The sequence below is a fragment of the Oncorhynchus gorbuscha genome, linkage group LG07 (genome assembly GCF_021184085.1).
Source record: "Oncorhynchus gorbuscha isolate QuinsamMale2020 ecotype Even-year linkage group LG07, OgorEven_v1.0, whole genome shotgun sequence".
Classification (NCBI taxonomy): Eukaryota; Metazoa; Chordata; class Actinopteri; order Salmoniformes; family Salmonidae; genus Oncorhynchus; species Oncorhynchus gorbuscha.
In genome coordinates, this window is record NC_060179.1 from 75,274,834 (window position 1) to 75,405,093 (window position 130,260).

Genomic DNA, 130,260 nt, shown 5'->3' on the forward strand with positions numbered 1-130,260 from the left:
GGAGACTCGATCTTGAACAGCAGGTGAACAGCAGGTTGCCTCGGGAAGGCACTTGAACCAGACAGACTCAGACACCTGCTCACCACGCAGCATCTGAGGAAAACACGACACGACAGGGCGATACACAAACACAGCACGGTGAATTCTAGACAAGGAACCGACAGGACAGGAACGGAACACAAAGGAAGAAATAGGGACTCTAATCAGGGGAAAGGATCGGGAACAGGTGTGGGAAGACTAAATGATTGATTAGGGGAATAGGAACAGCTGGGAGCAGGAACGGAACGATAGAGAGAAGAGAGAGCGAGAGAGTGAGAGAGGGAGGGGGAGAGAGAGGGATAGAAAGAGGGAAAGAACCTAATAAGACCAGCAGAGGGAAACGAATAGAATGGGAAGCACAGGGACAAGACAAGATAATAAATGACAAAACATGACACACATGGCTGATCTCAATTGCAATCATTAATGGTCACCTCATTACCACACCCTAGAAGATGATGTCAGTGTTACCTTATACCGCATTCATATGCTACTCTGAAATATCCGACTTCCTGTTTCGTTGGGCTGCGGTACATGAATAATATCAGTTCACATGTCGGAAATTTCAGAGTGCAATTGAATGCAGCATTAGTCCGAGATCTGTTGGCTATATAATGACGAGTTGCTCATGTCTCCGCACTACCAATGGAAGTCGCCCCAAAGGCAAGAAGGCAGGTGACAAGCTTAGGTCTGCATACTAAACAACTTTCATGAAATGTCTCAACATGTATAATATCCGCTCTATAGAAGGTAGAAGGTGTTACAAAGAATAATAAGGGGGAAAGAGGATAACAACACCTTGAGTGGTTTATGAAAGTAATTTAGAGGTTTGCTCATGAAACAAATAAAATATCATTAACCCTAAAAGTGGCAACGTTGGCTATTCAGACCCCTAAAAGCGCCAACAGGGGTAATTTATGACCCTAAATGGGGAATTATGGCAAAAATACACATTATTTTATTTATCTTTTCCAACTAAATAAATGTTTTTTAAATTCCACATTGCAGAATAATAGTGAAGACATCAACACTATGAAATAACACATATGGAATCATGTTGTAACCAAAAAAGTGTTAAACAAATCAAAATATATTCCACATTTTAGATTCTTCAAAGTAGCCACCCTTTGCCTCTGACAGCTTTGCACACTCTTGTCATTCTCTCAATCAGCTTCAGCTGGAATGCTTTTCTAACAGTCTTGAAGGAGTTCCCACATATGCTGAGCACTTTGACTGCTTTTCCTTCACTCTGCAGTCCAACTCATCCCAAACCATCTCAATAGGAGTGAGGTCGGGTTCTTGTGGAGGCCAGGTCATCAGATGCAGCACTTCATCACTCTCCTTCTTGGTCAAATAGCCTTTACACAGCCTGGAGGTGTGATGGGTCATTGTCAAAAAAACAAATGATAGTCCCACTAAGTGCAAACCAGATGGGAAGCTGCATCGCTACAGAATGCTGTGGAAGTCATGCTGGTTAAGTGTGCCCTGAATTCTAAGTAAATCACTGACAGTGTCACCAGCATAGCACCCCCACACCATCACACCTCCTCCTCCATGCTTCATGGTGGGAACTAAACATGCAGAGATCACCCGTTCACCTAGTCTCACAAAGACACAGCAGTTGGAAACAAAAATTGTAAATTTGGGCTCATAAGAACAAAGGACATATTTCTACCGTTCTATTGTCCATTGCTCATGTTTCTTGGCCCAAGCAAGTCTCTTCTTATTATTCTTATTATTGGTGTCCTTTAGTAGTGGTTTCTTTACAGCATTTCAACTATGAAGGTCTGATTCATGCAGTCTCCTCTGAACAGTTGATGTTTAGATGTGTCTGTTACTTCAACTCCGTGAAGCATTTATTTGGGTTGCAATTTCTTAGGCAGGTAACTCCAATGAACTTATCCTCTGTATCAGAAGTAACTCTGGGTCTTCCTTTCCTGTGGCGGCCGTCATGAGAGCCAGTTTCATCACAGCGCATGATGGTTTTTGCAACGGCACTTGAAGAAACTTTCAAAGTTCTTGAAATGTTCGCATTGACTGACCTTCGTGTCTTAAAGTAATGATGGACTGTCATTTCTCTTTGCTTATTTCAGCTGTTCTTTCCATAATATGGATTTGGTCTTTCACCAAATAAGGCTATCTTCTGTATGCCACCACTACCTTGTCCCAACACAATGGATTGGCTCAAACGCATTAAGAAGGAAAGAAATTCCACAAATGTATTTTGATTTGTTTTTGCACTTCTTTGGTTATTAGGTGAATCTGTACAGTATGTGTTATTTCATAGCTTTGATGTTTTCACTATTATTCTACAATGTAGAAAATAGTCGAAATAAAGAAAAACCCTGGAGTGAGTAGGTTTGTCCAAACTTTTGACTGGTGCTGAACGTGATATGGTCACTGGTGCCATCAGACTTTTAGCTCTACATTTGGAATGCTATGTGCTATCAATCCAGTTCCATTTGCAGGTTAGCCAGGTTTCCATCCAACCTTTTTATGTGAGTAAAGTACATGTCGGATAAAACATGCCTGATGTAAAATTTTAAGAATGTCGACAAAACAAAATATGGTAGACAAGGTGAGATTTGGTCGGTAAAATGTATTAATGGGAGAAATGGTGGTGGAAACACATTTATGTGCAAATATAGATATACAGTTGAAGTCGGAAGTTTACATACACTTAGGTTGGAGTCATTAAAACTTGTTTCCACAAATGTATTGTTAACAAACTATAGTTTTAGCAAGTCAGTTACTACATCTACTTTGTGCATGACACAAGTAATTTTTCCAACCATTGTTTACAGACAGATTATTTCACTTATAGTTCATTGTATCACAATTGCAGTGGGTCAGAAGTGTACATACACTAAGTTGACTGTGCCTTTAAACAGCTTGGAAAATTCCAGAAGATGATGTCATGGCTTTAGATGCTTCTGATAGCCTAATTTACATAATTTGAGTCAATTGGAGGTGTACCTGTGGATGTACATCAAGGCCTACCTTAAAACTCAGTGCCTCTTTGCTTGACATCATGGGAAAATCAAAAGAAATCAGCCAAGACCTCAGACAAAAAATTGTAAACCTCCACAAGTATTTTTTTCTTCTATTAAGTTATTGACTGTACGCTTGTTTATTCCATGTGTAACTCCATGTTGTTGTTTGTGTCACACAGCTTTGCTTTATCTTGGCCAGGTCGCAGTTGTAAATGACAACTTGTTCTCAACTAGCTTAACTGGTTAAACAAAGGTTAAAAAAATAATTGGGAGCAATTTCCAAACGCCTGAAGGTACCACGTTCATCTGTACAAACAATAGTACGCAAGTATAAACCCCATGGGACCATGCAGCCGTCATACCGTTCAGGAAGGAGACGCGTTCTGTCTCCTAGAGATGAACGTACTTTGGTGCAAAAAGTGCAAATCAATCCCAGAACAACAGCAAAGGACCTTGTGAAGATACTGGAGGAAACAGGTACAAAAGTATCTATATCCACAGTAAAATGAGTCATATATTGACATAACATGAAAGGCCACTCAGTAAGGAAGAAGCCACTACTCCTAAACTGCCATAAAAAAAGCCAGACTAGAGTTTCCAACTGCACATGGGGACAAAGATCGTACTTTTTGGAGAAATCTCCTCTCATCTGATGAAACAAAAATAGAACTGTTTTGCCATAATGACCATCGTTATGTTTGGAGGGGGAAGCTTGCAAGCCAAAGAACACCCTCCCAACCGTGAAGCACGGGAGTGGCAGCATCATGTTGTGGGGGTGCTTTGCTGCAGTACGGACTGGTGCACTTCACAAAATAGATGGCATCATGAGGTAGGGAAATTATGTGGATACATTGAAGCAACATCTGCAGACATCAGTCAGGAAGTTAAAGCTTGGTCGTAAATGGGTCTTCCAAATGGACAATGACCCCAAGCATACTTCCAAAGATGTGGCAAAATGGCTTAAGGCCAACAAAGTCAAGGTATTGGAGTGGCCATCACAAACCTCTGACCTCAATCCCATAGAAAATATGTGGGCAGAAATGAAAAAGTGTGTGCGAGTAAGGAGGCCTACAAACCTGACTCAGTTACACCAGCCCTATCAGGAGTAATGGGCCAAAATTCACCCAACTTATTGTGGGAAGCATGTGGACGGCTACCCAACATGTTTGACCCAAGTTAAACAATTTAAAGGCAATACTAACAAATACTTATTGAGTGTATGTGAACTTCTGACCCAATGGGAATGTGATGAAAGAAATAAAAGCTGAAATAAATAATTCTCTCTATTATTCTGACATTTCACATTCTTAAAATAAAGTGGTGGATCCTAACTGAACTAAAACAGGGTATTTTGCTAAGATTACATGTCAAGAACTGTGAAAAACTGAGTTCAAATGTATTTGCTAAGGTGTATTTAAACTTCCGACTTCATCTGTAGTAACCATCCATTAACGAAGTTAACTTGGAGTCACGTGATGACATGTTGTATTGTCCTCCCCAGGGTTTAGGAGTAATGGATACCGGGAACTGTAACCCGTTACGTTGCAAGCAAAAATATTGTAAACAGATTACAGATACTTTTGAAAATCTAGATTACATTGAGGATTACTTTTAAATTGAGAAGGTGTTTGCGAAAATAAATATTTGACAGTTCTCTGTTTTCTCAATGACACTCAAATCAGCATTGAAAAAAGGTGCAAGTTTAAGTTTGTTCCACTTGAGTGAGTCTGACCACATGTTTGATGGATCACGGAAAAAGGGCAGGAATAGGCTTTTGTAGGCTACAGTCCAAGCTATGTCTTCCAATGGTGCGACTGCTGATGGCATCCAAAGATGATCCAACTTGAATAAAAGGTTGGAGGTCAGGATGACATCAGTGGTGTCGTCTACCGGGATATGGACATCACTTATTATTGATATCTACATAGCGCATTGATGTGAATTACACTGCTGCTCTCTCATTTAGCTATTTGAGCCTTACGGATTGTGGTTATTGTGGATGGCTGTTCACAAATCAAATGTTTATTTGAACCCAATAATGGTTGAATTGAAGAAATTTAAGCTGCCTATCAATCATTGTTTTTGAAACCATTGGACAGCTAGTGAAAATGAGCTCTTAAAACAGATGAATAGTGCGGATCCCAGCCTATGGAATAAAAGTGGGGCTTTTATTGCTCAATGTAATTCATGCTGATAAAAAAAATGCATCCACAGGCCTAATGGACACATGCTCAAACTCACACACTTTTGATAGACTTAAAGGGGCAATCTGTAGTTGTTACATCCATTTTTGGACTTACAAATTATATATATTAATTTAAAGATATAATTTAATCGTATTATTATATGTAGTAGAAAGCGATGGGTTAGAAGAAGCATACACAACCAACCCATAAAGTAAAATGTAACATCCATATATGGCCAGTTATGTAAACTTTAACATTCATTCATCCTGCAATAGATGTCGTTCAATTGGTAACATACATTTTTGTCTTCTTATAATGCCTCTTAAGGGAAAATAATCGAAAAGTAACTGGATGTAATCAGATTACATTACTGAGTTTGGGTAATCCAAAAGTTACGTTACTGATTACAATTTTGGACAGGTAACTAGTAACTGTAATGGATTACATTTAGGAAGTAACCTATCCAACCCTGGTCCCCCTGCTTACAACTCGGGAAAGCATGCCGTTTATTACACCTAGCTGTTTATTATAAGTTCTGAATTTCACAGAGTGGTGAAAGTGCAAGGTGATGAGCTAGATGCTCCTTTCCAATAAATATCTTATTCTGGTGACATGATGATCGATGCTTGTCTGCCATTTGACAATTAAAAATAATATTGCTCTTTCGTTCAAAATGTTCTCATCATGTTGGCTATACCAGAGCACTGTCTCTGCGAGCTGTTGGCTGGAGTACATTTACCCGGACCAGTCTGGGCACATTCGCTATATAAAGCAAAAAAAATTGTTACAAAACCATCAGTAGAGTTGAAAATGCAATGGAACCCCATTTAACTTGTATTTTATATTCAGTACACGGAAATTGAACCGCAAAAGTTTTATATGTGCACTATGTCATCATGCACAGACTTTTATCTGAAACAAGTTAATTTGATGGAAACACATCTCTGGTGGAAAAATTTGCATATTTTATTTATGCATATTTTAGAATATTGAAAACCTATTGCCAGTTGGATGGATACCTAGCTACTGACTAGAATTGTTTAGTAATTTTGTAGTTATAGTGGCTGCCACGCACCCTAAGGGCAGATCTGAAGTGGCCCCAAAACTATGTATTTTTAGAGTTACATCTACCTCTATGCCAAAGTTTACTATTGAGTCTACATTTTCAGTTTAGCCGCACACCACTAGCATACAAAAGAGAGGTTATTCTTTTATTTTATATTAAATCCTGATAAATTGTGTCTTTTTTCTATAACTAGTTGCTTGACAATGTCCTACACATTTCAGATGGATAAAAAAAAGGGTTTAGTCATTTACATTTTTGGCACTTTCAGGGTTAACATTGGTTTCTCAGTGAACTAAATAATACATGTAAATGAATGGCCACACAACAACAGCCATTGTCAATTCTGTTACGTAATTCCCATTTCTGTTTCCCTTGAGTTAACTACAGGATTTTTTACATTTTCTTTGCCTCACAGTTTATTTCAAAGGGTCAGCTTCCACTCTGTCCACAAGGCTGGTGAAATTGTATCTAATAAAAATGTTATTCATTTTACTTTATTCATCGTTCTACATGGTTCTCCCTATAGAGTAATTTATATAGAGAGCTGGGCCAATGCGGTTTCTGCGTATTGATGCATTGACATTACACTTCAACAGTTTATGGCAGCCATGTTAGCTCCCCATTAACATTACATTGGGAATATTTACACAATACTATCTAACTTAATGTCTAGAATTATAACAATATAAAAACATTCTAAAAGTTAACTCTGTAAATATATGGCTCAAGTTCTCCCTATTTGTCTTCTTTGAGTGTGCTGGGACTTCCATTACAGCTCAATCAGTGTCTGTTAAACAGCACGGCCACCTGGGTCAGATTTTTACATGTTGCTTGGTATGACAAGGCTGCAGCAAGACACAAGAAATGTCTCCTTACGCTGATGTATGTGCTTATATGCACATTTGTTTCCTGAACTAGAGAAAGTGGGGCTGCGTGTTGTCTTTCCAGAGTCCCGAAAGACTGCATTTGACCTGATATGTCTTCTCCAATCATTGTAAATTGAAGTACCTGTGTCTTGGCAGGGTTAGCCCTGGGTCTTAGACTTTCATCTTCAGACATCCTTTCATGAGAAGCAAGCATTTTCCCAAGGTTAACTTGTGTCTTGTGTTGTAAATTTAGGACACATTCATGGTTCCCCTCTATTGTTACAAACATAAATTCAGGATTGCATACTGTATATTGGCCCTATGTGAAATGCCTACTGTTTGAAGAACAGTGGATGACATTTTTCTATCAATCTTAAACAACAGTTCGCCAGTCATTTATTCTTAACAATTTCATGCCAAATGATTCCAAATTATGCCATATTTTCCAATTTTATATTTTCACGTCCCATTTTATGTTTTAATTTTTTTTCTATTATCATCGCTAACTCTTAAATTGAATACCTGAAACTGACAAATGTGTCTGTCAGTTTATCGTCTGTATGAAAATGTAAACATGTTCTGTATGGGTTCCTGTTTAGTGTGGTCTCCTTGGCAACTACAGTATTGAAGAGGTAAGGTGCATTCCTGATTCTGCTGCCATGTAATGAGAGGATATTTTGGGGATTTACTTTCAGTTATGGAAAGCGTGTGTTTGTTATGGATTTCTTAAAAAATATATACATTATATCTATTTGGGGGGGGCTAACACAGGAAACATGCCTTGCAAATGTTTATACAGTAAAGGTGTTATCGATTGCTTCGGAATCCCTCTATGATGTTATCAGAGGCAGGGTGGTCAGTGCATGTCTCATATTTATGAAACACAACTGTATTTTTTCAAGGCGTCTAATTCAAACAGGCTAGCCTCTGTATAATCTCACTTGTTAATGTGTTCCAGTAGGAACAAGTCAGAGCTCCTGGCCACATAGTGCAAACTTGGGAAGAGAATGTGTGCTTTCTTCTTACTGTACAGGCTGTAGGCTTGTTACAGTAACTCACAGGCAGCTATGTCATAAGACTACAGTCAAATAGGGACTTTATGCATGTTTTCCAGGGGAAATTATAGCTTCAGATGGACAGAACAACATGACTGTTATGTGTTTTCCAGGGGAAAATACCTCAAAAGAAAATAAATAAGGAAAAAACAGACAATCAGCTGTACAGTATTAACCATCTTCTTCTGAAATGGGTTTAAACGAGGTCAGAGATCTCGTATTAATCATACTGATTTATCATCAAGACTAAAAAGCCGATGGCTGGTCTCCTGCCAGAGTCCATCAGAAGACAAACCCACCTGGTTTATATTTCTGTTTTCAGTTCTGGGCCCAAGTGAAATTAAAAAGCACTAATGCCTGTCAGTGGTTACATCCAGAAGTAACATCCTTGCCAAAAGAAGCCTGATGACAAACAGTATTCCAAAAGGATGTGCATTGAAACAGTATTAGTAGTTATAGTCTTTGGATAAAAGAAGAAACTACTATTTCCTTAGTCAATCTTCATCACTGTCATGGCAGCCAAGACAAATATTGCATCAAAATGTGTCGAGTTGTGTAAGACAGAAAGGTGGAGTAAAATTGACTTGCCAGGCTATGGGATGCTAAAAGGAATTCTACCTTCTCTGTTGTTCTAGGCACAGGGAATAATAATGTTGCATTGGATATGAAATACATTGTGCATTGGGTTCCTCATTAATCAGGTATTTTTGTTTTGTGTGTAGTTATGCATTAAAAGTAACCAGAAAGATTACTTATGCTCTCTCTACTGTTTTTTTCATCATCTCACAACATCTGAGGAAGACACTTTTGTTTTAGAAAAATAGATACAGAGAGGAATACTACAAAGCAGGATCAATGAGCCAGCTAATTTGCCTAAATATTCTAAAGTAACTTTTCATTGTTTAGAAAGTTAATCTTGAAATGGGTATGGTCTAATTGACTCAAACACCAAAAATACATAGTTATGTTAAGCTTTCATACTGAACTAGAATTTTGGGGGGTTGTTTCTCAAAGTAAGCTGTCTAGATCATTAATTATTCTATGTAGTATACTTAGAAAGTGAATAGAGATATCAACAGCTGCCATTTAACAAATATTCTCTCTGGCTCGTGTAAAAAATTCTATTAAATATAACTTTTTCCACAAAAGAGATGGGAACATTTGAGAGATCATCATTTATAACATGAGTAGGCCCTTAGATTGCTCTACTGGGCAATTAACCAATCTGCACAACACATCTGAAGCTGCATTAAAACATCTGCCTAGATACATCAATGTCAAACCTGTAGTTACCTAGTTTTCTATTTAATAGCCCGCCAGCAGTCTTCTCAGGAATCAAATTGACCATGTGGAAATCTTACAGCCAATCCATCATGTTTAAGCAAAAATAAAAACTTAATGTTTAAGCAAAAATAATTCTGATTCCAAGTTTGAATGATTCAACGACGGTAAGCGCCTCTGCGTTCCCACCTGCTGAACAGTACTTTAACAGCCAGCGTGTTGCTGCTGTGGACGTACTGTAGAGCTGTCATAGAAGGCATGCCAAGCAGTCCACGGGTCTCAAAGCCAACTACTGCTCAGTAGCACGAACATCCAAATCTGTTGAGAAATGTCATACATGATGGTCCTTTGGGGACAGTGACCCCAATGCACAGGTCAGGGACTTTTGTAACCAAAAACCAAAGGGTGCAAGGTAATGTGACTACTGCAAAGTAATCTTTAACACACATGCTGTCTCTGAGGGGTGCTATGGAAAGTTGGCCACAGCCAGTCGACCTTCCTGAAAACTATAAGGTAACCCGCTGTTTTTATAAAGGCTTTTACGTTTGTAAAAAAATAAAATAAAAGGTACTATTTTTCTCTGTCGTTTACACAGAGTTGAGTTGTGGGGAAAGTTCACAGATCTGTTTCTTTTTATCATATTGTATCTATTCAGCATATCTGATGCCGCCCACATACACATCTCAATCCATCCATTCTGACCAGATTTTGCTGACAGACCTTTGCAACCAGATAATCACTGGTAAGCTAATTTAGTTCTAACTTTCCATGGTTGAAGAGTACATTTATAAAGCTTTCCTGCTGCCCATAAATAACGGACATTGTTAAAACTTATTCTAGCATTCACAGTTGAAGAATGAACAAGGCTCTTCTGTTGCAACCAGTGCTTTTAAGCAATTCAATCAAATATATGGTTTAGAATTGAAGACGGGTGGAAGGATGAAAATTGATTTAATCTGGATCCTGTTTTCTGTTTTCCATTTTGTTTTCAATATCTGAGAGTTTAAAACCCTTTCATGTCATGCGAAAAACCTGTTCCCTATAAAGTGTATTTTTCACATTTGTTTGTTTCTGAAGATAATAAGATATATTCTCAATTACTCACAAGAAACATTTCCCAGGTTAATGGGTCTTTAAGAGGGAAACTGTTGGCGTTTGCCGTATAATTTTTATTTTTTACATATTTTCATTCAATCGTCTTCTGATTGCTCTCCAAGAGTTTCATGTGAAAAATATATTGTGCCTATGAGGTCCAAAAGTATTTGGACAGTGACACATTTTTTGACGTTTTGGCTCTGTACACCAGCACGTTGGATATAAAATGATACAATGACTATGAGTTTAAAGTGCAGACTGTCAGCTTGAATTCGAGGGAATCCATATCAGGTGAACCGCTTAGAAATTACAACGCTTTTTATACATAGTCTCTGTTACGCCCTGGCCATAGAGAGGCTTTTTATTCTCTATTTTGGTTAGGCCAGGGTGTGACTAGGGTGGGCATTCTATGTCCTTTTTTCTATGTTTTGTATTTCTATGTCTTGGCCTGGTATGGTTCTCATTCAGGGACAGCTGTCTATCGTTGTCTCTGATTGAGAACCATACTTCGGTACCCTTTTCCCCCACCTGTTTTGTGGGAAGTTAAGTTTGTAGTTGTTCAGGGCACATAGCTTCACGGTTGTTTTTTTGTGTTTGTTCTTTGTTTTGTCATTTTTAAATAAATTTCAAATGTACGCAAAGACATTACCCACAAGACATGCTAACCTCTCACAATTCCCAATAACAGGGGAGAACGTTAGCATTTTTTCAGGGGTATGGTATTTATGTCTCTGTAACTTTCTCACTGTGGCTAGGCCAGCTAATGACCACTCTGCAGAGCTGCCTCTAGGACAAGATTCATCCCAACAAATGCCAGCCTGCTCTTAATCATGGCGTGAATCATTAAGCTATTTCAAATGTACAAAAGCCCTCTAATAGCCCTTTTATATGCATTTTCTCTAACATAAACCTTCCTCAATCGCCTGCACTGCTTTGCTTTGAATGAGTAGGGATATTCCCCTAAGGCCCCCTCCCCCTTAAAAGTTACCCTCAGCAGCTGGTATTAGTCAAGATGAGCTTCCATTGTTGTATCTTCCAAGCTGCATAGCTCTCATAAAAGGGAAACATTTTTTTTAAATGTACCTTTATTTTACTAGGCAAGTCAGTTAAGAACAAATTCTTATTTTCAATGACAGCCTAGGAACAGTGGGTTAACTGCCTGTTCAGGGGTAGAACAACAGATGTGTACCTTGTTGGCTCAGGGATTTGAACTTGCAACCTTTCAGTTACTAATCCAAAGCTCTAACCACTAGGCTACCCTGCCGCCCCAGTTAGGGACATGCAACTGCCAGAGATTCAGTACCAATTATTTTTAGTTCTACCCTCTGCAGAGGCCATTTTCATTCGCCAAGGTCCCAGATAGTAACACTGTCCTGTATAGTAGAATTAGAAACTTGCTTTGGCAATGACACATTGTTGTTGGAATACTTTACCTTTAACTCATTCATCTAAAATGGAGTATTAATGTAGGTATACAATATGATGATACTGTATGTGTCTGCAGAAAATCCACAGAATAGTAAACCTACTATTTTTTTTCCGAAATGACTAAAATGTCAACCTTTCAATAGCAACCTCTCAATTTCATCTAAACTCTCCCTTTCTATTAAACTGTGATTTATACACCCATCATGAAAACCATCTTCAAACATGGCAGGGTTGGCATTCCCTAACAAAACCCTTCCATATTTTCAGTGGCCCAGAGAAGGTTGTGAGGGCGGGATTCTAAATGATTCACATTTAGGGAGTTGACAAGTGATGGACATAAACCTGGGAGCCAATGACACAGAGACCTGAAGACCTTTCATGGGACGGTCGTACAAGTTCTGTCTCTCCCCTTGAGTGGGGTTCTCTCATCGCAGGGCAGATTATTATGTTGAAATGGTTCAGTGCTAGGACTTCATTAAGCCCCTCTATTGTTAACATCTGGTGAGAAAGAATGGGTCTTTCTCTGGTAAACTGTGTCCCTGCTTTACAAGAGGATTTTATTACGCTACGACGTTGACATTGGCAGCTCGTGGCACACCTGGCAATGGAAAACCTTCAGCTGTTTCAGTCAAAAGAGATCAATCAAAGCAACCTGTTTCCCTGAAGCCTTAGATTTAATCCGGAAAGGTTGAGGTGGGGGACTTACAATAAGCAGTGTGTGACTGGTCTTATTCTAGAGCCCAGAGACTCGGCAGGCAAGTACTTCCCTTTGAGAGCTTCCTGACCTCTCAGCTCACACAGTCGCTCGTAACACTGTCAGACTAGTCCAGACATAACGTTAGCTCACACTTGAGTCCCCAGTGAGCCAGCTGGTCACTGACACTCTCACCCCTTCCATATGCCTCTCTCTCTCATCGCCTTTATTAATCTCTCTGTGTTGCTTCCTCCCTCTTGCTGACTCTATCCTCTCTCTCATCCATTCCCTGCTAGGGATGCTGTTGCCATGGCAACTGCTGAGTCACTGCCAGCTCTCTGCTTTCAGCTGTCGTCCTCTGATGTGATTCTTTCAGTGAGAGGGGCAACAAGGGCCTCGGTCTCCACCCTGTCTGCTTCATGAGCATATTGATCAGAGAACTCCACCATGTGCATTTGTTGCAGTTGAGTGTAGAGATCCATCACTGCGGGTGTCGGAGCCAGAGGATCCTGGGGGAGCTCTACAGGCCAAAGGGGAGCGTTTCGGATGGGCAACGTCCCCACCTCAGTGAAGCACTGCCTGAGCTATGAACAACTCATCCAGGATTATCCGTGGCTAGGAAGCCGGCTGCAGGAGGAGAAGGTAAGATGGGAGGGTGCAGGTTGGGAACATGTGAAAGGACAGAGAGGGGGCATCACCCTGGGATGCAGAAACAGGCACTACACTAACTGGCGTCACACTGCAAACACTCTATTTCAAAATAAATTCAAATGTCGTGATAAGAGCACAATATATGAAAGAATTGTTATGCCTACTGTTTAACGTTGACTTGCGGTCTAAAAGCAGGATCCTGTTCCTCCCAACGATTTATATTGTAGCGACCCGCACAGACAGCTGTGTGTTATGTGTTAGGCTAGGAGGTGGTTGTGTTGTACTGACCAGTACCCGGTGTTCGCGGGGTCCGACATGTCAATCAACCTGCTATCTGCCAATCACGGGAATGCCTGGAATGTTCTGATGCCGGGCATCCTGGTGGTTGGCGGAGTGGCGGGGAGGAGGGTTGGGCAGGGGGTGGAGCATTGGAAGTTAAGACCAGGTTCAGCCTTTGTTCTCTCTCTCTTACGTCTGGGCTTCACAAGAGAAGGTCACGATTGGCTTGTGGGTTATCTTTCATCTATTTGGCGTGTGCTACGGCCCAAACAGTAGCCTGTGTAAAGTTGGTTTAATAAACCGTCAATTCGAAAACTCCAACCTCTGTCTGGACAATTGTTCATTTATGATCTAGTCAGGTCATTACAATATATACACTAGATGAATTATAGGGGACGCTATGTGTCTCCATCTTGGCACTCCCCCACATTGTAGAAAATATTTTGGAAGCTATAGAAATGCATTTATTAATGTATTTTATTCTATTACAGACACCTTAATACATACTTTAAAATTATATTATGTGAGATAAAAAATTAAAATAAATCCTTGAAGTATAATTTTGAGCGATTACTAATGTTACTGTCCTCACTACAATAACAAAATACTTAAATACATGGAATGTTGTGCTTGAAATATCTCATTTAAATATAGAATTTAATTCATTCGTTCCTCCCCACCATCTATCTTAAGTAAGTCTGCGTATTGGCAGATAGAGAGAGTGCATCAAGTGAACACCCTTCCTATCTTCCTCTCAACTTTTCCCACTACAACTGTTAGATTAGTTAGTCAGGTATAATATAAAAACATCTGTATTTTATGTTATATATAATCAACTGTAAAATCGACAGTAGATATTATTAGAAACTCTGAACTGACACATTTTACACGTGTCATGCATTATTAAAATGCCAGCAGTGATCTGAAGATCAAAGTGTTCTGGGCTTAAAGAGCGATTGCCCCTAAAAAACAACGAATCCCTTTGAAAATGGCCTATGAGGCGTCCTTGTGAGTCATAATAATTTATTATAGTGTCAAAATTGATTACAAAGTGTAATAGCATAATTTTGGTCATAAAGTCAGTCTCGCCTAGAATGGAGTTTGGAACCTCAGTGTGTCACAACAAATAACTGAAGGTTGAGTTTGGATTACAATTATGTCAACAAATCATGCTACCCTTTCCCAAGCTCCACAAGCAAATCGCCCCTCAGCCTCCCTTTATTGAATGGGGCTCCCGTTGTTTCATCGCCCCCAACCAATACGTTCAAAGGATCACGGCCATTCGATTGACCATGCAATCAATGCAATGCTTCCAGAAGGCTGCACAGCCAAAAGACGATGGTTTGCATGCCCTGCTGAAGGACCCTATCATGCGCAATAGGTGGTTGGATTGCATTGCTCTCCAGTGGTGGTGAGTATACTGGTAGCTAGACCATAGGCTGCTGTTTATGTATATTTTGAGCATCATTATCACTATCATCGCTAGCTTGCTACCTACTTCCCTGACTAGATAGCTGGCTAATGTTAGCCTACCTCAATACAACTTGGACTTGGCTTGGAAACACAAACATTTCAAAAGAAGTTAAATATTTAGTAGGAAAACAGGTTGTCATGATTGTGATTTCACCAGATTGACTTTAGATGTAGTAGTATAACATTAGTCCGCTAACTAAGATTAAGGACACAACCATATTTTAGCTAGCTAACGTTAGCATTGCTAGCTATTTTTTGACAAACTTCGCTAGTGACAGTCCTCTAGAGTACATTTGACGACACCATAATATGGCAAAGTTGTTTCCAATGAAATATTTGCCTACTTTAGCGTTGCCATCGTATTTCCATGCCACTCTAATTTAGTTGTAGACTAAATTGTCACAGCCTCCGAGGTGCAACCCATGTCTAGGGCACAAATACAGTACATTTTGGATGAAACGATGATGGTACTAGGTAACCATGTCTGTCTACAACAGGGCACTAACTAGCAGCAGCAAACCAACCCTGGGCCATAGCAAAACATGTCACAGTTGGATGCATATTGTAATGGCGTCACCGGCCTGAATCTAATCTGGAGCCAATCAGTCTACATCTGTCAAGCATAGAATTAGCTACCAAACGACATTGTTATTTCTCTATCTATGTTTTATAATTGAGGGATGATGACAATCGTTGACCCTTTTTTTCTGTTAGACAAAGTGCACAGTTGGTCATGAACGGATGCCAGGACCAACAAGAAAGAGCAAAGGTGGGTACCATAACATGTCCAGCAATGGGAGTGCGATGTTTTAGCGACCTCCAAAAATGATTTAATTCACTGTTCTCTTGCTATTTTCACAGCTTCTCAGGAAAGACCTCAGAATAAAAGTGTCATGCGACACAAGTACTCGTGTGATAAGGAGGACCGAGCACTCCCCCATTCTCATCGACAGGGCTGTAGTGGAGCAGGTTGAGAGCTTCAAGTTCCTTGGTGTCCACATCACCAACAAACTAGAATGGTCCAAACACAACAAGACAGTCGTGAAGAGGGCACAACAAAGCCTATTCCCCCTCAGGAAACTAAAAAGATTTGGCATGGGTCCTGAGATCCTCAAAAGGTTCTACAGCTGGAGCATCCTGACTGGTTGCATCACTGCCTGGTATGGCAATTGCTCAGCCTCCGACCGCAAGGCACTGCAGAGGGTAGTGCATACGGCCCAGCACATCACTGGGGCTAAGTTGCCTGCCATCCAGGACCTCGACACCAGGCGGTGTCAGAGGAAGGCCCTAAAAATTGTCAAAGACCCCAGCCACCCCAGTCATAGACTGTTCTCTCTACTACCGCGTGGCAAGCGGTACCGGAGTGCCATGTCTAGGACAGAAAGGCTTCTCAACAGTTTTTACCCCCAAGCCATAAGACTCCTGAACAGGTAATCAAATGGCTACCTGGACAATTTGCATTGCTCTGATGACACAGATGACTTCATCGAAAAAGACAAGTAATGTGTGTTATGTAAAAAGTTGTATTCAAAAACACTTGATAAAATAGTAAGCTAAATCCCCAGCAAGCAGATACAACTAGTAGAATCATTTTGGTTGTGAAGTGCATTAGCAAATAGCTTTGTCCTTTCTTTAGAACAAAATACAATTGACCACTTGGCTGTCTATTATATCACCTTTCACAGGCCATACCAGTCAACACCACCTCAACACCACCTCATAAGACTGCCTGCTGCACTTGTTCGGGAGATGTCCAGTTTGCAGCCGGACATGGGGGCCCTCATCAGCAGAAGGTAACACACAGAAGGTAACACACTTCATTACTCTGATCCATTTGATAACCCAATTTTGAAACTAAATGTAAACTGACATTATTTGATGCTATTTTCTACTTCTTAGATGCATATAATGTCCAGGGCAAAACCTAGCCTGGTGGAACCTGCCTGATAGCTGTGTTCACCATTCTATTTCACATTTTGTGAGGTTGGTTCCACCAGGCTGATCATAACCCCCATTAATAATGTAATCAGTACTGTGTGTGTGTGTGTGTGTGTGTGTGTGTGTGTGTGTGTGTGTGTGTGTGTGTGTGTGTGTGTGTGTGTGTGTGTGTGTGTGTGTGTGTGACTGACCAGTATCTTTGAAGAGAGGGCAGGAGCTAATCTACGCTGCCATGTCTATCAATGGGGCTCTGGCAATGACCTTACCTCTTGCCTGCCCACCAATGGTCGTCGATGGGGAGAACAGAATTAGGTACGTTTAGTGTGACCACTTCAACATAGTACCTGTTTGTGTGTCAGACATTACCTATCCAAATTGACATTGGTAATAGAACAGTGACTATATGTGTATGTGTTCACAGAAACATGTATGGAGCCAGCACATGGAGACTTGCAAAATGATGTGATGAAGTCCAGACCGACATACGCACTTGATACTGATGTCTCTGATTGTTGAGAGACCTGGAACTCATCATAAAATGTTTACTAGACACAACTTTTACTTGTATTGTCTTTCTTATTATTGAATGGAATGGTATCAGTCAGTATGGGGAGGAAGAAACCCTGTGTATTCTGCACCAGGATCAGGGAAATCCTGTTGTATACGAGACACCACACAGGGAGGTATGACCACTGACATGTTTACCAAGGTGGCCCAATTACCACAAGAGAAAATGCCGATAGGCACAGTGTCTATCGTCTGGGAACGACAATGAAAGGTGCACATTGTTATATTAGCAGAACACTGATTCTATGGTATTGTGTAAAGGGTTGTTTATTCTACATGGACCAGTTAGTACATTTGAAAGACTGGTAACACACTTTGTTTATAACATCTACATAAATTCAAAAATTGCATTCTTCTCATATTATTCTGTAGGCTGACTTATTCAAAGCTTCCTCAAGCATCTCACCATACAGTTGTAGTTGAGCCTGTAGTTGAGTTACAGCCTGTTGTTGAGATCAACCTGCAGGATGTTTGTTAGTGGGGAGAAACAGCTGCTGGCAAGGTTCTGACAGATGGGTGTGTCTTGGTGGTGGCAAGGACACACCCGAGAAACACTCGCATCAAACCACACCCCCAAGCCAACTCTCGTTCGGCTTCTGTCATGGCTGCCAGCATTTCATAAGGAGCAAGCCAAAAAATGAGGCCAAATCAGCAGGTGTAATTCCCTTTTAAGGTTGTAACACATTATTGGACAGGAGAAACAGTTAAATGGGAAAATAGCGCTTTGGAGTTTGTGACAACAGATATAACATTTGTTTATTGTTTTCAATATCTAACATGACTCTTTTCATTTTCAGTGCACTTTAACACGTGAATATCCAGAGTATGTTAAAATGATTGAAGTTGGACCAAGAGACGGACTTCAAAATGAAAAGGTATCTTTTCATCAGTCACACATCTGAATACACAGAACCCCCCCCCACACACACACACACACACACATCCATAATCATGAAATAAGTCATGTACTGTGAGGGAATAAAATATTTGGTCCCCTGCTGATTTTGTACGTTTGCCCACTGACAGAAATGATCTGTCTATAATTTTAATGGTAGGTTTATTTGAACAGTGAGAGACAGAATAACAACAAAACAATCCAGAAAGACTTATGTCAAAAATGTTACACATTTATTTGCATTTTAATGAGGGAAATAAGTATTTGACCCCTCTGCAAAACATGACTTAGTACTTGGTGGCAAAACCCGTGTTGGCAATCACAGAGGTCAGATGTTTCTTGTAGTTGGCCACCAGGTTTGCACACATCTCAGGAGGGATTTTGTCCTACTCTTCTTTGCAGATCTTCTCCAAGTCATTAAAGTTTCGAGGCTGACGTTTGGCAACTCGAACCTTCAGCTCCCTCCACAGATTTTCTATGGGATTAAGGTCTGGAGACTGGCTGGCCACTCCAGGACCTTAATGTGCTTCTTCTTGAGCCACTCCTTTGTTGCCTTGGCTGTGTGTTTTGGGTCATTGTCATGCTGGAATACCCATCCACGACCCATTTTCAATGCCCTGGCTGAGGGAAGGAGGTTCTCACCCAAGATTTGATGGTACATGGCCCTGTCCATTGTCCCTTTGATGCGGTGAAGTTGTCCTGTCCCCTTAGCAGAAAAACACCTCCAAAGCATAATGTTTCCACCTCCTATGTTTGATGGTGGGGATGGTGTTCTTGGGGTCATAGGCAGCATTCCTCCTCCAAACATGGTGAGTTGAGTTGATGCCAAAGAGCTCCATTTTGGTCTCATCTGACCACAACACTTTCACCCAGTTGTCCTCTAAATCATTCAGATGTTCATTGGGCAAACTTCAGACTGGCATGTATATGTGCTTTCTTGAGCAGGGGGACCTTGCGGGCGCTGCAGGATTTCAGCACTTCACAGCGTAGTGTGTTACCAATTGTTTTCTTAGTGACTATGGTCCCAGCTGCCTTGAGATCATTGACAGGCCACCAGCTTTGTGTCTTCCCGTGTAGTTCTGGGCTGATTCCTCACCATTCTCATGATCATTGCAAGTCCACAAGGTGAGATCTTGCATGGAGCCCCAGGCCGAGGGAGATTGACAGTTCTTTTGTGTTTCTTCCATTTGCGAACAATCGCACCAACTGTTGTCACCATCTCACCAAGCTGCTTGGCGATGGTCTTGTAAGCCCATTCCAACCTTGTGTAGGTCTACAATCTTGTCGCTGACATCCTTGGAGAGCTCTTTGGTCTTGGCCACGGTGGAGAGTTTGGAATCTGATTAATTGCTTCTGTGAACAGGTGTCTTTTATACAGGTAACAAACTGAGATTAGGAGCACTCCCTTTAAGAGTGTGCTCCTAATCTCAACTGGTTACCTGTATAATAGACACCTGTGAGCCAGAAACCTTTCTGATTGAGAGTGGGTCAAATACTTATTTCCCTCATTAAAATGCAAATCAATTTATAACATTTTTGACATGCGTTTTTCTGGATTTTGTTGTTATTCTGTCTCTCACTGTTAAAATAAAACTTCCATTAAAATTATAGACTGATCATTTCTTTGTCAGTGGGCAAACATACAAAATCAGCAAGGGATCGAATACTTTTGTCCCTCACTGTACAGAAATAACTCATTTGTGTAAGTATTCAGACTCTTTGCTATGCGACTCGAAATTGAGCTCGGGTGCACCCTGTTTCCATTGATCATCCTTGAGATGGTTCTACAACTTGATTGGAGTCCACCTTTGGTCAATTCAATTGATTGGATATGATTTGAAAATGCCCACACCTGTCTATTTCAGGTTGACAGTGCATGTCAGAGCAAAAACCAAGCCATGGGGTCCAAGGAATTGTCCGTAGTGCTCCAATTGTCAACTCACATTTCTGCAACATTTAAGGTCCCCAAGAACACAGTGCCCTCCATCCTTTTTAAATGGAAGAAGTTTGGAATCTCCAAGACTCATCCTAGAGCTTGCCGCTCGGCCAAACTGAGCAATCGGGGGAGAAGGGCCTTGGTCAGGGAAGTGACCAAGTACCCCATGGTCACTCTGACAGAGCTCCAGAGTTCCTCTGTGGAGATGGGAGAACCTTCCAGAAGGACAACCATATCTGCAGCCAGACAGAAGCCACTCCTCAGTAAATGGCACATGATAGCCCACTTGGAGTTTGCCAAAAGGTACCTGTAGGTCTCATCCTAGAAACAAGATTCTCTAGTCTGATGAAACCAAGATTGAACTCTTTGGCCTGAATGCCAAGTGTCATGCCTGGAGGAAACCTGGCACCGTCCCTACAGGGAAGGATGGTGGTGGCAGCATCATGCTGTGGGGATGTTTTTAAGTGGCAGGGACTGGGAGACTAGTCTGGATCGAGGGAAAGATAAAAGGAGCAAAGTACAGAGAGATCCTTGATGAAAACCTGCTCAGGACCTCAGACTGGGGTTAAGGTTCACCTTCCAACAGGACAATGACCCTAAGCACACAGCCAAGACATCCCGAAGCCACTCCTGCATTAAGTCTCTGAATGTCCTTGATTGGCCCGGACATGAACCCGATCAAACATCTCTGGAAAGACCTGAAAATAGCTGTGCAGCGATGCTCCCCATCCAACCTGACAGAGCTTGAGATGCTCTGCAGAGGAGAATACAGGTGTGCCAAGCTTGTAGCGTCATACCCAAGAAGACTTGAGGCTGTCATCACTGCCGAAGGTGCTTCAAAAACGTACCGACTCGGAACCATTTCCTGGAAAACAACAAAATGGAGACCGTCTGAATACTTATGCAAATGTGATATTTCAGTTTTGTATTCTTTATAAATTAGCAAAAACGTATACAAAAATGTTTTTGCTTTGACCTGGGGTATTGTGTTTAGATCGATGAGAAAACAACAACTATTGAATCCATTTTAGAAAAGGTTGTAATGTAATAAAATGTGGAAAAAGTCATGCGGTCTGAATACTTTCCAAATGCACTGTACATTTTTGCAAATGATTTATGTTCATTACACCTTTACAAACCCAATATGGTATCTAAGACCTGGAAGCTTAGCTTATTTTGTGTTAGCCCACTTTTGTATTATGTAACTATCCTTTTGATTGATTCCTGGTTGATTTGATGGTCCCCTTAAACGTATGGATTATTTTTCTATGATTACCCATGACATGTGTTTCACATTTTCTCAAAAAATGTATTGATCAAATGAACACCAACTGCCCTTAAAATCTATGGGAAACATGACATGACTTTACCAGATGGCTCATATGTTGTATATATATTCAAGTCTGCTGTAGCTGTACAAATTGACATGATGACAAAGTCAAACTCAGGGGGTACTACACGCTGTAATTGTAGGAAGTACTGTATGTTTGGAAGAAGTGGACCCAGCAGGTGAGTGCCGTAAATTACTCTGGTTGCAAAGACATTGCAGCTGAATTGCCCAGATGTCCACTCCGCACATACCTCCAATCTTGACAGGGGATCAGAATCAGATCCAGAAAGAGACGGTCTCCATTTCATTGTTTTCCAGGAAATGGTTCCGACAAGAGTCAAAATCCAGCTGATAAACATGCTCTCGGAAACAGGCCTGCCTGTGATTGAGGCCACCAGCTTTGTGTCTTCAAAGTGGGTACCACAGGTAGTAACTCTTCTCCGTGTTCCCAGAAAGCTTACTGAGTGATTTATTAGGCTCTCATTGTTCTCTTCAGGACTACTGGGGGAAACCTGCTACTCCAGTATCCCAGTTAGACCCTGGACTCGCAGATGTTTTTGGGGAAAACCTTGAGCTATAGGCCTATTCCAGAACCTGTTTTCCAAGCACTTTATTTTGTTTGCCTGTGTAAAATATATGACAGTTCACCTCATGAAAGAAACTACAGATGTCTGTGTCATATTCTTGAGTTGTATTGAGACAAATGATGTGGAACATCTATATCTGCATTTCTATATGAGCTTCTGGAAAATGTGAGTTTTTGTAAAACTAGGCTACATGCTAGTCTCGCTTGCCAGGTGCATGGACCTCCATCAGCAGCTGTGGGAAGAGACTATACTCTGTCGACATATTTTGTAAACATGCTTATGTCTCTTGTCAAGATGGCGGACCACACTGAAGTGCTTCAAGCCATCCACAGATCTTCTCATGCTCGTTATCCTGTACTGACACCCAACATGCACGGCTTTCAGGATGCTGTAAGCATTTCATTATTCATCCGAGAAATCACACTCTTTAAAAAGAACAGATATCTCCCTAGGCTCCCCTGATGTGTAGTGCTATATAAAGGTTGAGGGAACACTATGCCTGAGATGAATAGAAACGTTTTAAAGTAATGTCTGTTCCATAATCTTACATCAAAATAATGTAACTTCCCTCTGTCCTGTTGAAGGTTGCAGCTGGTGCTACTGAAGTGGCCGTGTTTGGGTCTGCCTCTGAGACCTTCAGTCAGAAAAATATCAATTGCTCTATTGATGCCAGCATGCTGAGGTTCGAGGAAGTCATTTGCACTGCTAAACAACAACAGATTCCAGTCCGTGGGTTTGTATCATTCCTCACTTTGCGCTTCTTCACCAGTAAAGCCATTTTACTTGAATATATTGCAATGATTCCATATGCTCTTTAACTGGTGTCAACCATGTACAGTTGTGGACAAATATAGTGGCACCCTTGCACTTTTCTTAAATAATGTCCTATTCTAAAAAAAATTTAAAAAAACTTTTGGTCTCCACACCATGTAATTGGATTTTCAACATTGCAGAACCAATTTTATTTTGCAAACTTAATTTTACAATTTTGATTAAGAATATAAAGACACATTTTATGGACATGGGTACTGGGGGCCCTGAACGTGTACATGTCATAATGTAATCAACAGACTATCAATGTGTTTTCGAGTCCAATGATTAACTTTGTGTCCAAAAACTGGGTCTCCATCGAAGGTGAAGACGACTATCAAGGAACTTCACTGGACTATATGCAAACTGGAACAATATACCCTGAGGCTGTATTTATTGTAGCTGGGGATTTTAACAAACACATTTGAGAACAAGGCTACTTAAATTCTTCCAGCATATTGATTGTGCTACTTGCATAGGCAATATCCTCAACCACTGCTACTCTAACGTCCGCGATGCATACAAAGCCCTCCCTTAGGCAAATCTGACCATGACGCCATCTTGCTCCTACCGTCTTATAAACGGAAACTCAAACAGGATGTAACAGTGACGAGAACCATTCAACACTGGTCCGACCAATCGGAAGCCACGCTTCAAGATTGTTTTGATTAGGTGGACTGGAATATGTTCCGGTCAGCCTCAGAACAACATCGACCAACACGCTGACTCGGTGAGTGTGTTTATAAAGAAGTGCATTGGAGATGTTGTACCCACTGGGACTATTCAAACCTACCCTAACCAGAAACCGTGGATGGATGGCGGCATTCGCGCAAAACTGAAAGTTAGATCCAAATCATTTAACCATGGAAAGAGGTCTGGGATTATGACTGAATATAAACAGTGTAGTTATGCCCTCCACAAGGCAATCAAACAACCGACCTGCCAGTACAGGGACAAGGTGGAGTCGCAATTCAACGGCTCTGACACACAACGTATGTGGCAGGGTCTACAGGAAATCACGGACTACAAAAAGAAAACCAGCCACATCACGGACACAGACGTCATACTTCCAAACAAACTAAACACTTTCTTTGCCCGCTTTGAGGGAAATAAAGTGCCACCGGCGAGGCATGCTAACAAGGACTGTCCCGTCCGCCCCCCCCCCCCCGCTCCCTATCCCAGTCTGTTGTCCCCACACGCACAGCACCCAATGTCAAAGGAAGGCCAAAAAGATCATCAAGGACATCAGCCACCCGAGCCACTGCCTGTTAACACCGTTACCATCCAGAAGATGAGGTCAGTACAGGTGCATCAAAGCAGGGGCCGAGAGACAACAAAAAAAAGCTTCTCTCTCTCAAGGCCATCAGAATGCTAAACAGCAATCACTAACTCAGAGAGGCTGTTGCCTACATTAATATAAACTAGTCACTTTATACGATGTCTCTTTTAAATAATGACACTTTAATAATGTTTACATATCTTACATTACTCATATCAGATGTATATACTGTATTTTATACCGTCTATTGCACCTTTCCTATGGCGCTTGGCCATCGCTCATCCATATACTTATATGTACATATTCTCCTTTACCCCTTTAGATTTGTGTGTATTAGGTAGTTGTTGGGGATTGTTAGATTACTTATTAGATATTACTGCACTGTCGGAACTAGAAGCACAAGCACTTCGCTACACTTGCATTAACATCTGCTAATGTGTATGTGACAAATAAAATTAGATTTGATTTGAGGTTGTTGGTCTTCCAACAGGACAAAGACCCCAAACACACATCAAAAGCACCCAAGAATGGTTCAAGAAGAAACACTGGACTCTTTGAATCACATCCATAGCCCATGGCGAGAACTGAAAACAGCAGTTGGTGGAGGGCAACCCTCAAACATTGAAGAATTAGAGCAGTTTGCTACTGAAGAGTGGGCCAAATTGCCAGTAGAAAGGTGCAACAAGCTCATTGAAGGCTACAAGAAGCAATTGTTGGCAGTTATCTTGGCCAAAGACTGTGGAACCAAGTAATAGCTCTGGGATGCCAATAACTTTGTCCATGCCATTTTTCTTTATTTTCTAAATTAAAATTGAAAGTTTAAGTTTACACAAATAAAATTGGTTCTGTAATGTTGAAACTCCAATAAGGTGTGGAGACTTTATTGTTGTGGTTGCAATTTTAGCTTATTTTTTTATGAAATGGGGAAATATTTAAGAAAAGTGAAAGGGTTCCAATATATTTGACCACAACTGTATGTTTATGTTGACTTTGGAAAAAAAAAAGCACTGTCGTAAAATGTTTCAAAGGCCTAATGTTACTCTCTCTCTGTTAGCAAAGGTACACTCAGACAGTGATAAATGACTCCAGAAATAATAGGTTAACAAGCAAATTTCCAGATGTGCACTGAATCGTTCTATGTGTTGCTTCAACTACAAGTCCAGATGGACAGTATAGAACCGCTGACATGAAGCATGTTTAAATTTTGTGGTACAGTAGCCCCCTTTCATCCAAACAACGCAGCAATGCCATGGCAACGCATCAGTTTGACACAGGCATTCTGGCAGATCTACCGCTGTTGGAGATGGCTTGGGCAGCGCTCCTTTCCCTTGAGTCCTGCTAGAACTTGCTGGATATTCCGGTGACAAACTGAGGTATCGTCTAACGACTGCGAGCCCAAGAGAAACATTTTCTACTTTTCACATGTCCGCTATTTCAAGCAGTGAACGTTTCCTACACATATGGAATAGGCATATTGTTTGATTTCACCCCCCTGCATAATTTCTCATTGCTACTGTCAACAACATAACCACTACATATAACAAAATATTCAACACCAATTGGTTATAAGATTTGAAGTCTATATTGCACTGGCAGTTAGCGGTTACTGAATCCAGAAAACAGTTATGGTCTACCTTAATTCTAATGACAGATAGCATAAATTATGACTTTTTGACCAGAGAGAGTTAACCATTTAGTGCAATTCACTGTGTAACATGTGGCCAAGTTGGCATGTTTATGACCCATGTATTAATATATTCCATGTGTGTTTATGACCCATGTATTAATATATAGTACCAGTCAAAAGTTTGGACACACCTACTCATTCAAGAGATGTTCTTCATTTTCACTATTTTCTACATTGTAGAATATTAGTGAAGACATCAACACTATGAAATAACACACATGGAATCATTTAGTAACCAAAAAGGTGTTAAACAAATCAAAATATATTTTACATTTGAGATTCTTCAAAGTAGCCAACCTTTGCCTTGATGTGAGCTTTGCACACTCTTGGCATTCTCTCAACCAGCTTCACCTGGAATGCTTTCCAACAGTCTTGAAGGAATTCCCACATATGCTGAGCACTTGTTGGCTGCTTTTCCTTAACTCTGCAGTCCAACTCATCCCAAACCATCTCAATAGGGTTGAGGTCAGGTGATTGTGGAGGCCAGGTCATCTGATGCAGCACTTCATCACTCTCCTTCTTGGTCAAATAGCCCTTACACAGCCTGGAGGTGTGTTGGGTCATTGTCATGTTGAAAAACAAATGATTGTTCCACTAAGTAAAAACCAGATTGGATGCCGCATCTCTGCAGAATACTGTGGTAGCCATGCTGGTTAAGTGTGCCTTGAATTCTAAATACATCACAGACAGTGTCACCAGCAAAGCATCCCCACACAATCACAGCTCCTCTTCCATGCTTCACGGTGGGAACCATACATGCGGAGATCATCCCTTCACCTACTCTGCGTCTCACAAAGACACAGCGGTTGGAACCAAATATCTCAAATTTGGACTCATTAGACGAAAGGACAGATTTCCACCGGTCTTATGTCCATTGCTCATGTTGCTTGTCCCAAGCAAGTCTCTTATTATTATTATTGGTGTCCTTTAGTTGTTGTTTCTTTGCAGTAATTCAACCATGAAGTTCTGATACACACAGTCTCAAATCAAATAAAAAATGTTTCACATGCGCCGAATACAACAGGCCTTAGAGTGTGAAATGCTTACTTACAAGCCTTTAATCAACAATTCAGTTTTAAGAAAAAAAGTGTTAAAGTATCTACTAAAATTAACTGAAGTAAAAATTGTAAAAAGTTCTAAAATACAAAACAAAAGAGAAATAGAAAAATATAAATAACAGTAGCGAGGCTATATACAGAGAGTACCGGTACAGAGTCAATGTGCGGGGGCACCGGTTTGTCATACACCTTAGCCAAATACATTTAAACTCGGTTTTTCTCAATTTCTGACATTTAATCCTAGTAAAAATTCTCTGTCTTAGGTCAGTTAGGATCACCACTTTATTTTAAGAATGTGAAATGTCAGAATAATAGCAGAGATAATTATTTATTTCAGCTTTTCTTTCATCACATTCCCAGTGGGTCAGAAGTTTACATACATTCAATTGGTAATAGGTAGCATTGCCTTTAAATTGTTTAACTTGGGTCAAACGTTTCGGGTAGCCTTCCACAAGCTTCCCACAACAAGATAGGTACATTTTGGCCCATTTCTCCTGACAGAGCTGGTGTGACTGAGTCAGGTTTGTAGGTCTCCTTGCTCGCACATGCTTTTTCAGTTCTGCAAACAAATGTTCTATGGGATTGAGGTCAGGGCTTTGTGATGGTCATTACTATAACTTAAGCCATTTTGCCACAACTTTGGAAGTATGCTTTGGGTCATTGTCCATTTGGAAGACCCATTTGTGACCAAGCTTTAACTTCCTGACTGATGTCTTGAGATGTTACTTCAATATATCCACATAATTTTCCTACTTCATGATGCCATCTATTTTGTGAAGTGCACCAGTCCCTCTTGCAGCAAAGAACCCCCAAAACATGATGCAGCCACCCCCGTGTTTCATGGATGGGATGGTGTTCTTCGGCTTGCTTGTCTCCCCCTTTTTCCTCCAAACATAACGGTGGTCATTAAACAGTTCTATTTTTGTTTCATCAGACCAGAGGACATTTCTCCACAAAGTATGATCTTTGTCCCCATGTGCAGTTGCAAACCGTAGTCTGGCTTTTTTATTGCGGTTTGGGAGCAGTGGCTTCTTCCTTGCTGAGCGTCCTTTCAGGTTATGTCGACATAGGACTCGTTTTAATGTGGATATAGGCAGGGTAGCCTAGTGGTTAGAGAGTTGGACTAGTAACCAGAAGGTTGCAAGTTCAAACCCCCGAGCTGACAAGGTACAAATCTGTCGTTCTGCCCCTGAACAGGAAGTTAACCCACTGTTCCTAGGCCGTCATTGAAAATAAGAATTTGTTCTTAACTGACTTGCCTAGTTAAATAAAAATAAATCTTCACAAGGTCCTTTGCTGTTGTTCTGGGATTGATCTGCACTTTTCGCACCAAAGTACGTTCATCTCTAGGAGACAGAACGTGTCTCCTTCCTGAGCGGTATGATGGCTGCGTGGTCCCATGGTGTTTATACTTGCATACTATTGTTTGTACAGATTAATGTGGTAAATTCAGGTGTTTGGAAATTGCTCCCAAGGATGAACCAGACTTGTGGAGGTCTACAATTGTTTTCTGAGGTCTCGGCTGATTTATTTTGATTTTCCCATGATGTCAACCAAGGAGGCACTGAGTTTGAAGGTAGGCCTTGAAATACATCCACAGGTACACCTCCAATTGATTCAAATTATGTCAATTAGCCTATCAGAAGCTTCTAAAGCCATGACATAATTTTCTGGAATTTCCCAAGCTGTTGAAAGGCACAGTCAACTTAGTGTATGTAAACTTCTGTCCCACTGGAATTGTGATACAGTGAATTATAAGTGAAATAATCTGTCTGCTAACAATTGTTGGAAAAATGACTTGTGTCATGCACAAAGTAGATGTCCTAACCGACTTGCCAAAACTGTAGTTTATTAACAATACATTTGTGGAGAGGTTGAAAAATGAGTTTTAATGACTCCAACCGAAGTGTATGTAAACTTCTGACTTCAACTGTACATGTAGATAGAGGTAAAGTGCTTTGCATGGATGATAAACAGACTAGCAGCAGCATAAAAATGGGGGCGGTGGGGACAATGGAATTAGTCCGGGTAGCCATTTGATTAGCTGTTCAGGAGTCTTATGGCTTGGGGGTAGAAGCTGTCTAGAAGCCTTTTGGACCAGGACTGCTTGCCGTGCGGTAGCAGCGATAACAGTTTATGACTAGAGTAGCTGGAGTCTTTGGCAATTTTTTGGGCCTTCCTCTGACATTGCATGGTATAGAGGTCCTGGGTGGCAGGAGGCTTGGCCCCAGTGATGTACTGGGCCGTACGTACTGCCCTCTGTGATGTTCAGATGTGTCCGTTATTTGAACTCTGTAAAGTATTTATTTTGGCTGCCATTTCTGAGGCTGGTAACTCTAATGGACTTGTCTTCTGGTAACTCTGGGTCTTCCTTTCCTGTGGCGGTCCTCATGAGATTCAGTTTCATCATAACCCTTGATGGTTTTTGTGACTGCACTTAAAGCAACTTTCAAAGTTCTTGAAATTTTCCAGATTGACTGAACTTCATGTCTTAAAGTAATGATGGACTTGCCATAATATGGACTTGGTATATTACCAAATAGAACTATCTTCTGTAAACCTCCCTTACATTGTCACAACACAACTGATTGGCTCAAACGCATTAAGAGGGAAAGAAATTCCACAAATTAACTTTTAACTTTTTGTTATTTGAAATGTATTCCAGGTGACTACCTCATGAAGTTGGTTGAGAGAATGCCAAGAGTGTGCAAAGCTATCATCAAGGCAGATGGTGGTAACTTTGAAGAATCTCAAATGTAAAATATATTTTGATTTGTTGAACACTTTTTGGTTACTACATGATTCCCTATATGTTCGTTCATAGTTTTTATATCTTCAATATTATTCTACAATGAGGAAAATAGTCAAAATAAGGAAAAACCCTTGAATGAGTGCGTGTCCAAACTTTTGACTGGTACTATATGTGTGTTTATGACCCGTGTATTAATATATGCCAAGTGTGTTTATTTGACCATGTATGTTTGTTTTCTTTTAGATATGTTTCTTGTGCACTAGGATGTCCATATGAGGGACCCATTGAACCCACTAAAGTTGCAGAGGTAAGGCAACACTTCTGCGTTGCCGCCATGTGTCAATAATGGACATACTCTATACCTTATACGTGGGTCGCTCCACGATATTAGTACCTTTTGGCTCGTGTAACTTGTTGAAAGAAATCTTGTTTTATTTCACCTAATATTAACATTCTGTCACAAAGAGTACATGTTCAACCTCATTTTTTAAAATCCTATCTCAAAAATAACTGTAGTAAGTGCCTATTAAGTGCCAAATCAAGTAACAGTTTTGACCATAACAGGGTTGACCGTAACAGGGTTGATGATTTAATCTTACATCAGCCATAAATCCCTTGTGACAGGGGAAATGGAGGCTTGTTGTGTGCAACAGGGAGAGGCAATTTAATGCAAGCTTCACAAAGAAAATGCAATTTTTCAAAGATTTCTATTCAAATCAACACTGGAGTTGCTTACCAAGAAGACATTGAATGTTCCTCAGTGGCCTATTTACAGTTTGTTTTTACGGTTTGAAAATCTATGAATCTAAGACTTGAAAATTGCTGTCTAGCAATGATCAACCATCAACTTGACAGAGCTGGTAGAATTTTTAAAAGAATAATGGGAAAATATTGTGCAATCCAGGTGTGCAAAGCTCTTCTAGACTCATAACTGTAATTATCGCCTGTTGGGGTATTTTGTGTAGATGGGTGAGAGAAAAAAATATATTAAATAAATGTTGAATTCAGGCTGTAAGACAACAAAATGTGAAATAAGTCAAGTGGTATGAATACTTTCTGGAGGCACTGTCTAGTAAAGAGCACTTCATTTCATATACAGTGTCAGGCTTTTGAAAATCCAACATTGGTGGATAATTTCCATTTAAAACATCAAAGGGAAAATTGAAGGGAGGGAATCATTTTCTGTAAATGTATAATCTAAACAATGTCAAACACCCGAAGGTTTTATAGATTTAAAACAGCTTTCATATATGTGTGATGCTGTAACTACAGTATACACCGTTCTTCTTTTTTATGTTCAAATGTAACCTTAATGTAACTAGGCAAGTCAGTTAATAAAGAACAAATTCTTATTTGCAATGACGGCCTACATCGGCCAAAAGCGGACCACGCTGGGCTAATTGTGCGCCGCCCTATGGGACTCCCAATCACGGCCGGTTGTGGTACAGCCTGGATCATATCAAGCAAGAGAGCTCTGAGCTCCAGCATGTTTATGTTTCCAATGGACTTGTTATGATAAGTTGCTCTATTCTTGGCTATAGGTGGTAAAGCGGTTGTATGAACTGGGCTGCTACGAGGTGTCTCTGGGGGATACTATCGGCGTGGGCACCCCAGGCTCCATGGCCAAGATGCTGCACTACGTCATGAAAGAGGTACCCAGCAGCGCTCTGGCCGTTCACTGCCACAACACCTACGGCCAGGCTCTGGCCAACATCCTAACTGCACTGCAGGTAATGAGCTAACTGCTCACATTTAAGCACAATATGGGCACTACGGTTGTTTCAAACACATATTTTTTAGATCCCCTGACAATCTAGGGTATGAGTAATGTGGAGTAAAACGTTACTGAAAGGATGCATGGTAAACGTTCATGACAAAATACATAACAATGTGGTAGAGGGCCATTATGAAGTGGTCCAAGATGGTACATATGTTGGATATTCATTTGAGACAGTTTGCTACAGCAGGAAAATAATCCTGCAGCAATAGGAAATGTGTATTATAATTCATGGACATTTTTGTAGGGGCTTATACACTTTTTGTTTTGGAAAATCAAGTCTGAAATTTCAAAGTGGATATTTCACTCAACTACACTACAAGTTTTACATTTCCTACATTGCAGGAAAGTTGTCACCAAATAAAGGTCCTACATCTGTATTATGAAGACTTTTGTGTACCGAACGTCTTGTGTGCTCCGATTGTTTTGTGAGAATTGAGGAGACATTGTTTGCTTGACTGAAAATATATTCATCAACAACAAAAACAAAGGTATATGTCACAATAGGACATACTGTACAGAAATAGGAGAACACACATCTCAATTTGGAATTGGGAACATGATCTGGAAGTCCCCCACAAAGTAAAATAATACAAAAACTGCACACCAATAAAATCCCAGAATCATAATGAACACAAGATATGCTCTCCTATTACCAGCACCTACATTAAAGATAATAAAATAGTATTTCACAGATCATCATTAAAGCTTTATCCTCTCTTTAAACCACAATATCGATTTAAGTTGTACAAAGCTTCCTGGAACACCACTCTTCTATTGTGTTTTTCACCACCCCTCCGGAGTGAACCTGTAACCCGGGAGTCAGTCAGGTCATAAACCAGAAGTAAGGTAGACATGGCTGTATCAGTTCTCTGGGGAACCTCATTGTGCTCTGTCTCCCAGTTTGTCATCCTTGGCAGCGGAGGGATGATATTTTGGTGCTGGGCGGGGGGGGGGGGGTCAGAAGATGTGAAGGGGGTTCACACAAAGGCTCACCTATTCAGTGTCTGTTTCACATGACAGTGCCCTGGCCTTGACAATGGTACTGAGTGTGAGCGGAGGAAACAGCCAGCCCTGAGGGGTTCCCAACTCATGTGCTGCTTGGCTGTTGAACTATTTGACAATGCTGCACTTAAAGGGCATGGGGAAAATGATCCTATCATTGGCCCGCATGAAACACATGGAAAATGGAGAAGGCGAAAGAAACCAGTCCAGACCAGTAACTATGTAACTGAGACAGCGAGAATGCAGTGACTATCGCTGGATTCATTGAGAAATCGAGAGCTTGGGACTATAAGGTTCTATCTGCAAAAATATGATTCTGAGATAATTAGCTTTAAAGTTTCGCAACCCTCATTGTGTCAGCAATTTTAATCTTGTTTTCTTTTGAACCTAACAACATGGATTTGGGTATTTAAAGTACTATATAGGTAGAGAACATTGAACAGAACAAGGCTATGTCAATAACTACATTTAGACAAAAATGCAGATAGAAAGTTATATTCCCAGTCTCCCAAAAAGTGACATGGTAAGACACTTAGAAAAACAGAACAATTCAGAATGAAAAAGGCATCAGTCACTTAAGACAAGCATTTGTTGTTCTGCAATCCCACTTACCCTAAATAACCCAGTCTGCATAACTTTTAGCACTGATTCATGGCTTTACTTATGAATTTATCTACTCAGAAAATACACCAGTGTTAAATCAACACTGACAGTGTTACATTTAACACTGATCCAGTGTCTCTGCAGTTCCACACTTTTCAGTCTTAAATTAACATAGTGCTTAGTCTATAATACCTTATTTGCATAAAAACATTCATATTGAAACAAACAATTCTAAAAATCGACCTGCAATAGAGCATGCTGGAAATATGATAATGATGGCTCTGGTTTAACACTGGTTATTAACACCAACACTGGGGTTCTTTTACACCCATTAGTGTTAATGTATCACTTACAGAGTTAATTTAACTCCTGAATTAACACTATAAAAGTTACACTGAAAGATCAACACTTGGTAACACTGGCCGATTTGCTGTGTATTTCCATGCTCAGGGAATTGTACATGTTCATAGAACAGCTTTCTGTTTTGTATTTTTTTTTTAAACAACCTTTCAACACATCCTGATGTTGGGCACTTTTGACAAGGGGTGAGAAGACCCAGAGGGTGGGTAAAATTCCTTTCTGTGAATCACATAGAAATTGATTTATCACAGCTGCCCCGTGACCATTGAAAATAATAACAGGCGTGGATATTTAGTCAACCATTTGTTCTCCTCCCATCTCAACAACCTCAGTGGAAATGAAAGATTTTATCATAGACTTTTCATTACTGAGTGCCAGTAGTCCATGCCACCAACTGGGATAGAAATGAATTCCACTAACCCCTGTCAACCCCGTGTCAACTCTGCTTTTGTTCATGATAATGACATTCCATGCTCTTTGTACCTTTATTTTGGGGAGTTCTGGGGTCCTTTGTTACAAACCCACCTTGGCGGGTCACACAATGACAAAGTATGTACTTTGTTTTTCAGGCTTGGCTGGGAAATAGATTTGATCTGACCCAACGTTTCCATGTAAACTGCAGCTGACTTGCTGAGCTATTGATAGAACTCAGTGTAGCCAGACGCTCTTGACTGAGAATTCAGACCTGTTCTTAATCATGCTTATCTCCTCTACATTAAGCAAAGCAAGACCGAGCCAAAGCTCATCGACAGTGCTTTAAACTTGTGAATCTCGCTAAATACACCACATACAAAAGTATGTGAACATCCCTTCAAATTAGTGGATTCGGCCGTTTCAGCCAAACCCATTGCTGACAGGTTTATAAAATATAAACCGCCTCTGGAAGCAACGTCAGCTCACAGAACTGTTCATCGTGAGCTTCATGAAATGAGTTTCCATGGCCGAGCAGCCGCAGCATGCTCTATTACTAGCCGAAGATCACTATGCGCAATGCCAAGCGTCGGCTGGAGTGGTGTAAATCTCGCTGCCATTGGACACTGGAGCAGTGGAAATACGTTCTCTAGAATGATGAATCACTCTTCACCATCTGGCAGTCCTTTGGACAAATCTGGGATTGGCGGTTGCCTGGAGAACACTACCTGCCCAAATACATAGCGCCAAATGTAAAGTTTGGTGGGAGAATAATGGTCTGGGGCTGTTTTTCGTGGTTCGGGCTAGGCCCCTTAGTTTCAGTGAAGGGAAATCTTAACGCTACAGCATACAATGACATTCTACATGGTTCTGTGATTCCGACTTTGTGGCAACAGTTTGGGGAAGTACCTTTCCAGTTTTCAGCATGACAATGCCCTCGTGCACAAAGTGAGGTCCATACAGAAATGGGTTGTTGAGATCGGTGTGGAGGAACACAGATCCCTGAACTCAACCACATCGAACACCTTTGGGATGAATTGGAACGCTGACTGCGAGCCAGGCCTGATCGTCCAACATCAGTACTCCACCTCACTACTGCTCTTGTGGCTGAATGGAAGCAAATCCCTGCAGCAATGTTCCAACATCTAGTAGAAAGCCTTCCCAGAAGAGTGGAGACTGTTACAGCAGCAATGTTCAAACATCTAGTGGAAAGCCTTCCCAGAAGAGTGGAGACTGTTACAGCAGCAATGTTCAAACATCTAGTAGAAAGCCTTCCCAGAAGAGTGGAGACTGTTACAGCAGCAATGTTCAAACATCTAGTAGAAAGCCTTCCCAGAAGAGTGGAGACTGTTACAGCAGCAATGTTCAAACATCTAGTGGAAAGCCTTCCCAGAAGAGTGGAGACTGTTATAGTAGCAATGTTCAAACATCTAGTGGAAAGCCTTCCCAGAAGAGTGGAGACTGTTATAGTAGCAATGTTCAAACATCTAGTGGAAAGCCTTCCCAGAAGAGTGGAGACTGTTATAGTAGCAATGTTCAAACATCTAGTGGAAAGCCTTCCCCCAGAAGAGTCCCAGAAGAGTGGAGACTGTTAGTGTTCAAACATCTAGTGGAAAGCCTTCCCAGAAGAGTGGAGACTGTTACAGCAGCAATGTTCAAACATCTAGTAGAAAGCCTTCCCAGAAGAGTGGAGACTGTTATAGTAGCAAAGGGAGGCCAACTCCAAATTAATGTCCATGATCCTGGAGAGAGATGTCCGAAGAGCAGTTGTCCACATACTTTTGGTCATGTAGTGTATTTACAGAGTGGAAAGTATGAATGTTATTCTGATAATGGGTGGAAGTGTGTCAGTAAGGGTCACTATTCCATTTTGTCCAATATATCTAAATACTACGATGAGTGTTTTCCCAGTGGTGGCTTGAGAGACCCACGAATGGGTTGTACTGTAGCTAATATCTGCTGGGTAGTGGATCTCTATCCTGGATAGAGATGTTTATGTTTACTTGTGGTGTACAAGAAACCTCCCAAAGCTTTAGATGGTCCTAGAACCAAAACGTTTGGGAAGCACTGGTGACAGAGACAAAGTTGTAAATAGGATGAGGATGTTTCATAACCACAGTGATGACAAATCAAACAGGCATGTTGTCCAATAAACCTATGGTTATGAGTTAACCCATGCAATCCAGAGGACATTACATTTGAGCTGTGTAGGTGTATTGTTGAGTGTCATTAAAGTGAAGTGAGATGGGTGTAAAGCCCTGTCAGTGGTAAACAACTCTGCCTATTTTCAACAAAGTGACTAAACATTTAGACAGCTTCATCCATGTGGTTTGATGGTTGATTACTAAACCCTCACTCCAAGGTCAAGGAGCAAAGTCTCTAGAATAATGAGTGTTAACATTAGTTTAATGTTAATGACTCTTCAAACGCAAGGTTGTTGACATATCAACAAAGGGAGTCATGCCCAAAGGGAGTCATGCCCAAAGGGAGTCATGCCCAAAGGGAGTCATGCCCAAAGGGAGTCATGCCCAAAGGGAGTCATGCCCAAAGGGAGTCTCTTTTCTAAAGAATTTGGAATGTTCACGTTGTGCAGTCTTAGCAAGTTTATCTTCAGTAAGCATGTTTAGTGCTCTAGCTAGCTTGACTACAGCACCACCTATGACAATATTTAAACTTTTCCCTAAAAATGACTTCTGGGAATTTGGCAACATTGCCAACATGACAGGCTACAAGGAACTCCCATTTAATTGCCTGCTGAGGATATTAGCTTATTAGAAAAGGCCTGTGCCCCAGAGCGTGGTGCAGGAGTCAGTGTATGTGCCAGGTAACCATAGTGATGAAAGCCAGTAACTTGGTGGAAATATACCTCTCCGTGTGCGCATAAGATCAAGACAATGCTGCCCTGGGCATGGTCCCGTTAGTACACGAACACACAAAGATATGGTGCCTTATTAGAGAGTAAAACACTATCAATTAATTAACCTCAGGTCGACATGAGGTGTCTGCTGTAACTCAAGATGGAAAATATAGTTTAATATACGAAAAACCATGCATCTCAAAGTTAACTATACAAACAACAAAGGTTAGATTGGCGCAAGAATTGGTGCAACCAATGAGGCAGGTGAAATTAGTATTTCTTCAATTTAGTATGACTTACTTCTTCAGCTTACTGTACAAAACATGGTAGTCAAATGCTTTGAGTGGTTTTACACTGTAACTGAGGGGTACTTTCTTTAAGAGTGAGGACTCTACTTGGCCAATGAGCGCCATGGTCCGACTAGACAATAGCAGGTTTTCATGCTTTAAGTTAGAAATTTCCCTCTTTTAATTTCTGATTAATCCATATATGTTTTTGTGTCTACCTCCCTATTACCTACACATATCAAGGAAGATGGTGTGGCTTTACAATGACAGGACATTTTATTTATTGCTGGAAAGGGCTGTCCCAGGTTAGACATTTGTCAGCCTTGTGAGTTACCATTGAATACAATCTCCTTCAGTTCCACATTCTATGTAGAGAAATGCCAAGGCTGCGTTGGTGAAACATTGCTGCCTCAAACACTTCAATGAACATACCCTTTCTGCCCCAACTGACACACTGCCGCACTTCAAACAAACAATACTGGGCAAGAGTGTGGCAATCTCTCAAATTGTTCACTTACAGTATATTAGCCGCCTTCCGTAATCCCATATCATGTGAACAGCCCGAGTAAACTAAAGTGTATTTTGCCAGGAATGTATTGTTTTTTTTTACCTCCACTGCTCACTGAATGTAGCTCTTTAACAGCCAGGCCACATCTGGTTTCTGGGCTATGAGAGGCTAATTGAACACTGGCAATTTGGACTTTCTGACCACCAGTCCCTGTGCATATTACGTCCCATAGAGCAACAGGAGTCAGACGTGTTGTTGAAAAGGATCGCTGTGCTCTTGCATTTTGTTCCACTCGGAAATGGTCCTCCGGAGACCCTTTGACCCTCTCGCAGTTAGCGGCAGAATGCGAGAGGTTTGGCACTGTAAATTACAACTCTGTGTTTACACAACAAAAAAGTCTGCCCAGTACAATATCCTGCCCTGGAGTTAACTAAGGTCTGGGAATCTTGTGTGCAGTACACATCGGAGTAGATCACTAGGCCTTTGCCAACACAAACAGCAATTACAGGCTGCTCAGACAGCCCCTGGATAAAATAGACCCTTGTCTCGGAGAAAAGGCACCAATTAGGACCATTGTTTAAAGAGCAAACCGTACTTCCATTATTATTGTTTGCTTGGGTCTGTCCCCCAGGGAGAGACGTCCTTCATGATTTAATTCTGATGTGTCCCCGTGCCACACCGGGGTCATAAGTGAGTTCATTTTATATCACCGTGGGATCCTCTGACATCTGGTTCTGCCACGGGAAGCCGGAAAACGTTAATATTCTCCTGACGGTCGCTGAGATACATGGAAAACATTGTGAATATCTTAATCTGCGATGCCTCTGAGAGAAGGAAATAACTTTTTTAATATATTTCCTGCAATGCATATTTTTCCATGGGGTGTATAGAAAATATTGCAGTTTTAAAGCAAGTTTTCTGCCATTTTACACATTTTGCCATGGGGCGGAAAGACATTTTTAAAAATGTAGAATAAATGTAATGCAATTCTACAAACTTTGTCATGACTTACAGTTTCTTCAGAAAGTACATAAAGCTTTGTATTCAGGACCTTCCATTTATATATTAGCCATATTTTGCAGTTTTACTTCATTGCCTTATTGCAAAAGGGATGCATGTTTTGGAATATTTTTTATTTTGTACAGGTTTCCTTCTTTTCACTCTAATTAGGTTATAATTGTGGAGTAACTACAATGTTGTTGATCCATCCTTATCCAATCCCAGCCATTGAACTCTGTAACTGTTTTAAAGTCACCAATCCCTGAGCGGTTTCCTTCCTCTCCGGCGACTGAGTTAGGAAGGACGTCTGTATCTTTGTAGTGACTGGGTGTACTGATACACCATCCAAAGTGTAATTAATTACTTCAGCATGCTCAAAGGGATATTCAATGTCTGCTCTTTCAAAAATGTATGCCCATCTACCAATAGGTGCCCTTCTTGGCGTGAGGCGTTGGAAAACCTCCCTAATCTTTATGGTTGAATCTGTGTTTGAAATGCACTGCTCAAATGAGAGACCTTACAGATAATTGTGTGTGTGGGGTACAGAGATGAGAGAGTCATTCACAAATCATTTTAAACACTATTATTGTACGCAGGGAGTTCATGCAACTTATTATGTGACTCTCTTTCCTTTACTGACATTTCAGCTTTTCATTTTGTATACATTTCTTATACAAAAAAAGGAAAACATAATTCCATTTTGACATTATGGAGCATTGTGTTTAGGCCAGAGACACAAAATCTGTATTTAAACCATTTTAAATGCAGTTTATAACACAACAAAAAAAGTTGTGGGGTGTGAATACTTTCTAAAGGCACTGTATTCCAATGATCTGAGTGAAAGTGACTGACAAATTCTTTGTGGGCCACTTTGAGTTTAGGGCCCCTGGGCACGTGCTCTGCATGCCTGGTCGGTATTCGGACATGATTACTACAAGTTTAGATAGCTGGCTAGACTAACTTACCAATCAAAAAATTGTTAGCTGACATGGCTAATTTAATGACTCCAGTGACTGACATAACAAGATAAAAAACTGCTGATATATAACCAGATTTTGAACTTGCACCTTGTGTATTCTACTATTCTACCTCTCAAGTTGAGATGATTGATGATTGATTTCCTAGAAAGTAATGTTTTTTGGGGTCATGGGCCACCTAGTGGCTGGGGGCCCTAAACTACCGCTTATGTCTCTTATGCATGGAACCGGCCCTGCTTGATTTCATAATTTGTCCCAATGAAGACAAAACGTTCCAAGGCTATTGTAAATAACCTGATGGCTTTGAGGCCTGAGGTCCTCAGAGGCATATTATATAGTAATTTCCCCCCATCCTGAAAATAAGTGAAGCTGTGTACAAGGTTTTAATACGTGGCAGTTGATAAACTGTATAAAACTCAGGTTCTCTGTTGGAGCATATAAATCATGTTTAAAACCCAACATAACAACAACAGCATATCCCATGATTTGAGAGTTAACATCTGGGAAAACTTCTCTATGCTTCATATTGTCTTTAATGAAACGTAAATGTATTCGACAAGAATAATTAAACTTGTCTGGCGGACTGAAGATGTTTTTATGACATCAACATTTTGGACGAAACAAGCTCATGATTTTTTTCTGAAAGGTTCAAGTTTAATGGAAGACAAATGAGCAAGGTGGGTTTAAGGCAAAAAGGTTGTGCGTTCATGTGTTTTTGAGGTCTTCATAACTTGGAATTGAACTGTCACTTTCAGCTGTACATCCTGTCTCCTTTGCTTAAAGTCTGAAGGGACAACAACAAATCTGTATGCTTTTCTGCATTCTTTATACAGTGATGTTGCGTTCCATATGAAAGATAAAAACATTCTTATCATGATAAAGTGGATTATTCTCCCCAAGATCACATGAGGTGGATGTTTTTTGGAATGTTTAACTACGATAAGGCATTTCTTTCCTGCAACACTAGTTCAATCAAAAATCAGTGAGCCTATCCCTTGCTAAGCAACATGTTCTGGCTGTTTGGTACCGTGGTCCAACAATAAGCTCAACAATGCATCATTAATTCTCATGTGGAGGCCAGACAGTTGGTGTCGTAGGCAGTAAAAAGCATTTTCCCACAGAAAGTAGAACTCTCTCTGACAATTACTTTTATTGTGGACATTGCATGAACCAATTTGAACTCATAGACATTAAACAAAACAAGACATACATTTTATATGTAATTATTTCTACATATGGATACATCCTATTTTTTCAGGACAGAAAATACTGAGACATTATACTCAAAGACAGCAGAGGGTGTCTTGATGTCATTGAAATTGAGTTATTGCCCTGAATTTAAACAACCCCAGCGCTTAGTAACACACACCTTGGAATTAACCATTTACAAATGGACTGTAGGTAGAATATTAATGATTCAATAAATGTATAAAGTTATTTGAATGAATGTATACGTATTTGAGTTAAAAAGACCCAAGAAAATATATGTGGAGAACAGTCTTGTTAAAAGTGAGTAACAATTGAGTAAAAAGTCAACAGAAATGTGTATTTTGAGACTTAAGAGGTCACAAGAGGTGGTGCAGTTTAACACACGTTACCATGAGGATCAGAAAACATGGTAAAACAATATGGAACTTTCTGTATTTACAGAGTCTGATATTACCAAAAACAAATGATGTGCCACTGGTTTAGTATGACAAAGAGGATGAGCAAGCTGAACTGTGTGGGACACCAGGCTGTTGCGCCCACTCATCTCCGAGAAATGAAGACCACAGTTATCCTAACTGTCTGTAAAACATCACCACAGCCCTGGCAGGGCATGCTGTACCAACACATACAATACAGGAGAACAGGGGACATTGTTCTACATGGGATTTTGCCATCTGCTTGCTCTGTGCGTGTGGTTGCTGAATGTCTCTCCTGTGTGTATGTGTGTGTGTGTATACCTCAGATGGGGATTTGTGCGGTGGACTCATCTGTAGCAGGTCTGGGCGGGTGCCCATATTCCCAGGGAGCCTCTGGTAACGTGTCAACAGAAGATGTTCTCTATATGCTCCATGTCATGGGCATTAAAACTGTGAGTGTTGCCTCACACATAACCTGAAAACAGCACTTTAAAACAGCTTTATAATCGCTAGGGAAAATACAGCTCACTCTCATTCATTTGAGAAAGCTTCAGATAGAGGATCAGTCTTGTTTACATTAGTCAAGTTTTTTGTTGTTGCATAACTGTCATGTGTATTGGTAGGCCTGTTGTTTCTATTTTCACAATGGTTTATTCTGCAATGGCTCCCCCTTCTGGCAGGGTACCATTCCTGCTTCTTTGATCCCTTGTTTCTTTCATTCCAGGGAGTCGATCTCTCCAAGGTAATAGAGGCAGGTGATTTCATCTGCAAAGCCTTAAATCGCAAGACCAACTCCAAGGTAGCCCAAGCAAGAAGCAAGTCCTCATGATTAATCTGTGCATTGATACAAGAAGAAGATAAACACCTTTCCCTTTAGCACTGTGTTTTGTCGTGTTGATGCTGCATATAGATAGCCCATGATTCTGTATAAAGTGCAATATACATACTTTTTTAAACCACAATTGATGGCCATTTAGCAGAGGCACTTTATTAAAATGTTGTTGGACAAGGCCTACTTAAATTCAAGAAATAACAGAACTTTTTTAACCAAAGCACCTCTTCCAGTTATCACGTATAGTCTGTCTGGTAGGAGGTGAAAGATAGAGATGACTCCTCACTAAGTTGTGAAAGTTATTCATGGTGTTTCTGTGGGGGTCTCTTCCTATTCATTTCCAGCTCAGCAGGAGAGTCCTGCTGGGTTTTAAACCAGTCGATCATTGTCTCCCTCAAAATGTATTTTTCTCCCTCAAAATGTATTTTCAAGTCCTTTGCTCTATTAACATGGAAGTCTGTCTGTCTCCACATGTAAAATATTGATTTGTTTTTTCTCTCTTCAAAGCAAATGTTATTTGTCAGGTGCCAAATACAACCGATATAGACTTTACAGTGAAATGCTTGCTTACGAGCCCTTCACAACGATGCAGAGTAAAACAAATAATAGTAACACAATTCATCCTCACCAGTGCATGACCCCATTCGAAACCATATAGATGGTTGCGACTATTCATTTTATTCTGTAGAGTTAAAAGCACAGTAGGCGGCAGCTTTATGTTGACCTATTGTATGTGCAATAGTCAGAGGGGCCAAATGTATTTTACCTGGAGAAGCCTCTTAACCGTTTATTTTAGTTGAAGTAGGTGTTCTGAACATACATCTCTAACACCGAACAATATCATGAACTTTGTTGTATAATAAAGTATCTAATCTCCCTTCCACTAGACTGTAATCCTTTTTAAACAATATACACAAGTAAATTATTTTATTAATTTGCATTTCAATAGTAATGAATGCAGTTCAATGTGAAGTATTATGTGACAAAGTTCCATAATAATAAGAAATACATTCAATGTATGTAGTGACGTTATTCTATGGGTTCATCTTGCAATAGGAAGCGACATTTATATTATGCATTAAATAAATAGTTATTTAAAGAAGGGTGGTTGAGTAAGTCTGATTTGTTAGAAAGCCAAGATAACATAAATAATAGTATCCCCTTTTATATTGTAGTTGGATTGGAGGAAATATAAACAGAAAAAAACTGAAGTGTTCTGGTAAACCACTGTGAATCCAACATGTTTACTACATAAAGATAATAAAGGTTGATTAAACAAAATTGTTTACAGTTAAAGAGCTAGATTACTGTAGGTTTCAGATTACACATGACATTCTAAGCTTTCAATGTTTGCCTACAGTGCTGCCTGCATATCTAATATTTATCTAATCATCTACTGGCCCCTTCAGCCCAACCTTTCCCAAACATCAAGGCCTAGCTTTGTTATTATCTTGTGACAATATTGTATTACTTAAATTATTATTTTACTTGAGATAAATCCAAACAGTTGTTAACCTTTAAATATCTTACTGGGAGAGTAATCACAGGATTAAACGCACAATAATCTTTTTGACACACATTACCTATATATTTTATGAATGTTAAAAAATACAAAATTCCCATTGCCATAAACACATCATCAATTTTATAGACGTCTGGATTAAGGTGTTGAGGTTCCAAGAAAAGGGGGACAAAGCAATGCATCTTATCAGACTTGAGACAGGTCATAGATGTGACCTTAAACATGAACATCTGCTACATAGCAACGTTAGCCATCATATATCAACCTAATTATGCAATTCTCTAACACGTTCTGTATAGCCAGCTAGCATATTGCTAATATAATTAACTCATGTTGGTTACTGGTAATACATTGCACATGTTAACATACAACAAAGATCTTGTCTTTGCTCCCTTGGAAAAACAGGATGGTTACAAGGCTGTAGAAATATATATAGATATGTTTTTCTTATAAGAAGGCTGAATCAGCTCTACAGCATTGGAGTGACAATAGAGACAAGAAAAGAAATCACTTAAAAGGGATGAGTCAATATTTGACCATAATTGCCTTGTTGACATAACCAGTTGTATAATGTCCCTTACTGACTGTGTTGTGTACCAGTTACTAGAGCGCTATCAGCTTTTTCCAGGAGTTATCACATAAACCACAACACTGTGTTCTGACACTCAAGCTAACAAGGATAGCAGAAATTGCTTATGGCCGTACATTTGTTTAATTTCACAAAATGATCTTAAAACAGAGTCATGTTTTGACATATTAGTATAAGTAGCTAAGGAAATGTTGATCAAAGAGTATTTTCAAAAAGCTGTTAGATACCAATAAATCTAAATGAGATCAGAAAATGCAGGTTCTGCATTATCAGACATATACCTTTGCTTACTGTGCCATAATCATATGGATAATATATACACAGATACACGCGTTTGAGTGTCAAGGTCAGAAAATTACAACACCATTTTTATCAGGAGGGTGAAATTGAGGCTTTTTGTTCCCTTTGTGCTTCCTATGAGAAAAAAAAGCAATATATCAAACAATTGTATTGTTTACACATTCTACCCTGCATCTATTATTAATGTACACTTACTTACCGTATGTGAAAAACAATCATGACTCCCAACAGTACTACTGCAACAAGCAGTATGTATGCAAAAACATTCAACAGCTGATCTGAAAAAGCAAAACACACTTTGATTTGAAGCTCTCATGGTGGATGTCAATTGATTTGACTGTCTCAATACCATTTTGAATAGACACAACAACCATTACAGTGGTGACATTTAGCATTACAGTTGAAGGATAACTTAAAACATTACCACTCAACCATTCGTATCCTGATTCTGATTCAGTCATTGGAGGTGGCACATAAGGAGTACTTTCTTTCTTCACTGGTGACACTGAAATACATTTTTAAAACAGTTAGGTTTTCAGCCACTTTAAAAAAAAATCAGAAACACAAACTATTTGCCCCACTCACCCCACTGACTTTGCTGATAACTAAGTACATTTTCTCTCAACAATGAAGTTATGTAAGTGGCTCTGCATAAGAGTGTCTGCTAAATGACTAAAATGTCAAATGTAAATGTAATAAACACATCCATTGGGGAAAAAACTTCACCGTATAAATGATCCAATAAGTAGTGTTGTAGTTAATGACTGTGGACGTCACTCACTAAAATGTGTTCGGTTGTGAAGTACTTCACGCATCATGTTGCACTTGTATTGGTCTTTGCTGTGAAGTCCACCACATGTACAGGGATGCTGAAGTGTTGTTCCCATGGTAGCAATCAAAGCCATTCTGCACTTTGCATCTCCTCCAAGAATAAGAGCAGGATCCAGAAGACTAGTGCATTCATCCATAGCAAAATCACTGCATGGTGTGTCTTCAGTGTCCCAGCAGTTTGCTAGGAGAGCTTCTAAACGGTTCCTGTTCATTTATATTTATATAATAAATCATACAGCAAAAAGACCCAGGCAGGCACTACAATGTCTACATGAAAACATCAGCAAAATCCCCTGTAGACTTATAAAAATGTTGTATCACGATTGTCCAATACAAACCTGCAGAGCGCCTCCCCCAGGCAGTTGTCAAAGATTTCGAGACAGATTTGGGTCCTGGCCTCCTCCAAATGTTCTCCACATGTGCCACTGTGCAGACCCTCCTTCATATGCAGACAGTCCGGATCGCCTGGGTCACATTCACAGAGGACGAACATCTCTGCGATGTTGTATGGCAGACCAGCGTAGAGCTGTTGAGTGACCTGTCGACAGTGAGTGCTGTTGCATTGCTTTGCCAAACACGTCTGCACAAGAGGAACCATCTGCCTGTTGCAGACATCATCATGGAGGCAGATTGTCATCTGTTGCAAACAGGACCCATCAATGTCATGAACTGAAAAATAAGGTTCCGGAGTCAATTATACTGTTTATAGCCCAAACTACAATATTTCCAGTAACATAAATAGTTATAATCGTCTAACTGTGTTCTAAATGTATGAACACGAGGACAACAAATTCATTACCGTATTCTTTCAGACTGCTACTTTTCCAATCCACAGTTGAACTCTTCTTCTGTTGTGCTATATGGACTTAGATCATCAAAGAGAATAATGCATTACACACAGACTTATACACAACGCCCACAGACCACAATACCTTGCTATGTGCGGATAGTATGCATCCTCTTCCCATAAAGAATGTTCTACCATATAGCCAGTTTTGCAGGGTTAAATTAATCTGTGGCAATCAGACAGATTTGACAGCAATGCTAAAAAAAGAGACAGAAATTCTAAATGAGAGGCTACAAGGACAAAACTCTTGATGCTGCAATGATGAAAATATCTCAAAAACCAAGAGAGGAATTACTAAAAACTCAGCCAAAGAAGAAAAACAACGTAACAGTCTTTTGCACCAAGTCCACCAAGAGTTCAGAGAAAATGAAAGCAATCCTGAAAAAGCACAGGCATATTCTGCAATTAGACAACAAAAATATTGCACACCTCTTCAAGGAACCCCCAATGGTGGTCTATAAGTGTGGTCGCAATATTGGAGATAGTTTGGTGAGATCTGACATGCCCCTCAAATACACAGGCATTGAGCATGTTGCTCTACCAAGGAGAGGTAGTAACATTGAGATTCTACTACTACAAAGGGAGGCTTACGGGATATCCTTTCTAAAATATTGACCCCTAGTGGTCTGAATATTGACTTTGATCTCAGGCCATTCTTATGAACAAGTCTTATAAATGTATATATTCTTTCTATGGCTTATTAGCGTAACCTAATATGTTCCAAGGAACATCAAAAGTCGTGCTATAAATTCACAGACAACACAAAGATTCCTTGATGCCCTTCCAGACTCCCTCTGCCTACCCAAGGACGCCAGAGGACAAAAATCCGTTAACCACCTAACTGAGGATCTCAATTTAACCTTGCGCAATACCCTAGATGCAGTTGCACCCCTAAAAACTAAAAAAATGTCTCATAAGAAACTAGCTCCCTGGTACACAGAAATTACCCGAGCTCTGAAGCAAGCTTCCAGAAAATTGGAACGGAAATGGCGCCACACCAAACTGGAAGTCTTCCGACTAGCTTGGAAGGACGGTACCGTGCAGTACCGAAGAGCCCTTACTGCTGCTCGATCGTCCTATTTTTCTAACTTAATTGAGGAAAATAAGAACAATCCGAAATTCCTTTTTGATACTGTGGCAAAGCTAACTAAAAAGCAGCATTCCCCAAGAGAGGACGACTTGCACTTTAGCAGTGATAAATTCATGAACTTCTTTGAGGAAAAGATTATGATTATTAGAAAGCAAATTACGGACTCCTCTTTAAACCTGCGTATTCCTCCAAACCTCAGTTGTCCTGAGTCTGCACAACTCTGCCAGGACCTAGGATCAAGAGAGACGCTCACGTGTTTTAGTACTATATCTCTTGACACAATGATGAAAATAATCATGGCCTCTAAACCTTCAAGCTGTATACTGGACCCTATTCCAACTAAACTACTGAAAGAGCTGCTTCCTGTGCTTGGCCCTCCTATGTTGAACATAATAAACGGCTCTCTATCCACTGGATGTGTACCAAACTCACTAAAAGTGGCAGTAATAAAGCCTCTCTTGAAAAAGCCAAACCTTGACCCAGAAAATATAAAAAACTATCGGCCTATATCGAATCTTCCATTCCTCTCAAAGATTTTAGAGAAGGCTGTTGCGCAGGAACTCACTGCCTTCCTGAAGACAAACAATGTATACGAAATGCTTCAGTCTGGTTTTAGACCCCATCATAGCACTGAGACGGCACTTGTGAAGGTGGTAAATGACATTTTGATGGCATCGGACCGAGGCTCTGCATCTGTCCTCGTGCTCCTAGACCTTAGTGCTGCTTTTGATACCATCGATCACCACATTCTTTTGGAGAGATTGGAAACCCAAATTGGTCTACACGGACATGTTCTGGCCTGGTTTAGGTCTTATCTATCGGAAAGATATCAGTTTGTCTCTGTGAATGGTTTGTCCTCTGACAAATCAACTGTACATTTCGGTGTTCCTCAAGGTTCTGTTTTAGGACCACTATTGTTTTCACTATATATTTTACCTCTTGGGGATGTTATTCGAAAACATAATGTAAACTTTCACTGCTATGCGGATGACACACAGCTGTACATTTCAATGAAACATGGTGAAGCCCCAAAATTGCCCTCGCTAGAAGCATGTGTTTCAGACATAAGGAAGTGGATGGCTGCAAACTTTCTACTATTAAACTCGGACAAAACAGAGATGCTTGTTCTAGGTCCCAAGAAACAAAGAGATCTTCTGTTGAATCTGACAATTAATCTTAATGGTTGTACAGTCGTCTCAAATAAAACTGTGAAGGACCTCGGCGTTACTCTGGACCCTGATCTCTCTTTTGAAGAACATATCAAGACCATTTCGAGGACAGCTTTTTTCCATCTACGTAACATTGCAAAAATCAGAAACTTTCTGTCCAAAAATGATGCAGAAAAATTAATCCATGCTTTTGTCACTTCTAGGTTAGACTACTGCAATGCTCTATTTTCCGGCTATTCGGATAAAGCACTAAATAAACTTCAGTTAGTGCTAAATACGGCTGCTAGAATCCTGACTAGAACCAAAAAATTTGATCATATTACTCCAGTGCTAGCCTCTCTACACTGGCTTCCTGTCAAAGCAAGGGCTGATTTCAAGGTTTTACTGCTAACCTACAAAGCATTACATGGGCTTGCTCCTACCTACCTCTCTGATTTGGTCCTGCCGTACATACCTACACGTACGCTACGGTCACAAGACGCAGGCCTCCTAATTGTCCCTAGAATTTCTAAGCAAACAGCTGGAGGCAGGGCTTTCTCCTATAGAGCTCCATTTTTATGGAACGGTCTGCCTACCCATGTCAGAGACGCAAACTCGGTCTCAACCTTTAAGTCTTTACTGAAGACTCATCTCTTCAGTGGGTCATATGATTGAGTGTAGTCTGGCCCAGGAGTGGGAAGGTGAACGGAAAGGCTCTGGAGCAACGAACCGCCCTTGCTGTCTCTGCCTGGCCGGTTCCCCTCTTTTCACTGGGATTCTTTGCCTCTAACCCTGTTACGGGGGCTGAGTCACTGGCTTGCTGGGGCTCTCTCGTGCCGTCCCTGGGGGGGGGGTGCGTCACCTGGGTGGGTTGATTCACTGTTGTGGTCGGCCTGTCTGGGTTCCCCCCCCCTTGGGTTGTACCGTGTCGGAGATCTTTGTGGGCTATACTCGGCCTTGTCTCAGGATGGTAAGTTGGTGGTTGAAGATTTCCCTCTAGTGGTGTGGGGGCTGTGCTTTGGCAAAGTGGGTGGGGTTATATCCTTCCTGTTTGGCCCTGTCCGGGGTGTCCTCGGATGGGGCCACAGTGTCTCCTGACCCCTCCTGTCTCAGCCTCCAGTATTTATGGTGCAGTAGTTTATGTGTCGGGGGCTAGGGTCAGTTTGTTTATCTGGAGTACTTCTCCTGTCCTATTCAGGTGTCCTGTGTGAATCTAAGTGTGCGTTCTCTAATTCTCTCCTTCTCTCTTTCTTTCTCTCTCTCGGAGGACCTGAGCCCTAGGACCATGCCCCAGGACTACCTGACATGATGACTCCTTGCTGTCCCCAGTCCACCTGGCCATGCTGCTGCTCCAGTTTCAACTGGCCTGGGCCCTAGGACCATGTCCCAGGACTACCTGACATGAGGACTCCTTGCTGTCCCCAGTCCACCTGGCCATGCTCCTGCTCCAGTTTCAACTGTTCTGCCTTACTATTATTCAACCATGCTGGTCATTTATGAACATTTGAACATCTTGGCCACGTTCTGTTATAATCTCCACCCGGCACAGCCAGAAGAGGACTGGCCACCCCACATATGCTCTCTCTAATTCTCTCTTTCTTTCTCTCTCTCGGAGGACCTGAGCCCTAGGACCGTGCCCCAGGACTACCTGACATGATGGCTCCTTGCTGTCCCCAGTCCACCTGACTGTGTTGCTGCTCCAGTTTCAACTGTTCTGCCTTATTATTATTTGACCATGCTGGTCATTTATGAACATTTGAACATCTTGGTCATGTTCTGTTATAATCTCTACCCGGCACAGCCAGAAGAGGACTGGCCACCCCACATAGCCCGGTTCCTCTCTAGGTTTCTTCCTAGGTTTTGGCCTTTCTAGGGAGTTTTTCCTAGCCACCGTGCTTTTACACCTGCATTGTTTGCTGTTTGGGGTTTTAGGCTGGGTTTCTGTACAGCACTTTGAGATATCAGCTGATGTACGAAGGGCTATATAAATAAATGTGATTTGATTTGATTTGATTTGATTCCCCCTGTTGATGATGCTTATTATTCATTATGGTTGAACCAAAAGATTACATGTAACAAATATGAAATGAAATATGAAACAATTAAATATGTGAAATTGAATTAAACATCATTTATGTTGATGCTAACATTATGTAAAATATTTAATGATGTTTCTATATGAGAACAATAGCCTAATATATTTAATATGCCATAATCTATTGTTTTTTAACAGTTTCAGTAGTTCATCCTAATTAACTTAATCACTATGACACACCCCTCACTATTGTTATTGGTTGCACTAATTGCACTGTTTGTCTACATAACCTGGTTGAAGTATTCATGCCATTACTCTGAAGAAGGCACAGTGAAGCTGAAACATTGGTAAATACCCAGTACATTACTGCTAGTTTATATATGAAGTGTGCAACTTTATTTTGAGAGTTTATAGTTTATTCGCCGTTAGTCAGGACCTCCATACAAACACATTTTCCTGGGTGTGCGCCAGCTCATGTTTTTAATTGTGCTATGTGGGTGGGACAAAGATTCCAAAACAATATAAATCCAGACACTTATACAGTACCAGTCAAAAGTTTGGACTCACATTCCAGGGTTTTTCTTTCTTTTTACTTTTTTCTACATAGTAGAATAATAGTGAAAACATCAGTTAATAGTGAAAACATCAGTTGTGTTGTGACATGGTAGGGTTGGTATACAGACGACAACTCTATTTGATAAAATACCAAGTCCATATTTTGGCAAGAACAGCTCAAATAAGCAAAGCGAAACGACAGTCCATCATTACTTTAAGACATGAAGGTCAGTCAACTTTCAAGAACTTTGAAAGTTTCTTCAAGTGCAGTCGCAAAAACGTTCAAGCGCTATGATGAAAATGGTTCCCGTGAAGCCCGCCACAGGAAAGGAAGACCCAGAGTTACCTCTGCTGCAGAAGATAAGTTCATTAGAGGTAACTGCACCTCAGATTGAAGCCCAAATAAATGCTTTACAGACACATGTCAACATCGACTGTTCAGAGGAGACTGTGTGAATCAAGCCTTCATGGTCAAATTGCTGCAAAGAAACCACTACTAAAGGACACCAATAAGAATAAGAGACTTGCTTGGGCCAAGAAAAAGATGAGCAATGGATAATTTGAGATTTTTGGTTCCAACCCCAGTGTGCAGAGTAAGTGAACGGATGATCTCTGCATGTGTAGTTTCCACCATGAAGCATGGAGGAGGAGATGTGATAGTGTGGGAGTGCTTTGCTGGTGACACTGTCAGTGATTTATTTAGAATTCAAGGCACACTTAATCAGCATGGCAATCACTTTTTCTCCAGCGATACGCCATCCCATCTTGTTTGCGCTTATTGGGACAATCATTTGTTTTCAACAGGACAATGACCAAACACACCTCCCGGCTGTGTAAGGGCTATTTGACCAAGAAGGAGAGTGATGGAGTGCTGCATAAGATGGCTTCCACAATTGCCTGATCTCAACCCAATTGAGATGGTTTGGGATGAGTTGGATTGCAGAGTGAAGGAAAAGCAGCCAACAAGTGCTCAGCATATGTGGGAACTCCTTCAAGACAGTTGGAAAAGCATTAAACATGAAACTGGTTGAGAGAATGCCTAGAGTGTGCAAAGCGGTAATCAATGCAAAGGGTGGCTACTTTGAAGAATCTCAAATATATTTTGATTTGTTTAGCACTTTTTTGGTTACTACATGATTCCATATGTGTTATGTCATTTTTTTTTTGATGTCTTCACTATTATTCTACAATGTAGAAAATACTCAAGAAAAACCCTTGAATGAGTAGATATGTCAAACTTTTGACTGGTACTGTACCTATGTCCATTTTAAAAGTTAATAAAAGTTCATAAATACCCTGTAAATTACAGGAGATAAAATGAGTCTTACCAGTTAACTTCTTTCTTGTATTTGACCTGTCCTTTAAATCATGTAGACCCGTTGAAGCCAATGCCTCCAGTGCATTCTGAATGCAGGAGTTGTTGTTCACGACACTCCATATCCCTTGGCACTTTCTTCTGCTCAGGGCGCATGTACAATTAGACAGAGAGGTGCTCTGGAGTTCCATCCACAATGACAGACAGTGGCGCTGAGAGCTTGGAGAGTTGCACTGTTTTTTTCCTTTCTGGCATGAGTCCTTCAACTTCTTATACACTAATGCACAGTGGTGGGACTTCTGGCAACTATGAAGAGCAGAGAGACAGCTATCTCTGGTGGTTATTGGTTGTTCCTTCATAGGATTCCAGCGGGGGCTAACAGAGCTGCTCAGGGCTTGACCATCTACAAATACAGATGCATTACAATGTAAAAAGGACATGTAATGTACAGTTGAAGTCAGAAGTTTACATACACTTAGGTTGAAGTCATTAAAACTCGTTTTTCAACCACAAGTCAGTTAGAACATCTACTTTGTGCATGACACAAGTAATTTTTCCAACAATTGCTTACAGGCAGATTATTTAACTTATAATACTCTGAATCACAATTCAAGTGGGTCAGAAGTTTATATACACTAAGTTGACTGTGCCTTTAAACAGCTTGGAAAATTCCAGAAAATTATGTCAGCAAGGAAGTAACCAGTGCTCCAAAACCGTCAAAAAAATCCAGACGACTGTTTGCAATTGCACATGGGGACAAAGATCGTACTTTTTGAAGAAATGTCCTCTGGTCTGATGAAACAAAAATAAAACTGTTTGGCCATAACGACCATCATTCTGTTCGGGGTAAAAAGGGGGAGGCTTGCAAGCCGAAGGACACCATCCCAACCATGAAGAACGGGGGTGGCAGCATCCTTCTGTAGCTCAGTTGGTAGAGCATGGCGCTTGTAACGCCAGGGTAGTGGGTTCGATCCCCGGGACCTCCCATACGTAGAATGTATGCACACATGACTGTAAGTCGCTTTGGATAAAAGCGTCTGCTAAATGGCATATATTATTATTATTATATTATTATCATGTTGTGGGGGTGCTTTGCTGCAGGTGGGACTGGTGCACTTCACAAAATAGATGGCATCATTTGGTAGGAAAATTATGTGGATATATTGAAGTAACATCTCAAGACATCAGTCAGGAAGTTAAAGCTTATGTCGCAAATGGGTCTTCCAAATGGACAATGACCCAAAGCATAATTCCAATGTCGTGGCAAAATGGCTTAAGGACAACAAAGTCAAGTTATAGTAATGGCCATCACAAAGCCCTGACCTCAATCCTATAGAACATTTGTGGGCAGAATTGAAAAAGTGTGTGTGAGCAAGGAGACCTTTACAAACCTGACTCAGTTACACCAGCTCTGTCAGGAGGAATGGGACAAAATTCACCCAATTTATTGTGGGAAGCTTGTGGAAGGCTACCCGAAACGTTTGACCCAAGTTAAACAATTTAAAGGCAATGCTACCAAATACTAATTGAGTGTATGTAAACTTCTGACCCACTGAGAAATTGATGAAAGTAATAAAAGCTGAAATGAATCATTGTCTCTATTATTCTGACATTTCACATTCTTAAAATAAAGCGGTGATCCTAACTGACCTAAGGCAGTGAATTTTTACTAGGATTAAATGTCAGAAATGATGAAAAACTGAGTTTAAATGTATTTGGATAAGGTGTATGTAAACTTCCGACTTAAAGTGTTTGTGTGTGCAGTACCAGTCAAAAGTTTGGAGTACCAGTCAACTGTATGTATCACCAAAGGAGAGTTACATTTACCGTACTAGGTTTGCTTCATTTAGTTCTTCATTGATTCCTTACTAAGAATACTAGTGTTGATAGGACAACTAAAAACTACATGTACAGATAGATGGAGGATGTTCATTTTAGCCAGTTTGTTAAAACAGGAAAATAATCCAGCAGCAACAGGAAATGTGAATCTATTATGTGGATTATAATTAAGGGAGTTTTTTGTTGGGGTTGATAAATGTATTTTATGGGAAATTAAGTCTGAAATTTTAAAGTTCAAATAATCAACTTAAGTTTTTAATTTCCTGCAATTGCACGAAAGTTCTGCAACAGGGTGAACAAATGAAGATCCTACATCTGTACTATGTATGAGAGAATGGGTGCACCTGTCTCAGGGAGGCATTGTGAAGTGAGTAGTTCCAGCGAGGTACAGGGCTCCTCCCATGCACACAGACACCCTCTCACTGTAGGATATTGGTCAAGGATGGAGTGGATGGTCATGTTACAGACCTTTGAGACTTTTATTTGGCAACTTCCATCTGGATTCGAACACAAAGGAGAAGAGGTAGAAAAACAGGATTTTCAAAGGCTGTTAAATAGATGCACATTGGCACTGATATGTATTCTGTTCAACAGGTGGTTATTTTCCAGGCTGGGCTACCCCCTACCATGTAATTGGCCAAATAAATTGTTTGATTATCTCAGAATAAACACAAAGCATTTCTGGGCAGGTTTGTTGTAGCTTTGTGGGACTCCAAAGACGGACATGTACATATCCAATCCCTTTCCCACAATAATGTAGCCTACAGCTCCCAGAATTACAGTCAGAGGTTCTATTTGTCCTCTCGTTGAGACAACAACATCATCTGCTCTAGGCAATAGCAGGTGTGAAATCCATTTTCCACACAAGACTATAGGCTTGAGGCTATTGCTTTAGTAGTATTAGGTTTCCTCAATATCACACAGGGGTGGAATCGAACATTATCTCTACTGTAATTGAATTTATGTTCCATGGCTCTTGATAATATTTTATTCACTCAAAGAATGGTAATATGGTTAAGTCCCAGTAATTAAATAAAATAGATTACATCACTTGCAGCAAAAAAATGTTTACCTTTAGGATGACATATGTTTCTGAGAGAGGATTTCTCACAGAAAGCCGACTCTGATATGCATGCCTCCATAAAGGCAAAACAGCCTGTGGATCTGGATGAAATCTTGATGCTGGTCATCTGGTAAACAAGAACGACTGGAAGATATTTACAAAACAAAAGTTTGAATACAACAACTTTAAAATAATTGAACTCTTCTCCAAATTTGTAAGTCGCTCTGGATAAGAGCGTCTGCTAAATGACTTAAATGTAAATGTAAATGTAATGTTTTGGTAGATAGAACACCTTCCCCATCCTTCTCTTATGAGTGGATTTCACACTGAGTAAACCGCAAAGTAGGCTACTGCTTGAAATTGAATACAAAACTTTAGTCCTTATGTTCCCCTTTAAACTACCAACTGGGCACAGACCTCAGTTCAAGGCCCAGTTACATTTTGTTGAGTTGTTAATTCATTGCAAAATCAACAAACAAACAAAATCACAAGTTCGTTGGATTTAGGTTAAAAGTTGGGTAAAAACATTTTTTAAAGGACTGCAAATTCAATCAGTTTTCCACGATCATTCAGCATCGTCACATAGATGTTTTTGGTTGAAGTGACGTGGAAACAGCGTTGATTAAACCAGTAGATTGTGTAGTATTATTTCAACCAAGTTCATTTAGGCTGCCAATTCACTCATTTATTTGGCAAATGAAAATACTAAACATATGGATATTATCATAACTCTATTTAACTTGACCACTTTTTCTACCCACTCTACATTGGGGAGCTACGGTCTATCTTTATAGGTCAGGTATCACAGCAGTGGTAGTAAAGGAAAGCTTTCCTTTAATCACATGCTTGAGGCTCGATAAAAAGAAGCTAAACATACACCAAATTACCGGTAGACTTTATATACTCACCAATTACCGTCGCGGTTTTCAGACCTGTCGTTTGCTGCATGGTAACACCTTCCCTTTCGTTTGGTACCTCTTCAAGTGGACAGTTCCGATCTTTGCAGCTGCGATTGCCCCGGTGCGTATCAATCGCTATGACGTCAGTTGAAAGGTAACCAGATTTGCAGGTGGGATCTAGGCTAAATACTTACACCTCTGAGACTACGATTAGCTAAACAGATAAGTGAATGCAAGTTTGAGGTGCGGCTGATTGCATGCTCATAAAGTAAACATTTCATGCCCTTGTTATTCATGCAGCACTGGGTTATCAAATAAAATAACTTGGTAACTTTTATCTTGAATCTTCAGGTAGTAATGCAAATTCAATCTAATGAAATATGTTAAAAGTTGTCAAACTCATGGCGATTGACAGTCAATGAAAGATGTTAAGGACAGGGTGGAATAAATACACCACTAATAAATTAGTTGTATAACTAAACACATAGCAATGTCTCCAGGTTGCTTTTATCAATGTTATGATTAGTGGATAAGGACAGTGATGGTCAGTAAGAGGTGGGTGTATTCAGCCATTTAAATAATAGCCTATTCAACCTTGTTAGTCAATCATGGTAAAGCTCATACTTAACCACAGGAGGTTGGTGGCACCTTAATTGTGGTAAACGGGCTCGTGTTAATGACTGGTTAATTCACTGGCGTTAATGAAGTAATTGAAATACCCTAAATAGTATTTGAACCCAGGTCTGATGAATACAAGGTCAAAGTTGATACATAATATGTTGTTTTACAAGAAGCACAGCAAACAAACAATGATAAATGTTTAAAATGTTTACCTTCAAACAGATCAAAAACAACAATCACTTACATGAACAGATACATTTTTAGGGGAAACTGCTTAACATACTTTTTAAAAAGTACATGAAATAATAAGAAATCATCACAACAAACACCCGAGAACAAATCAAAACAAACAAAAGCGATTGTACAAACTGCTTTTCAAGGGTTCACATCAAATAAGACGTTGTTCATTTAAAAAAAAATCAGAATTCAATGTCTTGTAGGGTTATTTCATTCTCATTGCTTGTTGGTTGATCCAGCAATGAATTAGAAACAAAGCCGTCTTTATGATGTAAGGTTGTGAGAATTTAACCTTCCACCTTGTCATGAAAACCTCTGTAGATGTATTCATCCGTGGAGATTTTCGAACTTTGGCTGGATTGTTAATGTACAATACCATATCTGTAAACATATAACCTGATATTACACATAGAATAGGAAGGTAATAACAATAACAATAAAAAAGAATAAACAACAGCGTCAACAACAACAATAATACAAATATTAATAATAGCAATAATTATTATTATTATGATGAAGTATGAAGTAGTCATCATAAGACATAAGTAAACATCACCACAAATACACACGTAGTACACTATTGTGGCTAATTAACAAACAAATAGTTACTTTGTAATCCATCTTCAGATTTAAGAAGCTTTGATAATAAACGTTGATAGGGTTTCATCTTTGCATTGTGATTCATCCTTCAGTCTGTCCTTTCTGGTGAGGTGTACAACACCATGGGGTGCTAAATCCTGCCTCTGGTGGGATGAGAACCAAAGACTGGAGCCAATACAACGGTTATCCATCTGTAACAGACACGACTCATTCAAATCACTTCTCTTCCCCTGGGTAGAAGTTCCAGCAGGGGAGGGATTTGCTGTCACACATGTTGGTGGATATTGAGTGCTTTCAGTCCATTCAGAGTATGTGGTCTATTCAAGATGTCTGTTATTAAAAGCTTGACGTTTACAATGTGTTCTATTCGTGACCTTTGTATCATGGAGACAGTGAATGCCAGTGTGTCCTGGGTGGCATGGTGCAATTATAAGATCTCCCAGCATGCCCCAGTATAGGATTAAACCACATGGTCAGATATCCGTGAGACATTGTCCATGTTGTTGACTTGAGTGGACAAGGATTTACGGCTGTCGGTGTTTATTCTTCTCCTTATGCCCTCAGTTTGGTTCTGACATCGGCCAAAAGAGCGACAGGAAAATGCTGCTTTGAATTCCGCTCGAAACTTCCCTGTGGAAATAAGCTCAACTTTGTTAAACACATAACATTTTAATAATTTAGCAGAATCTGTTATCCAGAGTGACTTACAGGAGCAATTAGGGTTAAGGGCCTTGCTCTAGGGCACATAGACAGATTTCGTTTTTTTAACCACCAACCTTTCAGTTAGTGGCCCAACACTCTTAACCGCTAATCAAACCTCATGGCCCAACACTCTTAACCGCTAATCAAACCTCATGGCCCAACACTCTTAACCGCTAATCAAACCTCATGGCCCAACACTCTTAACCGCTAATCAAACCTCATGGCCCAACACTCTTAACCGCTAATCAAACCTAATGGCCCAACACTCTTAACCGCTAATCAAACCTAATGGCCCAACACTCTTAACCGCTAATCAAACCTCATGGCCCAACACTCTTAACCGCTAATCAAACCTCATGGCCCAACACTCTTAACCGCTAATCAAACCTCATGGCCCAACACTCTTAACCGCTAATCAAACCTCATGGCCCAACACTCTTAACCGCTAATCAAACCTCATGGCCCAACACTCTTAACCGCTAATCAAACCTCATGGCCCAACACTCTTAACCGCTAATCAAACCTCATGGCCCAACACTCTTAACCGCTAATCAAACCTCATGGCCCAACACTCTTAACCACTAATCAAACCTCATGGCCCAACACTCTTAACCGCTAATCAAACCTCATGGCCCAACACTCTTAACCACTAATCAAACCTCATGGCCCAACACTCTTAACCGCTAATCAAACCTCATGGCCCAACACTCTTAACCACTAATCAAACCTCATATGAAAGGGGTATTCTGTTGAAATTCTACCACTTAAGTATTACGTTTCTTTACCATTAAAATTGATTGAACAAGTTTCCCCGGCACATCAAATCCCTCTTCCAAAGCTCCACTCTAGGTGTGTTGTGATATACTATACTGTCCAGCAGATGGGGCAATAAAATCATGAACAAAGCATTTTGAGACAAACTCACCACTTAAAAAGTTATAGATGATTGGATTTGCAGCACTGTTGGCATATATCAGCCAATGTGAGAACGTGAACCAGGCGTATACAGTCTCTCTGCTGTTCGTGTACTTAAACGTCCCAAACACTCTGCAATGACAAAGTAACATCAGTGAGACCTCATCTGTAATGACACCCAGTGTGTTGAAACTGTAAATGGAGCTATAGCTTATTGACAGGTGTTTGCAGGGGGTGGGGGAGTATTAAAGAGATTGTTTAGCCTAATTTCTATTTTACCTCATTCTATGAAGAAATGGCAAGTGATATATCGTCGCTGTCTGATGAAAACCTCGTAACTAAATGTTTTGCCAATTTTCATAATTATTTTACATTTATTGAAAGCAATGTACTCTGAACATTTCATGACTCTAGGACCAAGAAAATATATTCAAAATAGCTTTTGAAGTTTCATAATTGTATATTAATGGGAAATTACGGTCATTCTTTCAAATTCCAGAAAAGCTTCTGTTTTGGGGAAAATAGGTTTTCATCAGACAACAACGATATGCACCCTGAGAGACAGACATCACAAATATGTTTGCTTACCGCATTGATATAGATCAGAACATATGTGATCTAGGTATGCTAAATTAATGCTAACAGATTACTACATTTTCAGAATGTGATCACCTTTTTCTGTAAACACAATGTTTACCAGGGACTACTGTGAATGCCAACCGTTATTTGAGTCAGATGACTCATTTCCAAATCGAAACTTCTGACTCATTGAAACATCTCTATGTTGAATCCTAGAGTGTAATGGCTATTGATCCTGAAGATGGAGAGACAGAGCAGCAAAGAGGCTGCTACCTTTTCATGATGTTGAGTACGCTGATGGGCAGGTAGCAGAGGGCAAAGACAAAGAGGACCACCATCAGCATGCGGGCTGTCTTCCTGCGGGCCCGGACCTGTTTGATCTCAGCGGACACTGTGCTGGTCCGGACTCTGGCTGACTCCCCAGGACCTGGAGAATAAGTGGAACCCTGGAGGGGCGTCCGCTTCCTCTGTAGCACAGATGACGTTCCGGGAATCTGTTTACAGAACCCACAACCCACAGCCGATCACACTGTGGTCTTTGAACAGCTTTTGCTTGACAAGCTCATTAAAACTCAAAACATTCAAAAAGCTCAATGGAATGGATCTGAATAGTGGAGTACATAATCTGAGAGTGCATTGCCAAATAATTGCAAGCATAATGGACACTGATAAATTGGTGACTGCATGATCTAGAAATAAATGTGGAGAATCAACAAACAGCCAGATTGCTAAGAAACAGTGCAAATGTTGTCTGTTATTGTTCACAAACATGAATTTACATAGATACCTGTTGACACCACAGTTTATGACATATCTGGATGTATGCCAGAACCATCAGACAGAGGGGAGCGAAGTATGTGACGATGAAGAAACAGGTGTGATACACCTTGGGGTAGACATCAGCTGTTGAGAGAATGAAATGTGACTTAGCTAAATTATTGTGACATAGATGTAAATTAGAGGCGCTACCAGAAAAACCACATGATTTCACATGTGGAAAATCACATGATTTCACGTGAAATGTTACATGTTACATCACGTGAAAAAAAATGTTTTTGTAAAACCCTTCACATTGTTTCACACGTGTAGTTTCATGTTATCACGTGTTGCTTTACATGTTGTCACATTATCTTCACGTAAGATCACAGATCACATGAAAACATGTGTTTTTGGAATATTTCACTTGATCACATGTGAGATGATGTACTTTTTTCATAAGGGTACTATAGGAATTGTGGAGGTAATTGGTCAAATCCAAAGGGGAAACAAACATGTCTACATTTATATACATATTTATCAGTAACATGCATGAGCTTGTAGTTACTGTGCAGGAATTTAAATGGAGTGGCAAGACAGAACTCTCCATCAAAAAGAGACCATTTTTTAAATGGAATCATCAGATTGTGCTGAATTATGGTTCCTATCACAGAAAGGTTCAGCAGAACAAATAAAACATTCTACACTTTAAGAAATAGCAATTGAATAAGTAGGCAAGTTTCCATTGACCCGGGTTTATTCAACAAACTCTGTCACAAAATAAAACATTGCGACATGTGTAATGTAAAAGGCAGTTAAAGGAGAAATGTTCTAAACATTTACTATGTTTATATGTATTCAACAGGGGCGGATTTTTCTTTTGTCAAACTTTCTTTATTGTGACAAACGATTATGGAAACGGTATTTTTCAAATAAATAATGATTGCCAATTATTTTTGAAGGTACGTTGGGCATGTGATGTCATTACATTACTATAAAGCTCCACTCCACTCCACATTGAGCCACATTGAGCCTAACTCTAAATGCCTAGTGCTTGCTCCATTTTTTCAACTATGAGAATTAATAAATTGCTTAACTTTGCTTTTCTGGTTGGCTGGATGCAAGTTCCAAGATCCAATTATTTCAGGTCTACAGGACTACAAGTTTCACCATGGCACGGTTGGGCGATACACTGACACATGAGAATTATTAGAATATTGCAAATATTACTCAATTCTTGCATTCTATCCATGTTAACTTTTGCGGATAACCTAAGACATGAAACAGATAGGTGGGAACGGGGATACCAATCTACTAATGCACTCTGCCCTACATGGAAAGAGTTAGACATCCCTGATTTAGACAAACTGCTGAGCAAAAATTGCATCCTGGCAATGTAACTGTCCCCATACAACTTAAATTATAACTTTTGCATTTTAGAGATGTGAGTCTTGAGTAATACTGCGTTCACATGCTAGTGAGAACTAAAAAAACATAGAAATGTCTGACTTGCTAACGGGTAGTAGTTATATACGTGATGCGTTCAACAAGTTAGAAAGTCTAACATTTCCAAGTTCTGAATAGCATGCGAACGTGGCATAAGTCTGAGATGCAGGTACTGTACATATACTACATGTGGACACAATCTCATTTCAATATCATGGACGGTAATATGGAGTTGGTCCCCCCTTTCAGATATAGCCTCCACTCTTCTGGGAAGACTTTCCACTGGATGTTGGATCATTGCTACGGGGACTTCCCATTCAGCCCTTGCTTTGTGCATGGGGGTATTATCATGCTGAAAAAAGAAAGTGCCTTCCCCAAACTGTTGCCTTAAAGTTCGAAGCACAGAATTATCTAGAATGTCATTGTATGCTGTAGCGTTAAAATTCCCCTTAACTGGAACTACGGGGCCTAGCCTGAACCATGAAAAACTGCCTCAAACCATTATTCCTCCTCCACCAAACATTACAGTTGGCACTATGCATTCGGGCAGGTAGTGTTCTCCTGGCATCCGCCAAACTCAGATTCATCCATCAGACTACCAGATGGTGAAACATGATTAATCACTTCAGAGAACGCATTTCCACTGCTCCAGAGTCCAATGGCGGTGAGCTTTACACCACTCCAGCCGAGGCTTGGCATTGCGCATGGTGATCTTAGGCTTGTGTGTGGCTGCTCAGCCATTGAAACCCATTTCATGAAGCTCCTGACGAACAGTTACTGTGCTGACGTTGCTTCCAGAAGCAGTTTGGAACTCGGTAGTGAGTGTTGCACAGACTATTTTTACACACTACGCGCTTCAGCATTCGACGGTCCCATTCTGTGAGCTTGTGTGGCCTACCACTTCGCGGATTTGCCATTGTTGCTCCTAGATGTTTTCACTTCACAATAACAACCTTTCAGTTGACCAGGGCAGCTCTAGCAGGGGAGAAATTTGACAAACTGACTCGTTGGAAAGGTGGCATCCTATGACTGTGCCACGTTGAAAGTCACTGAGCTCTTCAGTAAGGCCATTCTACTGCCAATGTGTGTCTATGGAGATTGTATGGCTGCGTGCTCGATTCTATACACCTTTCATCAATGGATGTGGTTGAAATAGCAGACTCCACTAATACTTTTGCCATGTAGGATCTTAATTTGAGCCAGTTTTCTACAGCACGGAAATATTCCTGCAGCCACAGGAAATGTAAACTATTATATGGATTTTATACAATGGCATTGTTGAATACTCGTTTTTGTTTGGCTTTAAGAGCATTCAGAGCATACATTATTTCCCTGTAAAGCATGGAATATCCGCATGGTAGAATTTAATGGCAATAGTTCATTCTTACATGTTTTATGTTTGACCTGCTTTTGAAAGCAAAAGTTGGGTTGAAAACATTATTGACATCGGTGAATTTCATTTTCATAACAGCAAGCTAAGACTGATGGTTTGGTCAGCTAAATTAGCAAATCTATTTGTTTGGTTAGCACGGCAACTTGCTATCTAGTAAACTTCAGTGGATGTTGAGCACATTTCTTATGGCAAATGAAAACATTTCTAGTGGCAAATGTGTTAAATTATAGCCATGGTATACTGTAAAAGGGACAATCAACCGGGGCTCTATGCGTTCTCTGGTAAAGAATGCCTTCCACGTCGTCCATTATTTTCCATAGAACGAATATGCCACTCCCTGATTATCCCTTACATAATGCATGGATATTTTAAAACTTCAATTAACACTACAAGTTTTAAATGTCCTGCATCAAATTAAGATCCTACAGCAAATTAAGATCCTACATCTGTAGATATCAACCTTAAATGTTGAGAGTTTGCATGAGGACACCCCAGTCATAGACTGTTCTCTCTACTACCGCATGGCAAGCGGTACCGGAGTGCCAAGTTTAGGACAAAAAGGCTTCTCAACAGTTTTTATCCCCAAGCCATAAGACTCCCCTTTTTACGCTTCTGCTACTCTGTGTTCATTAAATATGCACAGTCACTTTAATTATACCTACATGTACATACTACCTCAATAAGCCTGACTAACAGGTGTCTGTATATAGCCTTGCTACTCTTTTTTCAAATGTCTTTCTACTGTTGTTTTATTTCTTTATTTGCCCACACACACACACACACACACACACACACACACACACACACACACACACACACACACACACACACACACACACACACACACACACACACACACACACACACACACACACACACACACACACACACACACACACACACACACACACACACACACACACACACACACCTTTTTTTGGCACCATTGGTTAGAGCCTGTAAGTAACCATTTCACTGTAAGGTTTACACCTGTTGTATTCGGCGCACGTGACAAATAAACTTGGATTTGATTTGACATTCCTGCAAAGGTTTTCCACCCAAAAACGAATTTGAGAGATGGTAACTTTGATTTCGCTCATTTAATCGATAGCTTTGACACATTCATTTATTTTCTATCCAAACAATTGTGCTGCCAATAGTTGTATGGTTTTCTGTGAGAGACTATTTGTCTGTAGCAATCAAGAGGCATCCAAGCCTATTTTATCGGAGAACCTGCAAAGTCATCCCTCAATGCATTCCAAGTATTTTTCAACAGTCTGACTCTGAAGCATTCAGTAGGACAGATAAATGGGAGGCTGTTGATGGGAGGACAGCTCATAATAATGAATGGAATGGAAAACCAGATCTTTGATGTGTTCGATATTTTGACATTTATTCCATTCCAGCCATTACTATGAGCCTGTCCTCCCCATTTAAAGTGTTACCATCCACCACAGCCTTAAACATACAGTCTGGTTAGATAGTCGTTTTTCCTATCAAAGGAAGAAGGTGACTTGTTTTCAATATTGTGTCAACATGGATGTTACATTTGTATAACTCATTGAGTATAATTCAAAAGGTACCCGCCCATGTAGAAAACATGTAGGAGGCTGGGATAGAACACTCAACCATGTAGAAAGAACTTGCAAGAGGCCCAAATAGAAAACATGCTATGTAATTACATGCTTGACAGTAGATGACGGTACAGCATGAAGCTGAAACCTATGCTTTCTGCTTGCACCTTAGATTTGCACCTTTTTGTGTTCACTGTCAATTATGTAATTAAACACCAATAGTATTTTATCTCTGCCTCCTGTATGTTTTTGTCTGCATGGTTTGAGTGTGAGTACCTTCTGAATTCTACTTAGTTATTCCCTAGTTATCCCCACACTTAGTATATGATTAGAATACTATACAACTGTCATGTTTGTCATTTATTGTCATGTCTTGTCCCTGTGCTCCCCATGCTATTCGTTTCCCTCTGCTGGTCTTGTTTGGTTCTTTCCCTCCTTCTATCCCTCTCTCTCCCCCCTCCCTCTCTCACTCTCTCGCTCTCTCTTCTCTCTGTCGTCCGTTTGCTCCCAGCTGTTCCTATTCCCTAATCATCATTTAGTCTTCCCACACCTGTTCCCGATCCTTTCCCCTGATTAGAGTCCCTATTTATTCCTTTGTGATCCGTTCCTGTCCCGTCGGTTCCTTGTATTGTATTCACCATGCTGTGATTGCGTTTCGCCCTGTCCTGTCGTGTTTTGCCGTGATTGTGTATCACCCTGTCCTGTCGTGTTTTGTGCCTTCATCAGACGCTGCGTGTGAGCAGGTGTCTCAGTCCCCACGGCCTGCGCCTACCCGGCGACCTGCAGTCTGTGGCCGCTTCTCCAGTTGTTTTCCCTCTACAAATCTAGAGGATTTCTGTTATTCCGTTTTGAACATTAATAAACTCTGTTTCTGTTAAGTCGCGTTTGGGTCCTCTTTCACCTGCATGACAACAGCAGCGGATTAATGACATTTGGATACTGGTCTCACACAGCTTCAGAATCCCTTCAAGGAAAACCCCACCACCTTTTGGTATTTGTTTCATTAGTCCATCATTGATTTAGTCCCAAAATATTTTTCATGTCAGCAATCAAGTTTTCAAGATACAGTATATAACTTTCAAAGAAATAAAGCTGGTATGATGCATTTTTCATCGTATGATGCTGCGCTCTTCTGTATTTTGAAAGTTATATATCTTGAAAACTTGATTGCTGACATGAAAAACATTTTGGGACGATATGAACATTGGATAAATTAAACAAATAACAATAGATATTATTTCAGTGGAATTGTCCTTTAAAAGTGATGTCAACACAGCAGACACTACAGTATATAACATTACAGATGGTTTTTTCTAATGCTCCTATGAAATATTGATTCCATCAGAAAAGAACGAGCACATTTGTGTAGCTGTTGTAGTGTAACACAATTTATAAACCGGGTGGTTCGAATGCTGATTGGCTGAAAGCCGTGGTATATTAGACCGTATACCATGGGTACGACAACAAAAATTATTATCATTGTTCTAATTACGTTGGTAACCAGTTTATAATAGCAATAAGGCAACTTGGGGGTTTGTGGTATATGGCCAATATACCACGACTAAGGGCTGTATCATACGAAAGAACAGCCCTTAGCCGTAGTATATTGTCCATATACCACACCCCCTCCAAACGTATTGCTTAATTATTGCCCATCTGACAACATCTCCGGGGGGTTTAGTCACAAGAACTGAAATATGCCTGTCGCCTTTGGTCCAGACCTTGGTTCAAACAGTGACTGTTTACTAGAGGCTGTCTGGAATGCTAAATGGCTTAATACTTAATACTTTTGGGACTACTCCAGTGGAGTACTCAATTGTTTCAGGCATTCTCAATCCAGCTCAATCCAGCAGAGTTAGAGTATTAGAAATTGGTCTGGTCTGGGGTAACAGTGCCTTGGTGAGTCCCTGTGGCATTGAGAGGAGGGATTTTGTGGATGCCCGCCTACCTCCCCAGCGCTCTTCACACACAGTGAAAAGGCTGGTTTTGTTGGTGAGCTCAGGGAGCAGGCTGCTGCACTCCATCACGATGGCCTGGGGGATCATGATGATACAGGAAACCCCCCAGATGAGGAGGATACTCTTGCGGGCACGCTTAGCCGTGCTTTTGAACATCAGCGGGTGGCAGATTGCGTACCAGCGGTCGAGAGCAATGCAGCTCAGAGTCAAGACTGACACAGATACGGAGATTGTCTGGGAGATTGAAAAAGAGGATGTGCAGTTAATTAAAGCACAAAGTGAAACAGTACAAAAAGTACTACACTTAATATATACCCGCTGAGAGAAAATCTGTGATTTCCCTTGGGCAAACAAAATAATACTTTCTCTTCATTATTGTGAAGAAGAGAAGAAGAAAATGACTGTTCTGTTTCTCTATTTTCGAATTTAAAAGACTTCTCAATATGAATATGAAAAAGGATAGCACTTCTTCCCCGTGTCACTGCCAGCAGAAAAACATTGATGGACAGGGAAAATTGGCTGATCTAGACGTTGACAGGGGCAACCGTTTTCTCCCAGGACGATTACACCTAACCTCCCCCAAGGCATCAACTATTTCTATGGACTAATTAGAATTGGTATGATGTGAAGCAGAATGGTAAGACAACCCTTAGAGACCACAATGTTGATCTGCCATTCGTTCGGCGCAGTGTTTTTTTAGGGGCCACCCACTGGGTGATGTCTGACTGCTGACATTTTCACACGATTCTGTAGAATGTAGAATCGACTTGCACTTGGTTTGAAAATGACGGCCGGCACTCTGTTCAGAGGTGCTAAGTACTCTCGGCATTTGTTAGAAGCGCAGAGATAATTGACTGTCGGGTATTATAATTATATATTATATATATATGTATAGTACATATGATGAAGTCTGACTAACTACCATAGCCAAAGGATGATTACAATATAAACATTTATATTATGAATCTGAGTTTACACAATACAGACAACAACAACAAAAAAATCGGCATTACTGTTGATATGGCGAAATACTGTCAAATTATGGGGGCCCTAGTCTATATTCAACAGGTCTATACTCCCTTAACAGTCAACATTCTCATCATTTTTATTTTATTTTACTAGGTAAGTCATTCAAATAAAATAACCGTCACAACCATTTTTGTTTTTGTGGAGCGAACAGCTAACTAGACGTGACGACCGGGCATTCGTGCGGTTGAGTTTGTTTCTACGGTATTGATGCAATACTTTCCATGGTAATTTAGAATGTTCATTCAAATGATGTTAACTGATGTGGCACATGCAATCAAATTAAATTATTTGTAATGTCAGTTGAGTTGAATCAACAAATCACAGCGTTCATCACTAGTTATCACAGCCACAAAGTCAAAGTCTGCCTATTTCTTCAATTTATCTTCTTAAAATGTATGCTGCATTTTAGCAGATGCACTTATCCAGAACAACCTACAGTAGTGAGTGCATACATTTTTTTACTGCTCCCCCATGGGAATTAAACCTACAACCCTGAGTATGGAAGCGCAATGCTCTCCCAACTGAGCCAGCCACACAAAACCTAACCGTCTCATTAACCTCACTGTTAACCTTATGCCTATCCCTAACCTTAAATTAAGACCAACCCAACGGCCAACAGTCCACCCATTATGCCATCATTGACTTGAATGGGGACGCCCGTTATATTCAGTCTATTTCTATGGCAGCACAGGCAGACAGGAGCGGAGGAGAGGAGAAAATGTGCATTTAAAAAAATTAAATGTGTTTTGGTTGTTATGTTTTTAGCTATTCAAACGGTTATGAAGTGACTCCGGTCATTCGGCTGACGAACAACCGTCATCCCAAATTCCATGACCTTCACAGCCCCAAATGTTGCTATTTACTCATCACAGTGATATGAATCTACCAGCCATTTTCTGTTATCCTTGTTTCCTCTGTCGGTTTAGAGTGGCGGGATTCATGATTATATTAACCATAATTTGGCAACTTCATATTAATAAAAAGAAAGAATATGGGGCTTGTGTATTCTTTAAAGTCGTTTTAGATTGTGTCATATAGCTGGATCTGCAAAACCAACAGCCGGGGCCTTTTACATTTCAGACTAGCTTATCCAGAGCGACAGAAATAGTAAGTGCATACAGCTTAATGGTTCTTTCATACTGGTCCCCTGCGGGAATCAAACCCAAAACCCTGGCACTGCAAGCACTATGCTCTACCAAATGAGCTACACAGGACTGTTCTTGACATTAGACTACATTTGATGGTTTAAAACAGCTGACACACTTTGATCTTAGAGTGTTATGTTATTTTCATATCTGCAGCCATCACTCAAATATCAATTAGAGCCTGTAGACAGTAGAGGAGCTGTGAGAATTACAATTGAGGCCATCTGATTGACGATGGGGGACATTTTCAGCTCTCTCATTAACATCCTATAGCCAATGGACACATCAAATTGGCCCTACAGCTGCTACAGCTATTCCAATTTACCTCAGACATGCTTCACACAGCCATTAGGAGAAGCAGGATGTCCACACAGTGTTGTAGGAAATATTGGAGTAACTAATGAAATGTCAACGAAGTTTGTGCAGTAGTTACAGATTACCTTCCTTTTGACACACTGCAAGTAGGCCAGGGGAGAAAACCAGTTTAAAATTCTGCTTATTCAACTCATCAGGTAAAGGTTTTATAAATGTTTTTAATGGATCTCTTGATGGGGTGAGGTAGACCACCAGCTGCCTCTCCTCTTTTGGTAATTGTAGTCCTCTCAGCACTGTCTTTCAGGCAGACATGAATGATAACACAGTAATTCAGTCCAGGACCTTACTGATAGGGCTCCAGGCGTTTGTCTGTGGGTTTTGGATACAGTCCAGTGTTAAGGAAATCCAAAGATCAGCTAACCTGATAAACCCTTTCTCAATCTCCTGACTACCTATTATATTTGTCAACAGGCAGCATTGCAAAAAATGTAAGGGCACTATCCACTGTATTTGTCCCCAGCATGAATGCAACATAATATGAGTCAGAAATGTATTGAGAGGCTGTCTTTAGATTATTCCAATGTTATTTTCTCAACTGTTAGGCAATCAGATGTTTTTTCAAAAGGCAAATTGATAAAGTATGCCCCCATTTAACATGAAAATAAACTGAGACTGAAGAAAGGTCATTTTGTTTAGACTTTAGAGCTTTTCATAAAGCTGTAAAAACAAAACTAACATTTTAGACAATATTCTCATATCCTTGGACTATCCAGAATCTAACATTCATTAATTTCTACTCTGTATTCGGAATGGTGCAGTGCCAGAATGTCAGAGCCCAGTGCAGTGTATGGCTGGGAACATACCTCAGTCCAGGGATGGAATATGTCAATGTACTCATAATTCTCCTGAAATGATGAATGGTGAATTGAGAAGATTGGAAAACTGCTAGTTTTTTTATGTATTAAACTGCATGCCAGGCTAGCTAATGCTATAGCAGCCAATTGGATTACTTGAAAATGCATTGGGGTGAGTAGTTAACAGAAGTGTTGTGGAATCCAATGGGTTGCTTTCATAGCCATGGAAAGTAGGGGTGCTGAGGGTGCTGCAGTACCCCTGAAAAATCTATGCAAAACAAAATAATAATATTTGTTTTTTTTAATTACAAACATTTATTCACAAAAGTAGTGCACTGGGCCTTAACTAGTCCTGTATTAACAGAATGATATAAATGATTAAATCATATAATAATCTGACATACCCAAATCTAACTGCCTGAAGCTCAAATCTAACTGCCTGTAGCTAATGACATACCCAAATCTAACTGCCTATAGCTCAGGACCTGATGCAAGGATATGCATATTCTTGATACCATTTGAAAGGAAACACTTTCAGGTTTTTGTAAATGTGAAATGAATGTAGGACAATATAAACCATTATATCTGGTAACAGATAACACAAACAAAAAAACATGTTTTCAATTTCTTTTTCTTTTTTTTGATCCATCATCTTTGAAATGCAAGAGAAAGGCCATAACACAATATTGCAGTTAGGCGCAATTTAGATTTTGGCCACTAGATGGCAGCAGTGTGTGTGCAACGTTTCAGATTGATCCAGTAAAACTGGCCAATATTTTGAATCAAGTCTGCCCAAATGTGCCGTATTGGTCAATTGATACAACTAATTGGTCAAAGTGCATAACTATAGAGAAAATACAAAAATGATATGGTAATACAACATTTAAGTTTACACACTCCCAGGAATGTCATACTTGATGGATCATTAGCTTATAACTTTCACATATCTAGATGGCCGGGCGGGGTGGGTGTGGAGCCAGAGACAGCAGGGGTTCAAAACTGTAGAACACAGTACCTACATTTTAATATAAAAATGGATTTTATCAAACAAAACTATGCTACATTTTTATCTCTGAGACCCTCAGGATGACAAATCAGAGCAAGTCTACTGAACGTTAGCTCAACTGTCCCGGTGTAGGGACACCTATCCCGTAGAGGTTTTAATAAAATAATAGCAGTATTTCAATCTTAATGTATCATTTTGGGTAATGGGATAATTAGGTGTACAGCACCTTATCTCGCGTCGGCTCCGCGGTGTCCTTATCATGGCAGCCTGCCATTCAGACCATACAGGGAAGATGTAATTACAGTGGCCGTAAGGTCTGAATCTTTAGGCTAATCCTCTGACACACAGATTGGCTTGGGATTCTGCCCCATATGACTGAGTGGAGTTTCCATCACACTGGATCAAAAGAGAATTATGATGTTGATCCATTGAAGGCTAAGCCCATGGCAGTTGAGCTGGGAAAGCAAAATACTTTCCCGTGGCACAAGCATCACCATGGGGTCCCTTCAAAGGTGTTTCAAAGAATACTGTTAAGTACCCTGGAGTTCCGTACCAACTATCAAGCTTGAAGTTGCAAGCGGTATGAGTACCGGACCAGAAGTCTGGGACCAGAAGGCTCCTTGACAGCTTCTACCCAAAGCCATAAGACTGCTGAGCAGTTCATCAGATGGCTACCCTGACTATTTGCATTGACCCCCTTTTGCATTGACATTCTTGCACTGGCTCTATGCACACTCACTTGACTTTACCCACACACTCACACATACTACACTGGCACTCCAACACACACACACACAACTTCAACATTTCAACATCATCAAATCACCTATGCTTAGTCTAATACAGTGACAACTAAAAGATACAAAAAAAACAATTTAATCCAATCAACTTAAGCTAAATATGATGTCGCTGTCCATGGTCTGATTTGTGTGAATGTGTGCATTCCTGCAAGTAGAAAAAAACATGTTGACTCACCCTACTTGCAGAGAAACGCCAATGCAATCCTTTTCTCTTTCATGTTGATGAAATGGTCTATGACTCTCTCATACAGTACACACTTTTATTTTGTGTTGTCCTACAGTACATACGCTCACACACACAAAACACACACACACACATGCATATTGATGCCACACACTCACACATTGGCACACATTCACAGTCTTCACATACGCTGCTGCTACTCTGTTTATTGATGTATCCTGATTGCCTAGTCACTTTTGCCCGTACCTACCTACATATTACCTCAATTACCTCAACTACCTCGTACCCCTGCACATTGACTCAGTAACAGAACTCCTTCTATATAGTCTCTTTATTGTTCTTTTATTGTGTTTCTATTTCCTCTTTTTTTTGCTAATCTTTTCTTACTTTTTACCTCTGTGTTGTTGGTAAAGGGCTCGTAACTAAGCTTTTCACAGTAAAGTCTACACATTTTGCAGTTCTGTGGAACTCAATTAGTAGAGCATTGTGCTTACAACGCCAGGGTTGTGAGTTTGATTCCTGCAGTGGACCAGTACAAAAATGTATGCAGTCATCTGGATAAGAGCATCTTTTAAAATGTAAATGTATTTAGCATATGTGACAAATGAAATATTATTTGATTTGAATATAAAGTGGAAGTTGGGAAATGTGAAAATAAAAACGTTGGGACATCGTCTTACCTGTAAGTAAGGCAGTATTTTACAAAGAGTGTTTCCAAAGAACCATGTTTCTGTAATGTCTACCACAAGACTTGCCGGGAGACAGGTGATGGTGACCAGGACATCAGCAAAGGAGAGATTCACAATGAAACAGTTGGTCACTGTGCGCATGTGATGGTTTTTCCACACTGCAAAACAAACTGACAACAAGACACAACCAAGGACTGCAGCTGTTAGGAATACAGGGAGACATCGATGACTTTAATTGGTTTAAATCAAATGCAATACAACACACAGCACACACCTGAATAACAGAACCTGAATAACACCTGAATAGCAGCACCTGAATAACAACTATCAATTGCATAATCAATATGAAGGTATTACAAATTAACCAGTTGTCCTGTTATGTCACTTAAATGTCAGTTGGTGATTATGAAAAGGGCAGTCAAACAAAAACGTATAATCGTGACTATTTTAATTTACAGTAAGCCTACATCTGTAACAAGACTGTCATAAACAAATGTCTTATTTACTGCAAAATAATGTGGAAGGTAAAAATAAGGGATATGAATACAGTAAACATAGCCTACTCTCAGTATACACAGGGTATGACATCAAGACAGGTTTAAAAAACTCAGGAGAGTTAAACATATTGAACAGGTTTCTCGTTTTCAAAGGTTCCCCAGCCTGCAGTGAACCATTCCATTCTCCAACGCTGCTCTTCAAAAAGCACATAACGCTCCGCCTGCCTTAAATACACAATGTACCCTCACTACAGACACATGTATTATAATTGGAAAATAAACCAGTCTCATTCACAAACAGCTCATGAAGAATGAGTAAAATCGTGCCCTAAACTTTGGGTAAGGGCTGTTGAACACTGCCTTTCAGTCCAATGTGCATGATTTTACTCATTCTTCATGAGCTGTTTGTGAATGAGACTGGTTTATTTTCCAATTATAATACATGTGTTTCAGTCCAAAACAAAATGTCTTGCCCTATTTTGTATTTAACTAGGCAAGTTAGATAAGAACAAATTCTTAACGACAATGACAGCCTACACCGGCCAATTGGGCCAATTGTGCACCACCCTATGGAATCCCAATCACATGTGATAGTCTGGATTCGAACCAGCATTGAGACGCAGTGCCTTAGACCGCTGCGCCAATCGGGAGCCCGATCAACACAAGCGAACAGCACTGGCATAGTAACAAGAGAAACTGCACACAGAGAAAATGAGACGGATTGTAAGCTACTTGAAAACATTGTCAAATTATGCCAGTATTGTCAGCACCGAAAACATAATTTAGAATCAATTAAGACATTTAATTAAGACCATTAACAATACTTTAATTAGCAAATAGTTGCACAATAGCAGTTATTAAGGACTAGATTCAATTGTATTCAAATATGCCATGTTTAAGCAGTATCTTAAGTGTCTTTATAAGATACTGCCGAGAATCGTATTCTGAAAATTGGAAGCATCTACTTGTAAAGGGACTATGTTAATGCAGTAGACTTGATTTATTCCACAGGCATCTTATTCTGAACTAGAAGCATGGGCCTAATAAGGATGCTCCAAAAATATTTTATTAACAATTTCTATTACGCACTCAACTATATTTGTCAAGTGTTATTAACAGCTCAAACAGAAAACGAGCGTTTAAAGAGAATGCCTGGTACAGCACTTTGATTCCGGTCTATCACTTTACAGGTCGCATGGCTCATCATTTTCTCTGTCGAGTGTCACATGCACATCCAAACAAGACAGATGCCCATCCAAACAAGACAGATGCCCATCCAAACAAGACAGATGCCCATCCAAACAAGACAGATGCCCATGCATGTCCGCGCTCGGGATAACGTCTTTATTTTGCGCTTCCCAAATACATTCGATTGTCAGTAACCTCTTGTTTAGAAGGTAGTCTACTGATACTGAATTAGTGAACACCAAATTAATATAATAATAATATATGTAATACATAGCCTACATTCGACTCACCAGTAGCCTAACTTCTATAAAACTACCATCATGTTCAATGAAGCCCAGATAACTTTGAGGACTTGATCTAATGCCATGCACTTTAAAATGAGGATGACATTTTAGAATGATACTGGCTCAATTAATCCAACCTACGCAAAAACCTTTACCAAAACTTACCTAGTGTGTTTCCAATGAGAGAAACAAAAAAAACAATTATGTATCCTACAATAAGAACCCATTCATATTGCTTAGGATGCAAATATTCCCTCCAAATATACTTCAGAAGTTCATCATCGTCATCGATGCTAGAGTATGGGTGTAATTCCGTGGTGCAAGGCTCATGCGAAGGGGGTGAACATTCTCCACAATCCGAATTCACTGTGATCCCCGACATCCTTCAGTAGTTGGAAGTGTTTACGGTCTTTTTAGTGTCCATTCAGCGCGCCTGGAACGAGCAACAGACAACCAGATTCAACGTCTGCTAATAGAATGGCTATGCACCAGATCTGAATCGCTTTGGCATCGTCAACGTGACCATCTCTCCAAAGCAGGGATCATGCGAGGCAAGGAGCACGCAGGGCAAGAAACCAATCAGAAAAATCCTTGTTGACAAAAACAGAGGGGGAGGGTTAATTCCACAAATATCAGAAGCCCTGTCATAAAACACAAATATCAGAAGCCCTGTCATAAAACACAAATATCAGAAGCCCTGTCATAAAACACAAATATCAGAAGCCCTGTCATAAAACACAAATATCAGAAGCCCTGTCATAAAACACAAATATCAGAAGCCCTGTCATAAAACACAAATATCAGAAGCCCTGTCATAAAACACAAATATCAGAAGCCCTGTCATAAAACACAAACATCAGAAGCCCTGTCATAAAACACAAATATCAGAAGCCCTGTCATAAAACACAAACATCAGAAGCCCTGTCATAAAACACAAACATCAGAAGCCCTGTCATAAAACACAAATATCAGAAGCCCTGTCATAAAACACAAATATCAGAAGCCCTGTCATAAAACACAAATATCAGAAGCCCTGTCATAAAACACAAATATCAGAAGCCCTGTCATAAAACACAAATATCAGAAGCCCTGTCATAAAACACAAATATCAGAAGCCCTGTCATAAAACACAAATATCAGAAGCCCTGTCATAAAACACAAATATCAGAAGCCCTGTCATAAAACACAAACATCAGAAGCCCTGTCATAAAACACAAATATCAGAAGCCCTGTCATAAAACACAAACATCAGAAGCCCTGTCATAAAACACAAACATCAGAAGCCCTGTCATAAAACACAAATATCAGAAGCCCTGTCATAAAACACAAATATCAGAAGCCCTGTCATAAAACACAAATATCAGAAGCCCTGTCATAAAACACAAATATCAGAAGCCCTGTCATAAAACACAAATATCAGAAGCCCTGTCATAAAACACAAATATCAGAAGCCCTGTCATAAAACACAAATATCAGAAGCCCTGTCATAAAACACAAACATCAGAAGCCCTGTCATAAAACACAAACATCAGAAGCCCTGTCATAAAACACAAACATCAGAAGCCCTGTCATAAAACACAAATATCAGAAGCCCTGTCATAAAACACAAATATCAGAAGCCCTGTCATAAAACACAAACATCAGAAGCCCTGTCATAAAACACAAATATCAGAAGCCCTGTCATAAAACACAAATATCAGAAGCCCTGTCATAAAACACAAACATCAGAAGCCCTGTCATAAAACACAAATATCAGAAGCCCTGTCATAAAACACAAATATCAGAAGCCCTGTCATAAAACACAAATATCAGAAGCCCTGTCATAAAACACAAACATCAGAAGCCCTGTCCTAAAACACAAATATCAGATGCCCTGTCATAAAACACAAACATCAGAAGCCCTGTCATAAAACACAAACATCAGAAGCCCTGTCATAAAACACAAACATCAGAAGCCCTGTCATAAAACACAAATTTCAGAAGCCCTGTCATAAAACACAAACATCAGAAGCCCTGTCATGAAACACAAATGATTGCATGAGGAAACGAGGAGACCAGATTCGATAACTTCATCAAATAACATTATTTTTAATAGAAAGATGTGATGTACAAATGTGTAACAATCAACTGAAAAAAGTCTTAGCGGAAGGTCCTGATCGTTACCTTATTGAAGCAAAGTAAGACCAGAGTTGAAGTCAGATCTTTGTCTTGGGAAAAAGTTTGGAAAACTCACCAGGAAGCAGAAGTGGACAATTAACCACTCTGACAGGGATGTCTATCACATTTGTTTATAAACCAATATAAATATAGTGCAGGGGTAGATCACCCTGTTCCCAAAGTGCCACAGATAATGGAGGATTTTGTCCCAACTCGGCACCACACCAGACCAACTGAGCTAATTGATCAGTCACACCTGGTCTTCCATGTTGATTAAAACAAAAACATGAATTCAGGAGTAGGGTTGCCTGGCCTTGGACAAGTGGTTCCCTACACATTTAATTCACTGGTACGCAACAGCATATTGATGGCATTGTCTGACAGCATGTTGTTTCCAAGTTGGAGATTTTCCATTATATTGAAAGATAATGGGCCAGGACCGAGTTTGGGAAACCCTGAGCTAGCTGTTCATTAATCACAAAAATTGTCTACAGCGGTTAATTGGGGTCACATACCCTAGCGGTTTGACATTGGTTTGGCACCTATCATTACACTTGGCCATAGCCTCATGCAGTCCTCCATGTTTACTGGCGGTGAGGGACTGGCACTCCCTCTTAAAAGCCTCTGAGCACTTCAATTCGATGTTGAGGTGCTCTAAAGGAAGAGCATCCTGAGCTTAAAAGCGTATCTTCCTGTTTTCATACAGACAAGTATAGTTTGTGTGTGAGTTCAACCCAGTATCACAGATTATTGTGAAATAGACACGACTGCATTATGATGAAAGAAAGAAAAATCATTCACAAGGAAAGTGTACTTTATCTTGTGGCTGTCACGAATTTCGAATAAGTAATGAATGTTTATTTCACAATAAGCTGTGATAGTTTTGGTGAGTTCTGGTGGGCCTTAGTGCTTCAGTAAACAAAATAAAAGGAGGGGTGCTTGACAACAATGATAACTAGAAAAGGAAGTTTCAGTAGAAACTTTGTGTGCTTGCTTAGCTGCCTGAAAGTAATATTGTTAATGGTAGTGGAAGAAGTTTACACAGTGAAATAGTTAGGCCTATATCTTTCAGTAAAACCAATACCTTTAAATGCTTACAGTTTAAAATGTATAGCCTTTGCCTCCTTTGATTTGCCGAGGGAAACCTATAATCTTCCCAGAAATAACTTTTGCAGATACAGATCAACTCAAATGTTCTTGGTCACATACACATGGTTAGCAGATGTCATTGCGAGAGTAGCGAAATGCTTGTGCTTCTAGTTCTGACAGTGCAGTAATATCTAACAAGTAATCTAACAATTCCACAACAACTACCTAATACACACAAATCTAAGTAAAGGGATGGAATAAGAATATATACATATAAAATATATGGATGAGCGATGACCGAGCGGCAGAGGCAAGATGCAATAGATGGCATAAAAATACAGTATATACATATAGGATGAGTAATACAAAATATGTAAAGATTATTCATTAAAGTGGCATTATTAAAGTGGCTAGTGATCTAGGCCCACCTGGAAGCGAGACAGAGTGACGCAGTAGAGAATCAGGGGAGATGCCGCCGACAGAGATGGTCGCCTCGCTACGAGTTCTGAGGAAACTATGCAGTATTTTGTTTTTTTCTGTATTATTTCTTACATTGTTACCCCATTAAAGTTGTAAACAAAAAATTATTAAGTTTTATTACATACAGCCGGGAAGAACGATTGGCTGTAAGAGCAATGTCAACTTACCAACATTACGACTAGGAATACGACTTTCCCGAAACAGATCCTCTGTTCGGGCCACCACCCAGGACAATGGATCTAATTCCAGTAGTCGACCCAAAACAATGGGGGCCACAGAAAGGGCAGACGAAGTGGCCTCCTGGTCAGGCTCCGTAGACGTGCACATCGCCCACCGCTCCCGAGTATACTACCAGCCAATGTCCAGTCTCTTGACAACAAGATAGACATCGCATCTCACCAACAGAGATAAACACCTCTCTGGGAAGAGGAAGGGCGGAGGTGTTTGCTTCATGATTAATGACTCATGGTGTAATCATAACAACATGTAATCATAACAACATACAGCTACTCAAGTCCTTCTGCTCAACTGACCTAGAATTCATTTGAATCAAATGACAGCAATTTTACCTACCAAGAGAATTCTCAGCAGTTATAGTCACAGCTGCGTACATTCCCCCTCAAGCAGACATCAAGATGGCCATCAAGAAACTTGGCCATCGAGGACTATATGCAAACTGGAAACCGTATATCATGAGGCTGCATTTATTGTAGCTGGGGATTTTAACAAAGCAAATTTGAGAACAAGGCTACCTAGATTCTACCAGCATATTGATTGTGCTACGTGCATGGGCAATATCCTCGACCAACGCTACTCTAACTTACGCAATGCATACGAAGTCCTACCCCGCCCTCCATTCGGCAAATCCGTCCACAATGCCATCTTGCTAACTACCGTCTTATAGGCAGAAACTCAAACAGGATGTACTAGTGACGAGAACCATACAACGTTGGTCCGACCAATCGGAAGCCACGCTTCAAGATTGTCTTGATGATGCGGACTGGAATATGTTCCGATTGTACCCAATGTGACTATTAATACCTACCCTAATCAGAAACTGTGGATGGGATGACGGCATTCGCATAAAACTGAAAGTGCGATCCACAGCATTTAACCATGGGAAAGAGGTCTGGGAATATGACTGAATATAAACAGTGTAGTTATGCCCTCCACAAGACAATCAAACAAGCGACCTGCCAGTACAGGGACAAGGTGGAGTCGCAATTCAACGTCTTTGACACACAACGTATGTGGCAGGGTCTACAGGAAATCACGGACTACAAAAAGAAAACCAGCCACATCACGGACACCGACGTCATGCTTCCAAACAAACTAAACACCTTCTTTACCAAATTTTGAGGAAAATACAGTGCCATCGTCGCGACCCGCTAACAAGGACTGCATACCCCCCTCTCCTTCTCCGTGGCTGGCGTGAGTAAAACATTAGAAGGCCAGCATTCCGGAGTCGCCTCTACACTGTTGACGTTGAGACTGGTGTTTTGCAGGTACAATTTAATGTAGCTGCTAGTTGAGGACTTGTGAGGCGTCTCTTTCTCAAACTAGACACTCTAATGTACTTGTCCTCTTGCTCAGTTGTGCAATGCGGGGCTCCCAGTCCTCTTTCTGTTCTCAGTTTGCGCTGTTCGTGAAAGGAGTAGTACAAAGCGTTGTACAAGATCTTTCTTGCATGGAATAGCCTTCCGTTCTCAGAACAAGAATAGACTGATGAGTTTAAGAAGAAAGTTCTTTGTTTCTGGCCATTTTGAGCCTGTAATCAAACCCACAATTGCTGATGCTTCAGATACTCAACTTGTCTAAAGAAAGCCAGTTGTATTGCTTCTTTAATCGGAACAACAGTTTTCAGCTGTGCTAATGTAGCAGTGTGATGTTGTTCCCCTAGATTATGCAAATTGAATATATAAGGACCAGTTCAAATAGACCAGGTCAAAAGGGGATGTTAATAATTTGATGATAATAATAATAATAATTCAGTGTGTTTTTAATTTAATTACAGCTGCATAGCTAATGTTATTTTTTTGTGTGAAAACACTTTTTTATATCTATATTGTAAATACACTTGATTGTTAAAGTTTTGTATATTTTGGTTTGGTCCAACGTATCTGTGTTACTGTACCCTCCTATTGTTCTCTCTTGCATGACCTTCAGCTAGCGAGGTATGTTGTCCTTGACTCCGCTATTTCTCAATATAAAACCATGGTAATGTTACACTATGTGCTGTTATGCAACCATACGTTTTGTTACAATATGTAGAAATATGAATATTTATGTTAACAAGTTTTACCGAGCTCGAAAGCTAGAATACCTAGGGTACCTGTAATTTCTGGGTACTTGGGACAATGTTTAAGTGAGTTTCCTTGTGCTCGTGCAGGTGCCTGAGAGCTGTGACTGCTCCAAGGGCTAACATATTGTGCGTTGTCTCTTCGTGCACAGGGCAAATAAAAATCCAACAAGCAGACCTCCAGTTGTGGCAGTGTCCTCATTAAATTACACAATGCAGAACGATCCACGCTACAAACTGGTGCCGTGACCTGCCGACTATCAGAGCTGTGCATGTGGATGAGGTGCGCGATCTGCGCATGCGCACTTGTTGATGGTTTGCTATAAGTGAATATATACTGTAAATAGTGAAGGTGAATGTAGCGTATTCACAAGATAAGGGTATTTGTGTTTATTTGTATGTTTTGGAGGAATTTGTTTATTGCATTTTTTTTGTATTTAAATGCAGTAAATTACATTATATTTTAGTGCTCTGTTGAGCCATGGAAGACCCTCAAGTCCATAAAATGAGTTATGCTGAGGATTTTAGTGTGGTTAGAGGGAGGGGTGCCCTTGCATTTACACCATTTGTACAGTCAGCTCCTGGGATTAGAGTGTTTCCTAGTCCTGAGTTTACAAGCACTGGGAGGGGGGTAGGCTGTTTACACTTGACCAGGGTATCCCACCTCTATCTTTTGATGTACCATCATCCCTAGTCCTCAGTAATAATGGGACACCTCCGAGTCAGCTTAGTGACCTTATTAAGGATATAGATTCTCCTATCTCTTAACCAATCAGCGCAAGTTTACTGCAGCCTAGGGCTTCAAGTCTTTCTCCTGCCCATCCCCCTCACCAACCCCAGAAGTTTCCCCTGTCTGATCAATGTGGGTCTACTTTTATTGATGCGTCCAAGCTGAATCTGGTTGTGAAGTCAGATGTTAGTGCTCCACCTTTCTTTAGGGACGATGGCTCAGATAAGTACTCTGTCCTGGACAGGTGTAAATATTAGACCTTTGCTAAATAATCTAGCCTTTGACATGATAGTTATTTATTTTAATATACACATGAGGTGACTCAGGCTTTGACTTGTTGTTGTCAAAGTGTTAGTGTGATCATATGGCTTGGAGAAGGATGGCTGGTGCTCCAGGACAGAGCTGCTGCTTAACATTCACCAAACAAGCTGTTCTCAAATCTGACAACATTCTGTCCTACACTAACATAATTGCAAAAGGGTTTTCTAATGACCAATTACCCTTTTAAAATGATTAACTTGGATTAGCTAACACAACGTGCCATTGGAACACAGGAGTGATGGTTGCTGATAATGGGCCTCTGTACGCCAATGTAGATATTCCATTTAAAAAAAAATCAGTTTCCAGCTACAATAGTAATTTACAACATTAACAATGTCTACACTGTATTTTTGATCAATTTGATGTTATTTTAATTGAAAAAAAATAAGCTTTTCTTTCAAAAACAAGGACACTTCTAAATTACCCCAAACTTTTGAACAGTAGTGTACATTATTGCAAAAATACAATAATTCAAACAACATATGGCCACTGTTGGTGAAGCCACTGTTAAGAATGGTGTCCAATTGAAAAGTGTTTCAATTTTGTTTTTTCAACTGGGTCTTTAAGAATAGTCATGTCTGTTTTTCATATTATTGGGCACTATGTTGCTTTATCCCACTACAGGTTTGGGGTCAATTCCATTTAAATTCCAGTCAATTCAGAAAGTAAAAAAAAATCCAATTACACGTTTTCCTCATTGAAAAGCATTGAAGAGAATTGGAATTTCAGTGTACTTCCTGAATTGTCCCCAACCCTGTCCCACTGTCCTGCAGCAACTAGTTTGACATTAAGTAGAAAAGAAAAATGTTCTTCCCTCATCATTCGCTATGCGAGCTCCAAGGCTAATGAAATATTTACAATAAATAGATCAGCAAACACAGGTCTCATGGGGTGTGGTGGCATAGCTGTCCTTGCATGCTTGACTGTAAGTTGCTTTCAGGGCTGGCTCCAGGCTTAAGCACCATGAGCTGTCGCTTAGGGCCCCCAGCCGCTAGAGAGTTAGAATAGTAGAATAAAAAAGGTGCACGTTTGAAATTTGGTTGTGCATCAGCAGTTTTGATCTTTTGTTCTCTACTCACCATGGCAAAATGTATAGACAAGCAGAAAACTTGCTTTAAAACTTTAACATTTTCTCTGCACCCTATGGCAAAATGTTTAGAATTGCAGGAATTTAACTTTAAAACAAGAAAATGCTTTCTCCGCTGTCAAGGGGGTTCACACATTTTTTTTTGGTCCGTTCGGTGGGGCCCCCCCAACCAATTCTCGCTTAGGGCCCCCTAAAGATCAGAGCCGGCCCTGGTCGCTTTGGATAAAAGTGGCTGCTAAATGGCATATATTATTATTACATATAAAATATAGCTAAGAGACTCTATACTTTTGTAATTCTCATAAACACTCTAATCTGCTGATTTATAAATCATTATTTTGATCAGACTGGTGACCACATGTATTTGTACAGTAACTCCTATTTGTTCTGGTCTTAATGGCACGTAATGGCGCATAATGGTCTTAGTGGAACATAACAATATAAATGTATTACTTATGAGAGGCTTTTGGAAGCAGTTTATTCCATTGCATATTTATTACATATTGCACAAATTAGAAACCCAGTGGGGAAAACTGATTGCAATGACACATCTTCCTAGCGACATTACAAAATTATGCTTCTGACTTGATGGTCATAATGCTGACCTCCATACAACCTCTTGTAAGCTACAATCTCATAATTCAGACCTCATAGCTCTAAATTATAACAGATCTATTGGACAATATCTATTCTCATCATTACTAAAGATGGAAAACACAACGCAACAACAGGTAATTCAATTCAAATTATATAAGGGCCAAGTGTTCACTTATGCTTATCGAGAGCAAATACCAACATCCTATTATCAAACACAGATTTTAAAAAGGTTTCTATAGAACAATTCCCAACCTTCCATACTTCATATGTCCCCCCCCCCCCACCATTTTATTATGAATGTGATTTCTTGTATACCTGATGCATTGACAATTCTTCCCATATCAATTACAAATCAAATCAAATCAAATTTTATTTATTTGTCACATACACATGGTTAGCAGATGTTAATGCGAGTGTAGCGAAATGCTTGTGCTTCTAGTTCCGACAATGCAGTGATAACCAACAAGTAATCTAACTAACAATTCCAAAACTACTGTCTTATACACAGTGTAAGGGGATAAGGAACATGTACATAAGGATACAAGCAGCTGAATGCCTGCATGCATACACTCTGTGAACTTCACATTGAATGATACACTTTCTATGTGATGTGAAAGATTGAGGTGTTGAAGTACTTAGTGACAGTAGGAACCCTGTCTAATGAAAAGGCATGGTTCAAAAAGGCGTGGTTCAAATAGTCCAGAATCAGTGGAATGCAAAACACAAAAAAAATGCTGTGCTCTATTCAAGTCATGCTTATATATCATGTTGACTGTGAAATTGTCTTTAGCTTGTCAGAGGAATGGGTTGAATAATAACACATACAACCTGGCCAAAAAAACGATTTCGTAGCTTAAACAGACTGAAATAAATACTTCACCTCATGGTGGTACTGTAGGATGCACTTCCCTGTAGCTCATACAACAAAGGATCAAAGGTAACAAAAACACAATGTCACATTTGTTTGGAAAAAGCAACTATATTTTTCAACCAACTTTGTCAGTGTTTGTACAGGTCAAATATTTGACACACAATGTACATTTCCCTAAATTAGTCCCTCATGATACCACTGCATTTCCCACAACACGTGTAAAATCCAAGCATATTTTGCCAAGACATTGTTCCAAGAAAAATACTCATCAAAACACTCCAGACACGGCAATGATGACAAAAGTGGCATTAGGTTTTGACAAACAAACTCATTCACCCAATCATGCAATTTCCGCACTGTTATTCCAGTACTCTGGATATGTTTTTCTGATATTGTGGCTAACAAATAGATTGTTTTCACTCTTTTCATCAGAGTTGTTGTTGTGAAGACATCTTTAAAATGAAATTATTTAATGTGTTTTATATGGAAATGAAGCTACTACATTATGAATTCCTCCTATTTTAGTCTCTCGTCACAGCCATCGAGCAGCTGATTGGTTCTGGGTTTTAAAAAAATGCTAATGGCTTTGATATATTATGAAGAATATAGATCTTTGATGTATTAAAGACCAAAAAGCATAACATATTGAAGCACTTTTAGACTTAAAGAGCAAATAAGATGTAACAAATTTGTGAAGTGTACAAACACACTCACACACAAACTTTTATCTTACATCTTTTAGTCTTGGACAGACTTATCAACGTCAAGGTACTGGAGTGACGAGCCACCCTTTCGGTCTCTGCTTGGCCCGGCTCCCCACTCGGATTCCCTGCCACTGACCACTAATTCCCTTCTAGTTCTGTCTCCCCTACCACAAGGACCTTGGACTGTGCCTCAGGACAACCTGGCCTGCCAATTCCTGGCTGTCCCTGTCATTGGAGGCTGCTGAAGGGAGGACGGCTCATAATAATGGCTGGAACGGAGCAAATGGAATGGCATCAAACATGTGTTTGATGTATTTTATACCATTCCACTAAATCTGCTCCAGCCATCACCATGAGCCCTGCCTCCCCAATTAAGCTGCCACCAACCTCCTGCGGTCCCTGTTCACTTGGCCGTGCTGCTGATCCAGTTCTGCTGTTCCGAATGACACTGTGGGCCCCTGACTTGATTTCACAGTTTGTGATACCTTGTCCTGGACCGTGCTGATCCCCCCCCTTTAATTCAAGTAAAAATTGGTTTGCCATTGCCTTAAAGAGTCCTAAAAGGATGTAATATCTTCATGTAACCAGTTTTCAAGTTAAATAGTGCAGTACACTGTTTCCACTCTGCCACCATTTAATTGGGCCCTTGAACGCTTTTGTAAATTTGACCAGTAATCCATGTTGTATTATGCTAACTTTATTTTCGACTACTTATTTTTGTGAATGAAATGCCCCACTCTTTGTATGAATTTGCCCAGTTTGTTTTCATGGTGGCTATGTGTCTGCTGGCCAGTGTGGTTGTGTTGTTCATTAGTGGGGCTACTTTTAGCAGAGTACATGTTCTTGGTCCTCTCTGGGGAGTGTATGGGGGCAGGGCCTGTTGCAGATTGTGAGGAATGGGGTCGCTCCTTCTCCAATGAACAGAAAGGCTCAAATCTGCTATACAAACGACTATCGCCACCCCGATCGCTACGCCAATTTCCTGACGCAAGCCTTGCCCTTTCATGCGTTTTATCAATGGACGTATGCTGCCCCTGTGTCCCCATGGATGTAGTTCTGTCAGGAAGATTTTGGTGAAGCTCTTCAGTGCTAAAACGAGGGGTTGAGGATAACTCTATATCATCTGCACAGTGGTTCTTGTCCATCTGAAGCATGCTATTCTGTGATGCAACCTTCCTCTCTCTCTCTGGTATTTGTCCCTCTTCATCTGTGACTATGGTGTCAGAACTACCACCCCTTTTAGGGGAACCCCCTTTAGGGGAACCCTCTTTTTTCTCTGGTATTTTGAGCAATGATCTGATTTGCTTGGTGCTCTTCTTAAGGAAATGTGGTGAACCCAATGCTGTGCTGGTGGACTTGTAAGTGGGCTCTTTGCTGTTCATATCAAGGGCTGCCGCAGACACAGTTCTGGAGGGAGGCTCTTTGCTGTTCATATCCAGGGCTGCCGCAGACACAGTTCTGGAGGGAGGCTCTTTGCTGTTCATATCAAGGGCTGCTGCAGACACAGTTCTGTAGGGAGGCTCTTGCCAATTAGAAACAGGGGGGCTCTTTGTGTCCACAACGTTTTTGACGTCATAATGAGAGACAGATCTCTGATCCTTGTTCAAATTTGAAGAATATCCTCCATTCTGTGCACCCAATGTTATTCCACCACCATCTGGCTGACTCCTCCCAAAGGCCCTACCATACATGTGGCTGGAGGACTCTTTATTGACTCTGTAGTCACTGTTGGTCTTTGAGTCTGCCACACTGTGTCTTTTGTGCCAGTTGTCTTGAAGGAGCTCAGGGGCTTTCATTACCAGTCCCTCTTTGGCTCTTCCCAGGCAGGCATAGACCGACTGATATGGGTCTCTTCCTGGGCCATAGCCAATGTTATTCCGAGGATCATCCAAAATCTGCAGACTCCGCCTTTTCATAATGTATTCATCTTGTCTCATTCTGTTTTCCTTCGATGTCGCTGGATTCCATTGCAATTGCATTGAAGAGTAATACGGTGCATTGTTTGGCTTTGCAGAGGGGTCGACCTGACGCATGGAAGAGGAAGAGTTGTTTGAGTGACTGTTTGTCTCCGGTTTCTCTGGAATAGTGGACTTGAAAACAAGGGATGACCTAAGTCTGGAAGGAATCAATGAGCTAGTTTTGTTTTCCTGTGCTTCATACTGGTCCAGATAGTCACAGGATTCCCCAATAGTATCATCAGTGTTATTGAGGTAAGACTCTATCCTATATGTGCGCAAGAAGGACTTAGCCGTGTTCTTCAAAGTTGGCATGTTCCGCTGCATAGAGCGGACTTGTTTGTCATTCCCGTGGTAGGACTGGCGAAAATTGCGACCTCTGATTATCTGTGCCCCCTGAGAATGGTCTTGCAAAGCATTGGTAAAGTGGCTTCTTCCAGGAGCGCAGTGATTACCTCCATCTCTAGCCACGTTCCAGTTGCTTGCCCCATACCTTGTGTTGTGTGGAACATATGGGACTTCTTGTCTCTCCCCAGCATAACTGTGCCTTTTCAGGAAGTTCACAGTCTCTGCAGACTGGAACTGATGGATGCGGTTTTGAACACTCTCGCCGTGGTTGATCATGGGTCTGTGTTCAAATGGCTCCTTGTCATAAAGTCTCTCCTCCATCTCTCCCATATGGCTCGTCATGCCCGTCTGTCTCTCACAGGCTTTCCTGTACACTGTGTCCAGGGTATGTCTCAACTGGTCCTTCCTCTCAAAGGCTTGTCTGGATTCAGAAGCATACTTTGCCCAAGCATGTCTTCCATTCTGTTCTAGTAGCACAGTCTCGGGAGGGGTGAGAACTGCTGGCACGAAAGAACGGGCGAAGAGCGTTCTAAACTCCTCGTCATAGGACTCCACCAGCTGGCCTGTTATGACCTGCACCATACTCAGGTTGATTTTCTCATAGGACCACATGAAGCTAGGCAGAGAAGAATAAACAGAGAGCAGCAATTACTTCAGTGAAAATGAAATAACAGCCATTTTTATCTCAGTCAACTGCACACGGTCAACTAAGGTAGACAGTTTCACAATATCAGTAAATTGTTGAAGATGTATCGAAGATAAGCCTTCAGGCTGTCTAAAGTTTTAAAAATGAATAAAAAACGAATATTGCCTTATCTGTTACCCATAGGTATTCTAGGAATTTATCAGCCCCTACCTCGTAAAAATGCCATTTTTGAAAAGTTAACCCTTTTCGATTTTTTTAGCCCAATCTTAAATGTTTTCTTATTTCAAAAGAAGTTCTGTGTTCCATATAAAGTTGAAATACAGGATCTGCAGACAGCCCTGTCATGTAACATTTTGGAAAATAACTTTTTCCTAAAAAACTTTGTCCAAGTTTTCATTCTCATTTTCCATTCATTGTGTTTACTTCACAGATGTAAGAAAATAATTATGATTGGGGTAAATATTCAGAAAACCATCCCTTTAAGCCTTACCCTTATCGTGTTCAAATAGTCACTGTTAAAATGCAAAGAAAGAACATGATAATGACTCAATAAAGTGCCTTTCATTTATATCTAAAGAACATTTGAATCAATATTGGAAAAGCCTTTTTCTGAGCTGCTAGATTATCATACAGTAACGATAGTGTACTTGCTATCTGGATTCCTTGGGACGTCCCAGCTCTGACGTCACCCCCATTGAAGTTGATATGGTTAAGGTTAGGGTAAGAATAATAATAATAATAATAATATATGCCATTTAGCAGACGCTTTTATCCAAAGCGACTTACAGTCATGTGTGCATACATTCTACGTATGGGTAGTCCCGGGGATCGAACCCACTACCCTGGCGTTACAAGCGCCATGCTCTACCAACTGAGCTACACAGCCCAGAGTAGGGGATAAGGTTGGGCTTTAGGGTAGGGACGTCCCAAGGAACCTGGATTGCATTAACAGTAACAATAGGATCTGGTTATTGGACATTTCTTCTCCCTGAGCTCCATTTACCTGTATGATCCGTACACCACTGTTTGGCAGTCCACCAACAGAAACCTCTGCTCCATTGCTCCATGAAATGTAGATCCTGAACGACAGAGGTAATCCTGACCCTTCACTATGCGTACTCTCATGTTCTGTAGACCAAGAGAGTCAGAGGAATGTTACCAAGACCATTCTATGGTAACATATCGCTTTATGCAAAGCCTGGATATATATATATATATATACAGTGCCTTGCGAAAGTATTCGGCCCCCTTGAACTTTGCGACCTTTTGCCACATTTCAGGCTTCAAACATAAAGATATAAAACTGTATTTTTTGTGAAGAATCAACAACAAGTGGGACACAATCATGAAGTGGAACAACATTTATTGGATATTTCAAACTTTTTTAACAAATCAAAAACGGAAAAATTGGGCATGCAAAATGATTCAGCCCCTTTACTTTCAGTGCAGCAAACTCTCTCCAGAAGTTCAGTGAGGATCTCTGAATGATCCAATGTTGACCTAAATGACTAATGATGATAAATACAATCCACCTGTGTGTAATCAAGTCTCTGTATAAATGCACCTGCACTGTGATAGTCTCAGAGGTCTGTTAAAAGTGCAGAGAGCATCATGAAGAACAAGGAACACACCAGGCAGGTCCGAGATACTGTTGTGAAGCCGTTTAAAGCCGGATTTGGATACAAAAAGATTTCCCAAGCTTTAAACATCCCAAGGAGCGCTGTGAAAGCGATAATATTGAAATGGAAGGAGTATCAGTCTACTGCAAATCTACCAAGACCTGGCCATCCCTCTAAACTTTCAGCTCATACAAGGAGAAGACTGATCAGAGATGCAGCCAAGAGGCCCATGATCACTCTGGATGAACTGCAGAGATCTACAGTTGAGGTGGGAGACTCTGTCCATAGGACAACAATCAGTCGTATATTGCACAAATCTGGCCTTTATGGAAGAGTGGCAAGAAGAAAGCCATTTCTTAAAGATATCCATAAAAAGTGTAGTTTAAAGTTTGCCACAAGCCACCTGGGAGACACACCAAACATGTGGAAGAAGGTGCTCTGGTCAGATGAAACCAAAATTGAACTTTTTGGCAACAATGCAAAACGTTATGTTTGGCGTAAAAGCAACACAGCTCATCACCCTGAACACCCATCCCCACTGTCAAACATGGTGGTGGCAGCATCATGGTTTGGGCCTGCTTTTCTTCAGCATGGACAGGGAAGATGGTTAAAATTGATGGGAAGATGGATGGAGCCAAATACAGGACCATTCTGGAAGAAAACCTGATGGAGTCTGCAAAAGACCTGAGACTGGGACAGAGATTTGTCTTCCAACAAGACAATGATCCAAAACATAAAGCAAAATCTACAATGGAATGGTTCAAAAATAAACATATCCAGGTGTTAGAATGGCCAAGTCAAAGTCCAGACCTGAATCCAATCGAGAATCTGTGGAAAGAACTGAAAACTGCTGTTCACAAATGCTCTCCATCCAACCTCACTGAGCTCGAGCTGTTTTGCAAGGAGGTATGAGAAAAAATGTTAGTCTCTCGATGTGCAAAACTGATAGAGACATACCCCAAGCGACTTACAGCTGTAATTGCAGCAAAAGGTGGCGCTACAAAGTATTAACTTAAGGGGGCTGAATAATTTTGCACGCCCAATTTTTCCATTTTTGATTTGTTAAAAAAGTTTGAAATTTCCAATAAATCTCGTTCCACTTCATGATTGTGTCCCACTTGTTGTTGATTCTTCACAAAAAAATACAGTTTTATATCTTTATGTTTGAAGCCTGAAATGTGGCAAAAGGTCGCAAAGTTCAAGGGGGCCGAATACTTTCGCAAGGCACTGTATATAAAGAAAAGGTTTATTGTCACATACACCAGATAGGGGCAGTGTAATGTGTTGTTTTATAGTAGTACGGCACCCCTGGAGAAAATTAGGATTAAGTGCCTCGCTCAAGGGCACATCGACAGATTTTTCACTTTGTCTGCTCGGGTATTCAAACCAGCAACATTTCGGTTACTGGCCCAACACTCTAAATGCTAGACTAACTGTCGCCCTTTTGTGAATATACTTAAAGGGTGTGGTTGCTGCGTGCTAAATACCTCATCCCTCAGGTAATAAATACAGTTAACTGCCAAAATAAAGGAAACACCAACATAAAGTGTCTTAATAGTGCGTTGGGCCCCTGCGAGCCAGAACAGCTTCAATGCACCTTTGCATAGATTCATACCTGTGGTAATAACTACCTCGCCCTTTAAACTGCCTCACCCTGCAAAAACAGGAGGAGTGAGACTTTGACTTCTTCGGTCTGTCATTTTGAGGACCTACTGTCAGTGGTTGAATCAATACTGTTTAGACGATGAGAGGATGATCAGTCGATGCATGTAGATCTCTACCTGCATATGTTACCATTGTAGCAGAGGATCTGAACTTACCCTAAGTTTTGGGATTTGGATGTCTTGATTCTCAACCATTAAGAGAAAGCTTTGCAGATGAAATTCATCCAGAAGCACATAAACTGGAATTCCTCTGGTGGAGGCATCAACCACCTCTTTGAATATATCCACATCTGTAAAAATGTCCATTACAATTGCAATAACCTGTAGGGAATGAAGGGACATTAACACAAATTAGAACCAGAAGTACAGGAAAACATGATGATTTGTGAAAATAATTTGTATACCATTACATACTATACTGAACTCAGCAACAACAAAAAACTGTCCTCTCACTGTCAACTGCGTTTATTTTCAGTTTATTGGCCCTGAACAAAGGGGGGTGTCACGTCTGCTCCCGCTCTTCTCCCCTGGCGCTGGATGGCGCCAGGCTGACCTGCATTACACACTCCTGCCACCATCATTTACGCACACCTGCCTTCCCTCGTCATGCGCATCAGCGATATTGGACTCACCTGGACTCACTCAATCACCTGTTTATTACCTCCCCTAAATATGTCAGTTCCCCAGCTCTGTCCCCTGCTGCTGCATTGTTTGTCATATGTCCATGTTACCTGTGTGCTGGCACTGTTCCTGTATGGTTCTATGTCTGTTCCCGAATACATGTCTAACTGCCCATACCTGTTCCTCCTGTCCAGCGTCGGTCCTTACAGGGGGGTCAAAATCAAAATTAACAGTCAGTGTCTGGTGTGGCCACCAGCTCCTACTCTCCTACTCATGGACTGCACCAGATTTGCCAGTTCTTGGTGTGAGATGTTACCCCACTCTTCCACCAAGGCACCTGCAAGTTCTTGGACATTGCTGGGGGGAATGACCCTAGCCCTCACCCTCCGATCCAACAGGTCCCAGACGTGCTCAATGGGATTGAGATCCGGGCTCTTCACTGGCCATGGCAGAACACTGACATTCCTGTCCTGCAGGAAATCACGTACAGAACGAGCACTATGGCTGGTGGCATTGTTATTTTGGAACAGTACCACATGAGGGAGGAGGATGTCTTCCCTGTAACGCACAGCATTGAGATTGCCTGCAAGGACAACAAGCTCTGCCCGATGATGCTGTGACACATCGCCCAGACCATGACGGACCCTCCACCTACAAATCGATCCCGCTTCAGAGTACAGGGCTTGGTGTAAAGCTCATTCATTCGACGATAAACGCAAATCCGACCATCAACCCTGGTGAGACAAAACCGTGACTCGTCAGTGAAGAGCACTTTTTGCCAGTCCTGTCTGGTCCAGCGACGGTGGGTTTGTGCCCATAGGTGACGTTGTTGCCGGTGAGGTCTGGTGAGGACCTGCCTTACAGCAGGCCTACAAGCCCTCATTCCACCCTCTCTCAGCCTATTGCGGACAGTCTGAGCACTGATGGAGGGATTGTGCATTCCTGGTGTAACTCGGCCAGTAGTTGTTGCCATCCTGTCTCTGTCCCGCAGGTGTAATGTTTGGATGTACCGATCCTGTGCAGGTGTTGTTACACATGGTCTGCCACTGCGAGGATGATCAGCTGTCCGTCCTGTCTCCCTGTAGTGCTGTCTTAGGAAACTCACAGTACGGGCATTGCAATTTATTGCCCTGGCCACATCTGCAGTCCTCATGCCTCCTTGCAGCATGCCTAAGGCATGTTCACGCAGATGAGCAGGGACCCAGGGCACCTTTCTTTTGGGTGTTATTCAGACTCAGTAGAAAGGCCTCTTTAGTGTCCTAAGTTTTCATAACTGTGACCTTATTTGCCTACCGTCTGTAAGCTGTTAGTGTTTTAACAACCGTTCCACGGGTGCATGTTCATTAATTGTTTATGGTTCATTGAAGAAGCATGGGAAACAATGTTTCAACCCTTTACAATGAAGATCTGTGAAGTTATTTGGATTTTTACTCATTATCTTTGAAAGACAGGGTCCTGAAAAAGGAAAGTTTATTTTTTTGCTGAGTTTATTATATATTATCAACTGGGTGGTCAAGCCTTGTGTTATGTTCTGTTAATTACTGATGTCCCCTTTAAGGATGAAGCGCCCTTGGTCAGGCGCAGTATTGTTCTATGTTATTCTGGTACTAACCTGTTTGAGTAAATGTGAAGCTCCAGTTCAATTGCTTGTATTCAGAGTCTTTCTTATTACATAAATAAGTACTAAGTGTTAAGACACTACAATGGCGACGAGGATGATTACCTGCAGTGTGCATCACGAATACAGATGGAGTTCGTAGGAAGAGAGGAAGATTTTGACTCTTTAGCACAACAGCTAGCAAGCAGTGAGAACGAGGCGGCAGATCAAAGACCCGTGGAGCCGGAGGTAAAGAGAATGGCTAGCATCGGGAAAATAGATGTGTTTGATGACACGCAAGAAAACTGGGCAACTTACATTGAACGACTGGAACAGTACTTCATTGCAAACGACATTGCTGATAACAAGAGAGTGCCAGCGTTGTTGAGTTTAATTGGCCCAAAAACATACAGTTTGCTAAGAGATCTGACTGCCCCTCTGAAGCCCTCAAATAAAACATTCACAGAGATTGTGGAGATATTGCAAAATCACCTATCACCTAAACCACTCCTCATCGCGGAACGTTTTCGTTTCCACAAGAGAGATCAGAATGAGGGGGAGGGTGTTAATACATATGTAGCAGTGTTGAAGAAACTGTCTGAACATTGCCAGTTGAGAGAGAACCTAAATGACACATTAAGGGATAGATTTGTTTGTGGACTGAAACATGAACACATTCAAAAACGTTTGTTCACAGAATCAGAGCTCACATTTGCAAAGGCTGTTGAAATTGCTGTGGCTATGGAAATCGCGAATAAAGATACTTTTGAGTTGCAAAGTAAAAGAAGTACCGACCTGTCACAAATTTCCCTGCACAAGTTTTCACGCAGTCGACAACGCCCCCGTGTGGCCGAAAAATGCAACAGGTGTGACAGAGATGGTCACAGAGCAGAGGACTGCCGTTTCAAAGACGAAATTTGTCACAAATGCAGTAGAAGGGGGCACATTCAAAGAGCATGCAAAGCCAAATTCAGTCACAACAGGAAAACTGAGAAAATTAAAGGGTCTGTGAATGCACTAGCAGGGAACAGTGGCAGTGATTCAGATGAACGATTAATTGGTACAATGGAGTTAAACACAGTGACTTCTCCCAGCAGTAGCATAATATGGGTGACACCAGATATCGAAGGCAAACCCCTCAAAATGGAGCTGGACACAGGATCTGCAGTGTCTATTATTTCCACTACTGTCTACAATGAGCACTTTAAGGCTATCAAGCTGAAGAACACAAATGTGTTGCTGAAGACATACTCAGGAGAGAGATTGAGCCCAATGGGGGCGTTGCAGGTCAGAGTGCATTATGGGGGCAAACACAGCAGTTACAGCTGTATGTGGTGCCTGGAACTGGCCCCCATTATTTGGCAGGGAATGGCTTTCAAAAATAAAGCTGAATTGGTGTGACTTGAAAATGCTCCACACGTTCCAGTCCAAAGAGAAAGGCACAGACCAAACACTGGAACACTTGCGGAATAAATACAATACAGTTGTCAGTGATCAGATGGGAACAGTAAAAGGCTTCACAGCAAAACTTGTACTAAGAGATGATGCAACCCCAAAATTCTGCAAAGCCAGATCTGTTCCATACTCCCTGAGACCAAAGGTGGAAGCGGAAATCGATCGCTTGCAGGATACAGGGATCCTGACGAAAGTGGACAGAAGCGAATGGGCCACACCCATAGTTCCTATTGTGAAGAAAGACGGGTCTGTTAGAATGTGTGGGGACTTCAAGGTAACTGTGAATCCAATGTTGCATGTGGACCAATACCCCCTACCACGCCTAGATGACATCTTTGCTGCACTAGCTGGTGGGAAACACTTCAGTAAAATCGATCTGAAACAGGCTTACCTGCAGCTACCGGTTGAAGAGAGTTCCAAACAGTACCTGACAATAAACACACACAAAGGGCTATACAGGTATAACCGCCTGGTGTTTGGCATTGCATCAGCCCCAGCCATTTGGCAACGAACTATTGACCAGATTTTGCAAGGAATCCCAGGAACCCAGTGTATCCTGGATGACATGATCATAACAGGACGCACCGACAAAGAGCACCTGGCTAACCTGGAAGAGGTCCTGAAAAGACTGAAAGAGTATGGTCTACAGGCAAACTTAAAGAAGTGTGAGTTCTTCAAAGACAAGATTGTCTTCTGTGGACATGAGATTGACTGTAATGGATTGCACAAAACACAGGACAAAATCGAGGCAGTGGTACAGGCACCACGACCACAAAATATCACAGAAGTGAGATCTTTCACGGGACTGATCAATTACTACAGAAGATTCCTCCCAAACCTTTCAGCAGTACTCCAGCCTCTAAATCAGCTCCTGGAAAAGAATAGGACATGGCGGTGGACAGAGCAATGTGAAAATGCATTTCTGGAGGCAAAACGGCTCATAACATCTGAACAGGTCCTGATGCATTACGACCCTGAAATGCCAGAAGTTGGCTTGTGATGCGTCCCCTTATGGATTAGGGGCAGTCCTTTCACACACACTGAAAGATGGGTCAGAGAGGCCAGTTGCATTTGCGTCACGAACATTGAATGATGCAGAGAAAAACTACTCACAAATTGACAAAGAAGCACTGGCACTAGTGTGGGGCGTCAAGAAATTCCACGCATACCTATTTGGCAAGCGTTTCACACTGGTTACAGATCACCAGCCGTTGCTTTCCATTTTCAGTCCAAAGAAAGGCATTCCGGCAATGACAGCAGCCAGGTTACAGCGATATGCCCTGTTCCTTGCCAGTCATATGTATGACATTGAGTTTAAGCCGTCATCCCTCCACACAAATGCAGATGGATTATCCAGACTGCCATGTACAAGAGAAAGGCAAAGGAGGGTGGATGCAGTGGACATGTTCCATACCGCTCAGCTCGAGGCACTACCGGTCACAAGCACAGTTATCAAACATGAGACAAGGAAAGATGTGACCTTGTAAAAAGTGTACACCTACACCATGTCAGGATGGCCAGCTACTGGCAGAAAGGAGCTGACTCCGTATTTCCAGCGGAGAAACGAAATTACAACGTACCAGGGATGTTTGATGTGGGGAATGAGAGTCATGATACCCCAGAAATGCCAACATCGAGTCTTGCAGCAACTACATGAAGGTCATGTTGGAATTGTCAAAATGAAGCTGCTCGCAAGGAGCCACTTCTGGTGGCCAGGTCTGGACCAACAGATAGAAAATATGGCAAAGAACTGTAGTGGATGTTTGGAAACCCTTCACATGCCTGCTCCTGTCCCAGTCCACCCATGGGAATGGCCCGCAGAGCCATGGCAGAGAATTCATGTGGACTACGCTGGTCCTTTTGAAAAGCACATGTTTCTGGTTATAGTGGATGCCCATTCCAAATGGCCAGAGGTGTTTTGCACTGACTCCTCCACCTCAGCTCAGACGATAGAGTGTCTCAGAACAACGTTTGCACACTTCGGTTTGCCACTGCAGCTGGTAAGTGACAATGCGCAAGCTTTTGTAAGTGACGAGTTTACAAGATTCATGTCAGTAAATGGAATCAAACACTCAACTTCAGCTCCGTACCACCCTGCCACCAATGGGCTGGCAGAACGCTTTGTGCAAACTCTAAAGCAAGGACTCCGTGCAGCAAAACGAGATGAAGGGACTCTGCAAACAAAACTGGCCAAGTTCCTGGCCTCCTACCGAAACACCCCACATGCCACAACAAATGAAAGCCCAGCCGCACTGATGTTCGGGAGGCCTCTCCGCACACAGCTGGACATCATGAAGCCAAATAGGCGTAATGAAGTGCTGAACAAACAAGCCAAGATGCTCTCCGGTGGCCGGGAGCGCCATCTCCAAACAGGACAGGAAGTGATGGTGCGAGACTACAGAAGAGGAGGGAAATGGACAAGAGGGACCGTACACACACAAACGGGACCCAGAACTTACCAGGTTCAAGTGAGCCCAGACATAATGTGGCGGCGTCACATTAACCAAATGCATTCCACGGAAAACAGCACAACAATCGAGAGAGAACAGGCACAGAGAGTTCCCGAGAGTGACACACAAGGAACTGTAGAGGACGGTGGGGCAGTAGAGAGACCCCAGGCTGAAAGAAGGGAACGTGTTGATGAAGGTGCTGCTATAGCAGACGCTATAATGGAACAAGCACACACTGAGGATGTTCAGGAGCCTCCAGACAATCTGAGGCGCTACCCAGAACGAAGGCACCGTCCACCAGACAGACTAGACTTATAAACAAACAAACAAAAACTAACTGTTCAAGTTCAAATTAAAAGATGCAAAATAACTACAACAAGTTCTGGGAAATGTTTCAGTTGTGGTTTGGTAAAAGTAACTCTGATTGTATAAGAGAAGGAATGTTATGTTCTGTTAATTACTGATGTCCCCTTTAAGGATGAAGCGCCCTTGGTCAGGCGCAGTATTGTTCTATGTTATTCTGGTACTAACCTGTTTGAGTAAATGTGAAGCTCCAGTTCAATTGCTTGTATTCAGAGTCTTTCTTATTACATAAATAAGTACTAAGTGTTAAGACACTACACCTTGAATGCTGATTGGCTGACAGCCGTGGTATATCAGACCGTATACTACAGGTTTGACAAAACATTAATATTTACTGCTCTAATTACATTGGTAACATTGCGCCTAAGAACAGCCCTTAGCCATGGTATATTGGCATTATTGCTTAAGAACAAAACCGTGGTGCTGATAGAGTGCTATTTAGAGTATGAGGCATTACTGTAAGCTCAGGAAATCTGTCTGATTTGGAGACTGTGATGCCAAGAAAAGTACAGGTGACAAAAATGGTACTTCAGGAGCTCATAAAATGGTGGTTAAGGCTGTGTGATATAGTCATCCTTCCATATGTGTTATACTAGGATCTGTCTGACAGGTCGCAGCTTTCCATTCATCCATTTGTGGGTAATCGGAACTGCACTATGTGGTGACATAATGGATACTACCTGATGACCAAGACCTATTACAGTTAGGTAAAAACATGTAGTTTCATGTCACTAAAAGTACCTTTAAAATGCACCCTTTTACAGTCGGGATGCAACCTGACCATCACAACAACAACAGAAACACACTCAGCACATTGCAATATATATGCCATATATCTAGTTAAAATATGTTCACTAATTAGACCACTGCGCCACCAGGGCCCCCAAATATGTTAACTTTTAAGCAAATGTCATACTGTGTTGACTCTTCCTTTTTTGCTAGTGTTATCTATACAGTATAGTATCTCAAGAGGTAACTGGTCACTTAGTAAGTGTGTGGTTACAAGGACACTGACACTGTGTTTACCATATTTACTGTGACAAGTAGGACTTGGTTTGACACAGATGGAAGATTTACCTAAATACACACCAGACTCTTCTGGCTAATACACTATACATGTATATACAAAAGTATGCGGACACCCATTCAAATGAGTGGATATGGCTATTTCAGCCCCATTGTTGCTGACAGGTGTATAAAATCGAGCACCAGTCATGGAATCGCCATAAACAAACATTCGCAGTAGAATGGTCTTACTGAAGATCTCAGTGACTTTCAATGTGACACAGCCATAGGATGCCACCTTTCCAACAAGTCAGTTCATCAAATGAATGCCCTACTAAAGCTGCCCCGGTCAACTGTAAGTGCTGTTATGTTGAAGTGGAAACATCTAGGAGTAACAACGGCTCAGCCACGAAGTGGTAGGCCACACAAGCTCACAGGATGGGACCGCCGAGTGCTGAAGCCCGCAGAGCATAAAAATTGTCTGTCCTCAGTTGCAACACTCACTACCGAGTTCTAAACTGCCTCTGGAAGCAACGTCAGCACAATAACTGTTCATCGGGAGCTTCATGAAATGGGTTTCCTTGGCAGAGCAGTCACACACAAGCCTAAGATCACAATGCACAATGCCAAGCGTTGGCTGGAGTGGTGTAAAGCTCGCAGCAATTGGACTGAAGCAGTGGAAACGCTTTCTCCAGAATGATCAATCACGTTTCACCATCTGGCAGTCCGACAGAGGAATCTGGGGTTGGCAGATGCCAGGAGAATGCTACCTGGCCTAATGCATAGTACCAACTGTAAATTTAGTTGAAGGAAGAATAATGGTTTGTAGAGATCGTTGTGGAAGAATTTGACTGGCCTGCACAGAGCCCTGACCTCAACCCCATCTACCACTTTGGGGACGAATTGGAACGCCGACTGCGAGCCCAGCCTAATCACCCAACATCAGTGCCCGACCTCACTAATGCATGTGGCTGAATGGAAGCAAGTCCCTGCAGCAATGTTCCAACATCTAGAGGAAAGCCTTCCCAGAAGAGTGGAGGCTGTTATAGCAGCAAAGGGGGAGCCAACTCCATATTAATGCCCATGATTTTGGAATGAGATGTTCATGTACTTGGAATACTTGTAGACTAAATCACATGAGAAACTACAGTAAAACTATAGCCTGAGTGTTCTAACCCATCCTTGACCGAAGCGGATGAAGCAGCAAATATAATAATCAGGGGTTTGGCATTGCATAGCCAACAGATTATATGACTGCATGATAGGATTCAAAGTACACTCTCAGAATAAAGGGTACAATTAGGCCAAAGTACAGTAGATCAAAATCCTCTGAATTTGCTACACTGGTGTCAGAAGGTGTATGGCGGAGAGGCGTGTACATGTGAGGGACTTGGCATAGAGAAGAGGTACATTTTTGCCACTTAAAATTATCAAATGGCTTTGTCACTGTGGTGGTACCCTAAAAATGGACATTTGTACCTTTTGGCTCTTTTGAGGTATGTACTGCAAGGGTACAATTATGTACTTGTAACTAATGGTACAATGGATGTACGTTACAGGGTTGCTGTCATGTTTTGTCTTAGATTGTCTTGTCATTTTGCTTTTCCTTCTGTTCGTTTTCCCCCTGCTGGTCTTTTTAGGTTCGTTCCCCTTTTTCTCTCTCCCTTCCTCTCTCTCTTCTCTCTATCGTTCCGTTCCTGCTCCCAGCTGTTCCTATTCCCCTAATCAATCATTTAGTCTTCCCACACCTGTTCCCTATCTTTTCCCCTGATTAGAGTCCCTATTTCTCCCCTTGTTTTCCGTTTCTGCCCTGTCGGATCCTTGTCTATTGTTCACCGTGCTGTGTCTGTGTATCGCCCTGTCGTGTCGTGTTTCCCTCAGATGCTGCGTGGTGAGCAGGTGTCTGAGTCTGCTACGTTCAAGTGCCTTCCCGAGGCAACCTGCAGTTCAAGATCGAGTCTCCAGTCTGTTCTCGTCATTACGAGTGGAATTGTGCTTTATGATTGTATTTTTACTTTACTGGATTAAAGACTCTGTTTTCGCCAAGTCGCTTTTGGGTCCTCATTCACCTGCATAACAGTTGCACTACATTGACAATCATTTGTACTCCTTTAAGTACAATGCAGTACCTTTTTTTCTGAGAGTGTAGTTGTGACTGCTACGATGATAAGGTTTTCAGGAACATCTTTTGATGATTCCAGTTCCTGTACAACCGGTTCTTTCTTTGAAAACAGCATTGACAGATCTCTTGCATGACAGCTGCAGGCAATCCATGATCTGTGTACTGTCCTGCTGTCCTGCTGTGCAACATAAGGTAAAAGTCTATTGATCTTTACATTTCTATTTCTGGTAATGGTAGTCTGAAAATGTCTTGTGAATCACTCAGAGAACAAGGTTAGAAGCAGGATAATCTGTACTTGGCTTCATCTCAGGATTTGATCCACAACTGCGAGAGTTACCTCACATTCAAGGATACTGGGTGAGTTTTCGTTGCAGCGGCACCTATACTTTTACTCATGAAGGTACATCGTAAAAAATATATATATTTTATAGACCCATCATGACACCACCTCAGACACACCTGTCTCATGAAAAGGAACTATGTGGGTGTAATTCTGCCCTGGGAGAAAAGGGAGTTGTGCTGTAAATCATTTTATCCTGGACTAGTTTCAATTTGTGATTCAGGAGCTATCACGTTCACACAAAGAGACAGTCACAGTTGAAGAACAGACATTATTGTATAAACTATATAGTATATGCTATACTATTTTACTATAATAACAATAATAATAATAATACTTTTTTTAAAGAAGCAGCAGCTTTTAAAAAAGACAACTATTGTAATTTGCATTCCATAAACTCCATTAGCTCCATAAGCATTGCCATTGTTGTTGACACAATGCATTGCAAGATTACCTGTCTGGCATCCTGAATGTGTTTCCGGATCAACTCTTTGATGGTGGGTCTGTTTAGTCTGGGTGGATGGAAGAACAGATTTATATTGGTTTGCAGTCTATCAGGCATGACCTCCGGCCACCCTAACTCCAAGTCAGGTGTTGCTATGTCGGAGTCCACAGGCCAGTACGTTCCAGTTGAAGACTTGCTGGCCGCAGCGTCCGGACCTGGGCTATCAATTTCTTCTGTGTGGTTGCTAGGCAATGGCTGTGAGGCGTTTGTAGTGATGAAGTGGATTTCATCTTCTGAGAGGAAGCTCCCTATCCGCTCGGACTTGAGGAACTCCTGGTAGCTCTCTCTGCCATCATTCACCAGGGAATCAATGGCAAGGCGATAGGCCTCCTTATAGTGGGGCTGAATGTAATCTTCAGGCTTCAACTCTTCCTTCAAGGAGGACAGCAGGGAGAGTTGTTGGGAATCCATCATAAGGGTGGCTTAGTGCGTTCTGTTACAGATGGTGGATGCTTGAAGTCAAAGAGACAAGAAGCAAGGGATTAGAAAAACAATCTGATAGAGAGTGTCTTCCTTTAAATAAATTATGCGTTTTCACTGAAAATACATTTTGGCATTTCCCAGGTCATGTTTGTCCAAATTCTAGGAAGATTTTAATCCACTTAACCCCAAGATTTCCCCAAGTTTTCACAATCATTGTAAAGCTTTGGGGCATCAACCCTGTAACACTCATCTTTTCCCATTGAATGCAATGTATTGACATAAACTCAATAGGTTGACACTCATCGTTTCCCATTGAATGCAATGTATTGACAGAAGCATCAATTGGTTGATCCTTATCTTTTCCCATTGGCACCGCAAATCCTGGTGGGAGCATGGCCAGTATACATAAGCATCAATTTGTTGATGCCTAACTTTTTGCAAAAACGTGACAGGATGACATTTTAATAATGGACTAATATATTATATTATGCAATCTGCATTTTGCAGGATGAAAAGCAACAACGTGTGTTTTCTACTATTGTTCAAAGTGAAATAAATCCACCAGCCAATTGGGGTGTAAATCAGGGCAGACCCCATCTAATAGAAGTATCTTAAATGTAATTTGATAGCTCGAGGTAAGGTGAAAATCAGATGTTGTCAAATAAACACCTTTAATAATTTAATTACCCCACCCTTTGATGTCTATATACAGGCTGGAGCCGAGTTGGAATGTTTGTATGTCTCAGTTCTCAATTAGGGAGCCCTGCCATGCTCTACATCAATGCTTAACAACAGCTGGGGTTAAAGGTATAGTTAGCAATTTTGACAATGAATACCATTTTTATGTCTCTGTGCTCAGTATGCAGGAAGTTCGAGGGAATTTTGAGAGCTAGTGCTAACTAGCTTAGCGCAAAGACTGGAAGTCTTCAGGTACAGAGAGTATTTGTACTAACTAGTTATCATGAAATTACATCCCTTGAATGGTATTCACGAGTTCATCTCTCTGGAGAAGGTAATAAAGGGCTTCATTGCCAAAATCCAGAACTATTCCTTTAAGATATCATTTAAACCCAGATGTCATGAAGCATTATACAACAGGTGGGTCTAATCCTGAATGCTGATTGGTTAAAAGCTCATTCCAGTCGGTGTCTATTAACAGCGGCTAAATCTATGCCGTTAAAATGCCTATTTACTCTGTTCCGTCTGACCCCACAATCCACTGTCTCATCAGCCCAGGCAAGGAAGTTATAAACGTCAACTCCTATATAAAAAGCATCTAGACATTTCTTTTAAACATTTCGTTTTCAACAGCGGAGATTTGTATTAACCTTACTGTCTGTCTCGCCGACATTGTTTCAATATTCAAATTCGATCTCCAACTGTCCCATAATAATTAATGTGTTGGGGTCAGGAGTCTGGATGAGAGAGAGAGGCAGGCAGCGTTTTTCAGCCAGTCAAAATCATGAATCAGCTGACATCATTGTTATAGATACAGTGGGGCAAAAAAGTATTTAGTCAGCCACCAATTGTGCATGTTCTCCCACTTAAAAAGATGAGAGAGGCCTGTAATTTTCATCATAGGTACACCAACTATGACAGACAAAATGAGAAAAAAAATCCAGAAAATCACATTGTAGGATTTTTAATGAATTTATTTGCAAATTATGGTGGAAAATAAGTATTTGGTCACCTACAAACAAGCAAGATTTCTGGCTCTCACAGACCTGTAACTTCTTTAAGAGGCTCCTCTGTCCTCCATTTGCCATCTGTATTAATGGCACCTGTTTGAACTTGTTATCAGTATAAAAGACACCTGTCCACAACCTCAAACAGTCACACTCCAAACTCCACTTTGACCAAGACCAAAGAGCTGTCAAAGGACATCAGAAACCAAATTTCAGACCTGCACCAGGCTGGGAAGACTGAATCTGCAATAGGTAAGCAGCTTGGTTTGAAGAAATCAACTGTGGGAGCAATTATTAGGAAATGGAAGACATACAATACCACTGATAATCTCCCTTGATCTGGGGCTCCACGCAAGATCTCACCCCGTGGGGTCAAAATGATCACAAGAACGGTGAGAAAAAATCCCAGAACCACACGGGGGGACCTAGTGAATGACCTGCAGAGAGCTGGGACCAAAGCAACAAAGCCTACCATCAGTAACACTACCCCGCCAGGGACTCAAATCCTGCAGTGCCAGACGTGTCCCCCTGCTTAAGCCAGTACATGTCCAGGCCCGTCTGAAGTTTGCTAGAGAGCATTTGGATGATCCAGAAGAAGATTGGGAGAATGTCATATGTTCAGATGAAACCAAAATATCACTTTTTGGTAAAAACTCAACTAGTCGTGTTTGGAGGACAAAGAATGCTGAGTTGCATCCAAAGAACACCATACCTACTGTGAAGCATGGGGGTGGAAACATCATGCTTTGGGGCTGTTTTTCTGCAAAGGGACCAGGACGACTGATCCGTGTAAAGGAAAGAATGAATGGGCAACGAAGGAGTGGCTTCGTAAGAAGAATTTCAAGGTCCTGGAGTGGCCTAGCCAGTCTCCAGATCTCAAAACCATAGAAAATCTTTGGAGGGAGTTGAAAGTCCGTGTTGCCCAGCAACAGCCCCAAAACAACACTGCTCTAGAGGAGATCTGCATGGAGAAATGGGCCAAAATACCAGCCGTGTGTGACCTCTGTCATTGCCAACAAAGGGTATAGAACAAAGTATTGAGATAAACTTTTGTTAATGACCAAATACTTATTTTCCACCATCATTTGCAAATAAATTCATTAAAAATCCTACAATGTGATTTTCAGGATTTTTTTTCTCTTATTTTGTCTGTCATAGTTGAAGTATACCTATGATGAAAATTACAGGCCTCTCTCATCTTTTTAAGTGGGAGAACTTGCACAATTGGCTGACTAAATACTTTTTTGCCCCACTGTATATACACAGAAATGTAAATTGAAAAAAGGTCAAACGAAACGAAGTGCAGCTAGTTTGCAGTCTTTCCAGCTTCAGTTTGAAGTTATTGTGTTAGCTGTGTTGTTGGCTAGCTCCTCTGAACAACAGTCTCTTGACGAGAGAGCACATATTCTATGCCAGATGAAATCGAGCCTCATTAGCTCATTGTTATGGATGTATCCAATTAAATGTCACTACAAACAGCTTAAACAAATGCAGCTACTGTTGTTATTCTGTCTGCACTGTTTGATGTGACTGTAAGTTAGCCATAGTTGGCTAGCTAGCAATGGATAAGAACGTTGCCAGCCAGTATGGCAATGGAACATTTAGAACGAACATCCATAGATACAGAACAAAAAGGCTGAATGGCTGGGTTGAGTCTCTGGCAACCAAACAAATAGAACGAACAACCAGCCGGCTTGGGTAGCAACCCTAGATTTGTTTCGGGGCTACATCTTGTAGAAGGATGAAATAGTATGAATAAATCATCAATATGTTTTTCATGAAAATATGTCAATCATTATTTGAATATGTTGGTAAGCTGTTGTATAAAAGTGATAATGCTCTCAAAGGCGGTGTTTCGAGGATATATTGGCACAACACCTGTGCCAACATATCCTCCAAACAAGGGTTCTCGGGCATCATCCCTTAATTGATGTAGAGCATGGCAGGGTTCCCTAATTCAGAGCTGAGAAATACAAACATTCCAACTCGGCTCCAGCCTGTATATAGACATCAAAGGGTGGGGGTAAGGAAATTATTAAAGGTGTTTATTTGACAACATCTGATTTTCACCTTACCTCGAGCTATTAAATTACATTTAAGTTACTTTGGTTACTTGGGTGGTGCACTGTTTACACCAAAATTGTCTGGTGGATTCAATTAACCTTGAACGAGCGTTGAAAACAAAATGCAGGGAGCATAATATGACATGTCATTTAAGGCTTATCAAGTAGTTAAACAAAATAAACACTAAACCTGACACCTATAACCTAAATGAAACAGCTGTACCAAATCAGCATACTAATGAGCCACTAAACCTAACCCTAACCTTAACCACACTGCTAACCCTAATGCCTAACCCTAAATTAAGACCAAAAAGCACATTTTTGTTTTCAGGAATTTTTACAATATAGCCAGTTTTGACTTTGCAGCTGGCCTATCTAGTGTAAATCGTTCAGTTCTAACTCCAGAACAAGACTCACCATGACAATAAACATCAACCTGCCTAATGGGGACTTTAATGTTAATACATAGGCGACAGACAGTTAGTGCATTCGTCGTAAGGTAGCTAGGTGGCACAACCATATATCACAGTCATTTTAAGGGTGGTAGGTAGTCTAGCAGTTAAGAGCTTTGGGCCAGTAACCAAAAGGGTGCTGGTTTGAATCCCAGAACCGACTAGGTTGAAAAGAGCAAGGTACTTAACCCTAAGATAAGAGCGTCTGCTAAATGACATACAAGTACAATTTCTCCTCAAAGTAGCCATCAGCAAAGACAGTGCTAGTAACAAAAGACAAGTGTTTCCTTGATTTTTGAAAGAATCTCTTAATTGTTATGAGAAAATATTTAGATAAATAGGGATGATGCGTATTGTTATGCATAGTGGTATGCATATTGGTATGCATATTGGTATGTATATTGTTATGCTTATTGCTATGCGTAATGTTACGCTTATTAGTCCATATGTCTATTGTTATTCATTAGTCTATTTAATTATTTTAAAGCATACTGTACATTCCAGTCTAATGTTAAACTCTATAGTAGTTACTTACATTAAAAGTATGAGTTATAGAAAGATCCGGTTGTAGTTTCCCAATACATTCCAGTACTGTATTTTTCAATCTATTCTTCTGACTGTTCAGACGTATTGGAGCAAAAGCTGATATCTGCCAACTGAAGTAACAAAGACAAGGAGGTGTCTCAACATGAGAAGCACTCTGTGGATGGAGGGTGTGGATTCCAGTTCTCTCATGCAAATAGCACCGGCTTCAAACTTGCTCACAGGCCAAGAGCTGCCATAAACCTGTTTCGGATAGGAACCACACCCCTTTCTTCTTCAAGCGTTCAAAGTTCATTTATGGTGTGTAGACAATGGAGGTTTTGATAGTCAGTTATCTTTTCAAGCAAATGTAAAGAAAGGCTTTGCACTTTTTACATATAATATGGTAATATGTAATTATCTTTAACACTACTTGTTAACTTATTTGATGACACTTACCTATCATAAGTATTCACCCCCCCCCTTGGATTTCATCACATTCCATTGTGACAAAGTGGGATTCAAATGTATATAATTGTCATTTTTTTGAAAATGATCTACACAAAATATTCTGTAATGTCTAAATGGAAGATTGTTGTAATAAAAAAAAGATGAATGGCAAATAAAATCCCAATTTACCTTGATTTAACCCCTGCTCCCTCCCCGAGTCAATGTTGTGTTAGAAACAACTGGCAGCGATTACAGCTGTGAGTCATCTTGGGTAAGACTCTAAGAGCTCTGCACACCTGGATTGTGCAATATTTGCCCATTATTCTTTTCAAAATTCTTCAAGCTCTGTCAAGGTTTTGGTGACAATGGCTAGACAGCTATTTTAAAGTCTTGCCATAGATTTTCAAGTAGATTTAAGTCAAAACTGTAACTTGGCCACTAAGGAACACTCACTGTCTTCTTGGTAAACAACTCCAGTGTACATTTGGCCTTGTGTTGTCCTGTTGAATAGTGTATTCTAACTCCGAGTGTCTTGTGTAAAGCAGACTAAAGCAGGTTTTCCTCTAGGATTTTGTCTGCTTAGCTCCATCCTGTTTCTTTTTATCCTGGAAAACTCCTCAGTCTTTGCTGATGTCAAAAATACCCATACCATGGTGAAGCCACCACCATGCTTGAAAATAAGGAGGCAGTTACTCAGTGATGTGTCCCAAACATAAGGCTTTGCATTTAGGTCAATGTGCCATGTGTTGTTGTTTGTTGCCTTGTTGCATGCAGGATGCATGTTTTTGTATTCTTATTTTCAATCTGTCATTAAGTTCATTATTGTGGAGTCACTGCAGTGTTGTTGATAAAAACCATGCTCTCATTAAGAGTCTGTTTGATTGAGTGTGTGGACAGATGTCTTTTATACAGGTTACGAGTACAAACAGGTGCAGTTAATACAGTTAATGAGTGGAGAACAGGAGGGATTCTTAAAGAAAAACTAACAGGTTTGTGAGAGCCGGAATTCTTACTGGTTGGTAGGTGATCAAATACTTATGTCATGCAATAAAATGCAAATTAATTACTTAAAAATCATACAATGTGATTTTCTGGATTTCTGTCTCTCACAGTTGAAGTGTACCTATGATAAAAATTACAGACCTCTACATGCGTTGTAAGTAGGAAAACCTGCAAAATCGGCAGTGTATCAAATACTTGTTCTCCCCACTGTATGTGCAAGTAGAGATACTGGGGTGCAAAAGAGCAAGAGTAAATATAACAAGAGTAATAATATGGGGATGAGGTTGTCGGGTGTGCTATTTACAGATTGTCTGTGTACAGGTATAGTGATCTGTAAACTGCTCTCACAGTTGATGCTTAAAGTTAGAGAGGGAGATGTAAGGCTCCAGCTTCAGAGATTTTTGCAATTTTGCAATATTAATCAATTGGGGATACATTTCCATATATCTCTGAGGCTATTTATAATTCTCTGTGCATCAGGGATTATTCTAGTTGACTAATGATCACTGCAATTATCCACTGAACAGCTCTTACTTGGCAACCATGTCAGACACTTACTTTGTTCCTTACCATATTAACTATTATTACCCTCAGAAAGCGCACGGCTCAGGTTTTTCACCTGTTGTTTATTTGACAAGTGTATGCCATGACCTCATGAAAACACAATATTATTGTTATCTATGTATTGTGATTGTTATCTATTTATTGATTATTGTTATCTATTTGTTATCTATGCTATTTGTAAGAGTGAATTATTTTGTACTATGAAGCTCCACATGCAGTCTACCTGCAGTGTATTTCATTGTTTTAAGGGATTGGGTTTCTCTTGACCCAAACCTACCACAATCCATCCCAAACAGACTACATCCAGTCAACATGACAGTCATTCTTGTGTTGCCAGAAACACTTTGATCAGGCAATGTATTGAAATGATCTCATCGTAGTGAGAAGCTGCCTCTTCAGATTCAGCAAGGGAAGTGTGGAATACTAAATTAGGTTTAAACGTTGCACTCCAAATCAGTGAGCCAATCAGAGTCACAGAGAATCCCTGAGTGAGGACATCTCTTATACCATGTACATAAGTGTAGCTGGAGCTAACTGAAAAGATTTGGAATACAGCAATCAGCCACAGTCTTTAGGGCGGAAGGCAGCCTAGCGGTTAGAGTGTTGGACCAGTAACCAAAAGCTTTCTGGTTTGAATACCCGAGCCGACAAGATGAAAAATCTGTTGATGTCCCCTTGAGCAAAGCCACTTAACCCTTATTTGCTCCAAGGGTTCTGTATTACTATGGCTGACCCTGTAAAACAACACATTTCATTGTACCTAACTGGTGTGTGCCAATATAGCATATAATATACTGTATGTTTAAAATCTCCCCTGGTGCCTTTGAAGAAGACAAGAAGACACAGTCTTTCATCACCCATGCCTGGAGAGAAATAATCTGAGCGGGGCCTTTATTTAATTCATTATATTAACCTAGCTAATAGAGTCATTTAGTCATTTAAAAATAACCGAAAGAATCTGAGTGGGACCTTTATTTCATTAATTCTATTAACTTAGCTAATAGAGTCATTTCGAAATAACTGAAAGAATCTGAGCAGGGCCTTTATTTAATTCATTCTATTAACCTAGCTAACAGAATAATTTAGAAATAACTGGGGCAAAATGGTTTGAAGTATTAATGCTGCATTGAATTTATACTAATATTTGAGAAATATGAAAACTATTTATTTGAAATCGTGCCTTAAACTAAAAACATTTCCTGGGGTCATTTCAAACATAAATAATACTTACACTTATCTGACATGGATGTCAAATAATTAAATGATCAGATATCTCAGAGCACTTAGTTTCTTTACCAGTCTAGACTCAGTCAGACAGTGTGAGCCCCAGGGCTAAATGCCTACGTGGGGTATGTAATTGCAGTAGTAGGTCAATTGGCAATAGACCACTATTCCCTTATTTAAAGTTTTGCAGAGATGGTTCCTTGGAGTCATACGGCGTTGACTAAATTAACTCTCATCTGGGGAGGCCAAATGTTTTTTATCAGCCTGGGGAGGACAAATGTTTTTTATCAGCCTGGGGAGGCCAAATGTTTTTTATCAGCCTGGGGAGGCCAAATGTTTTTTATCAGCCTGGGGAGGACAAATGTATTTTATGTGTGTTTTTTGTTATTTTTTATATTCGTTTTAGTGCAACACATCGACTGACAAGGACACTCGGACTGCTATTTCAGTTAAATCACCCTCATCTGCAAATCAGTGGCTCGCCTTATTTCCATGTTACTAAGCTAACATGTTTATTTCCTGAAGAGCAGCTTGCTTTGTGTTTGGACTGTCTGCCTATCAACAATGATGCTGCTTGTTTGTACTTTCAAACATCTATTTCTAATGAATCATCACGCTACCAGGCAAACACACATCTATTCTATTTTATCTCATCTATTATGAGATAAAGACAGGAAATGAGGTTTGTGTTTGTGCCTGTGCCATTGGTTGTAGTGAATCTTCTGAAGTATTTGCTTTCTGCCGCGGTTGGATATATTGTTTGGACTAAAACAATAGTATGCTTATCATTTACAAAAAAAATCTAAATGGTTAAACAGAAACGTGAATGTTGACTGAAAAATCTATGATACTAATAAACTGACTGAGATAAAGACAGAAATGGTTTTCTTTTAAAATAAAAAGATAGCAGTGTACATGACAAAGACATAATTATTACCATCATCGTGTGTCTTGTCAATCCAACCGTTCCTATGAATACAAAGATTATCTTTGAATACATGTGTCAAATTCAAAGCATGTTATCTTGACTTCTTCAGAATTTAATGTTCAAACCTAGGCCAGTGAATCAGACAAGATTTACATTTTCGTCCACAAAGCCACTGTGTCTTTGTGTCCTGAGATATTGTAGGGGAGACCGGGGATGGTTGTAACACTCACCTTTTCGTCAGCATCTCAGAGATCGTTTATGGTAGTGTATTCAAAACATGATACATTTACATTTACATTACATTTAAGTCATTTAGCAGACGCTATTATCCAGAGCGACTTACAAATTGGTGCATTCACCTTATGACAGGCCTGCCAGCATAGTGGAGTCTGCCACTAGCATAGTTAGTGTAGTCAGCTCAGCTATCACCATTGAGACCGTGTCTGTGCCTCGACCTGGGTTGGGCAAAACTAAACATGGCGGTGTTCGCCTTAGCAATCTCACTAGGATAAAGACCACCTCCATTCCTGTCATTACTGAAAGAGATCATGATACCTCACATCTCAAAATAGGGCTACTTAATGTTAGATCCCTTACTTCAAAGGCAATTATAGTCAATGAACTAATCACTGATCATAATCTTGATGTGATTGGCCTGACTGAAACATGGCTTAAGCCTGATGAATTTACTGTGTTAAATGAGGCCTCACCTCCTGGCTACACTAGTGACCATATCCCCCGTGCATCCCGCAAAGGCGGAGGTGTTGCTAACATTTACGATAGCAAATTTCAATTTACAAAAAAAAAAAACGTTTTCGTCTTTTGAGCTTCTAGTCATGAAATCTATGCAGCCTACTCAATCACTTTTTATAGCTACTGTTTACAGGCCTCCTGGGCCATATACAGCGTTTCTCACTGAGTTCCCTGAATTCCTATCAGACCTTGTAGTCATTGCAGATAATATTCTAATCTTTGGTGACTTTAATATTCACATGGAAAAGTCCACAGACCCACTCCAAAAGGCTTTTGGAGCCATCATCGACTCAGTGGGTTTTGTCCAACATGTCTCTGGACCCACTCACTCTCACAGTCATACGCTGGACCTAGTTTTGTCCCATGGAATAAATGTTGTGGATCTTAATGTTTTTCCTCATAATCCTGGACTATCAGACCACCATTTTATTACGTTTGCAATTGCAACAAATAATCTGCTCAGACCCCAACCAAGGAACATCAAAAGTCGTGCTATAAATTCACAGACAACACAAAGATTCCTTGATGCCCTTCCAGACTCCCTCTGCCTACCCAAGGACGCCAGAGGACAAAAATCCGTTAACCACCTAACTGAGGATCTCAATTTAACCTTGCGCAATACCCTAGATGCAGTTGCACCCCTAAAAACTACAAAAATGTCTCATAAGAAACTAGCTCCATGGTACACAGAAAATACCCGAGCTCTGAAGCAAGCTTCCAGAAAATTGGAACGGAAATGGCGCCACACCAAACTGGAAGTCTTCCGACTAGCTTGGAAGGATGGTACCGTGCAGTACCGAAGAGCCCTTACTGCTGCTCGATCGTCCTATTTTTCTAACTTAATTGAGGAAAATAAGAACAATCCGAAATTCCTTTTTGATACTGTGGCAAAGCTAACTAAAAAGCAGCATTCCCCAAGAGAGGATGACTTGCACTTTAGCAGTGATAAATTCATGAACTTCTTTGAGGAAAAGATTATGATTATTAGAAAGCAAATTACGGACTCCTCTTTAAACCTGCGTATTCCTCCAAACCTCAGTTGTCCTGAGTCTGCACAACTCTGCCAGGACCTAGGATCAAGAGAGACGCTCAAGTGTTTTAGTACTATATCTCTTGACACAATGATGAAAATAATCATGGCCTCTAAACCTTCAAGCTGTATACTGGACCCTATTCCAACTAAACTACTGAAAGAGCTGCTTCCTGTGCTTGGCCCTCCTATGTTGAACATAATAAACGGCTCTCTATCCACTGGATGTGTACCAAACTCACTAAAAGTGGCAGTAATAAAGCCTCTCTCGAAAAAGCCAAACCTTGACCCAGAAAATATAAAAAACTATCGGCCTATATCGAATCTTCCATTCCTCTCAAAGATTTTAGAGAAGGCTGTTGCGCAGCAACTCACTGCCTTCCTGAAGACAAACAATGTATACGAAATGCTTCAGTCTGGTTTTAGACCCCATCATAGCACTGAGACGGCACTTGTGAAGGTGGTAAATGACATTTTGATGGCATCGGACCGAGGCTCTGCATCTGTCCTCGTGCTCCTAGACCTTAGTGCTGCTTTTGATACCATCGATCACCACATTCTTTTGGAGAGATTGGAAACCCAAATTGGTCTACACGGACATGTTCTGGCCTGGTTTAGGTCTTATCTGTCGGAAAGATATCAGTTTGTCTCTGTGAATGGTTTGTCCTCTGACAAATCAACTGTACATTTCGGTGTTCCTCAAGGTTCTGTTTTAGGACCACTATTGTTTTCACTATATATTTTACCTCTTGGGGATGTTATTCGAAAACATAATGTAAACTTTCACTGCTATGCGGATGACACACAGCTGTACATTTCAATGAAACATGGTGAAGCACCAAAATTGCCCTCGCTAGAAGCATGTGTTTCAGACATAAGGAAGTGGATGGCTGCAAACTTTCTACTATTAAACTCGGACAAAACAGAGATGCTTGTTCTAGGTCCCAAGAAACAAAGAGATCTTCTGTTGAATCTGACAATTAATCTTAATGGTTGTACAGTCGTCTCAAATAAAACTGTGAAGGACCTCGGCGTTACTCTGGACCCTGATCTCTCTTTTGAAGAACATATCAAGACCATTTCGAGGACAGCTTTTTTCCATCTACGTAACATTGCAAAAATCAGAAACTTTCTGTCCAAAAATGATGCAGAAAAATTAATCCATGCTTTTGTCACTTCTAGGTTAGACTACTGCAATGCTCTATTTTCCGGCTACCCGGATAAAGCACTAAATAAACTTCAGTTAGTGCTAAATACGGCTGCTAGAATCCTGACTAGAACCAAAAAATTTGATCATATTACTCCAGTGCTAGCCTCTCTACACTGGCTTCCTGTCAAAGCAAGGGCTGATTTCAAGGTTTTACTGCTAACCTACAAAGCATTACATGGGCTTGCTCCTACCTACCTCTCTGATTTGGTCCTGCCGTACATACCTATACGTACGCTACGGTCACAAGACGCAGGCCTCCTAATTGTCCCTAGAATTTCTAAGCAAACAGCTGGAGGCAGGGCTTTCTCCTATAGAGCTCCATTTTTATGGAACGGTCTGCCTACCCATGTCAGAGACGCAAACTCGGTCTCAACCTTTAAGTCTTTACTGAAGACTCATCTCTTCAGTGGGTCATATGATTGAGTGTAGTCTGGCCCAGGAGTGGGAAGGTGAACGGAAAGGCTCTGGAGCAACGAACCGCCCTTGCTGTCTCTGCCTGGCCGGTTCCCCTTTTTCCACTGGGATTCTCTGCCTCTAACCCTGTTACGGGGGCTGAGTCACTGGCTTGCTGGGGCTCTCTCGTGCCGTCCCTGGGGGGGTGCGTCACCTGGGTGGGTTGATTCACTGTTGTGGTCGGCCTGTCTGGGTTTCCCCCCCCTTGGGTTGTACCGTGTCGGAGATCTTTGTGGGCTATACTCGGCCTTGTCTCAGGATGGTAAGTTGGTGGTTGAAGATTTCCCTCTAGTGGTGTGGGGGCTGTGCTTTGGCAAAGTGGGTGGGGTTATATCCTTCCTGTTTGGCCCTGTCCGGGGTGTCCTCGGATGGGGCCACAGTGTCTCCTGACCCCTCCTGTCTCAGCCTCCAGTATTTATGCTGCAGTAGTTTATGTGTCGGGGGGCTAGGGTCAGTTTGTTTATCTGGAGTACTTCTCCTGTCCTATTCGGTGTCCTGTGTAAATCTAAGTGTGCGTTCTCTAATTCTCTCCTTCTCTCTTTCTTTCTCTCTCTCGGAGGACCTGAGCCCTAGAACCATGCCCCAGGACTACCTGACATGATGACTCCTTGCTGTCCCCAGTCCACCTGGCCATGCTGCTGCTCCAGTTTCAACTGGCCTGGGCCCTAGGACCATGTCCCAGGACTACCTGACATGAGGACTCCTTGCTGTCCCCAGTCCACCTGGCCATGCTCCTGCTCCAGTTTCAACTGTTCTGCCTTACTATTATTCAACCATGCTGGTCATTTATGAACATTTGAACATCTTGGCCACGTTCTGTTATAATCTCCACCCGGCACAGCCAGAAGAGGACTGGCCACCCCACATATGCTCTCTCTAATTCTCTCTTTCTTTCTCTCTCTCGGAGGACCTGAGCCCTAGGACCGTGCCCCAGGACTACCTGACATGATGGCTCCTTGCTGTCCCCAGTCCACCTGACTGTGCTGCTGCTCCAGTTTCAACTGTTCTGCCTTATTATTATTTGACCATGCTGGTCATTTATGAACATTTGAACATCTTGGTCATGTTCTGTTATAATCTCTACCCGGCACAGCCAGAAGAGGACTGGCCACCCCACATAGCCCGGTGCCTCTCTAGGTTTCTTCCTAGGTTTTGGCCTTTCTAGGGAGTTTTTCCTAGCCACCGTGCTTTTACACCTGCATTGTTTGCTGTTTGGGGTTTTAGGCTGGGTTTCTGTACAGCACTTTGAGATATCAGCTGATGTACGAAGGGCTATATAAATAAATTTGATTTGATTTGATGACATCCAGTGGAACAGTCACTTTACAATAGTGCATCTAAATCTTAAAGGAGGGGGGGGTGAGAGGGATTACTTATCCTATCCTAGGTATTCCTTAAAGAGGTGGGGTTTCAGGTGTCTCCGGAAGGTGGTGATTGACTCCGCTGTCCTGGCGTACATCTATCCTGTCACAGACGTCGTAAGAAGGGGACCAAGATGTCATTAGGTGAATGCACCAATTTGTAAGTCGCTCTGGATTAGAGCGTCTGCTAAATTACTTAAATGTAATGTAAATGTAATGACCAAGGTGCAGTGTGTTGAGCGTATATTTTCCTTTTTATTAAAAATGGTGCCAACAAAACAACAAACGAAATAAACAACCGTGAAGATTGCAGGGCATTAGTGCCACAAACAACGTCCTTCTGTAGCTCAGTTGGTAGAGCATGGCGCTTGTAACGCCAGGGTAGTGGGTTCGATCCCCGGGACCACCAATACGTAGAATGTATGCACACATGACTGTAAGTCGCTTTGGATAAAAGCGTCTGCTAAATGGCATATATTATTATTATATTATTATTAACAAAGTTAACTACCCACACTGAAGGAGGGAAAAAGGATTACCTAAGTATGATTCACAATCAGAGACAGCGATAGACAGCTGTCCCTGATTGAGAACCATACCGGGCCAAAACATAGAAATAAAGAAACACAGAAAACAAAATATAGAATGCCCATCACACCCTGACCTAACCAAATAGAAAAATAAAATGTCTCTCTAAGGTCAGGGCGTGTCAGTACCCCCCCCCCTCCCCCCACCTATAGGGGAGGGTCTGGGTGGGCAACTATCCACAGTGGCGGCTCAGGTGCAGGACGTAGACCCCGCTCCACCTCTGACTCACCCCACTTTGGTAGCACCTCTGGTGTGGGGACCCTCACCGCCGACCCCGGACTGGGGACCCTCTCTGCAGGCCCTGGACTGGACGCCGTCGTTGGAGGCTTCGTGCCATGGATCATCACTGGAGGCTTCGTGCCATGGATCATCACTGGAGGCTTCGTGCCATGGATCATCACTGGAGGCTTCGTGCCATGGATCATCAGTGGAGGCTTCGTGCCATGGATCATCACTGGAGGTTTCGTGTCATGGATCATCAGTGGCCTGGAAAGCAACTGGAGAGGTGGGCTGGATAGCAGTGGGCACAGTGTGCATAAATCAGATGCCCTCAAGAGATACTCTGACATCTTCTGCTCCTGCTTTCCAATGAATACCCTGTTTCCACTACTGTAGCCTACATGAGGAAGCTCTCTCAACCCCTTCTCCAGTAGCTTCTTTCTCGCTTTGCAGAATCTGTATAGCATTACATGACATATGCCATACAACTTTGCAACCGACCTGATTAATTTCCCCTGCTCTGCTACATCATTTGATGCTCTTTTCAAAGTGTGAAGAGGTACTCCCTGTCTGTCTTTCTTTTCAAACTGTTCAAATGTTCAAACTTTAGCATTGCTAACTTGAATCAAATATCCCTACACAGACTGGTTAGAAACCTGATATAAGTTTGGTGAATGGAACTACAAAGCAGTTGATGCCATCACAAAAACATATTTGGTCAAAATAATTACTTTCTTACTTCAAAAAAAAGTTTACCATAGGGACTTGCTTTTAAACATGAGGGTTCAGGACTAAACTGAGCATGTACACAGTGAATCCGGTAATTCTACCTCTCTCCTGATTAGAGGAATTGCAAGTGTTACAACTATCCCACGTTACAACCATCCCCAGTCTCCCTTATGCACAATATATCATAATGGGAACGAAATTGTCATGCAGGTGAAAGAGGACCCAAAAGCGACTTAACAGAAACAGAGTTTATTTAAGTCCAAAACGGAATAACTGAAATCCTCTAGACTTGTAGAGGGGAAACAACTGGAGAAGCGGCCACAGACTGCAGGTCGCTTCGGGTAGGCGCAGGCCGTAGTCGACAGAGACACCTGCTCACACGCAGCATCTGATGAAGGCAAAAAACACGACAGGACAGGGCGATACACAATCATAGCAAAAACACGACAGGACAGGGCGAAACGCAATCACAGCATGGTGAATACAATACAAGGAACCGACGGGACAGGAACGGATCACAAAGGAATAAATAGGGACTCTAATCAGGGGAAAGGATCGGGAACAGGTGTGGGAAGACTAAATGATGATTAGGGGAATAGGAACAGCTGGGAGCAGGAACGGAACGATAGAGAGAAGAGAGAGCGAGAGAGTGAGAGAGGGAGGGGGAGAGAGAGGGATAGAAGGAGGGAAAGAACCAAATAAGACCAGCAGAGGGAAACGAATAGCATGGGGAGCACAGGGACAAGACATGATAATAAATGACAAACATGACAGTACCCCCCCCCCCACTCACCGAGCGCCTCCTGGCGCTCTCGAGGAGGAACACTGGCGGCAACGGAGGAAATCATAGATCAAACGGTCCAGCACGTCCCGAGAAAGAACCCAACTCCTCTCCTCAGGACCGTAACGAAAAACGATAAAAAGGGAAACTAGGGTACTACTCTAAAAAAAAATTGAGAACTAGGGACAGACTGAGACACAGCAAGGGCAGGGACAAGAACAGGAGAGATGCGATGGCAGGGAACAGACTGAGACCCAGCAAGACCAGGAGCAGAAGCAGAAAAAAAAATTACCAGACTTCTTCTGCGCGCAGTCTGAACACGCAGCCACGAAACGGCGCGTGTCACGCTCCTGAGTCGGCCACCAAAAGCGCTGGCGAATAGACGCAAGAGTGCCTCGAACACCGGGATGACCAGCTAACTTGGCAGAGTGAGCCCACTGAAGAACAGCCAGACGAGTGGAAACAGGAACGAAAAGGAGGTTACTAGGACAAGCGCGCGGCGACGCAGTGTGCGTGAGTGCTTGCTTAACCTGTCTTTCAATTCCCCAGACTGTCAACCCGACAACACGCCCATAAGGAAGAATCCCCTCGAGATCAGTAGAAGCCACAGAAGAACTAAACAGACGGGATAAGGCATCAGGCTTGGTGTTCTTGCTACCCGGACGGTAAGAAATCACAAACTCGAAACGAGCGAAAAACAACGCCCAACGAGCTTGACGGGCATTAAGTCGTTTGGCAGAACGGATGTACTCAAGGTTCTTATGGTCTGTCCAAACGACAAAAGGAACGGTCGCCCCCTCCAACCACTGTCGCCATTCGCCTAGGGCTAAGCGGATGGCGAGCAGTTCACGGTTACCCACATCATAGTTGCGCTCAGATGGCGACAGGCGATGAGAAAAATAAGCGCAAGGATGAACCTTATCGTCAGACTGGAAGCGCTGGGATAGAATGGCTCCCACGCCTACCTCTGAAGCGTCAACCTCGACAATAAATTGTCTAGTGACGTCAGGAGTAACGAGGATAGGAGCGGACGTAAAACGTTCTTTTAGAAGATCAAAAGCTCCCTGGGCGGAACCGGACCACTTAAAACACGTCTTGACAGAAGTAAGAGCTGTGAGAGGGGCAGCAACTTGACCGAAATTACGAATGAAACGCCGATAGAAATTAGCGAAACCTAAAAAGCGCTGCAACTCGACACGTGACCTTGGAACGGGCCAATCACTGACAGCTTGGACCTTAGCGGAATCCATCTGAATGCCTTCAGCGGAAATAACGGAACCGAGAAAAGTAACGGAGGAGACATGAAAAGAGCACTTCTCAGCCTTTACGTAGAGACAATTCTCTAAAAGGCGCTGTAGAACACGTCGAACGTGCTGAACATGAATCTCGAGTGACGGAGAAAAAATCAGGATATCGTCAAGATAGACAAAAACAAAAATGTTCAGCATGTCTCTCAGAACATCATTAACTAATGCCTGAAAAACAGCTGGCGCATTGGCGAGACCGAACGGCAGAACCCGGTACTCAAAATGCCCTAACGGAGTGTTAAACGCCGTTTTCCACTCGTCCCCCTCTCTGATGCGCACGAGATGGTAAGCGTTACGAAGGTCCAACTTAGTAAAGCACCTGGCTCCCTGCAGAATCTCGAAGGCTGATGACATAAGGGGAAGCGGATAACGATTCTTAACCGTTATGTCATTCAGCCCTCGATAATCCACGCAGGGGCGCAGAGTACCGTCCTTCTTCTTAACAAAAAGAACCCCGCCCCGGCCGGAGAAGAAGAAGGCACTATGGTACCGGCGTCAAGAGACACAGACAAATAATCCTCGAGAGCCTTACGTTCGGGAGCCGACAGAGAGTATAGTCTACCTCGAGGAGGCGTGGTCCCTGGAAGGAGATCAATACTACAATCATACGACCGGTGAGGAGGAAGGGAGTTGGCTCGGGACCGACTGAAGACCGTGCGCAGATCATGATATTCCTCCGGCACTCCTGTCAAATCGCCAGGTTCCTCCTGAGAAGTAGGGAGAGAAGAAACGGGAGGGATGGCAGACATTAAACACTTCACATGACAAGAAACGTTCCAGGATAGGATAGAATTACTAGACCAATTAATAGAAGGATTATGACATACTAGCCAGGGATGACCCAAAACAACAGGTGTAAACGGTGAACGGAAAATCAAAAAAGAAATAGTCTCACTGTGGTTACCAGATACTGTGAGAGTTAAAGGTAGTGTCTCAAATTTGATACTGGGAAGATGACTACCATCTAAGGCAAACATGGGCGTAGGCTTGTCTAACGGTCTGAAAGGAATGTTATGTTTCCGAACCCATGCTTCGTCCATGAAACAACCCTCAGCCCCAGAGTCAATCAAGGCACTGCATGTAGCACCCGAACCGGTCCAGCGTAGATGGACCGACATAGTAGTACAAGATCTAGATGAAGAGGACTGAGTAGTAGCGCTCACCAGTAGCCCTCCGCTTACTGATGGGCTCTGGCCTCTTACTGGACATGAATTAACAAAATGTCCAGCAACTCCGCAATAGAGGCACAGGCGGTTGGTGATCCTCCGTTCCCTCTCCTTATTCGAGATGCGAATCCCTCCCAGCTGCATGGGCTCAGTCTCAAAGCCAGAGGAGGGAGATGGTTGCGATGCGGAGCAGGGAAACACCGTTGATGCGAGCTCTCTTCCACGAGCCCGGTGACGAAGATCTACCCGTCGTTCTATGCGGATGGCGAGAGCAATCAAAGAGTCCACATCTGAAGGAACCTCCCGGGAGAGAATCTCATCCTTAACCACTGCGTGGAGTCCCTCCAGAAAACGAGCGAGCAGCGCCGGCTCGTTCCACTCACTAGAGGCAGCAAGGTGCGAAACTCAATGGAATAATCCGTTATGGACCGTTCACCTTGGCATAAGGAAGCCAGGGCCCTAGAAGCCTCCCCACCAAAAACTGAACGGTCAAAAACCCGAATCATCTCCTCTTTAAAGTTCTGGAATTTGTTAGAGCAATCAGCCCTTGCCTCCCAGATAGCTGTGCCCCATTCTCGAGCCCGGCCAGTAAGGAGTGAAATGACGTAAGCAACCCGAGCTCTCTCTCTAGAGTATGTGTTGGGTTGGAGAGAGAACACAATCTCACACTGCGTGAGAAAGGAGCGGCACTCAGTGGGCTGCCCGGAGTAGCAAGGTGGGTTATTAACCCTAGGTTCTGGAGGCTCGGCAGGCCAGGAAGTAACAGGTGGCACGAGACGTAGACTCTGGAACTGTCCAGAGAGGTCGGAAACCTGAGCGGCCAGGTTCTCCACGGCATGGCGAGCAGCGGACAATTCCTGCTCGTGTCTGCCGAGCATGGCTCCTTGGATCCTGACGGCAGTGTAACGAGCGTCTGAAGTCGCTGGGTCCATTCCTTGGTCGGTTCCTTCTGTCATGCAGGTGAAAGAGGACCCAAAAGCGACTTAACAGAAACAGAGTTTATTTAAGTCCAAAACGGAATAACTGAAATCCTCTAGACTTGTAGAGGGGGAAACAACTGGAGAAGCGGCCACAGACTGCAGGTCGCTTCGGGTAGGCGCAGGCCGTAGTCGACAGAGACACCTGCTCACACGCAGCATCTGATGAAGGCAAAAAACACGACAGGACAGGGCGATACACAATCATAGCAAAAACACGACAGGACAGGGCGAAACGCAATCACAGCATGGTGAATACAATACAAGGAACCGACGGGACAGGAACGGATCACAAAGGAATAAATAGGGACTCTAATCAGGGGAAAGGATCGGGAACAGGTGTGGGAAGACTAAATGATGATTAGGGGAATAGGAACAGCTGGGAGCAGGAACGGAACGATAGAGAGAAGAGAGAGCGAGAGAGTGAGAGAGGGAGGGGGGAGAGAGAGGGATAGAAGGAGGGAAAGAACCAAATAAGACCAGCAGAGGGAAACGAATAGCATGGGGAGCACAGGGACAAGACATGATAATAAATGACAAACATGACAGAAATGTCTCTGGTAGTTAGTTCCCCAATTCTGAACCTGAAAGGGGTCAGGGAGGACAAAATATGATCTTGCATTTTTCAGCTGTAATCTGGAAGTGGGTGTAGTATTCATTTAGGCCATGTAAGGCATGTCTTTTGTCATTAACTATGCATTTCTTCACCTGAAGCTGCATCACTGGTAAGTCTCCCTGGGAAATCCAAGCCCTGTTGTGATGTTGTTCCTATCTGTGACTGGCAGGCTGTCTGGGTCTGACTCATGCCCAGACATGTGTCTTGTCATTCTCAACTCCGATGTAAGCACAATGAAGCACTGGGATGCCACTCCTTCTTACAAACTGTGTGTGATTATGCTTAAGAAACAATGTGTGTAGCCCTACTGCAATATATAGGTAAGGGATAAACACAGACGGTCTGTACATCATCTGGAAATATTGAAGGATGTGGTAAGGACGACCGGCAAGGCCCCTTTTAAATAAAATCAAAATATACTAATAGTCTCTCCTTACGTTCATAAAATTGACCAAGTCTGGAACTAACAAGACCCTGGACAGCTTCTACCCCCAAGCCTTAAGACTTCTAAACAAGACGGCTAAATAGCTAATCAAATGGCTAAACAATACTACCTGCATTGACCCTTTCTTAAACTAACTCTTGCACTGACTCTATGCACACACACCGTACTCTATGCATACGCTCACACATACTTACACTGACACCCCAACACACACATACACACACACTACCTACGCCCACACAATTATAACATGCACACACATGCATAATGACGCCACACATACTCACAAACACACATACACACACACACTTTCACACTTTCACCACATACGCTGCTAACACTGTCAATTATCTAACCGGTTGCCTAGTCACTTTACCCCTACATTAGCTATATGTACAGTACATATAGTAGCTACGTCAACTACTTCATACCCCTTCACATCGACTCGGTACAGGTACGCTCTGTACATAGCCATGTTATTTCTCCTCCCTATATATAGCCATAATATTTTTTTGTCATTATTTTGATTAATTATTCACTGTGTATTTATACCTTGGGTCACCATTAAACATTTTTCTTTAAATTTGTATCTTTAACTCTGCATTGTTGGAAAGGGACTCTAAGGTAAGCATTTCACTGTTTGCCTACCACTGTTCTCTACGACGCATGTGACAAATCAAATTTGACCTGATTTTATTATGAAAATGTTACATGTGTTGGGAAGCTGTGGGACAAAAGGATTATGAGGAACAATTATACCCTTGTGCTGGTTTTTACATTTTTACATTTTTTCAAAAATTAAAGCAGGAAGCACCAGTGACTCAGTCTATAAAAAAGTGGTCAGATGAGGCAGATGCTAAACTACAGGACTGTTTTGTTGGCACAGACTGGAATATGTTCCGGGATTCTTCCGATGGTATTGAGGAGTACACCACATCAGTCACTGGCTTCATCAATAAGTGCATCGATGACGTCATCCCCACAGTGACTATACATGCATACCTCAACCAGAAGCCATGGATTACAGGCAATATTCATACTGAGCAAAAGGGCAGAGCTGACACTTTCAAGGAGCAGGATTCTAACCCGTAAGCTTATAAGTAATCTCGCTATGCCCTCCGACGAACCATCAAACAGGCAAAGCGTCAATACAGGAATAAGATCAAATCGTACTACACCGGCTCCGACGCTCGTCGGATGTGGCAGGGTTGGAAAACTATTACAGACTACAAAGGAATTCACAGCCGAGAGCTGCCCAATGACACGAGCCAACCAGACAAGCTAAATGCATTTTTGCTAAATAACTTCTATGCTCACTTTAATGCAAGCAACACTGAAACATGCATGAGAGCATCAGCTGTTCTGGACGAATGTGTGATCACACTCTCCACAGCCGATGTGAGTAAGACCTTTAAACAGGTCAATATTCACAAGGCCGCAGGGCCAGACTGATTACCAGGACGTGTTCTAAATATATAATATATGCCATTTAGCAGACGCTTTTATCCAAAGCGACTTACAGTCATGTGTGCATACATTCTACGTATGGGTGGTCCCGGGGATTGAACCCACTACCCTGGCGTTACAAGCGCCATGCTCTACCAACTGAGCTACAGAAGGACCAGCACGTTCTCCAAGCACGTGCTGACCAACTGGCAAGTGTCTTCACTGACATTTTCAATCTCTCCCTGTCTGAGTCTGTAATACCAACATGTTTCAAGCAGACCACCATAGTCCCTGTGCCCAAGAACACTAAGGTAACCTGCCAAAATGACTACCGACCCGTAGCACTCACGTCAGTAGCCATGAAATGCTTTGAAAGGCTGGTCATGGCTCACATTAACATCATTATCCCAAAAACCCGTGGCCCACTCCAATTTGCATACCACCCCAACAGATCCACAGATGATGCAATCTCTATTACACTCCACACTGCCCTTTCACACCTGGACAAAAGGAACACCTATGTGAGAATGCTTTTCATTGAATACATCTCAGTGTTCAACACCATAGTGCCCTCAAAGCACATCACTAAGCGAAGGACCCTGGGACTAAACACCTCCCTCTGCAACTGGATCATGGACTTCCTGACGGGCCGTCCTCAGGTGGTAAGGGTAGGTAACAACACATCCGCCACACTGATCCTCAACACGGGGACCCCTCAGGGGTGCATGCTCAGTCCCCTCCTGTACTCCCTGTTACCTCAATTACTTCGACACCGGTGCCGCTGCACATTGACTCTGTACCGGTACCCCCTGTATATAGCCCTACTATTGTTATTGACTGCTGCTCTTTAATTATTTGTTATTCTTCTCTCTTACATTTTTTAGGAATTATATTAAAACTGCATTGTTGGTTAAGGACTTGAAAGTAAGCTTTTCACTGTATGGTCTACACCTGTTGTATTTGGCCCATGTGACAAATACAATTTGATTTGATTTGAATTTAATTGAAGCATGGTGGCGGTTGCATCATGCTGTGGGGATGTTTTTCAGCGACAGGAACTGGGAGACTAGTCATGATCGAGGGAAAGATGAACGGAGGAAAGTACAGAAAGATCCTTGATGAAAACCTGCTCTAGAGCGCTCAAGGACCTCAGACTGAGGCGAAGGTTCACCTTCCAACAGGACAACAACCCTAAGCACACAGCCAAGACAATGCCAAGAGTGGCTTCGGGACAAGTCTCTGAATGTCCTTGAGTGGCCCACCCAGAGCCTGGACTTGAACCCGATCGAACATCTCTATGAATAGCTGCGCAGCAACGCTCCCCATTCAACCTGATAGAGCTTGAGAGGATCTGCAGAGAAGAATGGGAGAAACTCCCCAAATACAAGTGTGCCAAGCTTGTAGCATCATACCCAAGACGACTTGAGGCTGTAATAGTTGCCAAAGGAGCTTTAACAAAGTACAGAGTAAACGGTCTGAATACTTATGTAACTGTGATATTTAAAAAAAAATGTTTTCAAACACATTCACAAAAATGTCTAAAAATCTGTTTTTGCTTTGTCGTTGTGTTATTGTGTGTAGATTGATACATTTTAGAATAAGGCTGTAACGTAACAAAATGTGGAAAAAGTCAAGGGGTCTGAATACTTTCCGAATGCACTGTATAATCAGTGTGTATCTGATTGGATGTTGAAGAGAAATAAAAAGATGAATTTGAGGCTGAAAGAACTGACGTCAAAGAGTATTACATTGACTAAAGAGTCCAGACTTAAAACAATTGGCAGCCTATTCAGAGGGGATGTGCTCAGGGTTCCCATACACAGTCTAATCATTTCAGTTTCTATCCTTCTGCATCAGACGAGGTTAATGAATTGTTAGTGACCTATAGCTCTTCTCCAGAGGGATGCTTTGAGTTAAGGTCATTTAGTTATTTTGAGCACAATTATGCCGTGTTCATGACATCTCATCAATTCATAAATACGAGCATTTGGGAAAAATCCACTTAAACCCCCCTCCATCTTGTAATTACTAGTGGGAAACGTGTCTATCATCCCTGTGCTCCGACTGCTCCCACATTGTGAACTCCGACATCACATACTAAGGATATTAACTTGATAACAGTATTTTCAGCAGAAAATATGTTACATACAAAATACAAATATACAAAGAAAAAATACAAAAATAGCATTCATAAAAACCAATCTATTCCTATGGTTTTTCAACACTATACTGTAACTTATTTACGAGCATGATAGCTGTACTTTTCGTTAATGGCTGATGCAACTTTCTTGCCATTAGCCAATCGACGTTCTCAACGAGTTCACATTCTCTGACTTCTCACGTTAAACTTGGTTACAGACCATTTAGCTAGGCCTAGGACCCCTAGACTTAGCGTGAGCAGCAATATCATTAGGCTAGCTAGATGGTTTCGTAATATATGAGGGCTCATCCAGGATGCTCCAGTTTGATACAATGTATATGTTTTTAGTTTTATATGTACAATTAAACACAAAACGACATTTTAACTGTCATAGTTAGTGTTGACAATACCCCCCAAAAAACAGGATATTCCAAATTTGACCTATGAACATCAATAGCTGTAGCAGGTGTAATAAGCTGAGTTTGCTGTAAAACTTTGGTGCACATTTCTATATTAGAAATTTCAGTACGTGCCAAGTTGGACGTAGAAATTCCTTTATTCAGATGTTTTAATTACACAACCAAAAGGTAATGCTTAAGGCCTTTACTTTGTGCAGTTTTCAGAGACTGAATAGCTCAACTGATGGCAACCGACTCACACATGGTACAGGATTACTTTTAATTCACATTCAAAGCAAAGTAAATATATATATATAAGTTTATGACTCATTGACAGTCAATGCTATTGTCACAAAATGAAAATGTGCATCAGAGTTGTATCTTTCTTTAGAATTTGTCTAGCCTAAAGCACAAATGTCTCAATTCGTCAACAGCCTCAATTCGTTCGGGGCATGGACGTGTCAAAAGTGTTCCACAGGGATGCTTGCCCATGTTGACTCCAATGCTTCCCACAGTTGTGTCAAGTTGGCTGGATGTCCTTTGGGTGGTGGACAATTCTTGATACACATGCACATTCTTGAAACTGTTGAGTGTGAAAAACCCAACGGCGTTGCAGTTCTTGACACAAACCAGTGCACCTGGCTCCTAGTATCATACCCCGTTCAAAAGCACTTACATTTTTTGTCAAGCCTATTTGCCCTCTGAATGACAGACATACACAATCCATGTCTCTACTGTCTCAAGGCCTAAAAATCCTTCTTTAACCTGTCTCCTCTCCTTCAACTACACTTATTGGAGTGGCTTTAACAAGTGACATCAATAAGGGATTATAGCTTTCACCTCGATTTACCTGATCTATGTCATGGAAAGAGCAGGTGTTCTTAATGTTTTGGATACTCAATGTACAATAGATATACAATCAACATACGCTGGTTGACTTGAGTGAGGATGTATGTGATACCATTTCTATAAATAATATTTTTCTCCTTCAACAAATATTAAGTAGCTGAATTAGCATTTGACATACAGTATTAGAACTAGCGATACCCAGTAGATTCAGAAAGTAAACAGCATAATGGATCAGTTTCGGTAACTACTAAGAGTGTTCAAGCACTCAACCACTCCTCTGTTTTGGTGCCAAGGCTACTACGTTGGGAACAGTGTGAAGTGAACCCATGCACAAGCACAGATACTGCGTGTGAAGTCTTGCATCTCACTCATCTCAATATCTGAGGTGCTGTTTGTGGCAACGTCATTCCGCTGAGTCTACCTTTAACATGTGCAATTGTAGCTGTCCATCATTTTGAATATAGCAGTCCAAACTAAAAGATTGTTTTTAATCATATCAACACCACATTTCTTAAATATTCAAACGGATGTTGACAACTCTGTTGGATTTCTTCAATGTCTGTTCAGTGGTTCTCTATAGTAGAATGCTAATTTCTGAGGCCTATTGACGTTAAAGAAAATTCCTGAATAGATCGGAGAGCTGCTTGATAAGCCTTTAGAGCAGGGTTCCCCAACCGATGGCCCACAGGTGATTTTATTTGACCCCCCCCATAAAAAGTGTTTTATAAAAAGTGTTTTATTGTAGGACATATGACTGTAAAAACACCATCAAATAATCTCCAGGTGATTTTAATTTTGGAAATCTATCCCAAAGTATTCCCACGCATAATAGAGAGATACACTATATATGCAAAAGTAGTGGAATCGGCTATTTCAGACACACCCGTTGCTGAAAGGTGTATAAAATTGAGCACACAGCCATGCAATCTCCATAGACAAACATTGGCAATAGAATGGGACTTACTGAAGAGCTGTGACTTTCAATGTGGCACCGTCATAGGATGCTACCTTTTCAAGAAGTTCTTCAAATTTCTTCCCTGTTAGAGCTGCCCTAGTCAACTGTAAGTGCTGTTATTGTGAACTGGAAACTTCTAGGAGCAACAACGGCTCAGTCGCGAAGTGGTAGGCCACACAAGCTCACAGAGCAGGACCACAGAGTGCTGAAGCACTTAACGCGTAAATATCTGTCCTCAATTGCAACACTCACTACCGAGTTCCAAGCTGCCTCTGGAAGCAACGTCAGATCATGAACTGTTAGTTGGGACCTTCATGACATCGGTTTCAATGGCCGAGCAACAGCACACAAGCATAAGATCACTATGCGCAATTCCAAGCGTCGGCTGGAGTGGTGTAAAGCTCGCTGCCATGGGACTCAGGAGAAGTGGAAACGCGTTCTCTGGAGTGATGAATCATCATCTGGTCGTCCAACAGACAAATCGCGATTTGGCAGATGCCAGGAAAATACTACCTGCCCCAATGCTTAGTGCCAACTGTAAAGTTTGGTGGAACAGGAACAATGGTCTGGGGCTGTTTTTCATGGTTTGGGCTAAGTCCCTTAGTTCCAGTGAAGGGAAATCTTAACGCTACAGCATACAATGACATTCTGTGCTTCCAACTTTGTGGCAACAGTTTGGGGAAATGTCACACCCTGATCTGTTTCACCTGTCTTTGTGATTGTCTCCACCACCCTCCAAGTGTCGCCCATCTTCCTCATTATCCCCTGTGTATTTATACCTGTGTTCTCTGTTTGTCCGTTGCCAGTTCGTCTTGTTTGTCAAGTCAACCAATGTTTTTGCTTTTCCCCAGTCTCTCTTTTCTCGTTCTCCCTGGTTTTTGACCCTTGCCTGTCCTGGCCCTGTACCCGCCCACCTGACCACTCTACCTGCCCGACCCTGAGCCTGCGTGCCGTCCTGTACCTTTGCCCCACCTCTGGATTTCTGACCTCTGCCTGACCTGACCCTGCCTGCCATCCTGTACCTTTGCCCCTGTTGCTGTAATAAACATTGTTACTTTGACATGGTCTGCATCTGGGCCTTACCTTGGTACCTGATAGGGAAGCCCCTTTCCTGTTTCAGCATGACAATTCCCCCGTGCACAAGGCGAGGTCCATACAGAAAGGGTTAGTGAGGTCGGGCCCAAAATCAGTGCCCGACCTCACTAATGCCCTTGTGGCTGAATGGAAGCAGGTCCCCACAGCAATGTTTCAACATCTAGTGGAAAGCCTTCCTATAAGAGTGGAGGCTGATATAGGGGACCAACTCCATATTAATGCACATGATTTTGGAATGAGATGTTCGCCCAGCAGGTGTCCACATACTTTTTGACATGTAGTGTAGTTGAAATAGCATACAAATGTAACCAAGGTTTTAAATTATTATATTTTTGTCAAATATTATATCTGTTTGTGCTTCTTGCAGTGAATTTGCAGTCTACAAACTATTTGTTATAATTTTTGGCACCCCG

At 41.3% G+C, this 130,260-nt stretch overlaps 5 protein-coding genes and 1 long non-coding RNA gene across 11 annotated transcripts; 3 read left to right on the plus strand and 3 right to left on the minus strand.

Annotated features, from left to right (window-relative positions):
* The first annotated feature begins 12,972 nt into the window (after window positions 1–12,972).
* On the plus strand, window positions 12,973–43,080 carry LOC124039357 (3-hydroxy-3-methylglutaryl-CoA lyase, cytoplasmic-like). Of its 4 annotated transcripts, XM_046355317.1 has the most exons (9): window positions 12,973–13,345; window positions 18,409–18,486; window positions 22,091–22,198; window positions 22,654–22,749; window positions 22,944–23,092; window positions 30,189–30,252; window positions 31,487–31,675; window positions 41,681–41,806; window positions 42,079–43,080. In XM_046355317.1, exons 1-9 carry the CDS (start codon window positions 13,250–13,252, stop codon window positions 42,181–42,183), a joined length of 1,011 nt encoding a protein of 336 aa, XP_046211273.1. In that variant the 5' UTR covers window positions 12,973–13,249; the 3' UTR covers window positions 42,184–43,080. The 4 variants fall into 4 exon arrangements, 1 of the variants encoding a protein (XP_046211273.1); XR_006839555.1 differs by lacking the exons at window positions 18,409–18,486; window positions 22,091–22,198; window positions 22,654–22,749; ... (3 more) ...; window positions 41,681–41,806; window positions 42,079–43,080 and adding exons at window positions 15,821–15,875; window positions 16,792–16,899; window positions 17,239–17,356; window positions 17,466–18,380; XR_006839556.1 differs by lacking the exons at window positions 12,973–13,345; window positions 18,409–18,486; window positions 22,091–22,198; ... (4 more) ...; window positions 41,681–41,806; window positions 42,079–43,080 and adding exons at window positions 13,936–15,044; window positions 15,821–15,875; window positions 16,792–16,913; window positions 17,239–17,356; window positions 17,466–18,380.
* Window positions 43,081–43,816: 736 nt separating this feature from the next.
* Window positions 43,817–56,443, minus strand: gfral (GDNF family receptor alpha like). 3 transcript variants are annotated; one of them, XM_046355319.1, is made up of 10 exons: window positions 56,229–56,443; window positions 55,330–55,464; window positions 54,602–54,754; window positions 52,432–52,821; window positions 46,228–46,293; window positions 45,767–46,097; window positions 45,379–45,632; window positions 45,022–45,102; window positions 44,797–44,870; window positions 43,817–44,711 (listed from the first exon to the last, which is right to left on the minus strand). In XM_046355319.1, exons 1-10 carry the CDS (start codon window positions 56,266–56,268, stop codon window positions 44,670–44,672), a joined length of 1,566 nt encoding a protein of 521 aa, XP_046211275.1. In that variant the 5' UTR covers window positions 56,269–56,443; the 3' UTR covers window positions 43,817–44,669. The 3 variants fall into 3 exon arrangements, with proteins under 3 accessions (XP_046211275.1, XP_046211276.1, XP_046211274.1); XM_046355320.1 differs by having other exon boundaries at window positions 44,797–44,875; window positions 55,330–55,447; window positions 56,229–56,442; XM_046355318.1 differs by having other exon boundaries at window positions 44,797–44,875; window positions 56,229–56,441.
* Window positions 56,444–57,417: 974 nt separating this feature from the next.
* On the minus strand, window positions 57,418–76,721 carry hcrtr2 (hypocretin (orexin) receptor 2). The gene is made up of 7 exons (XM_046355321.1): window positions 75,157–76,721; window positions 73,014–73,192; window positions 66,991–67,234; window positions 60,661–60,776; window positions 60,147–60,367; window positions 59,305–59,426; window positions 57,418–58,307 (listed from the first exon to the last, which is right to left on the minus strand). Exons 1-7 carry the CDS (start codon window positions 75,371–75,373, stop codon window positions 58,138–58,140), a joined length of 1,269 nt encoding a protein of 422 aa, XP_046211277.1. The 5' UTR covers window positions 75,374–76,721; the 3' UTR covers window positions 57,418–58,137.
* Window positions 76,722–84,032: 7,311 nt separating this feature from the next.
* On the minus strand, window positions 84,033–107,342 carry fam83b (family with sequence similarity 83 member B). The gene is made up of 5 exons (XM_046357472.1): window positions 107,175–107,342; window positions 101,966–102,468; window positions 91,715–91,879; window positions 89,279–89,403; window positions 84,033–88,245 (listed from the first exon to the last, which is right to left on the minus strand). The coding sequence occupies exons 2-5, from the start codon at window positions 102,428–102,430 to the stop codon at window positions 86,034–86,036; spliced, it is 2,967 nt and encodes a 988-aa protein (XP_046213428.1). The 5' UTR covers window positions 102,431–102,468; window positions 107,175–107,342; the 3' UTR covers window positions 84,033–86,033.
* Window positions 96,223–98,118, plus strand: LOC124040349 (uncharacterized protein K02A2.6-like). The gene has a single exon (XM_046357473.1). The coding sequence runs from the start codon at window positions 96,737–96,739 to the stop codon at window positions 97,997–97,999; it is 1,263 nt and encodes a 420-aa protein (XP_046213429.1). The 5' UTR covers window positions 96,223–96,736; the 3' UTR covers window positions 98,000–98,118.
* On the plus strand, window positions 101,211–108,553 carry LOC124040350. The gene is made up of 3 exons (XR_006839704.1): window positions 101,211–101,363; window positions 101,482–101,528; window positions 107,265–108,553. It is a non-coding gene; the product is annotated as an uncharacterized LOC124040350 (long non-coding RNA).
* The last annotated feature ends 21,707 nt before the right edge of the window (window positions 108,554–130,260 follow it).

What these genes read in the sequence shown, in the direction of transcription:
- gfral (XM_046355318.1), bottom strand. Translation starts at nt 56,268, where the DNA reads ATGCAGCAAACGACAGGTCTGAAAACCGCGACGGTAATTG. An exon ending in AGGATACGAATGGTTGAGTG is followed by an intron (nt 44,876 to 45,021) that starts GTAATGTTTTAA and finishes TTGCTTTTTCAG; the next exon opens with ATCAGCTGTTGAATGTTTTT. An exon ending in ATGATTGTTTTTCACATACG is followed by an intron (nt 44,712 to 44,796) that starts GTAAGTAAGTGT and finishes TTTTTCTCATAG; the next exon opens with GAAGCACAAAGGGAACAAAA.
- LOC124039357 (XM_046355317.1), top strand. Translation starts at nt 13,250, where the DNA reads ATGGGCAACGTCCCCACCTCAGTGAAGCACTGCCTGAGCTATGAACAA. An exon ending in CTTCAAAGTGGGTACCACAG is followed by an intron (nt 22,199 to 22,653) that starts GTAGTAACTCTT and finishes TCTCTTGTCAAG; the next exon opens with ATGGCGGACCACACTGAAGT. An exon ending in TGCACGGCTTTCAGGATGCT is followed by an intron (nt 22,750 to 22,943) that starts GTAAGCATTTCA and finishes GTCCTGTTGAAG; the next exon opens with GTTGCAGCTGGTGCTACTGA.
- hcrtr2 (XM_046355321.1), bottom strand. Translation starts at nt 75,373, where the DNA reads ATGTCGGGGATCACAGTGAATTCGGATTGTGGAGAATGTTCACCCCCT. An exon ending in GTGTGAAGAGCGCTGGGGAG is followed by an intron (nt 60,777 to 66,990) that starts GTAGGCGGGCAT and finishes TTCTCTCAACAG; the next exon opens with CTGATGTCTACCCCAAGGTG. An exon ending in ATAAACTGTGGTGTCAACAG is followed by an intron (nt 60,368 to 60,660) that starts GTATCTATGTAA and finishes TTCTGTAAACAG; the next exon opens with ATTCCCGGAACGTCATCTGT.
- LOC124040349 (XM_046357473.1), top strand. Translation starts at nt 96,737, where the DNA reads ATGTCAGGATGGCCAGCTACTGGCAGAAAGGAGCTGACTCCGTATTTC.
- fam83b (XM_046357472.1), bottom strand. Translation starts at nt 102,430, where the DNA reads ATGATGGATTCCCAACAACTCTCCCTGCTGTCCTCCTTGAAGGAAGAG. An exon ending in ACATTCAGGATGCCAGACAG is followed by an intron (nt 91,880 to 101,965) that starts GTAATCTTGCAA and finishes CATTCCCTACAG; the next exon opens with GTTATTGCAATTGTAATGGA. An exon ending in TCCAAATCCCAAAACTTAGG is followed by an intron (nt 89,404 to 91,714) that starts GTAAGTTCAGAT and finishes CTTGGTCTACAG; the next exon opens with AACATGAGAGTACGCATAGT.